This window comes from Cynocephalus volans, chromosome 2 (genome assembly GCF_027409185.1).
Source record: "Cynocephalus volans isolate mCynVol1 chromosome 2, mCynVol1.pri, whole genome shotgun sequence".
Classification (NCBI taxonomy): Eukaryota; Metazoa; Chordata; class Mammalia; order Dermoptera; family Cynocephalidae; genus Cynocephalus; species Cynocephalus volans.
This window is the reverse complement of record NC_084461.1, coordinates 224,864,276-225,008,454: the sequence shown is the minus strand read 5'-3', so window position 1 is coordinate 225,008,454 and position 144,179 is coordinate 224,864,276. Positions and strand designations below refer to the sequence as shown.

General features: G+C 48.5%; 2 protein-coding genes across 5 annotated transcripts; one reads left to right on the top strand and one right to left on the bottom strand.

The window, feature by feature from the left end:
* Window positions 1–26,920: 26,920 nt before the first annotated feature.
* C2H10orf71 (chromosome 2 C10orf71 homolog) lies at window positions 26,921–79,523 on the top strand. 4 transcript variants are annotated; one of them, XM_063087845.1, is made up of 4 exons: window positions 26,921–27,273; window positions 50,893–51,016; window positions 68,112–68,215; window positions 74,360–79,523. In XM_063087845.1, the coding sequence occupies exon 4, from the start codon at window positions 74,508–74,510 to the stop codon at window positions 78,819–78,821; it is 4,314 nt and encodes a 1,437-aa protein (XP_062943915.1). In that variant the 5' UTR covers window positions 26,921–27,273; window positions 50,893–51,016; window positions 68,112–68,215; window positions 74,360–74,507; the 3' UTR covers window positions 78,822–79,523. The 4 variants fall into 4 exon arrangements, with proteins under 4 accessions (XP_062943915.1, XP_062943916.1, XP_062943914.1 ...); XM_063087846.1 differs by lacking the exon at window positions 50,893–51,016; XM_063087844.1 differs by lacking the exons at window positions 26,921–27,273; window positions 50,893–51,016 and adding an exon at window positions 54,043–54,323.
* Window positions 79,524–112,882: 33,359 nt separating this feature from the next.
* On the bottom strand, window positions 112,883–138,571 carry DRGX (dorsal root ganglia homeobox). Its single transcript, XM_063088261.1, has 6 exons — window positions 138,538–138,571; window positions 134,247–134,344; window positions 133,220–133,321; window positions 130,155–130,333; window positions 129,954–130,066; window positions 112,883–113,148 (listed from the first exon to the last, which is right to left on the bottom strand). The coding sequence occupies exons 1-6, from the start codon at window positions 138,569–138,571 to the stop codon at window positions 112,883–112,885; spliced, it is 792 nt and encodes a 263-aa protein (XP_062944331.1).
* Between the last annotated feature and the right edge of the window lie 5,608 nt (window positions 138,572–144,179).

The window sequence follows — 144,179 nt, the reverse complement described above, 5'->3', positions numbered from 1 at the left end:
CATGGACGAGGCTGGAGAAAATTATGTTAAATGAAACAATCCAGGCATAGAAAGAGAAATACCACATGTCCTCGCTCATAAATGGGAGCTAAAGTAAATACATAAATAAATAAATAAATAAAAACAAGGAAGGAAGGAAGGAAGAGAGAAAGAGAGGAAGAGAGAGAGCGGGCCATCACAATAATACACTGATGTATTAGTAACTGTGGTTACTAGGAGTGGAAAGGGGGAGGGTAGCTGATGGACACAAAGAACAACTACGCATTGTAGTGGTGACTAAGCTAACTATTCTGATTTGATCTGTCACATATTGCACACAAGTACTCATAGTCAACTTTGTACACCACAAATAAGTACAATTGTGTTTCAATAAAGTATAATAATAAAAAGATAATATCTGTCTTCTGTCTGAAGCATTGAAACCTATTGCTACAGTGGGTGGTGTGGCAAATCCTGTAAACTGGCCCCTCAGCCACCTCCTTTCTCACTAACTGTCCTGTTCTGTGGAGATCAGGAGACTAGAAGCTACATTGTTCAGGTTCCTTCGCAGATAGGTAGAGCTCCACATACATTTCCCGGGCTCCTTCACAGATAAAGGTCCGCATGTATCCCCACATCCTCAGGACTTGGAAAATGACGTAAACAACAAGAGGCTCTGGACATGCAACAGGACATGGTATCTTCCAGAAAGCTTGATTGCAGAAGAAACTGGCTGTTCTCAGCAGCTGAAATGGGATTTTGAGTGCCTTGGTGTCCTGGGTGTTGAGCAGCGGGCGGTGGCAGCAGTGATATTTTGCTGGGGCAGCTCTGCATATGCTTAGGCAATTTTCCTGGCTGTGTGGCAGCCAAGTTCATTCCCTTGTTTCCCTGGGGATCCTGTAAGCAAACAAATATGATTTTAAAATCCCCTTTTTGATTAAACTAACTAGTTTGGATTTTGCTGCCTGCTAGTAAAAACTCTATCCAACACAGGTGGGGAGCCCAGGGCATGAAGAGTTCCCATAGATGAAAATCCTTCAAAAATATTATCCTCTTTTAACGCGTTCTCTGAATACAAGCCAAGCGAATTCACAAGCATCTTCCTGAAATTGTGAGGAAGAGATATCAAAAGTTTCTAGAGAGGAAGGGATGGTAAATGGAAATTAATTATAAACACTCTGCTATTACAAATTTATGATATGTAAGAGGCCAATGCTTTTGTCCTTATTTAGTATGCTGCCTTTGTTTTATTGTATTGAAAATTTTTTTAAAATGTACGTATAATGCTTTATGGGTTCAACTGTGACCTCAGTCCTCAACCCTATTTTTCTCAAAAGCTTCGCAACAACGGGTTCTTCCACTACAGGGGTTTCAAGGAAACCACCATTAGGGCTGGGGGTACGGGTTCCTAGCCATACATCGTGAGAATGGGGCATCCAGCAGTTAATTAAGCATGGCCTGGTAATTGCAGCCATTATCCCAGCAACAATAAGAGAGGTGGACCAGACACGTTAAGGTCCTTTCCAGCCACAGCATTTTACAACTCTATAAATATAATTTCTAAGGCACTGAAGTCTTGTTTCTCCAACCAGTCTGCACGCTCCCAGCTGTTCAGGACGCACTTCTTCGATAGCTCCAGGATTCCTGTGCAGATTGTCTTACACCCAAAGTCCATGTAAGAGCCCCAGGAAGGGGATCTGGGACCCATGGGCGGCAGTCTGAGGTCTGACATGAGGGACTGCTTTGTTACGTAGCATGGTTTCCCTGGACCACACAGAAGAGAAGAAAGATGGCCCAGCCTCCACAGCTAGTCTGTGGGCAAATTCCACAAAGGGCGACAGGAAAGGGACAACCGACTGCAGTTGGGAAGAGCCCATGGCTTTGCCAGATCCTCTCACTCTCAGGATCCAGAGTCAGCTCCCATCATCAGTGCTTGGTAACTGTGAGACCCACACAAGCCACTTCATTTCACTGAGCCTGTTGGATTTTTATGAGAATTAACCGGAGATGGTGGATGTGAGGGCTTGGAAAAGGTCATCCCTGAAGGGATAATTAATGACCGCCTGGTGGCAAGGGCTTGGGCGAGAAGCAGCCATCTGCAGGGCTTTCCTGAGCACCCTCACTGGGCTCTGCGTACTTGGACATCCTCTAAGAAAACGCACTTTGGGTTTCTTGGAGCCGAGAGATTAACAATGCAACCGAGCTGGGTCTCAGGTTCTCAGCTGCAGAGGGTCGGATGGTCCCCACAGCAACCTGAGTGACCTCATTTCCGCCTCGCTTACAGCCCTTGGCTCGGCATCACATGGGGAATAAAACCTCACCCGCTTGCCCTGGTTTCCAGGGCTCTGTGTGAGCAGCTCCATCTTGCCATTTCCTCCTCCCTGACTCCAGCCACAGTGGTCTTCCTCAGACCCTCAGGCGTTCTGGAGTCTTCCCTTCCTCAGGGCATTTGCACACACTGTCCCTCTCCCCATCACACTGCCACCTCTGACTCTTGCCTGCCCGGCGCCCCTTCACTCTTTAGGCCCCCACTCAACGAGAGCCACAACTCCGTCTCTCCCGCTCACTGCCAGATCTTTCACTCCTAAGACTGTGCATGGTTCATGGTCAGTGTTTAGTACATACTTGTTAATTAAAAAAAGAAAAGTATCGAAGAGCAGTGCAGACACTCACCATTTTGACTTATTAACATATAATGGAAATAGTGGCAGTTTCAGCCACTTTCCTCTTTCTTTTCCTTGTCTTTCTATTCCTAGGCTCCCAAACTAAAGGCAGGAAATATGTAGAGCACCAAAGGATCACTCTGACTCAAAACTTTCCTTTATATCCTGTCCCATGGGCTTTTTTGTATCACTTTGAAGCTAAAGTCTGTTTGTGCTGCGACTGTAATGAGAGGCTTAGAGCTACCAACATTAAGCTTTTATTTTGTTTCAAGTTCTCTCCATTTAATACTTCCGAACCCCACAGCAGCCTGGTTGGTTTTTCTATCCCTAATTGATAAGCAAAGACCGGAGTTTCAGGAGCATTAAAACGTTTGCTCAGGGTCACAATTCTGGAAGTTGCACAATCAGATTTTGACTCCAAAGCCAGTTCTCAATTTTCTCCAGCAAGTCGTAAAGGAGGGCGCTTCATGGGTCATAAACTATGGCAACCCCTGCAGGGTACCTTACTGGGGGGTTGGATAGGTCGATGAAAAGATTATAAGAAATGAAATCTGCTTCTTGCTCTTTGGTCAGAGGCAGCAGCTCCAGCCTGCACAGGTGTGCCTGGGATCCAAGCCACCTGTGTAGGGCAACCCTGGACAAGGTCGTCATCCTCTCCTGACCTCAGCAACCTTGTTTCCTTCCAGGTGGGAAACATGGTGACCAAAGTCCACTGACAGCTCCGGAGTGCTGGGAGAATTAACTAATGAAAGATTGGGAAGCACTCAGCAAATGTAAAGTGCTATATAAATGCTTAATAGTAACAACCACCCTGTCAAGCATCCAGGGTAGCTCTTGAGCTCTGTGGTCCCTGTGTAATGATATTGAACCCTATAAAGTGCTTTACAAATAGTAAATAATTCATTCTCAGGGCACCCCAGGGAAGCAAGAAAGTATTCCTCTTACTTTAGAGGAGTTGAGATCCAACATTTGCTGTGGCTGCTGAGCCAGGAATCCTTGCGAAGCGAAGTTTGGGTCCCCTAGCCCTCCAGGTCGGGCCAGGCTGGGCCCAGCTGCTCGGAGCTGGGAGGGATGGGCTTGGGGCTGAGAGCAAGCCTGTGCTGCCCTGGGCTCTGGTTGGGCATCTGTCTATTGGGCTCTGGAGCTGAGGCTATGGCTTGCAAGACAGGGAGTCACGAGAAAATGAATAAATATAGCCTGGAAGTGGAAAACGCACAGTGGCTGCTTGCTGTCGAGGTACTTGGCCTTTGAGTAGGCTGGTGCATCCAGGGCCTAGGAAAGGGGCAGCTGGCAAGGAAGGAGATGGAATGGGTGGTGCTGGAGGGGAAGGAAACTGAATTTGGCTACCACCATTTAGGGTTCAGGGATTTCCTCCTCCTCAGGAACAGTCCTGAGTACACCGTGCCTAGAGAGAGGCCCCTCCTTAGTCAGGGCTCCAAACCTGACCTTCGCCAGGCAGGCAGAGCTTCGGGCAACAGGAGAAGCCTAACTCTCTAAGTGTTAGGGCAGAAACACACTGTTCAGAGAGGCTGCTGCATGGGGGCAGATCCAGGGGCCTGAGGACAGGGGTGTCAGGACAGGAGTGGCTGGCGGGGGAAGAGGCTGGGGATTAGAATGCTCTGTACTCTAGGGGGCCTGACTGAGGGGCCCAAGAATTGAGACTCCAGGTCTCTTCATCTCAGTTCTGACACTATCTCCCTCCTCTGGGACCCCAGAGGAGTCAGGAACCCTGCCTGGGTTTCTTCCTCCTGAGAAAGGGAATCAAAAGGTCTGTCCCCCTCTTCCCAAGAAGCAGCAAGACACCTGCAGCCCGTGAGTCAGACGTGGAAGGTCTCTTCACTGTTTGCAATGATGCAGGTGCAAACAAGAAATCTTAGGAGAGACGAGAGAACATTGAGCTTCTCCAAAGTAGGGCCCTGAGTTAATTGAAGTTATTAATAACCAGCTCCCCCACCGACTCACTGCGTGACACAGGACGAACTTCTTAGCCTCATCCCCAACGATAAAATGAGGGCTAACCATTGCTGTCACTTTGCCACCCGTGTGCAGGGCAGATGCCCTGACATGCTAATGGGCTCATGAGTCATGGGATCCCAGTGTCAGGTCAGTCCCCAGTGCTACGATGGCACTTATGTCCTCTTCCCAGGCCCAGGGGCAGCATTTGGCACTTTAACAGCCAACAATCCCAAGACCTCAGACCCACCCATGGTCAGTTAACAACCTCTGGCAGGTGGCATTTTTATTGTTGCTTTCCCGTAAGAGGTGGGAATGGAAAGCAGCCAGCGGAGTGTCACTCAGGCACAGTGTGTCACACACATTATCTCACTTGTCCTCGCAGCAGATGAGGAGCTGAGGGTCAGAGGAGCTTTCTCAGCCGGCCCAACCAGCTTCATGAGCTGGCCGCTCTTCCGAGCTCAGCACTCCTTCCGTTCTGCCCCACTGCCCGCGGGACCAGAGCAGGAGGGCCGGGAGGCGTGGCCGGGGTGGAGACCGTGCTGCCCCACCCGGAGGACAGTGCAGCTCTGCAGGGACAGATGGGAGCCACACAGACCTCTCTCCTGCCGGGAGCCAGGAGAAGGCAAGGAAAGAAAGACCAGAGTCGTCAGATTCTTTTCAGATCAAATAAAATTTGAGGTGAGAAAACTATTTAGCCTGTCCAAGAGAGTCATTGGTTGTTCATGCCTGGACTGCATGTTTCTTGGGTGTCTTGTATGTGCCAGGGACTGTGCTGGGCACAGGCGGGACAAACAGATGGCACCTGTTATCAGACACGTGAAGAATAACAGGAAGACGGACAATGAAGACCTAAATCAGGAACGAGTGAATGGATCCTAGAAGGTGGTGAGCACGGTGAAGAAAACAGAGGATGCGCAGGGTTAGAGAAAGCCCCTGCAGAAGGTGACACTGGAGCTAACGAAAGAAACCGTTGGCAGTAAATATGCAACGCTCACAAAACGTCACATTCAGAATAACAGCATCAGAAGGTCTAAAACACTGAAAGGAATATGGAAATAAAGGACACTAAGGGAAAATCATCATTGGGAAAGGCTTTAACATACGTCTTTTAACTGCCAAAAAACCAAATAGTTAAAAAAAGGGGGGGGACATAGAAATTATGAGAATTATAATTAATAAGATCGGCTCAGTAGGTAGAATTTAGACTTTGTGCTTTTACAAAGAACACTCCTACTTACCAAGGATTCTGGCATATTTATAAAAGAAGACACAAAAGCCTAAAAAGCAGAAATTACACGTGCAATGTCTAAAACAAGGTACAATATGAACGGAAGTTGATAACAAAGTTTATACAAACAAATGAGACTTAGACCCCTGCAAATTTAGAAACAAAGAAAGGGGGCACTTAGTTCTTGAATTGTAGAGGGCCCCGTCGCAGTGACAGACTCTTGGGAAGAAACACAGAAACACTGAATTTTAAAGAATGTGGATTGTGGCCCAAGGTGGAAACAGAAGTAAGTGTATAATCAGAAGTGATTTCATTACTCTTAAAAATAACAAAAGTTAGTCAAGAGCATGGGAAGTTAGCAGAGGAAGGAAAAGAAAAAACAACACCTAAGAACAGGTAGATGGAAACAATTGAGATAAAAGCAAAAATAACTACTTCAAGCAAAGCAAATAAGCAGAAAAGGCCTTGTGCTAAGAGGAAGCAATTAATAAATCCTCTTCAAATGGGCTGTGTGTGTGTGTGTGTGTGTGTGTGTGTGTGTGTGTGTGTGTGTGTGTGTGTGTGTGTGTGGATGGGCTCGGTGAAAATCACTGTACAATAAGGAAATTGCTGGCAAAGCTAAAAGAAAAGGGAGAGACAAACAAATAAATATACCAGTTCTGTGAAATGAGATGTAACAAACATAACGAAATTACAGACATTATCATGAAACCTCACATTAAAATTTACTCCAAAAGGTACAAACATCCAGATAAACGGATCAATTTCTTTAGAAAAATGCAAATGATGAAAATCAGTTTTAGAAAATTAGGAAACATGGGGGGGGGAGTCAATATTCATGCTGAAATTTTGTTTTTAATTTTTTCAAAATAGCTTTGCAAGGATGCCACATGGAGAAATGGCCATGCCTACATGTGCCCTGTCACATTGTCAAAGAGCATTTAATCTCCATGCCAAATAAACTCTACTGGAAAACAAAAAAATATGGTAAGCCACCTTATTCACTTTCTGAAATGAACATAAACCTGATATTAAAACTTGACACGGGTTCAGATCCTGTTTTAGTCCATTTAGTGTTGCTATAACAGAATTACCTGAGACTGGGTAATTTATAAGGAAGAGAGCTTTATTTGGCTTATGATTCTGGGACAGCTGCATCCGGTGCAGGCCTCAGGCTGCATCTACTCATGGTGGAAAGTGGCAGGCAGCCGGCGGGTACAAGTAGATCACATGGCGAGAAGAAGCAAGAGAGAGAGAAGGTGCCAGGGTCTTTTTAAGCAACGAGCTCTCGCAGGAACTAATAGAGCGAGAACTCACTCATTAATCCCCCATCCCCCAGGGAGAGCATTGAGGGATCCACCCCCATGATTCAATCAGTTTCCAACACTGCCACATTGGGAATCAAATTTCCACATGAGTTTTGGAAGGGACAACACATCCAAACTCCATCAGATCCCCACACTGGCCAGCCACAAAAAGAAAAAAATAATAATAATAACTTGACCAAAACAGCACCAAAAAGCAACTATGGACCAATTTCCAATTTCAATGTCACATATGAATGTAAAAGCAAGAGTCTGGGCCAGTTTCATGCTCGTGCCACCTGTGCAGCAGCACACGGAGGACCCTGTGCTCAGTTCAATGCTCCACTGTCAACATCTCGAAATTCCTGCTAATTTCTGCACATGGGGTCCTACATTTTCATTTTGCTCTGGACTCTGCAAATTATGTAGAAAGTCCTGGAAAAACTACTAGCCAATCAAATATGATAGTACAATGAAATCATTTCTAACTTGATTGAGGTGATTTTATTGAGGAATGCAAGGAAGATTAAATATTAGAAAATCTAGTGATACACCTCTGAGATATATTATAAAATGATGTTGTTAATTGATATTGAAAAGACATTTGATGAAACTGAACACAAAGATGACTTACTTATGATTTAAAGAATTGAGTGATAGGGGCCGAGCCAGTGGCGCACTCGGGAGAGTGCAGCGCTGGGAGCATGGCGACGCTCCCGCTGCGGGTTCGGATCCTATATAGGAATGGCCGGTGCACTCACTGGCTGAGTACCGGTCACGAAAAAGACAAAAAATAAATAAATAAATAAATAAATAAAAATAAATTTAAAAAAAAAATTGAGTGATATATTTTGGAATGGTAAAAGACAACCTTAAGTCAAAATAGTATTTAGTTCATTAACGCACAGCTTCCTTACACCTTCGAAATGATGCATAAAAAGAAGCCCACTACTACCAGTATTAGTGAACACCGACTGGGAAGTTCTGGCTGGTGTGAGAAGATTTGGAGAGGAGAAGTGGAATGAATGGTTCCAGTAAAGCAGATACGGTGCTCTGTTATTTACAGACGATGCAATTGTAAACTAAGAAGACTCAAGAGGGTTGACCAAAAAACTGTGTAAATCAATAAGATTGTTGGGTGCAAGGGAAATAAACATAAAACAAGAATATCACTGAACACCAGCAACAATTACTAAAAAGGTACAATAACAAAATGATTTCTCCAAAAAAGATTGTTAAAGCATAAAATAATCAGGATCAACTATTACAATATATGTGTGTAATCAACAGGAGAAATGACAAAATTTTATTGAAATATATAAAGTAATATTTTAATAAATGGAGAAAAGAAATTGCAAGTATGTTGCAAAGTTGCCATCGGGTCCCACAAATATGAATAAATAAATGAATGAATAAATATTCATTGGTTTCCAATTAAACAGTTAACCGGTATACCAGTGAAATTTTTTAATGACACAAATTCTTATAAAATAATTCTAAATTTTAAAAAATAAACAAGTGAGAAAGGTTAGAAGCACTTTTTTAAAAGCAGGGGGAATTCTGCCAATTTTTTTTTTTTTTCTGACCGGTAAGGGGATTGCAACCCTTGGCATGGTGTGGTCTGCACCACGCTCAGCCAATGAGTGCACTGGCCATCCCTATATAGGATCCGAACCCGTGGCCTCAGTGCTACCAGCACCGCACTCTCCCAAGTGAGCCATGGAGCTGGCCCCCAAATTTTAAACTGTATTCTAAAGTTTCAACAATTAAGTGTTTTATTGGTGGAAGAAGTTGCAAACAGATCCATGGAACAGACTAAATAGGCACAGAAAAAAAAAATCTCAAAAATATATAAGAACTAAAGAAATAATAAAGGGAATATCTCGCCCAAGGGAAAAGAATGGATTAATCATCGAATGGTCTTTTTTATTTATAAGGGAAACCTCAGGAAAAAAGAAGTAAATACCTGTCAATTATTACTGGTATTGGGGTAGTAGAGGAACTTCTAAGATCAGCAATAAAAAACACCACAAAAAACAATATTGATGGATTAAACCACATAGTCTGCGAATGTGTACCATATATAAATTATAACAAAAATGCCACATTTAAAAACAAAAGGTCAGGAAAAACTGGAAAAGAGCATTTTCAACAAATATGGCAAAGGGATTGATATTATTTAAAGAATTCTTAAAAATCAAAAAGGAAAAGCTTACCAGGAATCAAAACACCAATAGAAAAATGGGCTAAATATGAAGGCAAATGGCAGTAAAACATAAATACATGAAAAAATGTTCAGCCCCACTAGTAATCAATGGTGTGGGAATTAACACATAAGGAATCAGCAATGAGGAAGGGAATTATTTCATTCCTGTTTTTAACACTGAATGAGACGGTTCAGTTCTGCTGTGGGCACATAAACTGGTAGGTACATAAATTGTGCATATTTTCTGGAAATAATTTGATTATGTGTATTAGGAGCCTTAAACAATTACACCCTTTGGTTCATTAATTCTATTATCATATGGTCCTGCAAGAGATCATCCCCACGTGGCAGACCTGGAAACTGAGGCTCCCCCTACTGAGGGCCAGCATCAGTATCATCACAGGGTATGAACCCAGGACTCTCGGCCCCCAACCTGCACGATTCCTACCACACCACGCTGACCATCATAAGCAGCCCCTTTCAGCAGCCCCCAAACCTTTCTTACCATAACAGGGCACTGCAGACCATAGGCAGCCCCAGCGCCCTGGCTGACTGTCTCTGTAGCACCATGCTTTGAAAACCACAAAGGTGCCATGGTTTGTAAACAGATCTGCTCCACTCGGCAGAATATCCACGCCTCAGTGTGCTGGCTAAGCACTAAATCAAGAACTCTTGAGAGCAGGGACAGCCTTGCTCTATAGCCTCAACCCTACCAGGTGCAGGCACTTCATAAGCAATTGTTAAGTAAACAAGAACCTAACCATGTGCCAGGAGCTCTGCTACAGGTTTGCTGTGTGTTCTCTCATGGAATCTTGAGGCAGAGACAGTGGTTGTCTACACCAACCATTACTCTCCTCTTCTCCTTCATTATAGAGTCCTGCTTTTTTTCAGCTAGGAGAAAAGATGCCAACTAAAATCTTTATTTACCCCCCTCCCTTGCAGTCAAAGGTAGTCCTCTGACTGACTCTGGCCAATGGAATGGAAATGAATGGTCCTATGGAATGCTTGGAAGAGCAGCCTTCAGTCCCTGCTACCCACCTCCTTCCTGTTCCCATGGTGGAATGCTGACATGAAGGATGGAGCTTTTTCAACCAACTTGGACCATGAGGTGACCTTGAGGATGAAAGCTCCACACCAGCATGAAGAAGAAAGGGGACAGCCGGCTCCACAGTGTCCCTCTGCCTCTCCAGTGCTGGACCACCTGGCTCCATACCATTTTAACCTCCAAGATTTTGGATTTCTCTATTCTATTGCAGTTGAACCTAACACAAAACATTATCTCAATAATCCTGAAAGGTAGACAAGGAAGGTTCAGAGCTGACTGCAGAATTTCCCACTTCTCTGAAATTATGACATTTGAGGGCCTATAGTGAAGTCAGGTTGAATCTTCAGGCACTGTGGAGTGCCCCAAAATGTCCTGGAGTGATGGTCTTCCCCGGAACAGTGGGAAATGATGGCTGGCTATCAAGAATTGGGGTTAGTGAGTGGTATCCCACAAACCTGCTGTTCACACCCTCTGTCTGCTGCCTGCCATGCACAGAAAGGCAGAAGAGTGCCTAGGCTTATTCTTGAAGTAAAAAAGAAAGGATATTTAAATACCCTTCAGCTGACTCCTTCAGCTACAGAAGAATTAACCATAATTAGTTATGATGGTTGCAATTATTCAATACATAAAATATACTATGTAGATAAAGTATGCAATTAAATAATTACCATTTTCATGAGTTCTTAAAGGACCGTTCCAGGATATGAGCAGGGTTAACAATGTTGCCAAATAAACCTGCCACATCTCCATGCCAACTGTGCAGGCTTTTACCTTCCAGAAACTCTGTGTCCTCATCTACAGAGTGAGGGCTGAGGCAAGATGCTTTCTGGAGCCTTGGGATCTAGTGGATCTGGAAGTTAAAGGGTTGTTGTTCTGGGCCCTGGTGGAAATGTGGCCATTTCCTTGAGGACATAAAGATCTTAACTGCAATGCAAAAGTGACTTTGTCCCCTTCTTGCAGGCACTTGCTTCCAGCATTCAAAACAAGCCCCTTCAGCAAAGGGAATGGAGTGGTTCATCCCAACCTTCTCTATGTTGTGGCACGTATATGACATGGGGATAAACAGACGATGCTGGTCCTCAGCCACACACCCCTGACACACACAGCCAGCCCAGCAGTGACCACAGAACCACTGCAGGAAGTGCCCCAGGCTCTCCCGAGCCAGGGCAGTGGAGGGCCTCGGGCCTTGGCCATGCCCCCCCACCAACACCTGCAGCCAGCCCCGTAGTGACTACTGAGCTGCCACAGGAAGCACCCTGGGCTCTCCTGAGCTGGGGTGGTAGGGGACCTTGGGCCTCAGCCATGACACCTGACACGTGCAACCAGCCCAGCAATGACCACCAAGCCACAGCAAGAAGGGCCCCAGGTTCCCAAGCTGGGATGTTGGTGGGGCAAGGGTTTTGCACACTCTCCTGACATCTACACCCAGCCCAGCAAGACCAAGCCGCCGCTGGAAGCCCCCCAGTCTCCCCTGTGGGAATGAGGAGGGTACCACAGGCCTCAATCCTGCCCCACGTCCTTCCACCTTCTTCCATCCCATTTCCTTCCCCATACCCCTCTCCCCCTCCCTCCAACTGCTCCACAACAACATCCTAGAATGCAAAACATAATTTTTAAAAAATGTGGATCTATTTCTAAAAACAAAGAAAAAAAAAACAGATGAGGCCACCTGTGGCAGGAGGTGACCAGCCCCAGAGCCAAGGAAAATAATACACTGACACTTCTGTAACCAACTCACAGTGCACTGAGAAGTGCTGAATTCAAGGACTGGAAAAATCAAGAGAAGCAAACATTGTTTGCCTCAGTTGTCTGTTTATCAGATTTACTTGCTTGTTTTGATTTTGCCTAAAATCCAAGCACAGGGGTGAGACCTTGAAACAAACTATCCAAAGGCATCTCACGGCAGCTTCCTTGAACCCAGAGGCTGTGTGTCAACAGGCCCTTGACCTCTTACCCAGACCATGGCCCTAGGCAGCCCCTTGGGCTGGCCAAACCTGCCAAGCTGCAGTGTGGACAGCAAGGCCCATCCCTCACTCTGGACATCCTCAAACTCAAGGCCAAGTTTATTCAGCCTGATGGACAAGCCCACACCTCCCTCTTAATACCAGGGACAGTCTTCCCCCAAAACCACGGCCTGGGCTGGGGATTCAGAGAAAGACCTTGAAAGAGAGAAAGCCTCAGACCTTCCCTGAGCATTGAAAGATGAACTTGATTTTGTTGGTACCAATGGCCAGACGAGCAGCATGCAGATGTCGTTCTTCACAGTCTGTGAGGACAGAGAAGAGAGAGTGGCCGGGACTGGGACTCTGCAGTGAGGGACCTTCCTTCTGACTCCGAGGGACCTTCCTTCTGACCCCGCTTTCACTGCTTACCACATTCCTAAGCCTTGATTTCCTCCACGTGAAATAGAAATAGGCTATCAACCTTAACAAATATCTGTTAAAAACCTACCACGTGCCAGGCATCATGTGAGGTCAAGGGAGATCATGAACAAAACTGCAGAGGACAGAGTTCCAGTCAAGATGGTGGATTAGACGGTCCCCAGCGTCACTCTGTCCCACAATTCAACCAATTTACAACTATGAAAATGTAACATCAGCCAAGCTGGGGCCGCTGGAGCTCAGGAGAAGAGGAGGAGAGACCTATGGAGTTCATGAAGGCAGGAGAAACCAGGATGAGAGACAGAAAAAGCTGCTCTCATCATTTCAGGCCACAGCTGCTTGAAGGCCCGAGCTGCTGAGCACACGGAGCAGGAGCCGGCAGAAGCACAGCTGTGCCCTTCAGATGGAGTTACTTGGAGGTGGAACGGGGGAAGAGGGCCTTGGTGGCCCCCAGGACAGCAAGACCACTAATAGGGTTCACGTGGATCCACGCAGGAGTGAGAAGCCAGAACAACTGAAAAAAGGGAGCCTTTCAGAGGCTGATGAGTCATCGCAAGGGATTGGTGTAGGGCCCATTCCGTGGGAAGTGTTTGGAGCACAGGTGGTGGAGGAGATGGGCCCACCGGGAGAACACTGGGACACAGCAAGGACAGCCAATCCACCCCCCAATCAGCTCAGGACCACTCAGAGGAGACTGGCCAGGAACATAGAATTGCATGGGGTGCAGTTTGATGAAAAGACTCAGGCCCAGATCAGAGTTTCTACACAACCCAGGTGCACCAGGTCTCTGGAGAGCGGAAGTACCTATAAGGTCAACCATTAAACCCTGAGCTGCACAAAAAGCCTTCCCTAGGGAAACAGCAGCAAAGCAGCAATTTAGCTCAACCACAGAGCTCAAGTACTGGTTCCCACAGGAAGTTCCCCCATGCTAGAAGTAAGCAAAGGACAAAAAATTAGTTCCAGCCCGGGCACATAACTTGCACCTTGGGGCCCACCAGGGGACATAAGGCATGGAGCCATGGACCAGACCACCACCCACAACCACTCACAGCACCAGTGTCTCAGGGCCTGCCCAGGGACCCAGGGCATGGAGAAGGGGACCAGACCCCCCACACACAACCAGGCACACTATGCCAGTGCCTCAGGGCCCACCCAGGGAACCAAAGCATGGAGAAGGGGATGGGACCCCCTCCCACAACCAGGCACACAGCACCAGTGCCTCAGGGCCTACCTGGGGACCCAAGTCATAGAGAAGTGGACCAGACACCTCTCCCACAATCAGGCATACCATGCCAGCACCTCGAGGCCCACCAGGGGACCCGAGACATGTAGCTGGGGACCAGACACTCCCCACAACCAGGCACACTGCCAGCACAAAGGAGCACACCAAAAACATCACCTCCATGTGGGTGGCACACCACAGCCACCACAATAACCACGGCTAATGCAAAAGCAGCTAAACGCCCCAACCACCGTGTAGATGGTCTGCCAGCCACTGGAGTGCATTGACACAAGGAAAGTCACCAGCAGAGATAAAGAAAAGAAGAGGATGTCTGTCTCCACAAAGCCCATTTCAGAGTGACAGAAGACGCATCTGCTCAATGATAATATTTGTGGGCCTGATCACACCTCTCAGCATTGGACAGATCATCAAGACAACAAATCAATAGAGTAACCATTATTTCGGAAGGAAAGAAGAAATCTAGGGTAATTAGACAGGGGAGGGCAGAGGGGGATGGGGAGAGATTGGACAAGGGGCATAAAGAATGATTACGATTTGTAACAATACATATGCTAGTAATATTGATTTGATCAACATATCTCAATCTTGGACCCCAAAAATATGTATAATCAATTTTGATTCAATAAAAATTAAGAAAAAAAAAACCAAAAAACTGCCGAGGACATCGTGATGCACTGCCCAGAACCTCTGCAAGGAAGGACCCACTGCCCACGTGCTGGGGGTGTTGTGGTGGGCAGCCACTACCTGCCTGCCCCTCCAGGGTTCCAGTCAGCACAGAGCCACTGGGCCAGGGCCCCACCCTTTCGAGGGCAGCCCCCCGTCCAGTGACTGATCAAAGCCAAAGGATGACAAACTAGCTGTCTCAACCCAATGCAGGACTCCTCTGAAGGGCCACGCTAGCCCCAAGTCTCCCCATGGTGCTGACAAGTCTCCACTGGGCAAGATCACAGCTTGACTTCGCCCGCTGCCCATGTCTGCTTCCAGCTCTCCTTGCCATGGGGTTGGTTCCTTAATAAGCGTCCTACACTAAGCTCCATCTCAGATTCTGCTTCCTGGGAAACCCAGCCTGCAACAGAAACAACCTCCTCTCTCTCAGGCAACCAACCCAGGGAGAGCCTGATACAACAAGTCTGTGCAAACTACTGAGAGGAGCAAGTGGGGTAATGGGTGGGAAAGTACTTCAGCAGCTCAGAACTACTGTTGAAGCTGGGGGTTACTTTTATTTCTAGTGGTTTGGAATTAGTTGCTTAAAAAGAAAACCTGCCAATTCCCCTCTGTCCCTATCTTCAAAAGCACAGTCTTAGTAGCCTGCAGGGGGTGCCCAACCCTTACAGGTGTGACAACGTCCAGATACCCTCAGGGAGAGGGGCTGAGGGGACTTCAGACACCCAAAAGAAATCTTGTGGCTCATGTTGCCGAGCGCCTGTCGTTAGCACAAGCCCAAATCCAGAGGCTGCAAGGAGAGCCGCGTGACCCCAAGCCCGGCTGACAACTTTCCAAGTTCCACTGTGCTATAAACCGACTCTGCAAAAGCAGAATCTTGGCTCCAAACCACTAATGAACTCCTTCTAGCTCCAGGTTTAATTAGTTTTCATTGCAATATTAATGACCCAACAAACCATTTCAACTTTCCTGTTGCACAGCTGGAATTCTTTTATTTGGCATTTGGTCTCTTTATAAGAAAATCCCATGCGCATTCTCCTCCCGACTTGCCCCATCGAGAGGGAATAAGATCACATTCTCACTCTGCTTATCACTTTGGCCAGCCCAGGGACAGTAGCTTTAATAATTTTGATACTGGGAGCATTAAACACATCACAAACTGCCATACAAATAACATATAATATAACTCCAGGATTTTAATTACAGTGACTAATATATGTACCAATCCTAAAATCTCTACAGTACCATTAGGCCACATGCGTGGACATTATTGAGAGGTTTAAAATTTGCACAAGGTGTGTCATTAGTTGATCCAACACCTTCCAGATCTAGAGTTCTCACCTGGGACTCAGAATTCATTTGTCGGGTACTTTGAACTACCAGCCAAAGGCAGTGTTATTTTCATTAGCGACAATGAAAAATGATTAAACGTTGCTACCAGTTCAGGTCAGTGTGTGTCAAGGGCAGGTTTAGCTGCACAGCAGAGCAATTAGGCATTTTCTGGTGGATTCCATGGGCTCTGCATTTTCTCTGTGTCTCCAATAGAAGGGAGAAGATACAGCATGCTGTGGGTGGTGGAACTACGCCCTGCCTGCTTGCAGAAATTCCCCAGCCTGGCCTCAGTGGAAAGTGGCCTGGTTTCACATGAGAATCCACTGGATTTTAGGTGCAGTGTCCTTTCAGCCAGAGGCTGGGATGTGGGTGGAGCTGTTGGATCATGATGGCTAGAACCATGTTAAGTCCCCCAATGGGCTTCTCCAAAGAAAGTCAGGCAGCCTGGGCAGGAATCCTGCCTCACAGTTCCAGGATTCATGAGAAACTCAAGCTCAGCAGGACCAGTGTCGGCACCCAGAGGCATGCTGTGTGGGGCGTGGCGATGAGCTTGAGTGAGAGCCCAACTCGGAGGTACAGTCTATGTGACTGGGTCCCAGCAGACACCTAGAGAGGGAATTGGGAGCAAGGGAGGCACCTGGCCACAGAGAGCAGGAGAAGAAAGATGGAGAGCAAACCATTCCAGAGTCCATTTTCTAGTGAAAAGGGATTTCCTTGCAGTCTTCCAGCACTTAGACAGGGAAGGTGAGGGGAGCAGCTTCTGTCATGATCCCTGGCATGGCCTTTTGAGTGACAGGCCCTTGCTACAAAGCCGTCCAGGCTGGAACCATTCCTGTGACAACAGTCTCCAAACCGGCATCCTTGCCTCTGACCTGGTCTATCATCCCCCATGCACACTATGGGCAGAAGTTTCGTCCTTAAACATTTCCCTTTTCTGCTTACAATCTCTTGAAACCCTAAAGACCTATCAGCTACACGACAAAAGGGACCTTGGGCCCCAGCGGTCCTCATGAGATCTGTCTACGTCACCACCCAGGACTTTAGAAAGGCCCCAGAGCTCCTCGCAAGACCTCAATCACCAGTCAGAAAATGAAAAAGGATAAAAGGACCCCCACACACCATGAACATAAAGTATTTATAAATAAACTTAACATGGAATGTGCAGGACCTATCTATTTTTTAAAGCTGTTAAATTATAGTGACAGAAATAAAAGATAACCTGAGAAATAAAGAAATATACTTTGTTACTGGATGGAAAGTTTCAATCTTTTAAATATACCAATTCTCTCCAAATTGATACGTATGTTTATTTCAATTCCTAATAAAATCCCAGGAGATTTTATTTTTGTGGAAATCACAAATGATTATAAATTTACATAGAGATGCAAAGATCTAGAATAGCCAGGTCAACCTTGAAAAAAAGAACAAAGTTTAAGGACTCACACTATCAGATTTCAAGACATACTAGAAAGCTACAGTAATCAGTACTGTGTGGTTCTGGCACAAGGATAGACAAGGGTACCTTAAAGCTCTAGGAAGGAAAAGTTAAATTGGTTTTTCTACAAAGGAGGGAAAACCACCGATGCTCTGACCATGCACCAACCACACTGGTGCTAAAATACTATGGCCTTAAAAATCTGAGAAAAAAAGGCATTTTCAACCTAAAATTCCATACCCATGCAAACAGGAAAATGTGAAAGAATAAAGACATTTTACAGACACCAAGATTTGGACGATGGGCTTGCCTCATGCTGTTTCCTATGTGGTACTTGAAAATGTGCTCCAGCAAAACAGGGGAGTTTGCTAAGTGAAGGAAGGCAGGATGTACAGGAAGCACTTGAGTAACCCAGGGAGGAAATGCAGGAAGAGGCCAGTGGTGGCTGTGAACAGCCGTGCAAGCCACGGGTCCAGGAGGAGGGAGGCTCCAGGAGGAAGCTCACAGGGAGGTGGAAAAAAGACACCACTACACTGAGTTCCTTGGGTTTTCTTTTTATCATCATATACCTCAGACTAAGTGCCAGAGAGCCCTGAAACCCAGAATTACCAATGGTCAAAACAAACAAATAAATAAATAGCCTCCTCCTTCTGGTCAAAATACTGGGAAAGGACATAGGGTGTGAGCATAGTCTTCCCCAGCTGCAGCACCAGCAGAGCTGGGAAGGGGAGCAGCCCATCCCTGCTTCATATTCATCAGTAGCAATGAGTCTGATGTGCCCATGTGATGCTGGCAGAGCCAGGGCAGGCCAATCCATCTCCTGCCTCATGCAGGCGAGTGGCAGTGAGTCTGAGCTGCCTACAGATGCAGCACCAGCAGAGCCCAGTAAGAAAACCCATCACCTTCCTCACACTGGCTGACAGTGGTAGCCTGAACTGCCAATAGCAGCACTGCCAACAGAGCCAGGGGGACAACACATTCCCCACATCACACCCACTGTATTCGTTTCCTATTGCTGCGCAGCATATTATCACAAACTTAGTGTCTTGAAACAACACAAATTTATTATCTTATAGTTCTGTAGGTCAGATGCCTGTTGCAAACCTCATTGAACTAAAATAAGGGTGTTGGCTGGTGCTGTAGATTGTATCTGCCTCCTCACTGAGGCTTAATCCCCACTGTAACTGTTGAGGGTGGGAAATCCTATCATGATAATTGAAAGGTGGGGCCTTGAAGAGGTGATTAGATTATAGGACCATATTGTAATGAATGGATTAAAAATGGTCATGGGTATGGTTCTGAGGGCTTTAAAAGGAGAGTGAATGAGGAGGTTAGTTTCTTTCTCTGCTTCTACCATCTCACGATGTGAGAGTCCTGGGTCATTGTCACCACTACCAAGACACTCACCAGATGTGTTCCCTGGACTTTGGACTTCCCAGCCTCAGAAAGAGTAAGCAATAAATTTTGTTTTCTTATAAATCACCCTATTCTGTGTATTTTGAAATAAGCAGGGCTGTGTTCTTCCTTGGAGACTCTACAAAAGGATTTGTTTCCTTGTTTTTTCCAGCTTCTAGAAGCTACTTACATTCCTTGGATCATGACCTTCTTCTATCTTTGAAGTCAACAATGGCCAGTCAAACCTTTCTTATGCTGCCATATCTTCCAGTTCTCTCTTAAAGGCCCTTGTGATTACATTGGGCCACTGAGGTAATCTCTCTATCTTAAGGACAGTTGAATAACAATCTCAAATCCATCTGCAAACTTAATTCCCTTTGCCATGTAACATAACATATTAACAGATTCCAAAAATTAGAACGTAGACATCTCTGGGGAGCCATTATTCTGTCTACCACACCTACCTAAAGGAGCAGGCCTGATCTGCCACCAGCAGCAATGTGAGCAGAGCCAGGGATGAACACCAGAACCTACATGCTAAGCTAGACAGGGCAGCTGCCTGCTAAAATAGAAGATGTGCACCTTCCTCTGTTGAAATTAATTTGATATCTGCATGCTTTTGGAAGACTTTAGAGAGCTATTTCAAATAATTGTAGAGATTATAAAATGAAACACATAAATTTTAATGTTTTACATCTCCAGTTGTTTTGAAAAGTTGAATCCCTACTTTCTACAGAGTATTTTATTATTCATCTTAAAAAAGAAGACTCAGATAGAATCAAGAGTGTCCTAACATAATATCCAAAATGTCCAGAATACAATTAAAAATCATTCTTCATACCAGAACCAGGAAAATCATAACTTAAATGAGAAGACAATAAACCACTGCCAGTACAGAGATGAATCAGATACTGGAACTATCTGACAAACATTTCAGGCCAGCCATCATAAAATTATTTCAAGCAGTAATAATGAATTCTCCTGAAACAAATGAAAAAATATAAATCTCAGCCAAGAAATACAAGTTACAAAAAAAAGGGGGGGTGGGAATATAGAACTGAAAAACACACACAAGATTAAAAACACACTAGAAGAGCTCAATAATAAAGTGGAGGTAAGAGAAGACAGAATAAATGAACTTGAGGACAAATAAACAGAATTGGTTCAACCTAATGAATAAAGAGAAATTAGGCTGAAAAAAAAATGAACAGAACCTCAGGAACCTGTTGGGTATTAACAAAATATTTATTTCTTGTATCATTGGAGTTCCAGAAGAAGAGGAGAAAGAATGTGGAATTAAAAAGTATTCAAAGAAATAATGACTGAAAATTTCACAAATTTGGCTATAAAATATAACCTTGCAGGTACAAGAAGCTAAGCAAATCCCAAATAGGACAAACTGAATAAAAGCCACCATGAAACACATCATAATTAAACTTACAAAAATTACAGATCAAAAATATCTTTAAAATAACCAGAGAAGAGACATTTCATTTATAGAGAAACAATTTGAACAACAGCAGATTCTCATCTGAAACTATGGAGCCGTGAGGAAGTGGAACATTTTTTATGTGCTGGAATAAAGATTGTCAACCTCAAATTTTATATCCAGAGGAACTATCCTTCAGTGAAATTTACTGCACTAACTGCTTACATTCAGAAAGAGGAAAAGTTTCAAGTCAATAGTATAAGTTCCTACCTCAAGAAGCTAGAAAAAGAAAAACAAAATAAAGCAAATGGAAAGCAATCGAATTGAAACAGGAAAACAACAGAGTAAATCAATGAAACCAAAAACCTACTTCTTCAAAACCATTAACAATATTGATAAACTTCTAGCAAGATTGATAAAAAGAGAGAAGACACAAATCACCAACATCAGAAAGAAAACAGGAGATTTTACGACTGATCCTTCAGCCATTAGAAAGATAATAATGGAATGCTACAAACAACTTTACCCTCATGAATTCAACAAATTAGAAGGTAAGAACTAAGTCCTCAAAACCCACAACTATAAAACTCATCCAGGATGGAATAGATAACCGAAATAGTTTTGTAACCACTAAAGAAATTGAATTGGTAATTTAAAGGTTTCCAAAAAATAAGTCTTCATGCCCTATAACTTCACTGGAGAATTTTGCCAAACATTTAAAAATTATAACAATTTTATATAATCTCAGCAAGAAAGTAGAAGGGAGAACAATTACCAACTCATTTTATGAGACCAGTATTACCTTGATACCAAAACCAAAGACATCACAAGAAAAGAAAACTATAGACCAACATTCTTCATGAACTTAGATGCAAAAATCCTCAACAAAATATTAGCAAACCTAATTCAACAATGTACAAAAAGAATTATACCCCAAGACCAAGTGGGATTTATTCCAGGTTGTGCAAGGTTTATCCAGCCTTTGAAAGTCAATCAACAGGCTAAAGAAGAAAAATCACATTATCATATCAATTGACACAGGAAAAACATTTGACAAAAATTCAAAACCTATTTATGATAATAATTGTTTAAAAAAAATACTCCCAACACGTTAGGAACCACCTCAGCCTGATAATAAGCATTTACAAAACACCTGTAGCTAACACTGTACTTAACAGTGAAAACTGGAATGTTTGCCTCCCTGCCAAGATGAGGAATAAGGCAATGTTGTCTGCTCTTACTATTCCTATTTCAAAATAGTGGCAGAAATTCTAGCCACAGCAATAAGGCAAGAAAGAAAAATAAAAGACTGGAAATGAAAAAATAAAACTGTTCCTATTTGCAGATGGTATGATTATATATAGAGAAAATCCCAAGGAATTTGAAAAAAAAAAAAAATCTTCTAGAACTAATTAGTGAGTTCAACAAGGTTGCAGAATACAAGGCCAACACACAAAAATAAATAGAATTTTACATACTGAAATGAGCATTTAAAACCAAAATGAAAAACACAATACTATTAACATTTGCTCCAAAGAAAATGAAACACTTAGGCATAATCTTGACAAAGCATGTGTAGGATCTGTATGCTGAAAATTATAAAATGCTAAAGGAAGAAATCAAAGAAGACCTAAATAAGGGAGCCATACCATGTTCATGGGTTGGAAGACTAAACATAGTAAAGATGTCAATTCCTCCCAAATAAGGTTTTTTGTAGTCATAGACAAAGTTATTCTAAATTTTATACTGAAAGGCAAAAATGCTCATATAAACAATCAAGAAAAACAAGAATAAAATTGGAATAATCACTCTACCTGATATTAAGGCTTACTCTAGATCTACTCTAACTTAGTCACTGAGGCATTGGTGGGGGATAAACACACAGAATAAAACAGAAAGACACAGAAATGGACCCACACAAAAATGCCTGTATTAGCCTGCTATAGCTGCCATAACAAAGTACCACAGACTAGATAGCTTAAACAACAGAAACTTATTTTCTCAAAATGCTGGAGACTGGATACCCAAGATCCAGGTGTCAGTATGGTGGGTTTCTCTGAGGCCTCTCTCCTTGGCTTTAGGTGGCCATATTCTCCCCGTGTCTGCACATGGTCTTCCCTCTGGGCATATCTGAGTCCTAATTGCCTTTTCTTATAAGGACATGAGTCATATTGGATTAGGAACAATCCATATGACTTCATCTTAACTTAATTACCTCTTTGAAGACCCTCTCACCAAATACAGTCACATTCTGAGATACTAGGGATTAGAACTTCAGTATATGTATTCCAGAGGGACACAGTTCAGCCCATACCAATACCCAACAAATTTTTGACAAATGTACAAAAGCAATTCAATAGAGAAAACACACCCTTGACAACAAATTGTATTGGAGAAAATAGGCATTCAAATGAACCTCAACTTAAGTCTCACATGTTATACAAAAATTAACCCAAAATGGATCACAGACTTAAACACAAAACCAGAAATCTCTTTTTAAAAAAAAGAAAGGAGTAAATCACTGAGATCTAGAGCTGGACTTGACCCCAAAAGCACCATCCATAAAGGAAAAATGTGGCAATGAACCACATCAAAACCAAAAGCCTTTGCTTTGCAAAAGACCCTCTTAAGGGGATGAAAAGACATGGAGAAGATATTTGCAAACTACATATCTGACAAAGGACTTATATCTAAAGAGCTTTTGAAGATCAGGGGAAAAAAGCAACCCAGTCAGAAATGGGTGAAAGGCACAACCATATATTTCACTGAAGAAGATACACATATGGCAAAGAACACATGAGAAACATTTAACTTTAGTAATCATCAGGGAAATGCAAATTAGAACCACAGTAAGCTATCACTACACACCTATCAGAGTGGCCAAAATGAAACAATCTTTAAAAAGTGACAAGAACAAAGTCTGGTAAGGATGCAGAAAACTAGATCACTCATTTGTTGCTGGTAGGAATATAAAATAGTAGAGCCACTCTGGAAAACAGTAAATATGCAATTATCATAGGACTCTGCAGAAGAATAAAAACTTACCTTATTCAAAAATCCGTACACATGACACTCCAATCCAAGGCTTGGGAAGTGCTTGGGTAATGTGGAAACTGACCCGTCCCTAAGGGAAGTGAGGGGGTGACCACTGGGAGGCCAGTTCTGAAGGAATATGTGGGCTTGACCACCTCAGCATCTGTTTCCTGTCCCATGCTGTTGGACACCCTTTGAGCACCACTACCAATCTGTCTGTCCACACCTCTTGCTCTAGTTGCTGCTGCCTCAACTTGTGACAGACAAGCAAAGAAGCCTGCCCTGTCCCTCAATAACTCTTAGTAGGTTGGGTCCCCTTTAAGAAGGCTGGGCAGGGAAAGAGAGACTGGGCACTGAGTCCAGCCAAGGTGAAGCTTGCTGAGGCCAGAACTAGATCAGTGACCAGAGACATCAGGCTAGACGGGGTGGAGGGTAAAACACTACCACCAAGGGGCAAGTCCAAGGTCAGAGCCAGCAGGCGGGTAACAGGTAAGGGCAACAGAATTAGGGAGCTCACAAAATAGCTCTGGACAAACTGAGTAATGCCAGTCCCCTCTCAAAGGTTTCTGACTGACCCGGACCCCCCCCAAATGTTCTACTGCAATTAACTGGTACCAGACAGAACCCAGAATCTGGCATTCAGGGGCTCCCATGAATCCAGGTAAGCAACAAGGTCTTGAGAGTGCAGGTGGCATTTTTGCCTTGCTGAAAGACCTGGCTCTGAAAGAAGGAATAGCTTCTGGTGGTGACCACCTGGCCTCGTAGATGAGGCTGTGAACTGGCCTGAGGGTTCACAGTGACTGGCAGTCACTCCAAAACCAGTGGGCCCCTCACAAGGACGGGGAGTTTGATAAGGTGTGGCCTTCCTGATCCAAAGCACTGTAAACGACACTGAATGAGGAAGAAACTTGTCCAGAAATCCCAGATAGCTTGAAGGACACACCGTCATACCAAGTGAAGAAAGAGATTTGAGGGTGTGCTAGAAAATTTTAAAAAGTAGTAACTCAGGGGAAGATTAGGAACAGGAACCTAACATCACACATGGCCTCGCACGTCTGCTGGCAACAGTGAGAATCTGAGTAAGTCCAAATACACTGGAGACTGCAATGCCATCCAGCCATCCGTCCGTCCATCCACTCATCCTTCCATCCGCTCATCCACTTGTCTGTGCTTCCATCTGCCCATTGGCCAATTTGTCTATCTGTCTGTCCATTCGTCCATCCATCCATCCATCCAGTCATGCATTTATCCACCCATCTGTCCATCTACCTGTTCATCCTTTTATTCACCTATTGATTCATTCATCCATCCATCTGTTCATCCATCTGTCTGTTCACCCATCCCTCCATCTATCCATCTATTCATCCATCCACCCATTTGTCCATCCATTGTTCAACCATCTCTCCATCCATCGTCCATCCATCCGTCCGTCAGTCCATCCATCCGTCATCCATCCAGTCATCTGTCCATCAGTCAGTCCATGCATCCATCCATCCATCTGTCCGTCTGTCCATTCCTTCACTCTGCAGTCCTTTGTCGCTCCTGAGAGTCCACACAGTGGGAGCCCTGGAAGACATCAATGGCTGACACGTCCTCATTCTGGAGCATCTCGAGGCGTCTCAAGGGAGGAGGTTGCTGCCACCAGTGCCCTGGCTAGTGAGATGTCCTTCCTTGTCTTCTCACTGCACCACACACTTCCCTCACCACAGTGTTGCTATTGTTCCTCTTGCCTAACTTCCCTCTGAGCTGGAAGCTCCATGATGAAAAGAGCTGGCACTCACACAGACCAACACACATGGTACCATCCACAGTGCTCTGCGTGGATTAACTCACAGCAACCTGAAGAAGCAGGGACTGCACAGTGGAGGACAATGAGCCCCGAGAGGTGAAGTGCTCTGCCCAAAACTGCACAGGCAGTTCAATCCAGACACTCTGTCTCCAGAGCCTGTGTCCTGGACCGGACCATGACACTCGATGGCTGGTAGGAGAAGCGGCTGGGGGCGCTGTGTTCACTGCAAAATCCCAGCACCTAGCGTAGTGCCAGCCAGTCAGGAGGCTCCACAGTGTGGTAATGGGAAGCAAGCCAGGCAGCCAGCACAAGGCACTGGAGGGAGCACGGGGAGGGCACAGCCTGCCAGTCCCATAGGCAGGCACCAGAGGGGAGAGGACAGGAGGGGAGGAGGAAGGGGAGGGGTGGAGGAGAAAGGAGAGATGAGAGAATGGAGGAGAGAGAGGTGGTGGGAGTGGGGCAGCAGCCCCGAGAAGGCTGTGGGGAGCCATCAGCCGCAGGCAGGACTTGGGGGTGGTGGAGGAGGAGGGAGTAGAAAGGCAGCTTGGGTGGGTGGGTGGATGGCGGTGCCCCCCACCCTGAAATCAAAACAACCGTTTCATGAGCACCTACTATGTTCCAGGGAGGAGAACTGTCTGAGCGTCTGGAAGGTCTCATGGGCAGTATGCATGAAGGTGGTGGACTGTGGGGGTCTGTGTGACTCCAGGGCACCACATGCCATAAGACTATACTCAGGTCATCTCCACTCAGCGAACAGCAGGACACAGAGACAGTTGGCCAGGCTTTGGGAGTGTCATCGTGGCTGGGCGCCAAGCTACAAATCACGCCAGGCCACCCTGAAAGCCAAAATCACAAGCATCTATGTGTGGTCTGCTTTCCCCAGCTGTCTTAGCTCAACCGGATCTATTGACGATTCACTAATCCAGCCGATAGCTGGGCGGCTGACCCACACTCTCACCCTCTGCCCAGCCCGAGGCAACACCCGGCCTGCTCCCAAGCCCTCGGATTAGCCGGTGTTAGTTCACCATGAGAGTCGCCTTGGAGATGGGCGTGACTGGCCTCGCCCGGGGGTGCCCTGGACAGCAGAGCAGCAGGCACCACGTCTCTGCCTGCCTCTGAGACTTATCCTTTTTCTCAGGCTTCCTGGTGTGACCCACCTGTCAGTGGCCATCTCAATAAATTTCAATTATGACAAACTGCAGTGGGCTGAGGGGTGGCCCCCCAAGAAGAAATGTTCACGTCCTAATCCTCAGAATCTGTGAATGTGGCCTTATTTGGAAAAAGGATCTTGAGATGAGATGATGCTGGTGGGCCCTAAATCCAATGACAAGTCTCCTTGTGTAAGAGAGCGGTGGAGGGAGGAGACCACGTGGCACGGAGCTGGGGGTGGAGTGATGCGGCCCCAGCCAGAGAAGCAGTGGGCACCCGAAGCAGGAGGAGGCAGGCGGTGTCCCCCCACGACCTCCCGAGGCAGCGTGCCAGCCCACACCTTGTCCTCAGACTTCCAGCCTCCAGAACTGCGAGAGAATAACGTTCTGTTGTTTCAAGCCCCCTTGTGTGTGTGGTCGTTTGTTCAGGCAGCCCCAGGAGACTAACTCACACATGAGCCGCCTCGGGTTTCTGACCACGGGGCGCAAGTTGCTATTTGCAGGAGAACTTGTGATCTAATCCCTCAGGCCCACAAGCTGGTTGGGTCCTGTTCTGCCCTTGGCTGGACAGGGAATCCCAAGGTTGCATCTGCCACTCGGGTGTGGAGCTCTGGGCTGGAGCGAGATGAGAAATGGGCCTATTTATAACCAAACAGAGCCAGAGAGCAGGCGCGGGGTCGGACCAGGGCTGCAGCAAGGTCAGAGGCCCAGTCCCGGGGGACAAGGGGCATTACGGAGAGGAACACCGCCCTGGGAGGCAGGCGGGGGCGGAGCAGGGGCACTCAGGGCCCCTCGGGCCGCGGGGCCATGGTCCCTTTCTGAACGGCCTAACGCAGGAATGCCCAGCTGGCTTCCAAGTGCTATCTGGTGTCGCGGGCGAAGGGCAGGCCCGGGTGGGTGGGAGCAGATTCTTTCCCGCTGCCTCACTGCCGCTCCGAGAAAGGAAGTGTCAGCGCCCGGCCGGCGCCCTGCATGCAGCCGGCCACCCGTCTGTGAGCAGGTGTGCCCGCCACGTCCAGCCGCCTCGAGGGGGACACTGTCACGGTGAGTGGGGCTCTGTGCTCCTCTGGGCTTCCCGCTGTAAAGACCATTCCTTTGGCAGGGCCAGGTTGGAGGGACCCAGTGGTGGTTGTCTTGGCCTCAGACCATCACATGGAGGGTGGCAGCAGTAAGCCGCACAGTGCCGGGGACATGGTTGGACAGGCACCCTACTGATTAGTGGCCGATTTGGACCAGGCTCCACTCTCAGCCCATCTGGTGCTGGGCACAGCTGGACACAAGGAAATCATGGGACACAGGCCACCTTACTCAGCCCCTCCGCAGGGCTCCTACACCAGTCCTGGGAGCTAGAAGGCTTTCCTCCATGGCAGGAGCTGCCTCTGGCCCAGCCACTGGCAAGGAGTCCTGGACTCATTCACATCAGTGACCATATCACTTGCCTGCCTCTGAGTCCCATAGGCTTTTAAGTACTTCTACCTGTAGGGGTCCATGTCTGACAGTAGCTCTAGCAAGAGGAAGAATTGTGGCAGATTTTATCTACTCAGATTCAGAAGGGACAAGCTTTAGTGAGCCTTGAATCCCTGCTCCATTTTCTTCTTAGCTGTGTGGCCTTTGTCAAGTCACTCATCCTCTTTGAGTCTTGTTCTTGTTTCCTAATCTGTAAAATGGGGGTAACAGGCCTACATTGCCAAGCTGCTGGGGAGGTTGGATGGGACAGTAAGTGTGACCAAAGCTCTAATCCCCATTAGACGGTGTCTTTGGACATCTTATTTTCTTTTCAACCTTTCTCCTTGAGAAAGTCCACCAGAGCTGCAGGGGCCCAGCTGTGCACAGGTCACATGGAGTGCTCAGCACAGCAATGTGCTCCACAGGGCTGGTCTCTGTCTGCTGGGGACACTCATGGGGACATTCTTGCTGCCCATGTGGGATTACAGAGCCCAGGCACCTGCAGCCCACAGATCTCCCTCTGCTCACCCCTCCTGACATCAGGCTCTGGCCCAGCTGGTCATGGTCAAGGGACCTGAATCCCGAACCTGAAAGCAAACCTGTATCATGGTCACTCACTTGTCAAGCCCTATCTTACCTGCAGAAGTTGGGTTATGACCTTCTCGGGGTGAAGCTTCTGTTGAAGTAGGCACAGATGGTAGGGCCTATGAAAAAGGACCAACCACGTCTATATGGAGCCATGGGGCACTGCTCCATGCTTTTTACATGTCCTTCGTACCCAAGTCTCAGAGTGACTGTAGCTGCTCAATGAATGTTGGGTCCCTCTCCCTCCTCTTGCCGCAGCCCCCGCTTGGTGTGAGTACAGCAACGTGGCCCAGGCCCCAGACCCAGGAGGCCCGAGGAAGCAGGAGGGGCTCTACCTTCCTTCCGGGCACTGAGGGTCCCTCCAGGGGCTTGCCCAAGGACCTTGCCCTCAGGGAAAGAGAAAGAAGGGCATTGGGATGGGTCAGATGCCAGTGCAGTCTCTCCAGGGTCTAAAGGCTGTCCTCGTCATCCCCCTGAACAGAACTGCACCCCTCCTGAGCCCCCACCCATGCACACACGCAACCCACCCACCTCCACGGATCTTCCAAGCATCTGGGTGTAAGGCCGGCCGGTCATCCTCTGCCCTCACGTCCACTTGGCTCCCTCTGAGTCCTCTGCCCCTGACGCTTCTGGTCGGGCCCTCACTGTAGCCACCATGCTGTTACAAGAGCCTCCCAGTGCCCAACCCTCTGCTTGTGCCCCTCCCGAGCCTACGCCCCACCTGGCAGTGAGTCTCCTTGACAGGCAGCTCTGAGAACTGCTGTTCCCCAGCCCCAAACGGGCACCTGTGCTGCTCTGCACACTGACCCTCAGCCTGCACGTGGAGGGGCTCCAGGAACATGTGGGATCTCTCATTCAGCCTGCAGACTGGCAAAGCAGACTCCATGCCCACACGTTCAACAGGAGGATTACCGCCGGCATCTACCCCACACACCCTTTACCAACACGAGCCAACCCCAAGCCCCCTCCCAACCCACACACTCCCACACCCACACTCACATGTGCGTGCACACAATCACATACCCACCCCCACAGCCACACACACGCATACATACACGTATACACACACTGACACATACCCACACCCATGTTCACACACTCACATGTGCACATACACACTGACATATACCCACTCACACACACTCACACATGTACTCACACTGATATACACCTACACTCACTCACATGGGCAAACACACACTGACATATACCCTCATGCTCACACACTCACTGACATACACCCATACACCCACACCCATGCTCATACACTCACATGTGCACACACACTGACACACCCACAGCCATGCTCACACACTCACAAGTGCACTCACACTGACATACACTCACACCCACGCTCACACAAACTTTACCCACACCCATGCTCACACACTCACATGTGCACACACACTGACACACCCACACCCATGCTCACACACTCACATACACCCCCACACAAACTCATATATGTGTGTGCGCGCGCGCACACACACACACACACAAATCTCCACAGTCGGTAAAGAGGAAGGTGGAAGGAAGGGCTGTGTCCCCCCGAGTGTCCAGCCTAGGAGGAGACCCTCCACCTTCATGAATGGCTGACCACAGAGCATCCCATGCATATGTGTCCATCACCTTCAGCTTCATCCCCACTGGCTCCTCGATAGGCTGTTGGGAAACGCCTTTCCCAGACCCTTGCAGAGGCGCCCTGCCAGGCCGCCATGGAGAGGGGCAGTGGAGGGAGTGCCTGCAGGAGGGTGCGCAGGCTGCCTGTGTGCCGTGCTCCCTCTCCCCGGCTGGGCCAGCACCTCAGCAGCAGGGAGCACAGCAGGGCAGGCAAGCTGGGCAGGGCATGGCCCTGTGCTGTGGCTCAGTGGGGCCTTGAGAGACGTTGCCATTCTGAAGGTTGAGAGCCCTGCCTGCCGCATGCGATCACCCCAGGACCTCGAGGCAGTGTTCTGTGTTGCCCCTGAACTTACCCATCTTCTGTGCTGCCACTGGGAGCTGAGCTCCAGGGATCTAGCTGTCTTCCTCCAGGCCTGCATATTCCTGACTGTGACACAAGCCCTGCCAGGAAGGGGCAGGATTTGAACCCAGACGTGGTTACGGGTGTGCACAGCTGAGAATAACCCAGGATCTTCATGGGTGAACACTGAGACCCACAGTAGGAAATAGGGCGAGTCAGCTAGCCAGACTCTCTCCTGTCCAGCCCCAGGAAATCCCGCAGATGGTTCTCATGAGTTGATCAAATTTGCAGAGCAGCAACAGAGCAGCGTCACTGCTGGAAATGAAGCTGTCAGGTTGCACCACAGTTGCTATCTCCCTGGCCCTCCCTTGAGCCTCCCAGCAGCCTTGGCCCCATGGGGAGGGTGCTGGGGGCCGGATCCCATGGGCCTCAGGAACAGGCAGGGCAGACCTGCTTGGGGATCTCCTCAGGAAAGAAAAGAAGCCCAGGAATGGGCAGCACGAGGCTGGGGATGTGGTCAGCGTCATCGATGAAGACAGCAGGAATCCCAGGGGCTCCTGCCTGCCTTACTGTGAGTGTTGGCAGCCCACGAGGACTGAGGCTCCAGCCAGGGCGCTCACAGGGCAGAGGACAGATCTGAGGATGAGACCTGCAGGGCCTGCCTCCCAGGGTGACTGGGCCTGGGAAGGAGAGGCAAGAGAAGGTCTGTGCCGACCAACAAAGAAAGAGTTTGTTGAAACAAAAAGGTTAAGAGATGACTCCCACGTGTGTAAAAGATGTTCAGACAAACTAAATGTGCTTAGGCCAAATGCCTGGATGAGGCTCCACTGCCTAAAATCCTGTGCTGTGGAGCAAAGAGCTCACTTTCCTGGCTTCTGTGGATCAAATTGTGGCCCCAAAAATGATACATCCACATCCCTGAACCTGTGAATGTGAGCTTATTTGGAAAAAGGGTCTTTGCAGATGTAATTATATTAAGAATCCTGAGGTGAGGAGATCATAATTATCCAGGTGACCAAGTGTCCTTATAAGAGACACGCAAAGAAGAGAGGAGACGGCCCTGCGAAGACAGAGGCAGAGTGTGGAGTGATGTGGCCACAAGCGAAGGAACAGCGAAGCCACCAAAGCCAGAAGAGTCGAGGAAGAGACCTCCCCTAGAGGTGGCTTCGGAGGGAGCGTGGCCCTGCTGATTTCGCACTTGCTGGGTTTCAGACTTGCGGCCTCCAGAAGTGTAAGAGAATAAAGTTCTGTCGTTTTAAGCCAACAGCATGTGGTACTCTGTTACAGCAGCCACAGGAAACTAACGCAGTAGCCTACAAACTGGGGTAGTAATATCAACCGCCTATGGTATAGGGGAGGATTTTGTTTAAAGTGTTCATAAAAGAAAGAACGTAAAAATCTGGCCATAGGAGATACATGCATATTTATACAAGGGAACAGGACGCCACTGAATGAAGAAGCATGCGATGGCAGGACATGGGCAGATGTGCACATGATAACACCAAATGGGAAAACAACGATCAGAATATAAAATTGTGAATGTGCATGAACCTAATTTCATTCTTTGAAAGTATGCTGAAAAAGGAAAAAATAACACTGACCATCTCCGGGCAATATACCATGTTCTGCATTTTCTACATCACTATTTTCTCTATTTTCTAAATTCTTCTCAATGAGTATATATTACATTTATCATGAGAAAAAAATTAAAAGAGCTATTCTAAAAATGATTTCTTCCTGCAAATATCACATGATGTGCAAGAGTCTCTGGAGGCTACTTTTTTCCACCTATAATCTCATGTGATCTTAGGACGACCCCACAAGTAGGTCCTGCAATTATTTCATTTTGTAGGTGAGAAAACCAGGCTCGGTGCGTGAGGTGACTTGTCCAGCCCCAGAGCCAGCCTGTGGCCAAGCCTGGAAGTTGAATGCAACCCGTCTGCTCTCAGAACCCATGTGAGGGAAGCCACGTCCCCTAACGCAGAGATAGGCCACGGCTGGAGCCAGACGCTGCCACCACCCTCCTGCTGGCCAGACCACGCCCACAGCCCGTCCGTGTCCTTCAAGTCCGATTGCGGGTACAAGTCTGAAGCGCCCTCCAGGCAGACATAAATAACAGAGAGCAAGATCCTGGGATTCTCGTTTCCTATTTTTAAATGGAATGAAGGATAAATCATTTCTGCTAACTGTTTTTACCTGGCTGCAGGAAATGATGTGTTGCCATCTTTTAAAAGAAAATTAAGCCTTTAATTCCATGGCACATGTAATAAAATGGTACTTCAGCTCTCTGTGCTGAATATATGGCCCGTTGAGTCCTAATTTACTATTTCGACACTGCCTGAAATGTTCTGAAGTTATTAATGTGGCAATATATTCAGGCACAGAACCCAGCCTTCAGATGCTGTTGAAGCACTCAATTAACACAATGGATGGCTGCCTGGGAGCCAAAGGGGGCGGGCAGCAAGAGGCACCACCCGGGAGCTGGGTGCACGGCTAACCTGTGCTGGCTAGCGCCGCTGGGAGCAGACCCCTCTGTTTCTTCTGGAAGGCAGAGATTACAGCATCCAATTCACAGGCACAAGGTTCCTGGCTCACAGCAGATGCTAAGGAAATCTCCTCCTCCTCGCTTACCCAGGTCTTCCACAGTCCACAGGAGGATTGCAAACGCTTCTGCACACATGCAGATGTTCAGCATGTGCATGCACACGCACACCAAGGCTCCAAGCTGGCATGTCCCACTGTATTTTGGAGGATAGGCCTTTATGACCAGGGAGCTGGCCCAATGCTCCATGCAAAGATAGACCAGAGCAAAGTTTCAATGTAAGATAAAGGACAGGGGCCCAGAGAGTTCTAGACTCATGTTCATCTCCTTGTGCACCTCTCTCCTGTCCTGCCCATGTGTAACACCGACCAGTGTGGCTGTGGCCAATGGTCGGCTGACCTCACTGAGCCCTCCCTGCTCATTAGTAATTGGAACAAGTCACTGCATGGGTACATCAGGATGGGGCACTCTGAGTTCTGCAGAGACTTCTAAACAGACTCAAAGATGCCTCTGCGGGGTCAAGGACTCCAGCTCTTCTCTCAGCAGAGGAGCCCAGGCCCATGGACAGTGCAAAGCAGCCCTGCCACCCCATGCCCTCTCCAGAGTAAGGCTCATCTCCTGTGTAAGGGATAGGTAGTTGGGACAGTTAATTAAGCTTTCAGCAAGCTGGTATGGGAAATTACAAACCTGCATTTGGAGGGGAAGGCACATGTCAAAATCTCAAGTGTGGACCTGGTCCCTTAGCGATGGGCATGAGCAAATTCCTCTGCACTGGTGGCTTAAGGGAGGATGACAGCTACGGCTAAGACCAACTTTCTGAAGGAGCCAGGATGCTCAGGCCACTAGCCAAGTGACCTTGAGCAAATTATATAGATGCCAACAGTATCTCTTTCATAAGATTGCTGCGATTACTAAAACAAGTCAGTATGTGGCATCACTCGGGGCCGTACCTGGCACAGACACAGTCACTACGTGTTAGCTGTGGAATGTGCTAGCCCATTGCACAGTGGTTTCCCAAAATTTAACCAGACCATAACTGACTTCCCAACATTCCTCACACCAAGTAGGTCTTCAACCCTGGGAGTCTGGCCTCGGCCTCCTCTTCTGCATTTCTCACCTGAGCAAGTAATACATACTCATTAAGAAAAATTTGGAAAATACTGAACACAGCAAATTCTATCTCAAATGACCCCTCTCTTCCCTCTCTGAGCCTCTAGGCCATGTTCTGCCTTACCAGACCCCTGCAATGGCCTTCTGACAGGCTTCCATGCCCTGGAATCATCCTACAACATTCTGTTTCCCTTCAGCAGCCAGAGAAGTCTTGTAAAAATGTGCAATAGATCCTGCTGGCCCTGATTAAAGCCCAGCATCAGCATCCTGTAACACTCAAAATGCACACTCCACGCTCTGGCTTTCAAGGCTCCACATGGCCTGGCCCTGTCTCCCTGCTCTCTTCTCAAATTCCTCACCCAGCCCCCAAATTTAAGTTCCAAGAAAGCAGGGACCCTGTCTGTCTTGTTCACTGCTATGTTCCTGGCCCATGGCGGTTTCAAAACAAATGCTTCTAGAATAAATGAATGATTCAAATCCATGCAAACTAACTATACCACATTGCACTATTGGACAGAGGGAATAGATGCTAATAAAATAAATCACTTTGACTAAGCTCATTTCAGTCCTTCCACCCAAGCTGGAAGCTGCTGGGGCCCAGAGGGGTGAGGAAAAAGTCTGTGCAGAACCAGGCTGCCTCTCCAAGCACCAAAGGGCCCTAGAGGGGCCACTGCATCAGCTGCACAGGCTGTGTGCTGCACATATCCAGGGGTAGGTTGATATGGAAGGACTGTGCAGCAGCCCTGGACCCCCCAACCTGCTTGTCAGGGTGAGCCCTCACTAAGCACCCTCCCTCAGCCCTGCCCAGACCCAGCTGTGCCTCTCCGTCCTGAATGGGTTTCCTCCTTGAAAATTTTCTGACCAATAAACCAGAGCACACTAAAAACGGTCACCACCTGGGGAGGAAGAAGGGAGGCATGGCAGATGGGAAGAGGGGCGACCTTGGTACCACCAAGCACGGCTGCAAGTCCTGTCTCTGCTGCTTACTGGCTGTGCGCCCTGGAGCTGGCCATTGTCCTGAGCCTCGTGCTCCTAGCATGCAGAGACCTCAGAACATGTTAGCTGAACTGAGCTGGATATCTACGTGACAGAGATGACGGAGAGATCATAAAGCAGGTGCCTTGTGGCTGACTCAATACCCACGAAGGCCACCGGCATGGGGATCTCCCCTCTCCCAGAGTTGGCACATCGTCACTTCCCTTCACTCACCATAATGATGAGCATGAAGAGGTTCAGGGCTGCCCAAGGTCCCACGGCTGCTGGGGATGAGACAGCAATCTAACCCTTGCTCTGTCGAAGGGCCCTACCATTGCTCTGAGGCCATCTGGGCATAGGAGTCAGACACTCTTCAAGGCTCAGCTGTGCTGTCACGCAAGGGTCTCCAGGGCCAGCTCTCTCCATCCCCGTTCCACTCCCACCTGCCTTCCAGCCTGCCCTGTGGGGTCTGTACCTGAGCCTAAAAATGGTGTGAGGAGGAGGTGGGATTCCTCCCAAAGACAAAATCCCTACCCCATAATCGAGTTTGGCTGTCAAGTCAAAGTCCAAAAACCCGGACAGCGCTGCTGACAGCCCCGATGACAGCCCTGCGGGGAGGCAGCTATATTTAGCCATATGCTTGACCTAAGATGCTATCTGTCAGGGACAGAACCATGGCCCTGGGGAGCAGGAGGGAGGGGTCGAGAGCCCCCCCACCCCGTCCCCGCCACGCTGCCCCAGCCATGCAAGCTCCATTATCTGCTCCGGGAAAGTTTTCACTTTCCAAACACATTTTCATTTCCAATGTTAGGGAGGTTTTGTAATTTTCCAAGTGCTTTTGGCCTGAGAGAGAGAGTCGGCGGCAGTAGCTAAATCAATCAGCTCCATTTGCAGCAGCAGGAATTTCCACACAAGGGGTTAAGAAACGTGTTGGCCCCTGGTCACAAAGCCGGTTTTCCTTCTGCATCCTGGGGTGACAACAACAACGGGGTGTGGGGGTCTGTGCTCGTCGCCACTTACAGAGCTCTCTTAGTGTGATCAAAAAGGTCAGATGAAATAGAAGATGAAAGCATGCAGCACAATAAATGCCCTGACTTTTTCTCCCCTTCCCTCGACCCTCCTAATCCTACAAGGTGGATTTTAGTCCATTCATCCCCATTCTACAAGCAACACTCCAAGAAGGTGACTTGCCTAAGTTCTCAACCGGGATTTCAGCAATATTTGTGTAGCCAACGCATCGGTATTTCCCATCTCTGGGGTTGACCTGTGCTAAATGGTCCAAGAAAATCAAGGTGAGGGCAGGGAACACTAATTTCCCAGAAGCGATCTTACCTCTGCTCTTTGAAGTGTCACGAAATTGGCCTGAGACTGCTCCTGTCAGCAGCCCCGCCCCAGGCTGCTGAAAGCACTTTTAGCACCTGATTAAAAAGGAGGCTTTATTTTCCTGAGCAATTACCAGCCTACATCTCATGATCTCATCCCAAAGACAGAAAGCACTAAATGGCCTGGCCTCACTTGCATGTGCGGTGTCCCAGGCACACTTGGGCAGAGACAGCCAGAGCTGCTCAGCAGCAGGCAGGGTTTTCCATCGGGGGTCAGCTGCGCCCTCTTTTCCACCTCTGACAGGGGTCCTGAGTCTGCGCCTCATCAGCCATAAGTTATGGGCTGTCACCTGGCTGCTGGGCGGCTGGAGAACAAAGCAGAGGAAAGAAGGGAGGTAGCTGGACTTGAAGCCCTCAAGCGGAATGTCCTCCTTGCATTTCCCAAAACAGCTGTGCTTGGGGGACAGTTTCGCTTCAGGGCATAGTAAAGGAAACAGACTCAGGAGATGACCTCTTGCCCAAAATCATATGACCAGGAGTGTAGCAGAGAAGGGATTCAAACCCAGGGCTCCCCCATAAATAGTATCCCACGTTATGCCACGTTGCCACGTTGTGCTGCCTTCTAAAAGAAACTTGGGGCCCACATTTAGCTGGCTTTGGTCCCTCTGGTCTCACCATCAGTAACGGGGAACCCAGGAAGGGTGCCCCGCCCTGGGGATGACTAAAGAGACCACTACCCCAGGCCACTTGCAGTGCACTTGCTTGGCACCCTACTGGGCACTCCAAACCTAGGTCCTGGCATGACCAGGGATGTTTCTGTGTACATGACACTCCATTTCTACAGCTCATAGTAGCAAGGATCTGTCAAATGAAAATGCCCAGTGCCATCAAAGATATGATCAGACAGGCTGGCTTATTCATTGGGAAGCATTTGGCAATATGGGGGCATAGAGAGCTTAATAATAGGTATCTCTCTGATCCAGTAGCTACATATCTAGATGCAAATACATCTGAAGGCAATAAGTCTAAATAAGAATGTCTTACCTATACACATCTTTATCATGACATTTTCTAAAGAGTCAAATAACACCAAAATCCCATAGTATAGAATATTAAGTCATTAAAAATAGTGCTTTAGAAGAATTCATAATAACATGGAAATGCTTTTGTTATAAAGTTTAGAAACAAAAGCAAGTTATGGTGTGATCATAACTATGTGAGGAAAAACATAAAAGAACAAGAAGTAAAAAATGAATGAATGAATTGGCATTCAAATGGCACATGGGACTAAGGGTTGAGTTTTTATTTATTTTCTCGTTAAAACACTTTATTTCTTAGAGGGGGTTTTAGGTTCACAGCACAACAGAGTAGAAGGTACAGAAATGTCCCCATGTACACCTTGTCCCCACATATGCACAGCCTCCCCCATTATCAACACTCCTGGGTGGAGTTTTTTTCCCCACTTTCTTTTTTTCCTTCTCAAATGGTCTAAAAATGAGAAAAAATACATTTTATTAGCAAAGAAGGAGGAAGAGGGGCCAGAAGAGGAAGCATTTGTCCCACAGTAAGAACACAGACATGTTCTTGGCCCTTTAGCTTTCTGAGTCACCTTTTTATTTCACCAGCTGTTGGGATTCCTCACCACGTTAAGTTTTTGACCTCACTTCCTTGTCCACATGTGTTCTCCCAGGGAGGGGAGACCATGTCAATGTTTTCTCAATACCCCAGCCCTCCTGAAATCACCGAATGCAAGCCAGCCTCCGAGGGAAGCCTTCCCAGCTCACTCTCCCGCTCCCTGTACCTTAGGCAAGTTTTCCTTCCCGCAGGAGCCCCTCTCCCACCTGCAGCTGCAGTCCAGGGAAAGTCTGGCTTTGCCTCAGGCCCAGCCTGCAGGGTCCACAGGGATGCGCACGACATGACCTGCAGGGTTGGGCACACACCAGCAGGGGGCAGAGTGCTGAGCCCGATGGCCTCCCGGGAAGAGCAGTTAGGACTCACCTGCTTCGGTCTTTATTAGGTCATTCTAAGGGCCAGTCCCACCCATTTGTGCTGCAGAGAAAGGAGGCCTGGATTGGAGTTTGCCGTCCACACATCAGTAACCTTGGAGCCTGCGCCGTCCCACTTGGGGCCTCAGTTTCCCCAGGTATAGAATGAAGATGTGGGATGATCTCTAGGCCCTCCCGTGATGCTGTGCAATGACTGATTAAGGATCCTTGAATATGTGATGCACTCTCAATATTGAACCACTCCCAAAATAGGAGAAATTTTAGAGGACACGTTTTATTTTTTATGGTGTACATAAAAACATTCACAAAGAATTCAAGGTAAGATCCTTAGAAAATTAGCCCCCCAAAGAGTAGAAATCAGTTTCTTGTCATTTTGGTAACAGACAATGTCAAGTCTGACCCACAAACCTGCCTATGCCACATAGACACACAGACACACCCCACTCCTTCAGCCACACATGTACATACATGTGCACACTCACACATGTGCAGTCACACACACCTGTAGACATTTCCATTGTCACCGCCCCCCCCCCAAATGACTGCACATGGAAAGTTTTTGGAAATAGGACCACCCAACAGAACTTAAGAAGGAAAAGATACAGCTTAGGTCTGAATTAGTAGGAATCGATGCTGGGGAAACAGATGCCAGAGGCTCTATTTGCTGGTGGGGATGCTCTGAGGGTGGCACGACAACTTTTGGCCCGTGCACTGCTTTTCACTGATGAAGTATGGAACTCAGGATTTCATATGAAGGGCCTTGTCTTTACTTACTCTGCATAAAAACACCAGATGGATATTATTACGCCCACTTTGTAGATAAGAAAACTGAGGCCAGGGGATGGCTAAATAACTTGCCCACACCCACCTTGCTGGTAAGAGGCCGAACTGGAATTTGAAGCCAGATGGCAGCCCTTTTCTCTTCTCTGCCTGCCTCCCAGACCCCTGGCATCAGGAGGATGGGAGGCTGTAGAGGGGTGGCCAGCATTCCTTAGAGGAGGTAGAAAACATCCCCTGAGGTCACAGCTCTGCTTTAAGACTCGCTGTCTTTCAAGCCCAGCTGCTCTGGAGGTTTCCTCCCCACGCTGGCTGATCTAGCATTTCCACAGCAATTACTATTAAAATAGTTCCTCCAGGGTGTGGCCTGGATTTAGTGGTTTTATCTTGATCCAGATGAAAATTATGGTCAATGGCAGTTCCATTTTCCAGGGGACATAGTCCTCACTGATGCCCTTGGGGGTGGCAACATCGTGTGCATGTCTGGCTTGACTAGTTATGCAATCCTTTGTCTTAAAGAGTTTTTCCTCTCTAGTGTAACTGAGAACCCTGCACCCTAATTAGTGGCATTTTTGTTTGGGAAGGAAGGGGTGTCTTTAGATGGAGGGTTATCTATGTGTTCATTGGCTAAAATACTCTAATTTATGTGAGAGGCAGATCTGCATGGCATGTGTTTCATTGTTCCCGTTCGGAGCCCTTCACTGCAGTGAAGTTAGAACCAGGGACAAGACCTTCCAAACACCCTCTGCTCTAGGCCCCGTCCTCACAGACACCTGTGCTTTCCTGGGAAGGAGGGCATGGGGCTCTGGACTGGAGTCTGGAGCCTGGGCTTGAGTTCCAGCTCTGCCTCTCATTTGCTGTCTGACTTTGGACAAGTCACGCTGCCCTTCTGGGCCTCAGTTTCCCCACCTATGGAACATGAGGGCTGAAGGAGGGTGTGAAAGGCTTTGTTAAAACCAGTGATTGTAAGAGAAATCCTGGAGGGCTTATAAAATAGAGCTTTCCGGACCTTACCCCCAACCCCTGACTCAGTGCAGCCTGAGCATCTGCATTTCTAACAAGCCCAAGACGCTGCGCCACTAGCGGGGGAACCACACCTGGAGAACTTCTGGTTAAGAGTGAAGTGCCACACAGTGGGAAGCATTGTTACCATGATGCAGGGCAGGGGGTTCCCACCCAAGGGAAGCTGCTCCCCACATCACCACCCTGCACACTGCAGGTGGTGCTCCCTGACTCCAGGTAAGAGTCATCTCTGGTGCTGTTTGAAAACAAAACAGAACAGATTGTTGGGCCCCAACCCAGACTTATGGAATTAGCAGTTCCAAGGGAGAGACCTGGTCATCTGTATTGCAACAAGCTCCCTGGCAGGTCTTATCATCAGAAATGTCGCAGCTTCACAACTAATTCCAGATCAAAAAAATTGTATGTGAAGGCAAATGATCCAAGTCCCCTCCAAAGGGAAGTGGCTAATAAGTAACAGCATCATTCCCACGAGGAAGAGGCATCCCCCAGAGTGGTAATGAACACCTGGTGAGGCCTGGAAGGGAGACTTCATGGAACATTTCTGGTGGCATCCGGGCAGGCGTCAAAGGAGGAAGCAGGACCTGAAGTGGACGTCACAGTGTGGCCTCATTACCAGCACCAAGAGAGATCTGCCTAAGCAAGGCGTTCATCTGCTTTTCTGCAGGCAGCCCTGTCTCCTCTCTGACCCCAAAGGCTCCCACATGCAGGAAAGAAACCATAGCTTGCCTGGAAGCCGTGGCCCCCAGCCCAGCTGCACATCAGACTCACTTGGGAGGCTTTGGAGCCCTCCCCTATGCATGGCTGAGCCTCACCCCAGGCCCATTAAATCACAAACACAGGGGTGGGATGCAGCATCCACAGTGTTTAACGCTCTGCGGTGATCCCCATGCGTACTATGTGTAAAAGGGAAGAGGCCTCCAGACGGCTCCTGCAGCTCTCACATCTCCCCAGGGTCTTGTCCATGGTCACTTGTGTGCCCATCTCATCCTCATGGAGCAGGACAAAGACAGTTACAAACTGCATGGCATGTCCAGCGTGAGGACTCTCTTTTAAAATAAAACCCCATTGTCATGTTTGGATGCTTCTTTAAAAACTATTTTTGAAGAGGTGCTCAACATTACTCATCATCAGGGGAAATGCAAATCAAAAGCACAATGAAATACCACCTCACACCCATGACAATGCTACTATCAAAAGAAAGGAAAATAAGTGCTGGTGAGGATGTGGAGAAATTGGAACCCCTGTGCACTGCTGGTGAGATTGTGAAATGGTGCAGCCGCTGTGGAAAACAGTATGGAGGTTCCTCAAAGAACTAAACGTAGAACTACCATATGATCCATCAATGCCACTTGTGGGAACATACTCAAAAGCAACGAAAGCAGTTTGTAGCCGCATTGTTCACAATCATGGAAGCAGCCCAAATGCTCATCAACAGATGAATGGACAAAGTCTGGTACATCCATACACTGGAATATTATTCAGTCTTAAAAAGGAGATTCTGACACATGCTACAACATGGATGAACCTTTGAAACATTACGCTAAGTGAAATAAGCCATATACAAAAGGACAAATACTGTATGATTCCGCTGACATGAGTTATCTGGAGTAGTCAAATCCTAAGGACAGAAAGCAGAATGATGGTTGTCAGGGTCTGGGTGGAAGGAGGAGCGGGAAGTTAATATTTGATGGGCAGTTTCAGTTTTGCAAGGTGAAAAGAGTTCTGAAGACTGGTTGCACAATAACGTGAATGTACTTACCGCTACTGAACTGCATGCATGGTTATGATGGTAAATTGTATCTTATGTGTATTTTACCACAATTAAAAGAGAAAATCCCAACATAGGAAAAAAAGAAAATCACACCTGAAATTTCATGGAAATGACTAGGGTGCCTTCCACAATAAGGTAGATTTTAACTGAACCAAATGTTCAAGTCTGCGCTAGTGCTCAGGGAAGTGTAGCGTGTGTCGGTTTTCACAGCATCTCCAACCAAAGGCACCCAAGAACCCAGGGGACATTCCACTCTCTTCTCAAACACAGAAGCAATCTGCAGAAAACAATCACAAGCAGGTAAAGCCGGTCACAGAAGCCCCCGTGTACGTGCCGGGCACAGGTTTGTACCTGTGCTTCATTCGTTGGTTTACTCTTCACTCTACAAACAGTTCCAGGCACAGGGCTGGAGAGATGCAGAGGAGCATGGGGTGCAGGCTCAGCCCGGAGCTCACAGCCCAGCAGGCCCAGCAAGCAAGAAGATGGGAGAGAGAACCAGAGAGAGGAGAGGCTGCGTCGCCTGTCGCCGGCTGTAGCAGCTGGAGAGGGGCAGGTAGAGAAAGGTCCTGTGCCTCTGGGCCTGTGCTGGGAGCTGGTTCCTGGGAGACCCTGGGCTGTGTGTTTCCCTCTGTAACCCCATCCCCTAGAACACAGCAGAGACCAGCAAATGTCGGCTTTCAACGTGTCAGAGCAGGTCTAATTTTACAGGAAGTGCAAGAGAGCAGCCAACCTCGGCCCAGGGGTGAGTTTCAAGTGCAGACTTCCGCCCAGCCTACCACTGGGTTCTGGGGGGCCATGCTGCCCATCTGGGACGCATTTGTTGATGGCCCCTGCACAGGCCCGTGTCTCTTCTAAGCCAGTGATGCATTATTTTCATTTCATTCATTCAGATTGAACACTAAGACTAAACGGGGCCCGATTTCTGACCAGCATCATCTCTCAGGCTTGCTCAGGAAAACGAAGTCTATTCACTACCCCCTGCTCCCCTGCGAGAGGCGCTGAGCTCCCCACGGCAGCAAGACGGGAGCTCTTAGGGTAAAGACTCATTTTATGTGGATCAGTGGCTGGCAATTGTAGGTGCTTAATAAATATTCAATCATAACCATCTTAATTACTGGATTACATCATGTCTGTCTTAGGGTAGGATATAAATAAATAATGCCATAATAATAATGAGGCTTTAACAGAAGGCTGCTCAGTTTGAGGCCCCACTACTACGCAGGCAGTTCTAATAAATTTGGGTGGATTTCATATTTCATGAAGACATATCGGCTCACAGCAGGTGAGCGTGTCTAAGGATGAGCCTTACTTCGTATTAACACAGGCAGAACACTTCCTGGTTCTCTGTTTTATGTCCCCTTGAGGCTTCATTCAACTCAACGTGGCACCCAGTTGTCTGAGTGTTCTAGGGTGTCCACAGGCAGTGTCTGGGAGGAGAGAGGGGCTGGGTTTTACAGGGCCCACACGCCACTGGTGAGACAGGTTAGCCTTGTGATCCAACATACCTCTCAATGCCCCCAAAGCCATGCCCTTCTTAGCATGGAGCTGCAAACGGGAGGTCTTCCTGAGGGCAGGCTCTGTAAATGAGTGGAGGGGGCAGCAGTCAGCAGGAGTGTGTGGGCCCTCTCCATAGGGGTGGCCACGCTCAGCTCCAGCCCCTGGCCCCACATAGGAATGCCAGCCTGTGGTGCCCAATCTCCCATTAAAAAGAGCCAGAAATACACCTAGCACCACAAACGTCTGCTGATTTTTAAATGCTGCTAGTCAATCCAAATTCTTTTAGAACAAAACCCACCTGTGGCTTTTGGGGCCACATCTGGCCCTGAGCAACATCGGCATCCAGAGCTGCGGTTCTGGGGCGTGCAAGCCAAGGTGCTTGGCCCTTCTGCCAAGGCCAGGAGCGGGCAAGGGTGGGAAGGCCCCTGGCCTAGGAGTGGGGCGCCCAGGGGCAGGCACCAGTTCTATTAATGATGGGACTCACCATGTGACTTCTCCAAGCCCCTGCTCCCTCTGCTGGAAAGTGGAGGGTGACGAGGCTGCTGGGGCTGTGCTGGGAGCCAGGGTGCAACACAGTGATGGGAAGCCCCACCCAGCGGGTGCCCTTGGAAGTCCTGTGAAAGCCTCGCAGGTCCCTGAACTCTGGCCGCTGGAAGCCCCTGGAAGCAGAGCTAGTCTTGGGGAATTCAGACCTAAATGTAGGATATCAACCCTAGGAGGGAGATGGTGACCTGCTAAGCTACTTATCTGACGCATAATCTACCCCTACCTTGCACGGTGCCTGAGCCAGACCCAAGCCCACTGCGGGTATCTACTTCCCACTTTGTGCTCTGACACTGGACGGGAGAAACAGAGAAAGCTCCTCTGGCAGAGCCGAGGTGTGTGGCCAGGGCAGCCTTGACCTGCTCCCTTTCCCAGCTGGAAGCCCACAGCCCTGAGGGAATGAAAGGCATGTGAGCTGGACAGCCCCGTTCTGCACCTGAGTACCCCCACCTCCCTCCTGGGGCCTGGGGTGAAACTTTGAAGCAAAGGCAGTGCCCATAAAGGGACCTTTGGACCTGCAAGCCTCTAGGAAGCACCCCTTCCCCCAGACGTGGTCACCAGGCCACTGCACTGGCCACCGGGGAGTGACCAGTGACCAGCCCTTGGGACAAAGTAGACAGCTCTGGGCTCTCTAGAGAAACTTCACCTGCACTGGGTACTCTCAGCCCCACCCTCCCATTCATCCAGTCTAGGGACGTGAACATCCAGTGAAATGAACCACTCAGGTTCACGTGGCTCCTGCAGGAAAAGCCGCAGGGAGCTATGTGGGGTGGGGGAACGGAGAGGGTCTTCTGACAAAAGCAGGAGCAGCTTTTCTTTACCTTGTCGCAAGTCACCTCAAAGAAAAATGCATTATTATTTTTTCAAATGAAAAACCAACACACATACATATAATTCTGCTTACAAAACAATATTTGTTGGTTGTAGATATCTTTTTATCTAATGCCTGGCAACGTAGTATTTGAGACTTTCTAACATATACATTTTCACATTTTTTTCTTTACATGAATATACATGCTATTACATTGATGTATGAACTCCGTTTTACTTAGCTGCTTAACAATCTATCATAAATATTTCTTCCTATTTTAATGTTCTAATTTGTAAGGGCAGCAATAGGCAAAGAACCTCCGAAGCCGGATGTTTGTTTCTGATGTTTTGCATGCTTGCCAATATTTGTAGAGATGTTGGCCTCCCTGAAGCCACTTTATATCAGATAACCCTAAGTGAGGTTACCAGACAGACTGGAGTCTGCGGGACGAGCCAGGCAGGCCCAGGTGCCACCTCCTCTGCCGCATGGCCTCAGGGACAGTCTCAGATCTCACCCTGGCACCGCCCACATTCTCCCTGAGCCACGTCTCTCCTTCCCCCAAGCTCCCATCTCCCCATCAGCTCGCTCAGACCCTCTCTTTCCGTCCTCTACTATTATCACACCTAAAACATTAGAAGTGATTCCTTAATGTCATCGCATACCCAGGCAGTATTCAAATTTCCTGAGTTGTCTTGTGTTTGCTGTGGACAGTTTGCTGGAATCAGGATGCAAAAGGGTCTATACATGGCATTTGGTCAACATGTCTCTAGTGCCTTAATCTGTAGGTCCCGTCTGCCTTGTTTTCAACAACTTACTGGTTGTAGAATCTGGCCTCCCGTCCTGCAGTCTTCTCGCATGGGGTTTTGCTGATTGCTCCCTGGTGGTGTCATTCAACAGTTTCCTCTCCTCCTGCTGTTCCTGTGGTGTGGTGGTTAAATACAGCTCTCGAAGCTTATTCTGGTTGAGGTTTGGTGTTCAGGCAAGAATACCCTCTGCATATTTTCACAGACAGCCCGTTGACAATCATCATCACGGGTTTGAAAAATTATATTTTAGTTCCACTCTGCCTGCTTCATTTTTTAGAAAAACATTCCTTCTCCCGTCACTTGGTACCTTGGACTACGTGGTACAGTTCATGGTGGGGGCAGCGGGGGAGGGCAGTCAGGCTAAGTCCCCAACCCTGTCCCAGAGGGACCACAGAGGGTTGTTTGAGCTACTGAGTCTTTTTTCCAGTATCATTATGAACTCATGGGTTTAAATATATTTAATGTGTTTTTTGTTCATTGCAGTTTTTATTTTTACTGATGTACAAACTGTTCCATCTGCTGCTAGTAGGAGCCTCTTCAAGTCATCCCCTTAGTCTTTTAATACGATCCCAGGAGTTTTTAATAGCTGCCTGTCTTACTGGTATGACTCTCACACATTTTCTGTTCTTTTTAATGAGAAATGTTATTTAGAGACAAAAATCTTGGTAGACTGTGATGTTCACTGCTGGGGTGTTGTTTATTGTTTCCAGATATTGGCAGTTAGAAAATACTTTTCTTTTTTAAAAGAAAGTAATCAAGAGTTTATATTGATATTCAAAGACAGGAGTGCAGAGTTTTATTTAACATTTTGATTTTATAGTTTGTGTCTCTTTTCTCTAATCCTCAAAAAAAAAAAAAACTAATCTGATACTAAAAAAAAAGTCTTGCTTTCTAATGTCATTAATGTGCCTACTAATTTGCTTTATATCTATCTATCTATATACCTGAAGACAGTTTAAGATTGTATTTTCCATTTAATTTTGTGTTAGGGCATTTCTCCATGATTGATATTAAATGACTGCATTTTAAAACCATTTGACAGAATTCCTCTACAAAATTATGTTACCTACACATTAAGTTCATTTGTTTTCTTTTGCTCTCAATTTTTAAGAACTGCCTTTAAAAAAAAAAAGTTTGATTTAATTTTGTTTTAAAATTCTGTAAGGTACTTACACAGGTCCAAGTCAAATTTACCCAAAAAAGGGTAGATTCAGAGAAGACTAGCTCCTATTCCTAGTCCCACCAGTCTGTTCTCTCCCTTCCTCATAGGTAACAATTTTTTTGTTTATTCTATTGTTTTCTTTTAATATAAGCAAATACATATACATATATATTCACCTGCAGCCTCTCCTTCTTAAGTAAATGGTAAACATAACGTACCCATGTTTCTTCCTCTTGTCCTGGGAATTACTCCCGGCAAGGACAGCGAGATGCCCTTGTTCCTGTGCACAGCTGCGTGGTACTCCGTGGTGAGGAGGGTCTTGGTCCTCTACCCTCCGCCTCCTCAGCCCCAAGCTCCCAAGGTTTCAGCCATCGCAGACCTGCTATTTCCCTCCAGCCCAACCAAGGCGTCAGAACCATGACAAAATGACTTCACTAGCCTGTTACACTACCCTGTGTTTCTACCTGTGCCAAACTCTTATATCATCTCATTTAATGTCTGCAACAGTCGTACAACGTAGGTACCAAATTGAGGTTTAGAGAAATCAAGTCATATGCCCAATGTTGCACAGCTGGTGTGGTGTAGATCTGGGAGTGGAACCCTTATATCTCTAAGGCCAAAATCCACCACCTCAGCTGCCCAGCTGCAGACTCCCCTGGCTGTGCCTCCAGAGTCCCGTGTGGTTCTGCTCAGCATCACACAGGTGGGAGTGGGAAAGGAGGCTGGATCTACCTGCCACCTGTGACCCATATCCGAAGGCTTCTTGGAGGCAACACCTCAGAGAGGAGGCAGGGCAGGACGGGAACCTACCTGAGCTGGGGGCCAGGATCCCTGAATCCCTGTTCCTTCTTCTGTGATCTGGGGCCATTTGTTTAACCCCCTGAGCCTCCGCTGTCTTGCCTGTGTACCACTGCAGAGATGTAGTGAGGAAAAAGAGATTACAAATGAGAAGGCACCTAGCAGTGCCTGGTGTACAGTAAAGGCTCGGTGAGTACCTGTGGAGTCACGCTGATGGGGAAAGTGCTCTCGAGCAGCAGCTCCCAGTAGAGGATCCGTGGCAAGCGTGGAAGCGTGCAGTGGGTGCAGCTTGTCCAGCGTCAGGGGCTCTTTCTTCTCTAAGTGCACTCCCCGGACTAGCAGCATCAAATCATCTGGGGACTTGTTAGAAACTCACATGCTCGGGGCCCACCCAGGACCTACTGACACAGAAACTCTGAGGGAGGGTCCCAGCAGTCAGTGTTTGCACCCTCCAGGGGGGTTGAGAACCACTGCCCTGAGATTAGCCCAGTACTCTGAGGCCATAGAGGCAGGGCAAGTGGCAAGGTGGTAAGAAGCCCCATGAACCCATGAACAAGATGCAAGATGGTCTCGCCACTGCAGACAGAGCTGCCATACGATCCAGCACTCCCACTCTGGGTATGTACCCAAAGGAATGGAAGTCATCGTGTTGAAGGGACACCTGCACTCCCATGTTCATCATAGCTGTATTTATAACAGCCAAATATGGAACCAACCTAAGTATCCTTCAACGGATGACTGGATAAAGAAAAATGTGGTGTATATACACCATGGAATACTACTCAGCCATAAAAAAGAATGAAATTCTGCCATTCACGGCAACATGGATGAGCTTAGAGAAAATGATGTTAAGTGAAATAAGCCAGGCACAGAAAGAGAAATACCACATGTCCTCACTCATAAGTGGGAGCAAAGAAAGAAAGAAAAGGAAGGAAGAAGGAAGGAAGGAAGGAAGGAAGGAAGGAAGGAAGGAAGGAAGGAAGGAAGGAAGGAAGGAAGGAAGGAAGGAAGGAAGGAAGGAAGGAGGGAGAGAGAGAATCACAATAATATGTTGAACTTTCAGAAAGAGAGAACAAACCCAAGGACACTAGAGATAGTAGGGAGGGACGGAGGCGGGTGGGGAGTTATTGGCCAGGTAAGGGGCATAAAGAATAATTAGGATTTGTAATTATGAACATGCTAATAAAAATATAGAAATTAAAAAAATCAGGTATATTAGTAAGTCCACCTAATTGATTGTTTGTTCTTAGATAATGTATGGATGCTAAATGAACAAAATATGGAAATTAGGGGCAAGAGAAGAAGATCACAGCTTGGAAAATTCTTAAACTGCCTAATAGTCCCCAAATGAACAAGGAAAGAGTAGAAATCCTTCATCTTTGAGATAATGACAAATGGAAACCAACTAGAAAATGTACTGAAAATGTACATAAAAAATTTTAAATTAAAAAAAAAAAGCAGCAGCAAGATGATCTCTGTCCATGACTGTGCCATGCAGGATGGAAAAAGAGTGGCATGACAGAGGTCAACTGGACCCGGTGGTGAGGGTCTCTAGACGGGACGGCCAGCAAAGTTCTGAGGAGGTGACACTTGAGCTGAGGTTTGAATGGCGAGAAGGAAGTAGCGGTGGAAAGACGGGAGGCAGAGTGCTCCAAGCAGGGAGGCAGCAGGTGCAAGGGCCCCGCAGCCGGATGGAGCTGCATGCAGGAAGAGTGCAGGGCGCCAGCAAGGCTGGAGCCAGTGACCCTTACCTTGGTCCACCTCAGAAGGTAAAACAACCCTGCTCCCCTGCACTCGAAGTGGGTGCAGGACAGCAGGACAGTGGCCTTCCTCTCCCCGTTGCTGCTACAGAGAAGAGAGCAGGTAAAGGCTGGGGTGCAGGGCAGCGAGAGTGCAGTTTGGATAAGGGATACTCACCCTGCACACGCTGTGCGTAAGATAACTAACGTGGCAGCCCGCTTCTAGTAGGCACTTGAAAAATGGTAATGCTTACCATTTTTTTTTTTTTCATTAGCAGGAAGCTTAATTTCTTAGGGCCAATACTTTACAGAGAATGGTAGAAGCAAATGGGAGCAATAATGCCAGTGATCTAGGAACACAGTTGCCAAACTCCTGTTCAGCATCTCAATTCAGAGCACCAGCCGATGGAGAAACTGAGACCCTGTCACCATGAGCACCTCAGCCCTGATCCCAGGACAGGTGTGGCCTGATGGGAGTAGTGGGACAATGAGACGGACGATCCACTACCAGGAGAAGAGTGAGCCCAGCACTGTACAATGCACATGGAGCTGGGCAGTTGGGGACAATAACCATCCAGCCTGCAAAGCTGAAGCTATTCACTGCCCAGCCCTTTACAAAAAAAGCCCGTCGATCCCTGCTCTAGACAGTATCTCCTCCTAACTCTGGATTCCCACATCCCTCCGAGTGGAGAGATGAGACCCACAGGGAGGCAGACTTCCCAGGCGGCTTCATTCATGTTCAGTAGTATCTTAACAAACTGGATTTACTTCATCTCCCAGTACAGGTTCTGTTTCTTTTGTTAAGCCTTTCAATGTAAAGCCCTGAGCAAAGAATCCTAAAGGAAAGGCCTTAAGGAGAAGCCCCTGGCCAGGGTGGCCCTCAGTTGACTGTGACAGTTGCCATCCCAGTGCCAGACTGATCAGACTCAGAGAACAGCAGCCCTGTGCAAAGGGCCTCAGCAACCTGGGTCTGCAAGCTGCTTTCAAGCTGAGCTACAAACAGGGCTCTCCCCGCATGCACCCAGCCCTCTGAGCTAGGCATTAGCTGGGTACATAGGCAAACTCCTTCCACACAGGCACCAACCCAGTGCTCCTGAAGGAGGGGTCCAACTTCTCAGGCCCCTCTCCAGGTGAGCAGCCCAGCTGGGCATGAGCCCCAGAAGCACCCTCCTCCAGTGATGTACCATCTTGCTGTCTGCCCTGGGGACCTGTTTGCACTGTGCATTGCTGGGCACAGAATCCCCACAGTTCCCACGGCAATCTGGAGGCTAAGGAGATGCCCTGCCAGACTTTGCTCTCTCACCAGGGAGAGGCAAGGAGAGCAGATGGGCAGAAGGAGGCGCATCCAGAACTTGGGCTGGTGCAGTGGTTAGCAGCTAGCAGGCGCAATGAAGATGGCTGGACAGGCAGGTGGACAAACCCTTGTCCGCATCCTCAGAGCCACTGGTGGCTACGAGGCATCCTGGGAACCTCCACAAGCCTCAGTTTCCTCATCTGTAAAGAGGAAGCATTAACTGCCATCACACAGCAACAGAGTGAGTATTTAGTGGAACAAAGCACAGAAGGCATTTTCCTGGGCAAGTAATGTGTGCTCACCAATATTGGTTCCCTTATCACGTCTTTCCCCAGCTCCCTGACAGGTAGAACAAAACAGTGCCGGGACCTAAGATCAAGAGTGTACAGTGTGCAGGCTCGTTCACATTAGGACTTAGAGCAGTGCAGGGCACAGGGTAAGCATTCTAGAGGTGGCGGATAGCACTTTCATTTTGTTATCATTATCATTAAACCAGGAAAATGCACCAACCTCCTCAAGAAGTTTATGGAAATGACTCCTAAAGAGATCTGGACACTAGTGAAGAAATGTCCCCTGACAAGAAGTCGCATATAAACAGGTCACAAGGCTGGAAGAATCAGGTGAGTCGCCTCATGTTATTTGCAGGGATGTGAGTTTCAAATACCCAGACCCAGAAACTGGCCTGAAGTACCTGTTCTGCATCACCCTCATCACCAGCCTTTGAACATTTCTAATTAATACAGACACAGAGCAGATTAAACTTGCTGCAAAATTAAGTTATTGGTCACCATGCAAGTCCAGGATATAGCTAGATCATTTTTACCCACACCTTTGGCAGATGCGCCACCTGACAATGTTCCAGAGGCCCTGCGGAGAGCTGGGACACCACAGCACGCCGCCTGAGGACAGCTTTATTTATGCTCTTGCAGAATGTACAAGCTGGCCTTGTTTTTCTGGACAACAGGGAGCATGCTGGCTCGCATAGCGTCCATGATTCTACATTTAGAATTGTGTCTTCATTCACATTCTTTCCATGCAGCGCATGGCTCCTAGACTGGAAGACAGTGGTCACTCTGCCTGGGCCAGTCCCCTGGAAAGATGCCAACTCTGGGCCATGCAGACCCTGAGTTCTCGATCTAGAGCTCAGGCTGAGTTCTCTGGCTGTGCTGTTTGCTGGGCATGGTCTGCACCAGTGCACCCAGTGCACCCACCATAACTGGCACAGATGTAGGGGTCCATGGCATGGAGCAGGTGGAGGCATTTTCCAGGTGAAATCAGATTCTGCAGCAGTCAGCTGTGCTCAGGCTAGCTGGATGGAACCTCGGGCCAAGCTCTGAGGACTGCCTGCTCCCAGGACAGGCTCTCGCTGGGTCAACTGTTTATATGGTTAAGCCATCCTGCTGACGTCACTGACAAAGCTGCCTGCCCCTGCCCAGCCCCCTGAATGTTGCCCTGGTTATCCTCGAGGTTTTTTTCTTAATCAGCTGCTTCAAGCAAACACCATCAGCTCCCACTGTGGAGCAAAGCTCACTGTTTCTAAGATCCTAAACAAGACATGAGGTCATGTTCCCCACCTGTGAAGAATTAACTGAATTGGTTCAGCTCCTGTTATTCACACCCCAAAGCAAGTTCCTCCATGAAATGAGGTTTAGTAACGCAACATTTCCTGACATCTGGGACAAAATGATTTGAGTCAAACACAGATGACACATGAACTGGCTATAAATTTGTTTCAGTGTGTAATGAGAAAAAAAATTAGCTAATATATTAAATCCATGATTTTTCAGGTGTTATTTATTATAAATCCTATTCGGAAAAAAGTAAGCTGATTTTAAAACTGTAAAAGAAAATAGTAAGTAAATGATGACACAGATGGTCGAGGATATGGCAAAAATCATGAAAAACATAAATAAATAAATGACTAGTATTTGAGAAGCTTTGCGATACATGAGCTCCTTTGGCCCTCAACCCCACAAGCCACAGATACTCTCTCCACCTTAGAGATGGGTAAACTAAGGCTCAGAGAGGTTAAGTGATTCTGCTGGTGTCAAACAGCTAAGAAATGATGAAACCAGGGCTTCAAATCCTGTGTATTTTTTTTTTCCGCGGCTGGTCGGTATGAGAATCTAAACCCTTGACCTTGGTGTTATAACACCGTGCTTTAACCAACTGAGCTAACCAGCCAGCCCTCCTGTGTATATTTTTTTTAATGTTGCCTCACGTCTCAAGTTGATCTGCCAGGTTGGCTGGTGGTTGTTTTGGGGAGGTAGGCGAGGTGGGGAAAAATGGGGGGGTCACTTTGTGCCTCCCTCGAACCACCTCTGAGTGCTGAGCAGTGAGCAGGAGGCCCGGCAGCCAGGTCCTGAAGTTCTCAGGGCAAGAGGCAAGTCGCGCAGCTCTGGGAGCAGGAGGGTCTGTGTGCTCCTGCTGGTTAGGGTCAGTCTGCAGGGCAGGAGGAACTTTCTTTCTGACTTGTTGGAACACGAGTACACAGATCCAGGTGCCGTGACCTTGGCCACCAGCAGGTTCAAGTCTAGAGTTGGTGCCAGGCCCTGAGGTGGGGCTGGTAAAGAGGCGACTACCCTGGAGGAGCCCACGGGGGCGAGAGCAGCCCGTAAATAGACCCAGAGGCATGAGGGCACTTCAAAAAGTTCGTGGAAAGATTCACATTATCTTTTAATTCTATCTTTCCACGGACATTTTGAAGTGCTTTCATCCAGTTCTCTGCAGACATCCAGGGGCTTTGAGCACCACGCAGAGTAGCGTACCAGGTGGGGACCTGTCACCTCTGCCTTCTCAGGCCACAAGGCAGGGCAAAGGAGTATGAGAAAGGGCTCCTGGGAAGAAAGAAAAAAACTCTGCATGAAATCCTGGCAGTGAGCAGACTCTCACAGGGCCAGCTTGGGCAGGGTACAGAGGGCCACCCAGGAGCTGGTACAGTGGGTGGAAGTAGTTTGGGGTCTGCAGGCAGTGTGAGGAGCAGGTGACCCCAGGCCAAGACAGAAAGCAGCCCCTGGGAAGGCAGGTGTGACCCTGTCTTGGGTCATGGAGGGGCCGGCGCCTCCCAGAGACAGAGAGGAGAGCCCTGGCCTGGCAGAATGTGGCCTGGACGCTGGCACTCGGGCCTTGCCAACCACTGGGCGTGCCGTGGCCGAGCTCACTGAGTGGACACTTTACCTTGCTTCTTCCCCAATTATTTCATATCCTTCTCCCGCTCTCACCCTGAAGCCCAGCCCAGCCTTCCCCCAGCCCGCAGCTGAGCATATTATTTTGCTCCAAAAGCACGGCAGCGGGGCGCTTACTCGAGGAATGCAGGCCGTGGCGGGTGATGATGAAACGGGCTATTTCTGCCCCGGGACATCAGCAGCCTCCAGCACCGGTTCCAAGACACAAGCTCTCCTGCTTTTAATGTTTCCCTAAACAAATGCTTCCCTTCCCACCTTGGGATATTTTTATTTGACTCTAGGTGCTGGAATAGCTTTAGAAATCGTCCTGGGTTGAAGTTGGAATCGTGGTTAGGGCCCAGCAATTTCTCACTCCCCAAGTTATCTATTACTCGTGGCTGATCTGGATGTAAAAATAGCCGCTGAGGCCGTTTGTTTAATCTGACTGTTACTTGACACCAGGCGGGTGTTGCAGGGTGACTGCACCACTTGGTTCCCCCGGCTGGCTCACTATGTAGGCAAGCTCCTCGGCCTTCCAGAGGCTGGCCGGCTCCTGGTCGCCGACTTTCCCCAGGTGGGCAGGCTGGTGAGAAACAGGAGGTTTGGGTGTTGAATCCACTCTGCTCTCATCCCTGGGCGGCCCGGCTAAAGAGAGGAGACGGAGTTCTGGCTGCTGGGCCCAGTGGGCTGCTGGAAGAGTTGGGTCCCTCCTGTTCCTGGGGAGGCCCGGAGAGAAAGCACTGGGACACGCAGTCAGCAGAAGGTACAGTCCACACACTTGTCCAGCTCCTTGGCTCAGGCAGGGAGGCTCAAGCCCAGGCAAAGGGGGCATTCGCTCTGGGCCAGTGGTGTGTTGGGGATGTCGTTTGGTGCCAGGGTCCTGTGCAGGGTGGTGTGTGGGTGGCAAGGACACATGGGGTGGTGAGGTCCTCAGAGTGCTGGATGTGCCACAGGGCCATGTACAGAGGATGTGGTACATATATGTGTAACTCTGTCTTTGCGTGTCATCCAAGTGAGCGAGTGCCTGTGGATGTGCCCAGGTCCGTGTTGCCAAATGGGGGGGATCCTCGTAGTCACAGGTTTTATGGTAGTGGAGTTGGAGGAGCTGGCCCTCCTGTCTCCCCGTGCTGGGCCAGACTGGGTCATATCAGCGGATACAAAGAGCAAAATTGGTTATTGGGACAGTCTGGCCTGTGGACTCTGTGAACACGTGTGTCCCCAACACAAAGCCCTCCAGAGACTGCCCGTTCTCGCACTCTCTGGGGGGTCCCAACCAGACTTCTGCAGGGCAGGTTTGGCCAAATCTAAAACCATCTTTTTTTTTTTTTCTCTCTCTCTCATGGAGGAAAATTGATTGTTGACAAGAGTCCTATTTAATATGTATGAAAAGCTAGATAGCCTTAAGAAATATTATGATTTAGGACTTTAAAATACCCCCATAAGTATAGGAATCCTGGAGAGCAGATTAAACAAATGCGCATGTTAAATGAAGTTAAATGAAGTTCCATTTTCCAGCATTTTAGTTCCCTTTACAGCAGCCGTTGATAAACTACAGCCTGCGGGCTGGGGACCCAGTTTTGTAAATAAAGTTTTATTGGCACGTGGCCATGCTCACTCATTTGCATATTGTCTATGGCTGCTCTCACACTGTATCAGAAGACACCCTATGGCCTACAAAGCTGAAAACACCATGTGGCCCTTTACAGAAATAGTTTACTGATCCCTGTGGTACAACACTTCATGAGATGGGTCAACTTAGTAGGGGAAGAAAAGGCAGTGAAAGGTCTTGTTCTTAGAATAGCCTGAGAGCTGGACTCTTCAGGACCAGTGGCTGGCTGGCTCTGTAGCCTCCTGCCCCTCCCCAGGCCTGTTTTTCAGGTCTGGCTGGTACAGGAAATGTTCAGTTTTCTATGGTGGCACCACAAGAGTTAGTCTAGCTGTGGAGTCACCAGATGCACAGCGTGTCCGTGTGGCCTGGGCTGAGCAGGGCAGATTGTGCTTATCGGTTTGATTTATAAATAGCCATCACCGGGTGACCTAAGTCCAACACGTGTCTGCCCCTGGAAACAATCATGTCTACTCTTGGGTGGCCAGAAGCTCGGTGGGAAGGGAGTAACTGTGCATGCTGGGGAGGAAGGGGTGCTGGTGGAATTCTGTGTCCTGGAAGCAGCGGGGCCTGGAGACTGGGGGCAGAGGTGTGCGGAGGAGACAGGGAAGGCCTTTTTCCAAGACCTTGTATCCTTGGAAGAAGAGTGTGTCCCTCCAGATGCCTTTTCGCCGGGATATGGGCAAGTGTCTTTGCGTTTTCTGCTTCTTTGCTCCTTACCTTAAGCAAGCCCTGGAGACCCTTACTGAAAGAGGCAGCCCCATGTCTTGAAATAGCCCTATTCTTCTAGTCTCTGCCAGAAATCTCAGTAATCAAAACCTGCCGTTGGCGCCATGGTTTGGGCCATCTTCCTCGCTGGCTCTTAGGGTTTCACTAGGTCTGTCCAAGGTTACTGGAGCGAAGCAAATTGCTGTAGGAGAAGGCCGCCTGAAGGGGCACACAATGGTGTTTCCCAGCAGGCCCACAGAGGCTGGAGTGGGTCTTCGTTTTGTTTCCATTTGAAGGTTTAAACCCCATTTCATCAAATCTGGCCAATCCATAATCCTATAACTCAATCTTTTGTTTCATTTAGTGAGTTGGAAAAACCCAAAACACCTCTTAGTGGTGTTTGGGAACCCCCTTGGTTCCCTGACGGTTGCATGACGTGAGCTGGTGGGGGTGCTGCAGCAGGGAGGATAAGTAATTGGTGAAGGCACACTGATCAGGACCCAAAAATGGAGCGCATGGAGCACACGCTGATGCTGGGATGCGTCCCCCACAACGGAAGTTGTCAATATCATTCTAGAACATTCCCAGTGTGTGTGATGAACGTGGTGTGAGTAATACGCAGCCTTCTGATGCCAAGGTGCAGGCAGAGCAGGCCCCCAGCTGAGCTGGCTTCTCAGGTGGAAGACTGAAGACAGCTTGGTGCAAAGTGCATTCCCTTCCCAGCCTTTGGCCTCAGGGGAGGTCTGAACACCTGATCAACCACGAACGGCTTTCTCCCCAGAACTTGAGAGACCTCCTCTTCCTACTAGGATGGGCAACGGGACATTCTTCTGGACGATGGCACGTGGGAGCAGGAAGAGTCCCATTTTTCTGCTTGACCGAGCCCTGAGGCTTCAGCCCAGATAGCACATGAACCCAGCGCACGCAGCCAGGGCTCCAGAAGGGCTTCCAAATCCCACGGAGGAGCCCACACGTGGCTTCAGAGGGGCCCAGCGCCTCCTTCAGGCCTCCCTGCTCTAGGCTCTCTTCCCTTGATTTAGTTGGTCCCTCCTTTCCCTGAGAGGCCACTAACCAAAGAGTCAAAATATTCCTTGGGAAATCCGAGCATGCCTGGAAGGCACACGGGCCTTCACCCCAACTCCTTAGACCTTCAGGAAGCTGCCCGGGGCCAGGCAGAGATTCCGCGCTGACCCTGGAAGCCTGGTGGCACTGCAGGGGCTACAGGACAGGCAGATCTGGATTTACAGGCCAGCTCTGTGCTTCTCAGCAAGCCCCCAGGCCTCAGCTTTCTCTTCCACAAAATGGGAATAATAACATCTCCTATCTCAAAGGATCCTGTGAGCTTTAAATGAGCAGCAAGAACTGCTTTCTCCTCTCGACTGTTCTGTTGGGAGATTTTTTTCCCTCCTTCAATTCCAGATTGGGTCTGTACCTCCCAGAGGTCAGCAAAGAGAAAGCCCATTGCTTCAGAGTCCGGCCGATTCACACTCATCACTCAGAGGGAGAGCAGCGGAACCATGCAGAACCGACCCCATCCCCACAGTAACCACTGGACATACACGCATGATTACTTGTGATTACCTCCCTCCTGTGACGCTGAGGGTCATGGATTTGAGCACCTTCAGCACTTGGGGTCAGAGGGCCTGGCCCTGGAGGGCCCTGCCATGTCCCCACCCACATGGCAACGCCTCAGCACACACCGGCATCCACCAGGGCGCCCTGCTCCACCCCACCCACCCACCCAAGCCACTCCCAAGGAAGAGAAGAGGGGTAAAACTTTGGGGACACACTTACTGAACTTTGATCTTAAATCTCAAGGGCAAAGGCGGGAGTCTAAACTGTAACTGAGCTTGCAAGATTTCTCCATATTGGTTTGGGTTACAACCTAGGAGATGAAGACATGTTTTTCAAGGGGCATGACATGCCATGTCATACGTACACCAAGGCTCCTGAGCACTTGAGGTGCAAAAGGACATCCAAAGCAATGAGGAAAACAAGTGGGTCACCGAGGCAGATGAGCCAGACACAAGAAGGCAAACACCAGGAGGAGGTTCCAAGGACAGGGACGTCCTCCAGGAGCTCTGGTCAGTCAGGGCTCACCTCGCTTCTCTCTCCCCCTTGTGCAGGGGAAAGGCAAAGCCATCCTAGTGACTCTAGGGACCCCTGGCTCTGGATTGACAGGGTTACATGGTGGTGATGACAGTGACATTTATAGAATAGTTGCTAGGTGCCAGCCACTTCATCTTCACAACAAACCCGTGAGCAGATAGTATGTTAGTCTCATTTCACAAATGAGGAAACTGAGGCACTAAGAGGTTTTGTAATTTGCAAAGGGCCACACGCAACTAGTTCAGCCGGTATCTAAACCCAAGGGGGTCTGGCTTCAGTCCATGCCCTTCCCACTAGGTTACACTACCCCCATCTGGGGATCACAAATGAAGAGCGCCAGCACTTAGTGAGCACCTACCACATGCTGTACAAACTGTGGATGCACTCGGCGATCCTGTCGGTGGATGTTATTACTGCCACGGTGGATATGGGATTCCCTCCCTGCCCTGTCTGCTTCAAAACTCAAGGTCTCTGCCTTAGTCCGTTTGGGCTGCTGTAACAAAAATACCATAGACTGGGTGGTTTACAAACAACACCCATTTATTTCTCACAGTTCTAGGGGCTGACAAGTCCAAGATCTAGGCACTGGCAGATCCGGTGTCTGGTGAAGGCCCGTTTCTCACAGATGGCCCCTTTTTGCCTGCTTCTCTGCCTCTCCTGAATTCAAGAGGGCAGAGCCATGTAGCACAGAGACCTGGGTCTGAGTCCTGGCTCTGTTTCTCTTTGGCTGTGTGACCTTGAGCAAGTTTCTCAACCTCTCTGACCCTCAATTTCTCCACCTAAAATGCCTTTGGCACCAGCCCTTCCTAGCTTGCCAGATGCTGTGGCTGTGGAGCAAAACTACAGATAGAGAATGCATGGCAGGTAGCAGGAGCTCAGTAGCAGGTGGATGCCTGCGACTGCCCAGTGGGTGCTGATGCTCAGTGATAGCCCTTCTGCTTTTCTGCCTGTGGCACCCATCCTGTGGCAACAGCTTACAAATGGGGAATTGGGTCCTAGATAGTGTGGAAGACTCTGCAGCACCCACCACTCGTCCTGCCTGGAACCTCCTCTCTCTGCCAAGCCTGGGACACTCCAGGGCTTCTTTCAGGGGGGTTCCCTCCCTGTATTGCCTGGCTGTCTTACCAGGGGCTGGGCTGAGGGACTCCCCCACTCCTGACAAATCCAAATGCCTCTTCTTCCAGGAGCCCCTTAAGTGGGCTCTCCAAGGTGGAGTCCAGTCCCTTAGTTACAATTGTCCCTGCAACAACCACTTCATAATCCATAGGGACTTCCATAAGTATCAGCCATGAGGTCACCAAAACAAGACTGAGGCTCAGACAAATTGAATGGATTGGCCAAAGTCTGTCTGATTCCAAAGGTCTTAATCAGAGAGCCATTGGTGAGGGGCAAGTCGGTGAGAGTCAAGGCAAGGTTGCAAGGTCTGTGCACCCAGGTGTGATGGGTGCTGGGAACAGAAGGACATTCTGGGGCCATAGGCATTAAGAAGAGTTCCAAGGAGACCTGAGGGTAAGAACCGGAGTACAGGAGCTGCGGGGTGGTTCCCCTAAGTGTCAGGGTGGTGTTGGACAGAGGTTTTCAACTTGCAGCAGGCATTTCAGAAGCTGCTGGAGGGGGCTCTTTCAATGTAGGTGGCAGGGAACCCTCACAGCAGCCCCAGGTACGAGCCCCACACTGCCAGGTGTTAAACCTCTCTGGACTCCACATTCCTCCTCTGTACAGAACAAGAGTAATTCCTGCCTCTCGAGGTCATTGTGAGTATTAATTATATAATAATAAATATTTATCAGTAACACTGAGTTATAAGGTACCTATCTTACACCAGGTATAAATGAGGATTTTCCCTATTCATTCATTTAACAAATGAATGACCCAGTGCCAGGCACAGGCACTTTGAGGGGATTTGGAACACAGCCCAGAGGCAGAAAGGCAAGACCCAGTCCGTGGACCCACCCCCTGGGGAGGTCTCCTCCCCTCCCCGACGTGAATATGGTCAGAACCTGCCAGTCACTGCGTCAGGGTCTCCAACTGTCCATCCAGATGAAAATCTAGCATCTCTGCAAACAGGGAAGTCATAAACAGTGCCTAATTGGGGATGCCTAGTTTCTCGACAGTTATAAAACAACACTGCAAATTATAAGTCATTACTGAGTCCTGAAATTATTCACCAAGTTGCCAATAGGTTTTAACATGGAAAGACTAGAATAGATTAGAATAGAATAGGATGGACTTATCCAAGCAGTACCTGTAAGAAGGGTAAATTTTGCTTCATGAAGTTTTCCTTTTTGTGTATATACGTCTCTGAGCATGTTCTGTGCCATGGTGTAAATGTATCTCTTACTGCATGTGGAGGGAAAACAAGTCTGAAAACCTCTGCTCTGGCAGCCTGGCAGGTGAAGCTCAGGGGCTTGCTGGACCTCCTTGGGTACAGGGTCCCCCTGACTGGGGGGCACCCAGAGACTTTCAGGCAGCGCCTGCCTCAGGGACCAATCCCCAGCCCTCTCCAGTGTGGGGAGCAGCCCTGTGGATTGGTTATTATTGTCCTATCTTACAGGTGTAGCGGTTAAGTGACAGCCCCAGATGACACCACCTTAGAACCAGGTCTCCACCTCTTTGTACTGCCCAGAACCACCTGTTTGACTCCTCTCTCATGTCAGTTCCTGCCATTTTGCAGAATTCAGGCAAGACGTCCCTGGAACATGTGGAAGGGAAGAGCGAAGGAATGAATGAATGAATGAATGAGCCAGGTGGCAGACGCAGGGCTAGCACTCTCTCCCCAATTCCATAACAGTGGTCCTCAGCCAGGGCGAGCTTGCCCCCAGGAGGCTTTGGCAACGTCGGCAGTGCCGGGGCTGAGAAGCCCTGTTAGGAACCCCTCCACAAGGTACTCTCAGCTGCGCTCTCCAGATGAGAAAGCTAAGGCTCACAGACTGGATGGCATTTAGCTGAGGTCATCCTCAGTGATGGTGGAGCAGTGCTAGGATCGGCACCCAGACCCTGGGGAACCTGCCACTTTGGTGGCCCCTGAGTTTCTGGAAGAGCTGAGTGTCCCTCCTCTGGTGGCTGCCCAGGCCTGGCCTGCAGTAGATGAGGCCCCGGAGTTTGGGTTGGGTCTAACAAGGAGGACAGAAGGTCAAAAGGCTGAGCAGCAAGACCGTTCAGCCAGTGCGTCCCCTTCGGTTCTCCCAGCTTCTGCCTCGGCAGCGGGGAGTGCACAGCATTCCCCCCAGCTCTGGAAAAGACGAGGGAGCGGGGAGCAGAGTTGTCTGGGGTCACCTGAGGCCCATTCCAGATCTTTTCTGCTTCTTCTTGTGCCTTTGATGCCAGCATAGTTGTTCCTACAAAGGCAAATCGGGGCACCTCTGAGCTATAACGAGGAGCCAGGGCCACAGGGAGCCTCGGTTTCCTCAGCTGTCAGATGCGGAGGGAGGCCCACCCCACAGAGTTTTATAGAGGAGTGAGTGCAGGCACATGCCATGGAGGGCCTGGCCTGCCACCCATGCACACTTGAGAGATACCTGCCCCGTCTCCTGAGGACCCCCACTGAGGAAGTTGAGTTTGCCATTTCATTCTTCTCGGCTGTGGACTGAATGTTTGTGTCCCCCGAAATTCACAGGTTGAGACTCCCATCCCAACGGGATGGTATTAGAAGGCGGGGCCTGTGGGGGATAATTAGGTCATGAGAATAGAATCCTTATGAGTGGGTTTTAGTGCATTTATAAGAGAACAAGAGATCTTGCTTCCTCTCTCTGCTGCATGAGGATACAGCGAGAAGGTGTCCGTCCACAGCCAGGAAGAGAGCCCCCCCCCAGCCTCGGAACTGTGAGCAGTGAGCGCTTCCTGTCAAAGCCACCAGTCTATGGTGACCAGGCTGACCAAGACATTCACCTCACAAAATGTAGAACACAGACAGTCATTCCCTCTGAAACAGCAGGGCTGAGGACAATCACACAGAGAGGTGAAGACTTTGGCCCACGACTGACCAGCAAGTCACAGGTCCAGAGCAAGGTGCCCAGTGTGGCGTGGGGGTGGAGGCTGTGTGTCTTCGCATTCATGGGCTAGAACGGGGCCTCCAGGCTTGGCACAGGCAGGGAGCTGTCACAGTTCACTACACCAAACCACCCCTTAAGACATGCTTGATTCAATTCCTCAAAGAAACAACCAAGAAAAGAGAGAAAGAGGAATCAATTCCATACTTTTAGGGCCTTCTGGGTGTGATAAAGCCAACCCCTGTCATCTCCACAGTCTTCCTGCTTCCCCTCTACTGAGAAGTGAAAACACCATTCAATTAAGGCAATTAAATTCACCCAAGGATCTTGGGCTCAGAAACCACACTGCAGGCAAGCGGTCAAACCCAGCAACACAGCAAACCCCAATGGCTTCCTGTGGAAGGACGAGCAGAGATGAGCAGAGGAATGGAACGGCATGCCCTGCAGCTTAGGAGCGTGCCCTGCACCTGCAGAGACGTCCCTCCAGCTCTGCTGGGCCGGCCACCACAGCCTCCCACAGCCAGAGCCCTCCTCAGACAGGAGGGACCCATTGTTACCAGCAGAACCAGCAGTTCCACTCCTGGGGTTGCCACGAACAACTGAGCTGAGAAGTTCCTCAGGATGTGATGTGAAATCGAAATGAAAACCCTCCTTTTCTCCACCTCTGCCTTGATCGTCCCGTGATCTCCAACCCGTGACCCACAAGCAGTGCTGGCAACACCTCCCAGGACATCCATTGGAGCCTGAGCCCAGGAGTCAGAGATTCGGGGTTTCATCCTGGAGAAAGCACAGGGTGGTCAAATGGTGAACCTGACCTGAATCCCAGCCCCAGTTCTCCTCCTCTTCTCACGCTGTGTGACACTGGGCAATAGCCTGCACCTCTCTGTGCCTTTAATTCTCCACATAGACAATGGTGACAATAAGACCTACTCAACCCACCTCAAAAGGGTCTTGAGGATCAAACAAGATGATGGATGCCAAAGTGTGTCACCAGAGTGACATGCACGCACAAGCCATTGTCATCACTGTGTCATCCCTGTACTTACTCACCATATTGGCTTCGTCTGACTGTGACCCACTTTGGGTGCTGAAAGGTGGTGAGGCTCTTAGGTTGCCAGATAAAGAAACAAGATGTCCAGTATAATTGGAATTTCAGATAAACAATGAATCATTTCTTAGGATAAGTCTTTACCAAACATTGCATGGGACATACTTATGCTAAAAAAATATTTGCTGTTTATCTGACATTCACATTTCACTGGGTATATTTTAATTTGCTCAGTCTGGCAGCCTGGCCATGCCAGACCACCATCTGTTCCCTCCCCTGCCACGTGCTGACCCCAGGACCACGCAGACCAGCGTCCCAAGCCCAGCTGTCACTCGCCACCTGTGAGTTGTAGAGTATTCTCTTCACCTCCCTGAGGCTGCGTTGTCTCATCTCAAAAGTGAAGCTGATAGTGTACAGCCAAGTGAGTGATCGTGGTCCCTGAGCTGGGGCTTCTAGGGTCCCTGATCAGGGCTCTGGTTCTGTGGGCCCACCACACTCCTCAGCTGTGGGGCTTGGAAGAGCAGCTGTGTGTGGAGCTTCTGGAATAGTGCCTGGCATGTAAAGGTTGACACGTATGAGTCCCCTCCACCGGCCACTTCCTGTCTTCACAGCCTGGGACACAAGGGGCTGGAGTGGGCCCACAGAAGGTGGGTGGTGTGACCCTCTCAGGTCTGGGTGGGCTGCCAAGAGGAAGACGGGAGAACAAGGGGCAGCAGAGTCATGAGCCCTTCTCCGTCAGCACACCACACGCTCACAGCACACCTCTGTCATCACCTCCTTGCAGCCCAAGAAGCACCCTCAGCAACAGCGGCTGAAAGCATTTACCAGCGACCCCCATGCACCAGGCACTGCGTCAGTCAAAGACGGACCAGGCCAGAGACCTCACTCCAAGGATCTCAAAGTCTAGTTGGAGAAATGGGTTCCAGCAGAAAAAAAGTGAAATAAGCAGTGCAAGTGATTAAAGAGGAAAAAATCTACAGGGAATAGTAGAACAGAGGAGGAAAAGGTCAGCAGTTGTGGCCAGGGGACAGAGAGGGCCAGTCCAGTTAGAGGGACTACACTCAGAGGAGCTGCTCCAGGACATACGTGGGTTCTCCAGCTCCGTCACTGCACTAAGGGAGGGGAGAGCATGGGGGGATCGAGCTCCCCCACCAAGAGGGCCTTGAGGCTCATGCAAGGGATTGAGAGAGAACAGTTTATCTGCAAAGAGCAGCACATTCTAGTCCACAGTAGTTCAACAGCATTGTGCAGCGTGACATGGAAAAAAAGCATGAGGCAAGAAAATATTTTGGAAGAGTGAGGATTTAGTGATGACTGTGCTCATCTCAAGAAAAAGCTGTTCCATGAGGATGCACACTCAGATTTGATTTGTTCGGTATCTTCTGACTCAGAAAGATGGCTCTGCAAATCGGAGAAGACAAAACACCTCCTGGGGTGTAACTCTCCCTGCCTCACAGCGACAGTGCACATGTGCACCCAGTTCACACCATGCATATATTCACTGTGGGGTGTCACCAGACTCCTTGCCCCTCCCCAGGGGCTGACCTGGAAAGTCCAGACCACTAATTCCTGCCTCGTGATCCTGCGTCCCCTTGTGTGCTCTGGTGTCTTGCAGGCTCAACCCAAAGCAAGCTTGACCTTGGCCGGCATCCAGCATCAGAGAATGGAGTGCTGGAAGCCCACCTAACAGTGCTGCCGAGCTCTGCAGGTTGTTGCGCTACATGAGGCAGAGGACAGCATTTCACCTGCTGACACCCATCACTTAGACAACATATCATTCAATGACCATTTGCAATGTGGCCATAAACCCAGCTAACATACTCAACAAATATTTGTGGACACCTGCCCTCCAGAGGGCTTCAAAGCCACCCCCAACTGGGAGCACTGAGAGCAATGAGACAAACAGTGAAATGCAGTCGTGAACTTGCTTCTTATCTCTTCTTGATATAATGCTAACCAACATTCACCTTGAAACACCAGCCTAACTTAAATGGCACATGCTGCTCACCTGCATGCCTTCCACCAGCCGGCCTGTGTACAGTCTCTGAGAATAATCCCGTCCACCTGCTTCCATCTTTTACCACAAGCAAATTTTATATATTTTAGGGCTTAGAATCAAAAAGTAAATAAAATCCACTTGGATTCAAGTTCATGAATTGAAATTTGTGATAATTCTGCATTTATTGGCTATAATTGACTTTCAATAAAATAAATCCTGCTCAGCCAATCAATAGTGCAAATAATATCATGACAGGGATGGAGGGATTTGCTCACTTATTTAACAGATGTCTCTTGTGCTGTGCACTGTGACACATGAAAACAGGTTTGTTGCAGAGCTGGACAGACATGGGCCCTACCACACTGAAGCAGCCAGGCTAGCAGGAGAGACAAGCATTAAACAATGAGCCACCCAGTGAAATACTTAATTATAATTGTGATAAGAGCTGCAAAGGACATGGGTGTAGCCTATCACGAAAGTATGTAACAGGTGCACTTGAGATAGCCTGAGCAAGCTGCCTTGTTGAAGGGACATGTGCACTGGGCTGCAAAGCATGTGTAGGAGCTAACCAGGTAACAGGGAAAAGACAGACTAGAAGAATTCCAGGCAGTGGGAGTAACATGTGTAAATGCCCCAAGGCAGGAAGTAGCATGGAATGTTGAAGAAGCTGAGAAAAGGCCAAGGTGTCTGGAAAGCCAACTGTGAGGGGAGGAAACTCCAAGATGAGGATGGAAAGAAAGGATCCTTGCTAAAGAGATTGGTTTTCATTCTTTAAAACTGGGAAGGCATTGAGGGTTTTAAGCAAGAGGTTGACGTGAATGAAGTTGATTTTTCAAAGCTGCTTCTGGGTGTAGTGCAGGAATGAATATGGGCTCCTGCAGTGGCCCAAGGGACATGTGACAGCAGCTTGGGCCACACAGTGATCATGGAGATGGAGACCAGCATACAGGGGTAGAGACCTTCGAAAGATAAAACTCATGGGACTTGGAAATGGATGGGGTGGGGGGGAGGCATGGGAGGAGGGAGCGGGAGGAGTCACAGGTGACACTCAGGTTTCTGGGATCCCCAGAGAGAGAACTGGCTTGTGCAGCTCAGGGGCTCCACTTTAACCATGAAGGGCTGTGAGACGTAGAGCTGTCCAGTGGACAAGTGGAGATGTGAGCTGGAGCTAGACCAGTGGCTCAGACACATCATCAGCAAGTGGATGCTCATTGAGACCACGGTGTCAAGACTGCAGAGCAAGAAGAGAAAGGCCCCTGGGCTGGGAGCAGAGGAAATCCAGCAGTCAAGGGGAGGAAGACAGGACTGAACAGCCAGACAGGGAGAGGGAAGAAAAGAGCAGAGGTAGGGAGCACCTTGGGAGGACATTGGCCACGAGCCTGGACTGCAAGCAAAGTCGGACGAGGAGAAAAGTCACCCATCCAAACAGCAACCGGGGTGGGGGGGCGGTAACCAAAGGCAGAGCAAAATGGATTGGGGAAACAATGGAAGTGAGGAGAAAGCACAAGAGAATACAGCCTTTTGCAGGCCATGGACATAAATAGGAACTTAGCATGCCATGAATAAATACATTTCCGTTTCTGTGCATTTGTTAGACCAGATTCCAAAGACCTTATTTATAACACGGCTTGGCCATGTGCGATCCATCCTCAATCATGTTACCTAAAGGTAACCGTACCCCTTTATCTTAAAGGTGTTCTATGAGCCAGACTGCACCAATTCAGGTGACTGCCTTCAAATGGTTCCAAGTAGGGAGCAAGGCCATTTCTGCTCTGGCCTCTGGAGAGAGCATTCCAGCAGCAAGGACAGGCAGTCCATGAGGCCTGGTTAGGGAGAGCCCAAGTGCCGAGCAACAGGCCCCCTAAGCATCCACAACAGAAATGCCACAGGTCATTCTACACGTACGTCTCATCCACGCGTGGCACCAGATGGATTTATCCTCACCCCTAAGTCAGCTCAGTGGAGCTGCAGCCGGTGGAGTGGGCTAGTATGTAGTGAGGCAAATGGGTCCATGTGAATTCTTCACAGAGCCTTAAGACCCAAGGCCGGGGGTCTTTCTCAATAAAATGTCTTTTATCTTGCTCCTCTTCATCTGTGCCTCAGCTTGCTTTCCAGGGGAAAAAAAAAAAATAGGGTAAAGATACTCAACTCAGAGCATTGCCACAAACATGTATTGAGCTTCTACAATGACGTGCTCAGTATATTAAGGCATGTAAGACTCCCTTTCTGGGTTCAAAGAACTTTCCTTCTAGCTGGGGAGGCAAAGAAGTAATCACTAATTCCTAAAACACATGGGTTACGATAGATGACCTGTGACAACGCGGCCTGAGCCATGGAAGAGGAAACCCCAGCATGCCGGGGGAGGCAGGGATGGGCCTCACCGTATGGTGGGAGACACAAAGTACTCTGTGATTCTCCAAAGAAATATACCTCACAAAGTCCAGTTATGATTTTTAATATTATTAATACCACCTTGGACTAGATTAATATCCAGGAGCTACAAGCTGGGTAAGGTCTTAGGGAAGCCCCAATGGTCTGCATTTACAATTTGCATAGTAGATTTATTTTAATTAGTTTACACTTCATTCTGAGCACTCTGAAAATTCTCCTGGGCAGCTTTCTGTTCTTTAAGCTGTCAAAGTAGATACTCGAGCCTCCTGCCAACAATAAATGGAACACTCTGCTGCTGCTCCCTGAGTGGACTCAGGTCTGCCGGCTCCAGTTCTCTCCACTGCAAAACCGAAGTCCTAGTTCAGTGGGAAAAGGGCCTCTGGTCACATCTCACTAGCAAAAAAGTAATTCACAACTGCACCAAAAGTATTAGAAATTCCAAAGGCTTGAAACAGGTTTCTAAAGATTTCTTGTACAATGGACAAATTAATGAATATTAGAAAGGATATAAATTGACCTTATGTTGGTTTTCACCAAAAATGCCTATGTTTGGAATTTTATTGAGTTCAAACATGGATCTAAAAATAAAAGTTGAAAGCCAGCGGCACTGTGGCATTACTGACGTGTAAGGATGCTTTTTCCACTGAACAGGTGCTTGGTCAGTGGGGTTCCACTGAAATTATTTTCCCTCTTCTTTCTAGATGGGCAGTGATGACATCAAATAGTGGCACGAAAAGAAGTTTTAAAACTGCAGATCCTACAACCCAGTGAGGCAGGCACCTGCAGCTCCCACTGCTGTTAACAGGTATGGAACCGACCCAAGAACCAGCATCTGGAAACACCTGTTGTTGGCCACTATGCGGAGGGGCACCCCTGGGTAGCGGGGGATAAGGCCAGCTTAATGACTGTCCCATCTGACTCCAGGTATATCAATCAGGATTGAAGAAAATATCTGAATAAAGCTAGCAAGTGGTGATGGGGCGGGGTGGGGGAGTGATCTCTTGTTCTCCTGAGGCAGAAGGAACATGGTTATTTTCTGAATGCTCTGAAGATTGGTGAACACCCTTCACCACTGTTTGCAATTATGATGTAAACACAAGATCAGTCAGGGTTCTTTGGCCACAAACAACAGGAAAAAACTGGACACATGAAGCAGAATGGATAACTATTAAAAGGAAATTGGAAGTCTTGAAGACTCAGGGTGAAGGCTGAAGGTCCAGGATAGGAAAGGTCAGGGACCAGGCAGCCCCAGAGCGTGCTGAAGGCTCCACCACCGGGAACGGTGCCCATGCACTCTTCTACCCCCCGTGCGTCCAAGAGAAAGAGTACAGTCACCGAGCGTGCTCTGGGTCTCACGTGTGCACTCGCAGGGAGAGCATCGCAAGGCACCTTCACTGACAGCCCCACCAAGACTTTCAAATCTCACAGGGAAAGGAAATTCCCCAAAAGGCGTCAATGTTTAACTTAGAGGAGGAGGATGAAAGCTGAATGTTCCAAAAAAAAAAAAAAAAAATAGCAAAACTTGCTAACAGTAGGGGCTATTTAATTTGCTAGGAACTGTTCACTTGACTCTAAGATTCTAAACTTAGGTCTCTAACTACCCTGTTTTCATCCTCTGATGCGGAAATGTAAAAACCCCCATATTACTGAATTTTGTCATCACCAAAATCAAAATCCCAGCATTCAGGACACCAGAAGATTCCCTGACTGTATCTCAAGGAGCAGAAAATCTGACTTCACAGTGGCCAAAGCCACTAAGGTTTCCCACCCCACCCCCCAATAATACATACTCCAGAGTTCTGTCCAGGACCCGGGCCAGATACCTGTCCACCTGCCACCCTCAGCAGTGCCGCTGAGGACCCAGGCCACCCACCTGTCCACCCATCACCTTCAGCAGTACCACCAAAGACCTGGGCCACCCACCTGCCCCCCTCAGCAGGTTGGCATTTAGTTTGCACTGCTTGCTCCCCAGGGTTGCAAAGGCAATGCCTTCACATTACAGTTGAACTGTGTCCCTCAAAAATTCATATACTGCAGTCCTAACCCCCAGCCCCTCAGAATGTGACCTTATTTGCAAATAGGGTGGTGGCAGATGTAATTCATTCAGATGGGTCATCGGGTGGGCCCTAATCTGGAATGACTGATGTCCTTATAAAATGGAGAGATGTGGACAGAGAGAGACGCACACACAGGGAAAACCATGTGAAGAAACAGAGGGAGAAGATGCTGTCTACAGGCCGAGGAGAGGCCAGCACAGACCCCCCTCATGGCCCTCAGGAGGAACGCCCTGCTGATGCCTCAATTTTGGACTCCAGCCTCTGCAACTGCAAGACAATACATTTCCATCATTTAAGCCATCAGACTTTCCCTGACTTACAATATTTCTGCTTTACAGTGGTGCAAAAGTGATAGGCATTCATAGAAACCGTGCTTCAAGTACCGTGAAGCCATTCCATTTACACTTTCAGTGCAGTACTCCATGAGGTATTCAACACTTATATGCTTTGCATTAGACAACTCTGCCCAACCATAGGCCAATGTAAGTGTTCTGAGCACGTTCAAGGTTATGTGCTGTGATGTTCAGTAGGTTAGGTGTATTAAATGCAGCATCACCGTCGATATTTTCAACTTAAGATGGGTTTATCAGGACAGAAGCCCATCGTAAGGTGAGGAGCCTCTGCTCTGTCATGGCAGGCCTAGCAAAGTAACCCACTCAGTTTCAGGCTTCCTGTCTGCATTCAAAGTAGGAAGAAAGGAAGCAACAGGGACTGTTCCTTTGATCAGAAAGACAAGAGCTTTCCAGACATCCGGCTGCTTCCATCCCTGTAACCTGAACCATGGCCCCTGGCCACCTAGCTGCGTGGGAGTCTGAGGATGCGAGCGTCTGGCTTCTGCAGCTTCTGCAGCGGCAGTGGGTGACGGAGAGGGGGCGTCCAGATAGGTGTGAGGTCGGCCAGCCAGCAGGGTCTGCCTCCCACCCAACCACCTGCACTGATGCTCTCCCCTTTCAAGCGACTCTCTGAAAAGCACGTTCTGCTGTGAGACTGTGCTTTCTGGGAAGAAGCAGCCCGATTTTCAAGGCGGGGCAGAGATGTGTGTAAGGAGAGGCCTTCCAGAATGCTCGGTGGTTCCTCATCAGCTCATTCAGTTCGCAGAACGCAGGGTCCTGTCTTTTCTCCAGCAGCCACAGCTCAGTTCCTTCATTCATAAAAATGCACATCAGGCTGCCGATGAATCAGCCCTGGAAACTCACCGGAGTGCTGTGGTCCAGAGACAGGAAACGACAGCCCCCAGTGAAGGCCAGCCAACTGGGAGAAAGACAGACAACACCGACAGCCCAGTGGCTTCGGCTGCTGCAGGACCCCTCGGGCACTGTCCCTAACCTCCCGAGCTTGGAAGAGGCCATGTGACCCCCACTCTATGGAAACAGAGAGAATGTCAGAATTACACAAGCACAGACGTCTGTGAGGGAAACATACTGAGGCCACCAGCAGCCAGCCCACAGCCACCCAGCAAGGGAATGTGCAGCCAGGCAGGACCCAGGACTCCTGACATGCACCCCAACTCCTCACTGGGGGCACCTTCATCCTCCGTCCCCTAAAGCACTGACAGTTTCATTACCAAGGCCAGCCAAGCAAGGAGGGATACCTGGTCAGCTCCTCGGCTCCTGCTGCTGCTGCTGCTGCTGCTGCTGCTGCTGCTGCTGCTGCTGCTGCTGTCAGGGCTATTGTCTGACAATATTTCATCCGTCATTGAGGACTTCACAGCACCCTGCCAGACATTCACTGTCCCAGGCTCCCACCACTTGGGCCCACTCCAGGGTCAATATTTGCTACTTTGTCTAACTTTTTATGGGCTCATTTGCTTATCACTTGCCCTGGGCCAGGCACTGTTCTAGGCGTTGGAGGTTTGCATACCAGTGGGAGTGCTCCGGGCCCCAGAAGGAAACAGCATCCTCAGACAGGATCCAAAGAGAATGGAACATACCACCTCACACCCATTAGGATGGTCCTATCACAAAAAAAAAAAAAAAAAGAAAGAAAGAAAAATAGCACATGCTGGCAAGGATGTGGAGACACTGGAGTCCTTGCACACTGTTGGTAGAAATGTAAATTAGTGTAGCTACCATGCAAAACAGTCCTGAGGTTCCTCAAAAAATTAAAAATAGAACTACCATATAATCCTGCGATTCTACTTCTAGGTATATACCCAAAAGAACGGAAAGCAGGGTCTCGAAGAGATACTGGCACATTCACATTCATAGCAGCATTGTACAAAACAGCCAAAAGGTGGAAGCAACCCACATGTCCACCAGTGGATGAATGGATAAGCAAAGTGTGGTGTATATACATGGAATACTTATATGGAATATTATTCAGCCCTGAAAAAGAAGGAAATTCTAATTATTCTACAACATGGATGAACCTTGAGGACATTATGCTAAGAGAAATAAGCCAGTCACAAAATGACAAATATTGTATGATCCAATCACTTACATGAGGTTCCTAGAGCTGTCAAACTCATAGAGACAGAAAGTATCATAGTGGGTGCTAGGGGCTGCCGGTGGGAGGAATGGAGAGTTGTTGCTTAATGGGTACAGAGTTTCAGTTTTGCAAGATGAAAAAGCTCTGCATACTGGCAGCACAACACTGGAACGAACTTAACACTACTGAATTGTCTACTTAAAAACGGTTAAGATGGTAAATTTTACATTACATATATTTCACCACAATTTTTTAAAAACAGAAGAGAATGTAATGAAGGGACATTCATTACAACAGAGACAGAATGTGGGAGCCATCCTCAGCACAGCAAAGGGGAGCATGTTGCTGGAGCCCAGTGAGAGTCAGAGCCCGGGGCAGGGGGCATCGTTATAGAGGACTACAGCATCACCTGGATCCGCACCACAGCAAGGGCTGGGGGAGATGCCAGGGACGCCGGCTACCCCTCCCTCTGGGCTGCTACCAGCATCTCCCACTGGCCACACCCAAGGGCAGGTCAGAGAGTAAGGCCCGGGTGGTGCAGGCTCTGGAGACTGTATCCTCTTGAGGTGGCTCTGGTAGTCCATGAATAGATAGCCCAGTGGTTCGTCAGCTCCTGGCATCTACAGTCTAATCAAGGGATAGGCAACAAAGAAGTAAATTTAGCTTCAGATGTGCTCAGTATCACAAAGATGACAAACCCCACTCTGTGAGAGAGTCACTAGAGAGGGCCTACCTCATGGAGTGTCAGGGAAGGACTCTGCAGAAATGACATATCTGAGCTTCAGGAACTGTATTAGCCAGGGTTCTCCAAAAGAACAGAAGCAATAGATACATGTACAGAGAGATTTATTTCAAGGAATTGGCTCATGAGACTGTGGAGGTGGGCAAATTTGAAATCTGCAGGCTGGAGACCCAGGAGGAGTTGGTGTTACAGCTCAGTCCAAAGACCTGAGAATTTTTTTTTTTTTCTTTTTTAAACCATTTTGTTGAAGAATGACTGACATACAGAAAGCTGCACATACGTAATGAGTACAACTTGATGAGTTTGGAGATAAGTATATACCCATGAATCCATCCCCACAGTCTATGCCCTAAACATATCCACCACCTCCAGGTTTCCTCCCATCCCCTATTTATTATTCGTTTGTGTGTGATAAGAACACTTAAGATCTACCCTCTTAAATTCTCAAGTACACAATACGGTATTGTTAACACAGGAACCATGGGGTACATCCAAGATCTCCAGAACTTAGTCATCTTGCATAACTGAAACTTTGAACACTCTTGACCAATAACTGCCCATCTCTTCCTCCCCCCAGCCTCTGGCACCCATCACTGCACTCTCTGCTTCTATGAGTTTGACTATTTTAGATCGCTCATATAAGTGACATTATGCAGTATCTGTCTTTTTGTGCCTGGCTTATTTCACTTAGCATAATGTCCTTCAGGTCCACCCATGTTGTGACAAATGGCAGGATTTCCTTCTTTTTCAAAGCTGAATAATACTCCATTATATGCATATACCATATTTCTTTAGCCATTCATCCATCGATGGACATTTATTGTGCTGCCATGCCTTGGCTATTGTGAGTAATGCTTCAGTGAACACATGGATGTAGATATCTCTTTAAGATCGTAATTTCATATTTACCCAGAAGTGGGATTGTTGGATTATATGATAGTTCAATTTTTAATTTTTTGAGGAACCTCCATATTCTTTTCCATAGTGACTGTACCAATTTACATTCCCACCAACAATGCACAGAGGCCTCCTTTTCTCCATGTCCTTGCCAACACTGGTTATCTTCTGTTTCTTTGATAACAGCCATCCTAAACAGGCATGAGGTGACATCCCACCATGGTTCTGATTAGCATTTCCCTGATGATTAGTGATGTTGAGCACCTTTTTTACATACGTACCTATTGGCCATTTGTATGTCTTACTTGGAGAAAGAAATTTCTATTCAGTTCTTTTACCCATTTTTAAATCAGGGTACTTGGTTTTTGGCAGTGATTATTTTACAAATATTTTTTCCAATTCTGTAGCATGCTTTTTCATTTTTGTAACTTTTATTTATTTATTTATTTATTTATTTTATTTTTCATTGTGCAGAAGCTTTTGAATGATGTAATCCCACTTCTCTATTTTTGCTTTTGTTGCCTGTAACGTCAGTCTTTTTTCTCTTAATACCTTCAACTGATTGGATGACGCCTACCTACGTTATGGAGAGTAGTCTTCTTTACTCAAAGTCTACTAAGGTTAATGGTAATCCCATCTAAAAGAGACCTTCACAGCAACATCTAGACTGGTGTTTGACCAAAAACTGTGTATGATAGGCTAGCCAAGCTGACATGTAAAATTAACCATCACAGGTACCATTACCCACCTGGATGAGTGTGCTGTCTTTGCACAGAGCTACTATGTTGGATGTCCTGTTCACACCCTGCATTTCTTTCTTTTGCAGAGGAAAAAAAAATCCTCACTTTGCAGTTGCATCTGGTTGACAAGAAACTCTAATTTTGTGGGAAGAGGGCTGCATCTAACCCTCGCCAGAGTCATCAGCAGAGGCGCACCCACAGCCAACAGCGGCGCTCTTCCTGTAGCCAAAGACAATGCAGGGAAGCAAGAAGTGTACAGATGGGTTCAGCGACTCCTCCAGCATCGGCAGCGTGCTGGATGACGCAGACAGGGAGGTGAGCAGCCTCACAGACCGGGCCTTTCGGAGCTTGTGCATCTCAGAGGACACATCCTTCCACGACTCCGATCTGGCCCTGTCCCCGGATATCAACCGCCAGGTGTTTGGGACTTTTCACCAGGGAACAGTAAGCCACACCCACAGGAAAAGTGGCATTTGGAGTCAGTTACCATCGCAAGGCACAGAGCACGCAGGCTGGGCGGCCACCTTCCAACAGCTCCCCAAGTACGTTCAAGGGGAGGAAAAATATCCCAAAAGCAGCCCCCCGCTGACACCGGCCCAGAGGAGACTGGAAGTGCCAGTTTCTGGCCTGAGGAGCAGCAACAAGCCTATCTCCAAAGTATCATCATTAATTAAATCTTTCGACAGGACTGAGAGCCAATGTTGCGACAGCAGGCCTCCTACTAGCAAGCCCCCGGCTCTGAAAAATCCCCCCAAATTTGCTCCTCTCCCAGAAAGCAGTGTCAACTTCTGTTTTGATTCTGCTTTTTTGACAGTCAGGAGAGTGCCTGCCGAAGTCTCCAACATCCATCAGAACAGCCACCAGCCTGGCAGGAAGCATGACGAACAGGACTGTCCCAAAAACCCTGAAGTGGCCTGTCACAGCTCCAGCAGCTTCCTCCCCACACCTGACAACGTGGCCAATTTATCTGAGTTGCAGCTCCCCTCCCCACCCCACAAGCCAGCCGAGGGGCAGCCTGGGAGAGGCAAGGAGTGGGCGCAGAAAGGCGCCTTTCTGCACAGTGAAAATAGTGCTTTTGAGTCGTGGAACACCCACCAACCAAAGCTGCTACAGAGAAAGGACACTGCTGAAACCATCCCAGAAAGCAAAGCTCCCAGACATTATGAGGACATGCCCTTGCTACGAGAACCCCATCCTCCTGAGCGTAAAGTCTCTCCCTGCCAAGTCCGGGCCAGCTGCTGTCAGGAAGAAAACAGACTGGCAGCAGGGGCTCTGTCCACATCTGGACCCTGGGGGTCTAGGGATCCCGGAACCCAGGTATTCACTGGGGAGGGAAAAGCTTCCAGCTCACAGCTTGAGCCTCAGGTGAAGTCAACGCAGCCCCCATGGAGGAAACCAAAGACTAGCAAAGGAGGAAAAGAAAATCTACAAGATGCTTCGCAAGAAAGACCAGCCAACAGGAGAGGCCTACCTTTGTATACAAAGCACAACCCCCAGGGTCAATTTCCAGAAAATGATGCTCTGGACATGCCTGTGGATCCTCGTGAGCATTACGATCCTCCTTTTAACATCAGTAAACTCTTGACACCCATAATACCCACCAAGCATGCCCTGGAGTCATCAGACAGACAGCCCGGGGACATAACCCCATCCCCTCCAGGACAGCTAAATGGATACCAAGAGAAGGAGCCCGATGAATGTCAGTCGCGAGACAGCTACAAGTCCAAAGCCCCCAGCCTGCTGTTCAACCTCAAGGATGTGCGGAAGCGTGTTAAGAGCACATACAGTTCCTCACCTCTCTTGAAAGGCCTCGATGAGAAAACCAGAGGTAAGGCAGACCACAAGCAAGAACCCATGAGCAATGGCATCGTCCTTTCCAACAGGCTTGAGGAAAGCCCCCCAAATCAGCTTTCCACGGAGAGACCAGCTGATGCACCTCCTGCATTGCATATCAGTACCCAGAAGGACCCTTTGGATGACCCCAGTGAGTCCTCTGCGGACAGCTACCCAACCCTTAGCTCACCTCCAGCTACCGCCGAGGTCCCCCTCTGTGTCAACAGGGAGGCCGCCGAAAGGAGCAGTCACGAAGAGGACACCAACCAAGAGTTGGAGATGGTCCCCGCCAGGTCCAGCTGGTGTCCAGACTCCGGAGAACCCCGCCCCAGGAAGCACCTATCCCTGAAGCTCTGCGATAGGGAGGCTGGGGCTGAAAAGGCTGCAGAGACAGCAAAGACCCACCAGCTAGAGAATGGGCCCTGGAGATCCATCTCCCTAGAGACAGAACCTGAGAGAGAGGCAGGACTACAGAACACACACTCAAACCAGAAATTGTCCCCAGGGCCCCTCTCTCCTGAGGAGGAGGATGTTTTTTACAGCGACAGCCAGTCTGATTTTATGCCGGCCCTCCAAAGTAAGGCCAAGTTCAGCACCAGCTCTTCAGATCAGTCCTTTGCCTCATTTGACGATCAGCAGAAGACATGGTTTACCGAGAGCCAGCAGGAAGACAGGAGGAAAGACATGAGTGCAGGTGACAATCAGAAGGAAGGGAAGGAAGACGTGGTGGGGAAAGAGGAGCCACAGTACCGTGCCTTAAGTAACGGGCACACGTGCGTGGAAGACCACAGCAAGGGGGGAGCGCTGCAAAGAGAAGGGGAAACTTTAGCTGGTGGAAGACTCAGAAAGGAGGCATGGAGTGAGGAAGCTAATTTCAGAGGCTCTTGGATCGGGGGAAGTGAGGATACAGCCCTGTCACATGCCAAAGACCTTACCCCCCCACCAGCTTCCGCTACGAACAAGCACATACTGTTTACTATTAAGGACAACACCCTCCGAGCTACCCCTGTAATAAAACCTATCATGCTGCCTCTCCTGAGGACCATGTCCTCAGAGGACCCGCTGGGCAGCAGTCACAAAGAGGAGGAATCGCCAAGGCCAGGATGGGGCGAGGCTGCTGCTCTCTGTGCCCCCAAGAGCCAGGAAATGACTGGCACCCCAATACCCGCAAACACATGGGGCACACACTTGAAGCAGGTGGCCTATGAAGTCACGGAGGACCCTGGGCAAGTGTCCAGCACGGCCAGGATGGAGGCCTTCCAGCCAGCCCCGACGGAGAATCTCCCATCTCCATCACTGGTGGGAGGGGGGGATGGGATGAAGCTCCCCCCAGAGGCAGCACATAAAGTCGGGAGGAGGGACGGCCAGAGCAGTTCCACAGACTCCAGCAAGCTGGGGGCTCCGTGGCACATCCCCACCATCACTTTACCCGAGGGCGACTTAGAAGACCAGCCACCCCCCCAGCAGCTTGGAACCTGCTGGGAAGAGCAAGCACAAGATTTCAAAAGTCACTTTCTGTCTACACCCAGAACAAGGCCCCCCAGGAGAAAACTGGTCCCAGGAGATGTGGCGAATTCCCCCAACCCCAGCTCCCTGGGGGACAGCAGCGCCTGCTCCCCGGCCGCCAGCAGCGTGTGGGACGACGCTTCCCAGGCCCCCTGCGACCCGGGGCTGCTGCCCGAGGAGCCTCCCAGCGCCAGCCCCTGGGCCAGCCCCGGCCCTGCTAGAGTCACCCGGCGGGAGGACGTGACACACGCCCTGGTGTGGGAGGCGGGCACCGACCCCCAGCCCGAGCCGTGGACAGACCACCCCCGGACACTCTCCCCGAGAGGCTCGTGGCTGGACGTGGCCCCCAGCTCGGCAGGCCCCCCTGAGACACCGGAGCCCCCTGCTCAGCTGGAGAGGGCGGCCGGCAAGCCCCCTGCAGTCCCACCCAAGACGGAGAAGGCCCTGCGGCGGGCGAAGAAGCTGGCAAGCAAGAGGAGAACGACCGACCAGGCTCAGGAGAAGCCCGGCGAGCCCCGGGAGGCGCAGCCCTGGCCGGGGGACCCGGAGCGCGCGGAGCGCAGGCCGCCGTCCCCCGGAGAGAGGCCCCGCGCCGCCTTCCCCGCGGTCCGGTCCCTGCCCCCTCCCGCGCACCGCCACTCCGTGTCCGGCTTCTTCTCCGAGGTTGCCGGGCGGAGGCCCGGGGGTCCCCAAGCCCTCACGCCCCTGCCCCCTTACCCTGCCACCCAGAAGGTCCTCCAGGATCCCCAGTCTGGAGAGTACTTTGTCTTCGACTTGCCGCTCCAGGTGAAAATCAAGACCTTCTATGACCCAGAGACCGGCAAGTATGTCAAGGTCTCGGTCCCATCCTCCCAGGGGGGCTCCCCGGAGCCGCCCCCGCCGGACGCCCCCGCGGCTCCCTATGTGCTGTATGCCGGCTGCCGGCCCGTGCCCGTGACCACCCTGATGCCGCTGCGCTGCTCCTCGCAGCTCAGCGCCCCCACCTTCCTAAGGCAGGGCCCGCGACCCCCCACGGCCAGGCCCCAGAGCGCCCACGAGGCTGGACTGCAGCCGGCCCCGGGGCCTCAGGGCGACTCCACCTGGCACTCTGCAGGCCAGCGCCCCCTCGGGCCTCCCCCGAGCCGGGAAGACCAGGGCGCAGAAGCTCCGGGCCTGGACATCATCTCCACCGACGACCTGGAGGACTTTGCCACAGAAGGCATTTCTTGAGAATTACAGCAGACTGACTCACCCTCAGCCCCAAATAAACCCAGAAGAGCTTCCTTCCCTCTCCCCCAGAACAAGCAACCGCTCACGCACACACAGACATCGACATATACTTGGCCATTTGAGATCCCTAAAACCCAAAAGGAAGTGGGATTCTGAGACAGCCCCATCTGAAGGCTCCCTGACGAGGGGCGCTGCTTGCATGATGCGGTCCCCTCTGTGTCCCTTCCCAGATCTGCTCCACTCCAGTCCCCTCTTCCTCTCCCTTCCTCCTGTCCTGGCCTCCCCCGCCCTTCTCTGGCCCCGCCACCAGATTGGGTGTGGTACAGGACACCACAGGCCTGATCCCTAAAGGTCTCTCTGCCCCTGCATCCCACCCACTCCTTCTCAAGGGTAGGCTCCCCTGAGACCCCCAGAAATGCTGAGCCCTGCTGTGGGCGGGGAGCACCCAACAGGCTGACCACCCACCACACCCCTCCTAGGGTTGGTGGGTGCTTCACCTTGGTTCACCTTGGACACAGCAGTGGGTTTCCAGGTCACCTCAGCAGAACTATCTGAGGACTGACCCAAGGCAATTTTGCAGAAATATTTATTTGCATAGAATGGGTTTTCTTCACAAAGGAAACTAGCCTCTGAAAGCTATTTTCTGATAAAGAAAAGGCTGCCTTTTAAAAAGTGAAACACGTTTGCAGATGTGGTTCTGTCCCTGGACTCATGTCTTTCTTCTGTCGGCACAAGGCGGTGGGGGTCTCAGCTAGTGAGAAAAGGGTCTTCGGCCCTCCAGGCCTTATAAAGCAGCTGCAGGCCACGTAGGGTCTTCACCTGTGAACAAAGCTGCCTCCAGCATCTCCTGAAGCCCCAGGGTCCCCCTCATTCCCTACATACCATGCCTTCTTAGGGTCAGGCCCTAAGCTGGTGCCAGTACCCGGCCCAGTACTCAAAAAGAAACTTTTTTCCTGAGTCCCCAGTCTTTGGGGATTTGGAGGGAAGAATCTAAACTAACGCAAGGAGTATTGTAACAACCAACCCGGCGCCTTTGAGGATTTGAGTGCAGGTCCCACCATAGGCAGCAGTGCTGGGAAGGGCGGTCCAGGTGGGCTTCCCCTGGATGGCTTCTGCTGAGGCCTCTTAATTCTTATTCTATGGGAAAGACGGGGGCAAAAAGCACCTCCCTCACTGTTTAGACCTAAGCAGCCATCGGGACCGAGCTGTCCAGGTCCCAGGGGACCGTGCAAAAGCACTGTCCTTGTTCTGTTGGCAAAGGTGCCATTTCCACGCTGCGAGGATGTGGAGGCGCACAGCTCACCAAGTCTCAAACTCACAAATACAGGGGCTTCGAGTGTATTCATGTAGTGATTTGGATTCAGGATTTTATACCTGTTTGTCTTCCCAGCAAGCGCCGCCACACCTGATTTTCACTGTGAAATACTCCACCAAGTCCCCCGCCGATGCCAATCAGTTTGGCTACACCTGGTGAGTCAGCCAGGTGACCAGCCAGGAGCGCAGGCGGGCCACTGTCCCAAAAGTCTGGTTTCCACAGGTCACTCCCCAGGGTGCAGGGGAGGACAACAAAGCTGTGTTTTGACTCCACCACAAAATCACCTCAAACATCCTCCAGAGTTTTCATCCTACTAAAACTTGAAAAATAATGTCTTGTAAAATTCTCAGGGCCTCAGGAAAAGAATAGCCTAGCAAAAGGGGAGTCTCTGCATTCAGTAACAAACCATAGTTACCATAACTATGTCCCCACAAGGAGAAATATTACCTGGGGGAATGTATTTGAGGGAAGAAGTTATCTTCTGTCTTAGAAGCAATATCAGCAGGGCTATGGATGGAGCTAAAATTATAAAGATAGATATTTGAGATTAAGGTCAACCTGTGAGTCCTAACCTCACAACCTTCTCTGTCTGATTCCTACAGATCGTAACCTTACAGCCTTCCATTGTCCACCTCTTTTGTACCCTCCTAGGTGCCCCACCTTAGACACGTGTCCTCCAGGAGGCTGTCCCCATGCCCTGATTCTAACCATGTACCTCACTTTCTGAGCTGGCCAACCCTGTATCCTGTAATTACGTGTTTAACTGTCGGGCTCCCGCACCCACTCATGGTCAGTTTTGGAGGGAGAAATCTTGCCTGTCTGCATTATTGCAAGCCTCCTCAGCAACTAACACAGAGCCAAGTACAAGACAGGCAATCAGTAAACATCATTACATTCAGCAGAATTCTTATTTTAAAATTGTTGGGTCGAATCTAGTAAAAAGAATCTTCTGGAAGAGCAACCAATGTGATTTTAACTATTTCCTCACTTTTCTCAGCAGGTTGTTGGACACGATGTGGATAAGCCCAGTCCCAAGCCAGAGTGAGGACTCTGCTCCCCGACCCTGGTGCAGCGGGCAGCCAGCAGGTTGCGCCTCACAAATGGGGTCTCAGGGACTGAGACCTGAGAGCAGATGTCCCACGGTGTGAGCCCTAAGTACTCACATCTCACTAATATTCTTTGATGAGAAATCCCACATCTGCCAACAAAAGAAGGGCAAAAGGCTTGCCCAGCACGCACAGTGACATCCAAAACCCAAGTTAGGACCAAATTGTTATTTGGTTTTGTGATGATGAAATGATGAGGACATTAGGCAAATCATATTATGTGAAAGTGGCGAATGTGCCCAAATTCTGTGTTTATTACCATGGAGAGGACACAGCCTTGGACTACCGCGTTTTGGAGGATTTCATCGCGTTGGTTACCAAGAGGAAGAGCCATGTTAGTAAAGATACAGTTTTAACTTTTAAATCACCTATGAAAAATCAAAGCTGCTATTCTTCGGGACCAGGAGGGTAAATTAAAAGTTACTTTATCTCTCTTCCCATTTCCCCCCAATCCAATGAATCTAATTTTGGTTTTATGGATAGAGAAATAAATATCCCAAGGAAAAAAAAATGGCTCTAAAAGATAAATAGCATCACTACCTAAAGCATCCACACATCCAGGTTTAAATCTGCAAATAGGATTTGAATATTATCAAGCACAGAGGAGCTTTAACAAATTCTAGAGTATCCAGGAGATACTTGACATCTTTATATCTAATCAGTTTCTCTATCAGTTTTTGAAACAGGTGACTCTGACGGATCTTAGGAAGTCAAGTCAGACACTGAAAGATTTTTCAAATGTCCCAACAAGTTCCAACAGCTTCCTTTGATCATGTTCCTGAGGCTCCAAAATCTTGAAACCAGTTGGCTCCAGCTGAGCGTATCTGTGTCAGGAGACCTGCCCGTGCTGTTTTCGCAGAGCATATTATCTCTGCTGATGGGGCTGGCCCACCCAGCCCTGGGAAAGACCTTTGCCTCTTACACTCCGCACGGGGGAGAGAGGGGCAGAAACCATCAGGAGCCAGGAGAGGGAAGAAAGAAATTTCCTCCAAAAAATACTTACATTATATTTTAATCTAATCTGAGTCCTCCAGGCTGTTGGCAAAAGATGCTAAGGGCAAGTGTATTTCTAAGTAAATCTGAGCTCTATGTTGATGTGCTTGGAGAAGATTTGCTAGTTCTCCTGCAGAACTCTGTGTGACTCCTTTCTCTCTGCCATTCGGGCAGGGACTCCAGCAAGCCAGGTGAGATGCATCCATCCAAGGTGACATCAGTAGGCCCATGCAATTAGGCCATTCTGATTTAAACCAAGAATCTTTTGGACTTTTAATGGGAACTTGGTGTCAAAAGAAATCTGCTTAAGAATATTTTTATCATACACCATGAATAAGCTCCTCCCTGAGTTTACTGATCACTTAAATTAACCACCATAAGTAGCTAGATAGACACACATCGTGAAAGCACACCTCTCCTCCCTCCCCTCTCGGCAACAGGGTTATTCTGCAGGAAACAACAGTTTTTAGACATTGGACAACAAGCGACTGGGACCCTGAAGAGAAGGAAAACAAACAAGATGAACCTATGGTTTTACCAGCTTGTTGTCTGGAGACGATTTCCAGGCTGCAGGGTAGGGAGGGGAAACCCACACAGAGCCTAGTAGTCTATCTCTGTGGCCACAGAGATCAGAGTTTGAAGGGGCAAAGGAAGCCAGAATACTGAGGAGGTGGTGGCTTCACATAAGGAAAGCTCTGGAAATCTGCAGAGGGGTCCCCTTGAGTTTTTGGCTGAGTAGTGATATGCATGTGTGAGAGAAAACTACCAATGCCAAGAAAAGAACCACCAGAAATGCACAGGCAGAACATGCCCAGAGCTCACACAAAGTTGGGAATAGTTTATGCCCCACTTATCAGAGTGGAAATACCTGATAAGACACAGGCATTGGGTAAAATCTTTTGAAGGACAGCACCTTAGTGGTGGGGCTAAATAAATCTTACAGTGAAGGCTCACTGGATCTACCCGGTAGCTACTAGCCAAATGTGACGATTTAAAAGTAAATAAAATTAAAAGTTTAGTTCCACAGTTGCACTACCCACATAAAAAGTGCTTATGAGCCACATGTGAGATGTGGCTACCATTTTAGACAGCACAGATTATAGGACATTTTATTATCTAGGTAAGATCTAAAGGACACAATTGATTTCAAGTAACTTAGCTGTTCACCGGACAAAATATAACTCCACTTAAAGGAATACAACAAAAGTCAGCAACCAGCAATATAAAAATCACAATATTCAGTATCCAATCAAATACTGATTTGTGCAAATACTGAGGTGTGCAAAGGAACAGGAAAATACAAATAATAACCAAGAAAAAAATCACTCAGTAGAAACAGACCCTGAAATGAAAGAAATAATGAACTAGCAGAGAACATTTAAAAGGCCATTCTAAATATGTTCTATATGTTCCAGAATATAGAGGAAAATATAAGCATGATGAGGAGAGAAATGAAAGTTATAAAAAACAACCCAAATGTAACTTCTAGAGATGAAAAATACAATATCTGAAATGAAAATACACTGGATGAGATAGCAGCAGATTAGGCAATTAAAAAAAAATATCAGTGAACTAGAAGACATAGCAATAGAAACTATATAAAATTAAACCCATAGAAAAAGACTTTTTAAAAAGTTAACAGCATCAGTGACCTGTGAAATAATATCAACAGGTTTAATATACACTTAATTGGAATCAAAAAGAGAAATGGAAGAGAGGAGGAGGAAAAAAAATTGTTTTTAATAATGGTTAGGTTTTTTCCAAATTTGATAATAAATATTAACTCAGAGATCCAAGAAGCTCAAAAAACCCCAAGCAGAATAAATCCAGAGAAAACCATAGCAACCAGTGATAAAGGGAAAATTTTTAAAGCAGCCATAGAAAGCAGATACATTACATGAAAAAGGTCAAAGATAAGAATTATAGAATAATTATCACCAGAAACTATACAAGCATGAAGAGAGTGAAGCAACATCTTTAAAGTACTGAAAGAAATACTCTGTCAACCTAGAATTCTTTGCCCAGCAAACATATCTTCAAAAATAAAGGTTAAATAAAGACTTTCAGACAAAAATCTAAGAGAACTCATCTCTTGAAGATCTGTACTTCAAGAAATATAAAAACAAGTTCTTTAAGCAGAGGGAAAATTATACCAGAAGGCAATCTGGGAATCTGGGTATACACTAAAGAATTAATGAGCTCTAAAAATTGGTAAATATGTGGGTAAATAAAAAATAATTTTTTGTTGTATATAATGTATTTAAAAGACAATTGTTTAAAGCCAAAATAATGGCAATGCAGCGTAGAGTTCATAGCATACACAGAAGTAAAATGTATGTCAACAGTTGCACAGAGGACAAAAGGACATGAAGAGAAGTATACTGTCGTAAGGTTCTTACAACATATAAGAAGTGTGATGATGTCATTGGGAGGTTGTTTTAAATGAAGAATTAAATTGTAAATCCTAGAGAAACCCCTAAAGAAAAAAATATAAAACTAAACCAACAGTGGAATAAAATAAAATTATAGAAAATAATTCATCCAAAAGAAGGGAAAAACAGAAAAAAAGAAAAAAGAGGATATAGAACAAATATCAAGATGGTAGATTTAAATCCAAAATAGATAACTATATTAAATAGAAATGGTCTAAACACCCCAATTCAGAGATGGAGATGGTCACATTGGATTGAAAAAAAAAAATCCAATTATAACCTGTCAACAGACATTCACTTTCAATGTAAAGTCACAAACAGTTGTCAAAAGTAAAAGCATAGAAAAAGATATACCATGATAACACTAATCAAAATAAATCTAATATGCCTCCATTAATAGCAAGCAAAACAGGTTTCAGAGAAATATTACCAAGAATAGAGAAGGTGATTACATAGTAATTAAGAGGTCCTAATTAAAAACAAAGCTTCAAAACACACAAAGCAAAACATAGGTGACAAGAAGAAACAGAAAAAAAACATAGCCAAAGATTTCAACATTCCTCTCTTATAATGCATACAAGTAGACAGAAAACCAGTAATGACAAAGAAGACTTCAAAACACTATCAACCAACTTGATCTAATTGATATTTATATAACACTTCAACCAGCATCATCAAAATAGACATTCTTTTCACGTGCACCAAAACATTTACAAGTTAGACCATACCCTGGGCCATAAAACAAGTGTCCGTAAATTTCAAAGGATTCAAATATCAAAAAGTATGTTCTCTGACCAAAATAGTTAAATTAGAAATCTGTAACAGAAATAATACATAAGGAAAATACTTAGAAACTAAATAACATACTTCTAAATAACCCATGAATCAAAGAAGAAATCCAAAGGCAAATTAGGAAGTATTTAACAGAATTAAAATGAAAACAGAACATACTAACATTTATGGGATGCTGCTAAAAGATTACTGAGAGGAGATTTATAGCACTAAATACCTATATTAGAAAAAAAGATGGGGTGGATGGGGGCCTCAGCCATGCCCCCTGACTTGCACATCCAGCCTGGCAACGACGGACCTGCTGCCAAGCCCCCCTGCCCTCCACAACTGGGCCAGGAAAGGAGCCGGCCGTGGGCCAGCCCTGCTCACCCCTCGCCTCTGTTTTCCTGTCCCCTCCCCTCCCCCTCCCTCTCCCACTGCTCCACAACATCTTAGAATGTTAAAAATAATTATTATTACTAATTAATTTTTTTAAAGAGAGAGAGAAAATATAAAATAAGGAAGATATTTTTCCAGTGACAGCAGTTTCAAGGCATGAAGTCATGGCTGTCTTCAGGCAGATCACCTGGTCTCTTCTGAAAGCAGGTTTTGGGGGGTAACCTTTGTTCCTCTCAACCTCACACAACGCTAAACTAAAACGTATGATAAAGTGTACTGTTTGGCGCTTAATTAAACCTTCTGTTCATTTAGAGTAAAGAAAAAAAAAAAGAAAAGAAAGGTCTCAAACCAATGATCTCAGCTTCTCCCTTAAGAAACTAAAAAAGAAAGAACAAATGAAACCTTAATAAGCAGAAGAAAGGAAATAATAAACATCAATAAAAGTTTTTAAAAACAGAAAAATAAAGAAAATCAATAAAACCATAAACTGATTCTTTGAGAAGCTCAGAAAATTGGTAAACTTATATCCAGGCTAATTAGAATAGAAAGAGAAAAGACACAAATTGCCAATAGCAGAAATCAGAGCGGGGAACATAGCCACAGATTCTACAGAAGTCAAAAGAATACAATGGGAATATTATGAATAATGTTGTGCCAAGAAATTTGACAACTTAGATAAAATGAGCAAATTTCTAGAAAGACACAAACTATCATAGCTCTCTCAAAAAGAAATATCTAACTTAAATAGCTTTATATTTATTAAAGAAATTAAAATAGTAGTTTAAAAACTTTCCACAAGAAATTCCCCAGGCCCAGATAGCTTCACTGGTGACTTCTACCAAAATCTGAGGAAGAAATAATATCAGTTCTACATAAACTCCTCCAAGAACCTAAAGAAGAAAAAAACTTTGCAAGTCATTCTCTGTGGTATTCCAATACAAAACCAGACAAAGGCATTACCCAAAAAAGAAAAAAAGACCAATATTCATCATGAATACAGATAAAAATTATTACCAAAATTCTAGCAAATTATATATAAAATTATATATAATACATAACATATTACAAATATGCATTAAATCTTGTTATTTATATTATACTAATTTGTATTGTATATAATTTATCCAATACATAATTGTGTGTGTATATATGTGTAAAATAAGCATATATAACTCATCATGACCAAGAAGGATTATTCACCCCCAAATAACCCAAATGTCCTTCGACTGATGAACAGATGAACAAACATGGTCCATCCATACAGTGAAATACTGCTCACTGATGTCAGGCAATCAACACCACCCATGCATCTCAAGTGCAGTTTTGCCAAGAGAAAGCAGTCAGTCTCAGTTGACTACCTATAAAATAGAATACTGTATGATTCCATTTATATGACACTCTAGAAAAAGGAAAAATATAGAGACAACATATCCGTGGTTGCCAGAAGTTGGGGGTTTAAGGAGAGTTCAACAATAAGGGGGCACAAGAGAATTGGGGGAGTAATAGAGATGTTGGAGGTACTTTCTTGGGGGGCCCAATAGTCAGCCTCAACCTACCCAGTCCTCTTACCAGGTCCTTGACTCCGCCACAGGAAAGCTTTCAAGGGCAGAGTCACAGTAGAAATTGAGAACAAGTTTAATATACTAGATAAGAAATACAGGTTCCACAGAGAGAGTGCGGCATAGCTCCAGAGACTGAGCAGGGCCCACGCCAAGTCTAACAAAAAACAAGAAAAACATACTTAACTTCAGTACAAAGTGCAGGCTGGCTCAAGAGAGTGAGCAGCCACTTGCTGAAAGTAAGTTAGATACAAAGTAAAGCACACACACCTCAGCCAGGAAAGTTCGAGTAACCTCCAGGAACGTGAACAACAACCCCGCCTGCTGCAGAAATTGGGCTTTTACAGTTTCTCTATCTAGTGAATATTCAAATAAGGGGGTGGTTCCCAGTTATGTAACATTAGTCCTGCACATGCTCAGTTGGTTTCTTCCTGGAGCATGTTCATTGGTCAGACCCTACCACATGCACCAGGCATATTCAAGAATATTCTGTGCTCTCTACTGAGCATGCCCAGTCACTGGATTTGCATAAGCCAGCCCCCTGGTCTCATTTTCTCTGTGCTGGTGTCCAAAATAGGTCTGACTGGCAAGAGTTAACTTTCCTCCAGGGGAGAGCTTAGTGGAGGGCGCCTGAGACCTCAGGGAGTGGCTGGAAACCCAGAGGGTGTCCTGAAACCTGAATCCAGGGAAACTGAGCACCTCTTATATCAATAGAAGTGTTCCATATCTTGATAGTGGTAGTGGCTATGCAACTATATGTGTGTTAAAACTTATAGAACTGTATACTAAAAAGAGTAGTTTTTACTGTATATTATTCCTCAAAAGCCCTGAATATTAAAAAAAAAAAAAAAAAAAGATAGCATCAGGCTAGATCACAGACCCTTCTATCCCGTCCTGTGCAGTTCCTGAGTCAGATAAGCAAAAGAAATACCGAGCAGCCACAGGCAAAGTGGACATACTTTATTTTTAGATGCAAGCAGTTCAGAGCCAGTCAGTGCCTTCCATACCGAAGTGTACACAAAAACAGCAACGAGCCAAGGGGTACACGGGTGTGCATGTGCACTGACTCTACTGCTACGTAACTTGTTTACGATGGATGTGCTGAACCACAGCCAGCCAGATATGAGGCAAGAGGGCCTGACCAAACCAACTTCACTTTCCTCACACATAGTATTATTACACACCTAACAGAATAGCTGAAATTTTAAAACTGTTAATACCAACCATAGGCAAAGGGAACTTTATGTACTGCTGATGGACTGGACATTTGCACAGCCACCTTGGACAGTCATTTGGCTTTACCTACCAGAGCTGGTACCTGCACACCTAAAATCCAGCTATTCCATTCTAAGTCATATACCTAACCAAACTGCATACATATTGTGAGGAAAATAGAATAGTTTACTCAGGCCCCCTCGCCCCACGTGCAGCACGTTCTTTGTAAACAAGTTGTGTGTGAGTGGAGTTAGTGGGTATGCACACCCATGTATCTTTTTAGTTTGTTGCTACTGTGTGTTCTTCAGAGTTTATGAAGCAGCCACTGGCCAGCAGAGAGCTTGTGTCTAAAAATAGGGCATGTTCACTTTGCTGGCAGCTGCTCGATTTTTCTTTGGACATTGCCATTGCCAGTAGCAGTTGAGTTTCTGAGTATCTCTTTGGACTGCCTAGCTTTGAGACGTGTGTGTGTGCGTGTGCGTGTGCGTGTGCGTGTGCGTGTGCTGAATGAAGACTACTCTTTCTTCAACCATGGCTCCAAGGACCTTTTTTCCAGTTACCTGCTCATAGACCTCATGTGAAGGGTTTGTGACCCAGTCTGGACAACGGACTTGAAGGGTCTGTGAGCTCCAGACCCAGCCCTAGCTCTACACATATTATCCCCAGAAGGCAGGTAAAAGAATATTCCTCACACCCTTCTTTGTAAAGCCCCAAATTGATAAGAATGCAAATGGCATTTATTAGTGGAATGGACAAAGGTTGTGGAACATTCATTCATTGGCAACTTACAAAGCAATGAAATCCTATAAACTATAGCTACGATCAACACAATGGGGAAATCTCCACATTAAGTGAAAGAAGACAGCCTTCAAAGAAAATTATGATTCCATTCCTATAATATTCGAAAGCAGTCAAATTTCTTTATGGAGTTACAAGCTAGGATAGTGGAGAGAGGGAAGAGTATTGAGAGGGAGACTGAGGAAGGAATCTGCATGATATTGTAATTTGATTTTCCTTGATTGGGCAGTGATTATACTGGTGTGTTTACTTTGGGATAATTCATTGAGCTTTCACTTTTATGAACTGTGGACTTTCTGTGTATGCATCATACATTGTTAAAGAGTTTTATCAACTATTACGAAATTATATTTCATGCTCATCAGTTTAGTAAACTATCTAGATGTCTAGGTAGGTAGGTAGGTAGTTGGGTGGATGGATAGTTGGTAGGTAGGTAGATAGATACATAGGTAGAGATGTCTCACTGACAATACTTTGTTTAAAGAACATGGGGGTAGAGAAGAGATTGTAAGATTGTTTATACAGTTTTCAAATCACAACAAATTTTGGAAGTTAATGGTGTTTTGTAGTACATTTGGGATGCTGGTAGCTACACAGCATATCTACTTCTCAGGCGAGTATCGGAGTAAACCTCTTCACTCCCACAAGTGACGTTCAGTGAGTGGCTTCGGACACCAGCTCATGCGCATTAGAAGTGACCAAGGGGCTCCCGCCTGTTTACTACAGAAACTTCCCAGCATATCCACACTCCACACATTCTGTACAGGTTGGGCCTCTCTTATGGACATTTCACTACAAATAAAGTGAAATTAATAAATATCCATGGAAATAATCTCATGCCTAAAACTTCACATTCTCAGTACAAAAATGGTCTCAGAGATTGGTTGTAGTTGCAAAAATTAAAGTAAAACAAAATAAACAAATCATAAATCAATAGGATAATAGGAATATAGAATATGGAATATTCCTATAATTGAATGTCATGCAGCAAGAAGCATGAACAAACTTGAATTACACATAGAAACACAGATGACTCTTACTGATTTAATGTTCACAGGAATAAATTTAAGTTGCAGAAGAATAAAAAAAGAAAATTGGAATGGCCACATTAATATCAGTTGAAGTAGTTTTTAGAACAAGAATAAATAGGGACATTTCAGAATGATAAAGGGGTTAATTAATCAAGTAGACATAACAATCTTAAATATGTATGTGCCTAATTACAGAGCTCTTAAGTATGTGAAGCAAATTAAAGTCACAAAGAATTAGCATTACCTACCCATCAGATTGGCAAAATCACAAATCCTGACAATCCCAAGTGTTGACAAGGATACAGAGTAATGGGAATTCTAGCACACTGCTTGTGGGAATATTAATTAGTACAAACACTGTATTAGTTATCTCTTGATATATAACAAAATTCAAAAAACATAGTGGCTTAAAACAAATCAAAAAAGAGACTTTATTTTCTCACAGTATCATGGGTCAGGAATGCAGGAGTGGCTTAGCTGTTTATTCTGTCTTAGGGTCTCTTATGAGATTGAGTCATGATGCCAGCTAGTCAAGGGGTCTGAGAAGGTAGACCCTCACCCCACCTGAAGGGGAGCCCTGAAGACCTGCAACCAAACCATGCCAGGGTAGCAAACCACTACCTACCCCCCACCACACAGAGACACTCCACAGTCATTACTGAAGGGAGGACCTGCCTGTGAGGAGTTAAGATACAGGCCTAGAATCAGAAAGCCTGGGTTACATCCCCACTGGACCACTGCTTACTCAGTGATTGAGCAGGCCACCCTGACCCTCAGTATCTTCATCTGTAAAATGGGGATCATTCTAATCCCACTTCACACAATGGTGATGAGGATTAGGTGAGTTAGTATGCCCAGTGCCTGGCACCCACTAAATGCTGGTGAGTATCAGGCACTGTCACCATCACTCTCTGGCTCCCTTGGCCACAGCCCCTCACTACTTAGCAGAGGCCCTGTGCTCTGGGGGTGGACTGCTGGACTCCAAGCACTTGGCAGCGGATGGCCGTGGTGAGCCCAGTAGGGTTCACCCAGGTCAGGAGTCCTGCCTGCTCCAGTCTGAGCTCCCATTCCGGGGGGCCAGGCCGAGGAGGTCACCACTTACTGCACTTCCTCTCACCAAGTGGACCTGGAAACACTTCAAGAAGAAAGCCTCCAGGAGCGCAGGACTGCAAGAACCTGGGGGACTGGAGGCTCAGGACTCGGCTGCAGCTGCAGTGGGAGCCTCTCACGCGCAGGGAAGGCTGAGCTTCATAAAGGATAAATCCTAGACCGAGGGACAGAAAGGCAACGGGATTCAGATGACAAAGCAAATGTGGCTCAGTTAGGGAAAAAGTGACTCTGTCCTTCCTTGCACCAATCCCGAGACCAAAGTGGAGAATCACGCATGGCTGGCACAAGGCCTCAGGGCAGTGTCCCTGAGCCTCCTCGCACTCTCTGCGGAAGTGCTCACTGCGCAGCACTTGGTCTCAGAAAAGCTAGAGGGACTGGGGCTCCCAGAGTTCCCGGGACAGGGAGAGTCAGACCAGGCCTTATGGCGGCCCACCTGCACCCCCCCACCCATGAGGACCCCCACCCTCACTGACCATTCTGGCTTTGTCTCCCCCCACCCCAACGTCCTTTGCAAGGCCCGGCATTGCCAGGCCCCCCTCCCCTACTCCTCTGTGTTACTCTTTCCCCAGTGCTTGTCTCCTGCTAACACACCACACAATTTAGGATTAAATCATGTCTATTGTTTATTGGCTCTTCCCCCACAACAAGAATACAAGCCCACAGAGAGCAGGGATCTCCGTCTGTTTTTTTCTCTGCTGTATCCAAAGCACCTAGAACATAGCAGATGCTCAGTAAATATGTGTGGAAGGCAGGAAGGCAGGAAGGAAGGAGGGAGGCGGGAAGACAGAAGTGTGAGTCAGCAGCAGATGGTAGGCCTCCAGCCACAAAGCAGGGTCCAAGGCCCCTTGAAGCCCACAAAGAGAGCAGGGGGCAGCTCAGCAGGCCAGCAGGACCCCATCTGGGCTCTGGGCTAGGTGAGAAGGCCACAGTCAGAGCCAGATGAGTGGGGAAGGCTGTGGACCTCACTGGGGTAACTGTCAAAAGGACAGAAAGATATGAGCTGCTTCTCCCTGCTCACTGCTCATGGACCCCTGTGACAGGTGGGCCAGCGTTCTCTGGGCCCCAAGATGAAGCCACATCCCCCACTGGACCAGCACTCCCTGGCAGATGGAGGCCACGGCATCAGCTCACAGGCCTGTAGTTAGAGTGGCTCGTCCTAAGCAGGGGGGTGGGGCTCTCCCGGTGTCAGTCATGGGGAAAGGGGCGGGTCCTTAGACAAGAGGTGAACTTTAAAAAAGGCCTGGGGCAGGGAGAAGAGGTCTGTCTCTCAGACCTCATTTCCCAGGGCCTTGACTGAGGACATGGACTGTCCTGGATGAGGATTACTGGCTGTGGTGTAGGTCATGGGGAAGAGGGACGCAGCCACATGGCCTCCATGCTGAAGGAGGGGCAGTACCCAGTGCTCCGAAGGCCCCAGGGGGTGGGTCCCTTTGCAGTCCATTTCCCTGTGGGATGAATGTGGCAGATTGTAATGCTGCAAAAGCATTTCCCAACCCACATGCTCTTCTGGAAACTTGCCATCCCCGCGTTAAGAGATAGGGTCTACGTCCCCTTCCCTTGCCCCTGGGTGGGCCTCTATGACTGACTCCATTCATAGAGTACAGTGGAAGTGACCCTGTGTGACTTCTAAGGCTGGATCACAAAAGGTGACACAGCTTCCACTGGCTGTCTCTCTCTTTGGAGCCCAGGGCTGCCAAGTAAAAAGTCTGAGGCCACCATGGTATGAAGAAGCCCAACTAGCTCACATGGACAGACCACGTGGAGAGGCTCTGAGAGCAGGTGAGGAGAGAGATGCTGCCCCAGCCCCTGCCCTTCTAGCTCAAGTCACTGTCCCAGGGCCACCACATAAAAGATCTGGACCCAGAGCCACCAGCAGAGCCAGTCCCAAATTCCTGGCTCACAGACCTATGAGATTCCATGAAGCACTGGTGTTGTCTTAAGCCACCAATTCAAAAGTAATTTGTCACTCAGCAATAGATAACCAGAACGATGGAATATTCCAGCTGGTCTCCACTATGCTCCACTGTGCTATAGGTACGATGGGAAAGATGGAGTGCTCTTGGGTTAAAGGAAGAGAAGCAACCCTCAGGACAGCGTGGAGGAGGCAGCAGGTTAGAAAGAGAGCAGTAAGGGAATCTCGTGGGGAGGAGTTGAGGATATAAGCTCTGGCCAGACAGCCCTCCTTACCCTGGAGGGCTGGACTCACTTCTTACAGGCCTGGTAAGCCCCTTACAAACAAGCGATTCTTATGTCCATCATGCTGGAGAAAAACCTGAGGCCCAAAGGTTTCAGTGCACACCAAGGTCATTATGCTCACACAAAGTGGAACTGAGACCCGAACCCCAGATTTGTCTAACGGCAAAGCCTGAGCTGCTTGGCCTACACCATGAATCCTCAAGGAAGAGCCCAGCCAGGCTGTGCAGACCACACCAGTGAAGGAGGGAATGGGAGGGGTCCTGAAAGGGGCAACTTGAGGCCGGCTCAAGAGTCTGGCTTGGAAGGCCGGTGTCCTGCACAGAGGGCTGGACCACTCCCGCCCAGTGACTCCCACCCCACCCCAGCAAGCTGACGTGACTACTACCCCCATCCACGGAAACATGCTCCTCCCCACAAACCCTGTGCCAACCTGTCTCACCCCTACAGCTCGCCACACGCCTGCCCCATCAGACAGGAGACAGGTGCATTAGGAAAGTTGCCCTGTGCCCAAGCACGCTACAGTGAGGAGGAGAACCCCATACCTCCAACCCCTGGGTCCTGCAGGCTTGAGCAATGCCCAGAGGCATAGCTGTCATCCAGGGCCTCTGCAGCAGAAGGTTAGAGTCACCCGAGGTGAGAAAGCTCCACCTGGGATGTGGGTTGGGCAGACAGCAGTAGTGGGGGGCAGTGGGGAATATCAGACTGTGAAGTGGCAGCAGCAAAGTGCCCCCCACCCAAGGTCTGCTACAGAGACATGGGCCCGGCTGCAAAAGCCTCCTAAGAATGTGATGTCAGGAGATGGTGCTGAGGAGGGGCCAGGAGGGAACCCCAGGGGGTACATGATTCTTAGTTTCCCTGAATGGGCGCGGGGCAGAGTAGACGTGAAGCTGTTCAGGCCGCCCTGCTGGGTGAGGCCTCCAGATGATGAGGAGCAGCAGGCAGGGCTTCTGGGCCCAGCCAGGAGGGGACTGGGGGACCTGGGGTGCTGGGTGGGGTAGGCCAGCGGGGACCAGGCTCTGCCCCCACAAACGGCCTCACTCCAGATTCATCCCACGGAGTAAACAGAGATGAATCTTCCCCATAAAGAGGGACTCCAACTGATGCCATTACTAATCGCTGGCAATAAAACTGCTAAATAAAGAACAGAGACGGAAGGATAAATCTACGGGAGGGCTGCTCGACAGAACAATTAGACCTGAGAGATGAACGTGTGTTCACAGACATAACTGCCAGGCATGTATTATTAATAAAATAAACATTGAGCTCAGTCAATAATAAAAGGAAAGGGGATCCCAGCCTCCCCCACCCCAATACAGTCTTCCACTGTCTCTCAGCCTTGGCATCGAGCTCTGACTGATGTGAGCTCCCAGACTCCTGAGGCTGCTGGATGATGCACCGGCCATGGGGGGCACCTGGTCCCCCCGCCCACCCCCAGAGTCAAGGCAGGGCTCTGATGATTCCTACTGCCAACTCATACCAGGTCTAGCTCCTCCTTTCCAAGTTTTAATGACAGTGTCCCCCACTATTGTTGCCTAGCAAATTATCCTAAAAGTTATCAGCTTAAGCTAAAAACAAACATTCACTATCTAGCAGCTTCTGTGAGCCAGGACTGGGCATGGCTTGGCTGGGTGCTTCTGGCTCTCAGTGTCTCATGAAGTTGCAGTCAAGCTGTTGGCCCGGGCTGAGGTCTCATTCGAAGACTACAGGGGAAGGGTGCACTTCCAAGCTCCCCCAGGTGGGCCTCCATTCCTCTGGGCTGTTGGCCTGAGGCCTCCCTCAGGTGGCTGGTTTCCCCCAGGGAGCTGTTCAGGAAAGAGACAGTGCACCCACAATGGAAGCTGGCATCTTTTTATAGCCTAATATGGAAAGCAACATCTCATGCTTCTTCTATTCATGAGGAATGAGTTACTAAATCCAGTCCACACTCAAACGGAGGGGATTACACAGGAGACAGCATTCACTGGGGGTCATTTTAGAAGCCACCTGCCACACACACTACATGGGGAGGACAGGATGGAGCTGGGAGACAGGTGGGCCCAGTGCTGAGAGGAAGCCAGAGTCAGAGGGGGCAAAAGGGAGGTAAGGAGGAGAAAGGGAGGAAGGAAGGAGAGAGGGAAGGAGGATATGCACTGCCAAGGTGAAATCTTTTTTCCCAAGTTGTTTTTGCATTTGCCTCTGCCCAGAAGGAGCAAAGGAATCAGAGAACTGGTGTCAACTCTACATCTGCTGCCTAACATAAACATGGTGATGCAGATACCAAAAAGTAGGCAGTGTGAAGAGGCTCCCTGGAGAAAATGGGGCAGGGGCAGTGTGGCCAGCAGCCCAGGACAGCCATCGTGTGACCCCCTCTTCTCTCCCAGCAGCCCCCACCCATGGAGAAACAGGACCAGGAAGCAGACCACCTTTTCAGGATGGGATCCAACCGTACATTACTGAAAGTGGGAGGGAGGCGTGCAGTTCACTTCCGTGAGTCACTGGCGACCACCGAGCTGGAGCTCCAAGAACTCACAGAGCTGGGGCAGCCCCAGCCTCAGGGGTCTCAAAGATGGTCAGACGTGAGCAGAGATGTCCCCGAGGCCTTCCTAACTGCTCAGGACTGCCCACCCTCTCACGCTTTCTTGCTCGTCTTGTCCTTGTTTCCCCACCTACCCTCCCACTACAAATTGACCAGGGGAGGGCTAGACTGGGGTCAACTTTCCCTCCCATGCTAGGACAGTGGAAGAACCAGCCAGGACAGGCACCAGGAAGAGGCGAGCTGTCCAGGTTCCACTTGGCTTCCAGAATGCCTCTCTGCACTCTCCAGCCCAGTCTGCTGCAGGGAATTTGGGAGCAGGAGGAAAACTGGGACGGGAATATTTAATCCCGCAGCTCCCACACTGGGACACCTAGGGTTGGAAGGGGCTGGATTCCTCTCAGGGGCCAAAGCTCCTGTCCAGCAGCCCCTCCAAGTGACAGGTCCCACCAGTTCCAGGACCCCTCCCAGCCCTTGTCCCACTGGACTCAGGGTATGAGTGACTCTCCACTGTCACCACCCCAGCTGCCTCACCACCTCATTGCTTCTCTGTTCCCCACCCACACGCTTGGAGACAGCCCTTCCACTAAGCTCCCCTCAATATCCTGAGGGCAGGTGACTGCCAGCCTCTAGCTGTAGAGCTGGGAGCTAGTGGAGACAGGGAGGGAATAAGAACAGGACAGAGAGGAGGAAGAAGGTGCCCATGACTGCAATGAGCAGTCCAGGCCTGTCTGAGGATTGCACGGAGGTGTCCAGCTGCCTCAGGGGACCACTCCTGGTGGCCGACGCCCGGCTTCCCCTGCTGGCTGGGCGGGCGAGCCCACTGCCCAGCGTGGTGGCCAAGGACGCTCAGTACCACGGTTTACTTACTACTTCTTCTTTACATCAACTCACTTTTTTATTCAAACAAAATATTCTAAAAGGAAACTTTATGTCCAAGGTTTGCATGCCAGTTATCAGTTTCTTGTTACATGTTAATATGAACACACATCTACACAGACTCAGCGTTGACATTGACGCACCAACCATCTGACTGTCTCCCCAGCCACGAATGCAAAGCAGGCCACATGCCAGGAAGCTCTGCTCCAGCTCCAAGCTCGCGACGGCCAGCGTGTGGCCTTGGAGGGATAGGAAAGAGTGTGCCAGGCTCCCCATGTTGGCAGACAAGGAATCAAGCCAGCTGCCCTCCACTCCAGAGCCCTGAGACAGGTCCACCATCCAATCTGACCAACACTGCAAACAGCAGGATGCTCTTCTACCTCCAACAAGGCGGGAGAGCTCGTGGCAGTCTAGAGTTCACTGAAGACAGTGCCTCTAACTTGGGACAACTGCACCGAGAGAGGAGGAGCCTGGACTTTGGTGTCAGATGGCTGAAGTGAACATTTTGGCTCCACCAAGCACTAGCCGCCGTTTGAGTCTGGGTAAGCCACTTAAACCTTCCCAGCCTCAGTTTTTTCAGATGTAAAGTGGGAAACATACAATACAGTTGTCCCTGGTATCCTCGGGGAATTTGTTCTCGGATCTTCTCAGATACCGAAATTTGCAGATGCTCAAGTCCCTGATATAAAATGGCACAGTATTTTCATATAACCTACGCAAACCTCCCTATACGTTAAAGCATCTCTAGATTACTTATAATACCTAACACAATGTAAATACTACATAAATAGCTGTTATACTGTGTTGCTTTTTTATTTGTGTTACTTTTATTGTTGCATTGGTTTTTTGTTGTTGTTGTTTTCTTTTAATATTTTTTATCTGCTGTTGGCTGAATCCTTATGAGTGTATATTAGCATCAGAAATAATAGTTAGAAGCATTTGGTAGAATGCCCGGCACATAGATGGTATCCATTCACAATCTTTATTTTTATAATCAAAGACAAAGCCAGCAATCCTTCATATTCCAATATGTCCCTGCATCCCCTACAGGGTAAAGCTCAGACCCTTACCCTGATTCACAAGGCCCCTTGACATCTGGCCTCAGTCTGTGTTCCTGACTCCTCATCCCCACCCCAGACCCCCACCCTTTGCTCTTTTCACCTCGACATAAATACACCAACTTTTCCACAAGCAGAATTTCCTAACATTATACTGGTACCCCTATCAACTTTCTCATACCAAGGTCAGACTTTGGAAAGTGATCCAATGAATGGAATTTTTTTTTTTTTTTAATGTATAATTCTTGAAATCTTTGGGCAGGTTTTTTGTTTGTTTGTTTGTTCTGTTTTTTATCAATATACAATGTAGTTGTTGTTAGGTCCCTGGAACTGAAAACCCGACTTTTAGAAGCCCCTACCCCTCGGTTTCATTTCTCTAAGTTTCATTCCTCCAAGTTTCTATCTACCTAAGTCTCTGTTCCCATGAGCAGGCTGTATCCAGAGTAGAACATTGTGACTGTCTTCCTAGGCTAGGCCAGATGCCAGTCTTAACCCTATAAAAGAAGACACCTGACTGCCTCTCGGCGCTGATGCCATTTTTTGGCTCAGCCCGGCAGGTCCGCTTGCCGCTTGCTAGTAAAATCTTTTCTTCCTTTACCTGGCTAGCATCTCCTTCCTCAGTGACCTTACAGTTGATTTTCGTGTTCCTTTACCAGTTCTGTGAATGGATATTTTAAGGTAGGTAGTCAGCCCCTCAGTATCAACGTGCTCATATTTATCAATAGAGCAGTATTTGTGTTATACTGGTCGTTATTATCTTTAAAGAAAAAGTGGACAGGGGAACATTAAGTTGCTCACTAGAATTAAATCAGGAAAAAATAAAAATCAACAGGCACACTGCCACCAACAAAACTCAGCTTTCACTTCAATAGGCACTGGACCAATCTGGGCAGTGGGTGTTCATCTGTGTAAGGAACAAAGTGAAGAGCATTGGCCAAATGCCGGGAGGAAAGAGGAGGAAGTTTCTGGAGGCCAAGTGCATCAGCGTGATGTCAGAGGTAGGCTCCGAGGGCCCGACAGTCAGCCTCAACCCACCCCATCCTCTCACCAGGTTCTTGACTCTGCCACAGGAAAGAATTCAAGGGCAGAGTCACAGTAGAAAGTGAGAACAGTTTAATGTAACAGATAAGAAATACAAGTTCCACAGAGAGAGTGCAGCCTAGCTCCAGAGACTGGGCAGGGCCCACACCAAGTTTAACACAAAAGCAAGAAAAACACACTTAAAGCTCAGTACAGAGTTCAAAGGGGGCTCAAGACAATGAGCAGCCACTTGCTGAAAGTAAAGCACACACACCTCAGCCAGCCAAGTGCAGGTTGCCTCCAGGAAGGTGAGCAACAGCTCCACCTGCACCTGGGATTCGGCTTTTATAGTTTTTCTATATAATGAATGTTCATTTAAGGGGGTGGCTCCCAGTTATATGCACCAAAATGTTCTATGCTCTCTATTAAGCAGGCCCAGCCACTGGATTGCATAAGCCAGCCTTGTGGTCTCATTTTCCCTGTGTTGGTGCTGAAAATAGTTCTAACTGGCAACAGTAGCTTTCCTGCAGGGGAGAGGCCAGAATAGGGGGCCTGAGGCCTCAGGGAGTGGCTGGAAACCCAGGGGCATGTCCTGAAACCTGAACCCAGGGAAACTGAGCACCTCCTATATCAAGTGGAGGGAAAGGACACACATGGATTGACAAGGAGTTTCAAAAGAACATTCCATAAGCAGAGCCACATTCCCCGATATGGAATTCTCCCCAAAATATGTATTTAAGAGGGAATAAACAGTGTGTATGACATGCTGCTATTTGTTTGAGAAGAGGATACGTACACACGTGTCTCTGGAGAAACACACAGAACCCTGCAGCAGTGGGTGCCTCCAGCGAGAGGGGCTGGAGGAGGGAAGGTCAGCAATGGGAGAAGACATAATTTACCCCACTCCCTTGTCTTTTTCTTACCATGTGAGTGGGCTGCAGTATAAGGATCCAAATGCAGAGAAAGTTCATGAGTCCATGTGTTACGTTATGGCCTGCCACACGTTCCTTTGCCAAGACAAGCAAGCTGGCATTCCATCTTCTCATGATAAATCATCCCCAAAAGTTAATAAGACATCTCCAAAGTCAATTTTGCATTCTTTTACTCTATCCTTCACAAAATCTCCACCAGTCTTAGTCCGTTTTCTGTTGCTGTCACAGAATACCTCAGACTAGGTAATATCTAAAGAGAAGACATTTATTTCTCACAGTTCTGAAGGCCCTCTGGGCTGCATCATGGCATGGCAGATGGGGACCCCATGCGGCAAGAGGACAAGAGTTTGTCAGCCCAGGTCTCCCTTCCCCCTCAGGTAAAGCTACGAGTCCTATCATAGGGCCCACCCTGTTGACCTTATCTAATCCTAATTACCTCCAAGAGGCACCACCTCCAAATACCATCAAGATACAAATTTGGGGATTAAGTTTCCAACACATGAAATTTGGGAGACACATTCAAACCATAGTACCATCAGCAAGGCTTTTTCCACACTAAAAATAATTTCCTCTAATAAGCACATGAAGAGATGTTCAACATCACTAAACCTTAGGGAAATAAACATTAAAACCACAATGAAATACCATCTCACACCCACTGGGACAGCCACTATCAAAAAAAAAAAAACAAACAGACAATAACAAGCAAGGTGAGGACGCAGAGAAGCTGGAACCCTTGTGCACTGCTAGCCTGACTTCTAGCCTCCTGAATCCTTGTACATCGGTGGGAAGGTAAAATGGTACCGCTGCCATGGAAAATAGCATGGCGTTCCACAAAATGAAATACAGAGTTACCATATGATCCAGCAATTCCACTTCTGGGTATATACCCCAAAGAACTGAAAGCAGGATCTCAAAGAGAGATATTTGCACACCCATGTTCACAGCAGCATTATTACAAGACCCAAAAGGTGGAAGCAGCCCATGAGTCCATCTACGGATAAGTGGAAAAGCAAACTGTGGATATGCACACAATGGAATATTATTCAGCCTTTAAAAGGAAGGAAATTCTGACACTTGCTCATAATGTGAATACCTTGAGCACATTGTGCTAAGTGAATTAAGCCAGTCAGAAAAAAAGCAAAAACTAAAAGATTCCATGTACAGGAGGGATGGAGATTAGTCAATCTCACAGAAATGGATAGTAGAGCAGAGGTTGCTGCACTGAAGGGAGGAGAAAACAGGGAGTTGCTGTTTAATGGGTACAGAGTTTCAGTTTTACAAGGTGAAAAGTTCAGGAGATGCTGGGAATGGTCACACAACAATGTGAATGTACTTAAGGCTGCTGAAGTGTGCACTTGGAAATGGTTAAGATGGTAAATTTCATGTCATGTGTATTTTACCACAATAAAAAATATTAAAAATAACTTCCTCCATCTCATATGTCACTATATGTTATCTGACAGAACTAGATTCAGAGGTTAAAAAAAATATTTTAGAAGTCATGTTGTGTTATTGACTGAATATTTGTGTCCCCTTCAAAATTAGCATTAATTAATGTTGAAATCCTAAACCTCTGCGTGACTATATTTAGAGATGGGGCCTCTAAGTAAGTAATTAAGATTAAATGAGGTTGTCAGTGTGGGGCCCTTACCCAATAGGATTAGTGTCCTTATAAGAAGAGACACCAGAGCTACTTCTCTCTCCCCGTCTCTCTCCTTACCTGTCTCTCTCTCTCTCTCTCTCTCTCTCTCTCTCCCCCTCCCTCCCTCCCTCCTTTTCTCTCCTCCTCCCCACTGCCATGAGGAAAGGCCATGTGAGAACATAGCAAGACAGTGGTCATCTACAAGCCAGGAAGAGAGTCCTCACCAAGAACCAACCCTGTCGGTGCCCTGATCTCTGACTTCTAGTCTCTTCAACTGTGAGAAAATGTGTTTCTGTTGCTTGAGCTGCCCAGTCTGCAGGATTTTGTTATGGCAGCCTGAGCAGACCAACACATGTTGTATACGGTTAGTGTTATTTTCTATATTTGATATTTTAAATCATTGTGAATTACACATCATATTTAACATTCTTTTTCTAAAAAGTATGTAGCCATTGTATGATCCTATGCATATTACAGTCTTGAAATAAAAAAGTATAGTGACAGACAACAGATCCGTGACTGCCAGGAGTTGGGGTTGGGGGCAGAGGTAGCATGAGAGTCTTTCTGGGGTGATGGAACAGACCTGTATCCTGCTTGTGATGATGTTTACATGAATCTATACATGATGACATTTCATAAAACTCCCTCCCCAAAAATGAGCATGTGTAAAAATGAGAAATCCAAATAAGATCTGTAGGTTAGTCAATAGTATTGTACCCATGTCAGTTTCCAGTTTTGATCATTGTACTATTGATATTGGAGGAGGGGGTCTGGGAAAGCCCAGTAGCCGGCTTCAGCCCACCCCTTCCTCTAGCAGTTTCTTGACTCCACCACAGCATAGAATTCAATGACAGAGTCACAGTAGAAAGTGAAAACAGGTTTAAAGTAATGGTTAAGAAGTATAGGCTTCACAGAGAATGTGTGGCCTAGATCCAGAGATTGACCAGGATCTGCACCAAGTTTAATACAAAAGTAAGAAATGCATGCTTAAGGTTTAGTGCAAAGTGCAGGCTCGCTCAAGAGAGTGAGCAACATCCCCTTAGAAATAAGCTTAATGCAAAAGTATACACATCTCTCTGGGAGAGGTGCAGGTGGGCTCCCTTTCTGCAAGCAACCAACCACAGCAAGTTTAATACAAAAGGAAGAAATACACATTTACAAAGAATGTCCTGGCCCCAGAGTGAGCACAGCCTGCTAAAGCAAAGTTTCAACAAAAGGAAAGAAATACATACCTCCGGTGAAGTGCAGGCTGGCTATGGAGAAAATGAGCAGCAGCAGGCTCGCCTTCTATCAGGATTCAACTTTTACAGTTCTGCCATCTATACATGTTCATGCTACCTCATGAATATTCAACTAAGGGGGTGGTTTCCAGTTACATAACATAGTCTGGCACATGCTCGGTTGGTCTCTTTTTAGAGCCCACTCATTGGTTGAATTCCAACCTGCCTGGAAAACACCTAAAACATTCAGTGCCCTCCAGAGCCTCTAGTGAAAGGTCATTTAAAGGATAAACTCCCCTCTACTGAGCATGCTCGGCTACTAGGATTATGTAATCCCTCTCTACTGAGCATGCCCAGCCACTAGATTTGTATAAGTCAACCCCTTGAGGTCTCAATTTCCTTGTGTTGGTGCCAAAAATAGGTCCAATAAGCAATAGTAACTCTTCTCTAGGGGAGGGCCTAGAGGAGAGTCCTGAGGCCTCAAGGAGAGGCTTGAAACCCAGAGGTGTGATCTGAAACCTGGACTCGGAAATTGGGCACCTCCTGTCTCACTATTATTATGTCAGTGTTCTTTTGGGAGGAAGTTGGGTGAGAAGTACATGGGAACTCTGTACTATTTTTGCAACTTGTATATGAGTCTGTTGGAGTGAGCAGGACTGAAGCTGCACTGGGACCTAAAACCACATGGGTTCTAAAAGGACATGGTCTTTTCATGGCATGCATTTCTCTGAGTTCCCTCTTTTCCCATGGTTATTTGATATTTTGAGCCTTAGTTATGGGGCAAGATGACATTATTTACGTTAATGTAAAGTTGTCTCCCAGTTAGCCTGGAGCTGCAGACTTGCATGTACTATCCAGACTCTGGGAAACCAAGGAAGACATCAGTAAAGCTGTGCTGATCCCACCCCTCCAGCAGGACCCTGGGATAATAGCAAGGATGGGAGCAGAAACCAGACGGAGCCTTGGCAAGACCTTGCACCTGGCCCCTTGCATGAAGACCCCATGGCTCACGTCCCCCTCCCTCCTGCTTTTCATTTCCCACATTCCATTCCCTCAACCCCTGCTGGAGTCCAGCTCTGCAGGATTCGTTGGACCTGAACAGGCGGCGTGGAGTCAGCAAAGAAAAAAGAGAAAGGCAGACCACAGATGTCTAGTGCAAGTGTGGACCACAACCACATGAATCTTGCTTTATTTATATTTTTTACTTAATCTTTTACATAATGATTTATCTTTTAATCAAAACATTTCTTATTTCATTTCTACTGAAAAGGAAAGGTCAAAATGTTCCAAAGCACTCATGCTCTGACAAAAACATCTACTCACGCATCAATAGTTCACCCCAAAGTCCATGGGTTGTGGCCAGGAAACTATACAATAGCAGCACGCTTGGCTTTAAAGAGCATCAGACTTTTAGTTTGAACTATAATACTTAACCTTCTTAACTCATATGTAAACTTACATTCTAAATTTTTATCTAATCTTACTCATACTTATGTTTAGCTTAGCAATTTAATAATGTTAAGTTTATATCAACTATGCTAATTTTTAACCAATTAAATCCATATTACTTATATCATGATTCTATATAATAAAATATAACAATAAATCTCTATTACTGTTAAATTATTCTAAATTATAAACTAACCTAAAACAAACTGGTTAGTATCAAAACTCGTTTATATACTTATACTATTTTAGTTATTTATCTCTATAACAAAACGTTTCATATCTCTGCCAACTGACTCTGGGAACAGCACAGGGGACAAAGTGAAAAGTTAAATTAGCCTTCTCAGGTACTGCGTCATTCCAATCCCAGAATGATATATTCTTGCTGAGTCAAATGAAGCAGTAGGAGTGGAAAAGGAACAAAGAAATCTGTAACTGGTTGTGATCAATTAGTTGTAAACACCACTGCACTCGGACCCACCGTCTCCCTAGGAGATGTGGATTTATAAAAATTTAACAGAATAACTTCATTCCACACGCACAAGAGCATGATCACAACTATAGAACTAGTTATTCTAAAATTATGGGTCAATGAACACACCCTAACAGGAAAGATCAACAACAAAATTAAATCAAGCCAACCCATACTGGGAACATGTATCAAAAACACCTTTAGTACTGACAATGCCTTTTAAATAAAAAATAAATAAAAAAACTCCAGGGCCCTTGGAATTTCCCAAAGCCATACTAAGCCAAAAGGTTAGGCTGTTTAATTCTGGGAAGGCTTGTCAAGCAACCAAAGGTGAACAAACAGGAAATTCCACGGAGCTGTGCCACACACATGGGGCCCCCTTGCAGGCTGCTGAACAAGGCGTGTCACTCCTCAGGCTCCCATGCCCGTCCCTATAACAAGATGGATCTTGACAAACTCCCTCTTTAAAAACCCCTCAGTAAAAACCCCCGTTCTCCTTCAGGTTTGCTGGGGAGATGGATGAGCCTAACATCTGTCCTCAGGTCACCAGTCACTTTTATTCCTGAATAAAAGCTGACTTCCATTTTTACCAACACTTGACTTTTGAGTGGTTTGCACTCAAAAGGAGTCAGGCAGCCAGTCCTGTGCCCAGTAATCAGTCTAAAATTATTTTGAAATAAAAAGGCTTTTAATAATGTATTCAACAATTGAAGAATTTGTGATATTTTGTAGCTCCCTGGAGACAGAGCCCACTTATAACGTGTAGGGTGTTGGTAGATTTCTGCACACAGGACTGTCATGCCATCCCAGGTGCGCGCAGGTGAGAGCACAGGCAAGCATGCTCAGTGCCGCAGAGTCACCATGACCTCACATTCCTCACCTACAGGGGCTTCTCCTCTAACGGAGAAGATTTTTCTCCTGCTGTCCTCAGTCTGAAGCTCCTCACCAGTATCTGGCACAGCTCAAGCTCCTCCTCTGCAGCAGTAACCGTGCTCTGTGCTTGGCACAGTGTTCCTCACCAGCTCATCCCACCCAATCCTCATTGCTTCCACTTTACAGATGAGGAAACTGAGTCTGGGAGAGGGCAAAGGACTTGCAAAGGTCCCACACCAGTGGCTGGTGTAGGATCTTGGATTCAAGGCCAGGTTTGGTGACACCCCCAACCAGGCTTCCATTGCCCTGCTGCCGGCCACCTCTGGCTGCCACCTGCAGGCTGGCCTCTGGCAGCAGGTGCAAGGCAAGCCAATGGGGACCGGGTGCTAATTCAAGGCTGTGGGCAGAGCAGCTGTTCTCTAAGTCCCGGAGGCCTGGGGCCACGCAGCTCTTATGTTCCTGGATAGATAAAGTGCTCCACTTAGGAGCAGCTCTCTCCCGGTTGAAGCCATTAGCTCGCTGACTCCTGGAAAAGCCATTTGGCAAGCACTGACAGATGTGGCCATTACACAATCACTTAGGCCCTCTCGCTGCCCCATCCAGACCCTGGGAGGGGGAGGGGCTGTGAAGCAGGCAAAGCCCAGGGGAGGGTCCGAGCGATTCACTTCCTGGCCATTCACTTCCCCTCTACCCTTAGGTTGCATTTTACCAGGCTTTGTTGATGCAGCAGAAGGCGGCTTCTGACAGCCACTGTGTTGTCAATGAACTTGTTCTCCTGAGAATTGTTTGCAAACTGTTTTCAAAGGTATCATCTCCCTTGTTCCTCCCCACAACCCTAGGCACTCAAAATTAGGATTATTATTTTCTCTATACAGATAAAGAAATGAGGCACAGAGAGGTTAAGTGGCTTGCCCAAGGTCACACAGCTAATAGTGTCAGCCCTCTGATTCCCAGTGTTAGTCCATTTCTGTTGTTTATAACAAAATACCTGGAATGGGGTGATTTATAAGAAAATCAACTTTATTGCTTACAGTTCTGAAGGCTGTGAAGTCTGAGTCCAAGGAACACATCTGGTGAGGGTCTTCTTTGGTGCTGGCTTTATAGTGCTGCAGGGGTCTCACATGACAAAAAATGGTGCAGCAGAGAGAGAGAGAGATAACCTGCTCAGTTGGCTCCTTTTAAACCCGTCAGAACAGTGCCCATGACCACCATTCATTAGGATCGAGCCATCCACTAAACACAGTCCTCACAATCCAATCACAGCTTCAAAGCCCCACCTTTCAATTACCATAATAGAATTTTCCACCCTCCGACAGTCACAGTGGGGACCAAGCTACTAATACACAAAACTTGGGACAGGATTCAATCCTTATCTCCCAGACCTGTGGTGCTTCCCCTGCCCCATGCTGCACGGATTCTCTTGGTGTGTTGCCACATATGGGGAACTCAGTCAGCCTCCAAATAGGGTCTCCAGGGCTAGGACTGGGGCAAGGGCTGCCCCTGTCTGCTGAGTGGAAACACGAGGCCAGTAGAGGCTGCAGCCTCCCCTAAGGAACACCTGCCCCGCTGGCAGCAGCCAGGCAAACCTTGCCCTGGTGGGCCTCCAGCTTGACTAGATTCCTCCTACACCCCCCACACTCTCTAGACCCTTTGCTCATGCTGGACAAGTGCCCTCCCACCCACATGGACCCCACAGGGTTTGCAGCTATCCGTGAGCTGACAAGCCCCCTCCCACCCAGCAGCAGAGGCATCTCAGGACAGGGGTTGCTGTGGCATCTGGGGTACCCCACTGACCCAGGCCAGGGCTGGCCAGCCCCAGCTCCAGCCCCAGCACTGTGTGACAATGTTCCCAGGACCCCCCACCCCAGCACCGGAGCCCCGATGCACCCACACAGACGGAGGGGTGGTGCCTGAGTCCTAAGGAAGAAAGCTGAAGAGCAGCGGCCCATCTCCAGCACACAGCCAGGCTCCGAGAGCAGGCATAGACCAGCAGGGGCCGACCGCTCAGCTCAGAGGCCGGAGAGCAGACGGCGGCAGCAGCAAGAGAAGACTCAGCTCCCAGGCCCAGCCTCTTAGAGTCCGTCTGGCAGACAGCAAAGAAAGACCCTAGATGCTGCTAAGGTACCCAGTCAATGCCGCTTCCTGCCAAGATGCCCTGTGTTGTCTTCAGATGGTTCCGAAAGAGATGACTTAAAAGTCCGTGGCTGGGCGGGAGCAGCCCCTTCTCCAAAATGTCCTTCCTGGGGGCTAGGGGGATAGATCCTGGTTTATCCAAACCCATCGCCCTGCCTCCTGCTGTGGGAGCAGATGGGTCTGGCTTTGCCAGGAGAAAGGCTCACGAGGGCAGGGAGGATGGAGCCGCTGCTCCTGGCTGCAAAAACTGCATTCCCCCAGCACTGCAGCCAGTCCTTAGCATGGTGCCCCCCAGGACAGCAGTTGGTGGTACTGGGGCCCTGGGGTTCAAGCTCAAAGGCACAAGCTTTGATGTCATTGGAAGGGTGATGTGCACATGGTGGATAGCTGAGGATGGTTCAAGGGGGCACCAGGGTGCTCCACAGCCCCAAGGTCCAGGAGCTTCCTGGGTGCGGGGCCTGCATGCCCCACATCTTATGTCTCTGCATGGGTTCTCAGGAGCTGCCATAGAAGGAACTTGGCCAAGTCCTAGAGAGAAAAATAGCCAAACGTCAAATTCTCTTGAAGTAGGCTGATTGCGTCCAGGAGTGGAGTCCAGAATAGAGCCGCATTATCATTTTTAAAAATGAATTCAAGTCTCTGTAATCTCTGTCTTGAAGGAACATAAATATCAACCTTGGGTTTTTCTTGCCTCAGCAGGGCCCTTCTCTGCCTCTGGTGTGGTCTCCCAGGGGTGGGCACATTCTGGGGTCTGCCCAGGTCACAGGCCCTGAGTCCCTGAGAGCAGCGTCCCCTGCCCAGTGCTGGGCAGGGCCAGGGCAGCCACTCACACCTGATTGGATCAGAGGTGTCAGCCCTGCCCAGGCTAGACCAAGGGGCCCAGCTGGGTTCCAAAACCACTGTGGTGCTCCGCCTGGGCTGACACCCAAGTGGGGCTGTCGGCAAGGGACGGAGCAGAGGGTGCCAAGCTGCAGAAGAAACACAGAGGGTCCCCAGAAAGAGGCAGAGAGCAGGCGGGCCCCAAGAGCCTCCCAGTTCTCAGTGCCTGCCCCTCTCAAGTCCAGGACGTCCTGAGCTCCATGAGATCATCTGGTGTTCTTCTCATAAAGTCACTTTTTGACTTAAACTGGCTTCAGTGACTCCCATTACTTGCAACTAAAAGAGCTTTCCTAAGGCATTCTCGTCCCTCCCCGCACCCCAGCCCTGCCTCTGGGAACCACAGGGTCCATCTGAGCTCTCAGGTGCCTTCTGTCCTGGAAGTCACACCCTCCTTCAGCCCACGTGATTTGCTCAGGAAAAGGATGTGGCCATCACAACTCCCTCTGCAGGCTCATTCGTGGCTGAGAGTCACCCACCCTGATTCCTGCTTGAGAACATAAGGTTTTCACCTAAAAAAAAGGTCTTGGAGCCTTTGATATGCGTGAGGCTTGGGGGGACAAGAGCTGGCCTTACACTTCCTTACAATGCGGGCACCATTTAGCTATCGATTCAGATAATCTTCAAAGAACCCTGTGAGGCTGGGGCCATTACTACGTAAGAGAAGACCAAAGCACAGAGAGGTTAAGTGACTCATCCCAGTTCACACAGCTGTAAGAGCTGGGAGTCTGCACACGCAGAGCACGCTCCTGACTACTTCGGTCAGCCTCCAAATTTGTAAAAATTTTACTTTTTCCAGTGAAGCCAGAACATTAAGAACAAAAGAGAGAGAAATTCCATGACGTGGATTGGTTGAGTCTCAGCTCCCTTCTCAGCAGCCCCTCTTGCTAGAAAAACCATTCGAGGGGCCCGTGTGTTCCGGGCACCGTAGCCATTGGGAATCCCTGCTGGGCCCGCTCCTAGGCAGACTGGCACACCTGAAGGCTAGGTGCGCTGACCCCTGCCCCTGCCAGGCTGCACCCAGGCAAGGGGGATGCTGAGTCAGGTGTGGCAGTGTTGGGATGGTGCCTCCTCCCCGCCCACAGGCCTGCCCAGGACAGAGTCCACAGACAGTGAGCAAAGGCAAAGCAGACTTACCTCATCTCGTCGTCTTCAACTTGCCAGGACCAACCTCATGGGCCTCCACTGTCCTTGTGGCCCTTAGTAACTGAGCCCCATTAATATCATCAGTTCATTGATAAGCACCTGCTGTGGGACAAGCAATGAGGCAACCTATCCCTCTTCCCATCAGGGGCTACCAGCCTTAACTCTGGAAAGGCCGCCCGACCTTACTGTGTCCGGTGCTCTTATCCGTGAAATAGCAATGGTAACACTAACCTTGTGGGTTGACCGTAGGGATTAGATGTGCTAACCTCTGTGAAGTTCCCAAGCAGTGAGACAGTGCAGAGTCTCAGGAAGCTCTTTCTACTCAATCCAGAGGCCAGGCGCTAGGTCTTCCTAAATAAAGCAGCCACTGAGGGATAGGTCCCGCAGTGTCCTCTGCCAGGGCCACCCACCCTGACTCCCTGCTACCCCCACTGTTGCCCCTCCTCATGGCAGGCCATCATCCCAGCCAGGCTTGGCTGCTGCCCTGGTCATGGTCATGACTTCAGTGGTTTCTAGGCTCGTTTCCCATAACCTGGAGTGCATTAAGGAATGCTCTTTAGTGTGCTTCAACTAGTAAATGAATAATAATTAATCAATCAATCCATCCCTGGGGCCTGAGCCTCCTCCCAGACTGAAACCCTGCTGCCTTTTTATAGTCCCATGATGAACTTCTGCAATTGGGGCAACCTACAGGGGCTCCAGTGATGACTGCCCAAAAGGGGACTTCACTAAGGGTGGCTCATCCCAGGACCACAGGACTGATTCCTGCAGGTATTGGCACCTGGGGGTGGGCTCTGGAATTTGCAGGGGAGCCTACCTAAAACGTCCCAGCATCTGCTAAAAGGTTCCTGAGCTGAGGCCTCAAAGCCCTCCTCCTGGAAGTTTCTGAAAGGTTTCTATTTGCACATTGGCCAGAGAGTAAGATGAGAGACTGCAGACTCCACCCAGCCCCGCAGCCTCGGGCCAGGAGGAACAAAGAGAGGACCTGGGCTCTTGAGGCTTTCTTTGAACTCTTCTAAATTTATTTGGGTATTTAAACAAACAGAAACTACATCATGCATCAGATATTTCTTGCCTTTGTACAACAAAACTAAGAACTCGGTATCTCTGCGAGGTCTGGCGCTTATCTTTTTCCTTTCAGTAATGTCAGGCAGACTTTTCAATGTGATCCAGTTTTGCACAGTCACTAGAGTGTCGCATCATGAATTATTAAATCAGTGCTTCGTGGTAATACATAATTTCTTATCAATTATTCATGCTAATGTGTGTGTAGTTTACTTAATTGTGTTATTGACGATCAAAAGTAATTTCCTGAAAGTCCTCAAGGACACAAAATTTAATCAGCGTAACTACTTTTCAGATGCAATGCTGTTAAGTATTCTTAATTTGCTCAACAGTTCACTTATTTATGTACCTTTCTGGAGGAAATACGAGTTTAATCAAACAATTAGATTGAAGAGTTAGTGTACATAAGGGCTTGAGCTTACATCGTTCAACCGAACATTCGTAATTACAGGGAAACGGGAGCAACGTTGCTGCTTTTTGGCAAATTTTTCATCTTTGTACTCAACAAGCAAAATACAGCAGGAAGAAGGATTTGATTTTCTTTTTTGAAGGAGACAGTGTGTTTTATCAAATGCTTTGTGGTAATCATAGACGAGGCACAATACACTTAAGAGTATTATTGGGGGGTCTTTTAGGGGGGCAGGGGATCTGAAAGTAAAACCTTTTGATTACAATAACTGAAATGAAAATAATCGTCATGAAAGCAATAACTGTTTGCACGGAAACACCATCAGCAAAAGCCACCAAAGACCGCAGCTTTTAAGGTACCCACGGCCCTGTCCGGGAGCGGCAGAGCGGACGCTATTGCCCATTGCCCCCAATCTCTGCAAGGCCACCATCCACGTGAGAGAAAGCAGCTGCGCGGGACCGAAACAGAAACTGCTGTGAAATCTGGCCCTTTGGAATTAATTCTCTTCCCACCACAAGGAAGCCGTCTTCCCCGTGCTCCGTTTGCATATGCACCATTCCTGTCTCCATTCCTACATTTTTTTCCAGTAAAAAACAGCACCCCTGGGGAGCCCCTTCCATGTGCCAGGGACCTGAGGAAAGGTAGTTCAAGTTCATCCAGATGCATAAGTATTTCAGAGGTGTTCCTGGGAGGCTTCCTCCTCTCCAAGGGCTGTCAGGGTTTCCTGGACTATAGAGCTGCTCTCCAGTTGGCCAACTTCCCACCAACCTACAGGTCTATTTGGGAGAGAGGCAGGGCCGGCAGTGGAAGCTTCTTCAGTCATGCGGCCCACGCTGGCTCTGTGCCCACAGCATCAAGGTGGCAGTCCCAGTTCATGGTGCCCATGGCTATGTCCTGTGGGCCCCTCCCCACCCCACATCTTCTCACCTTCTAACCAAGCCCACAACCAATACCCTCCAATAACAGAAAGGGCACTGCTGCTAGTCTCGTGGAGGTGAGCCAGAGTTGATTGGGATTCCACCAGTTCCCTGGTTCTTAAACCACGTAATGGGGACAGTCCCATTTTATATCTCTCAAGGAGCACCCATGCCACAGTTCTGAGGGTTGACAAGACATTCAAAGGCAGCCCCAGAAGCGGACAGGAACGGTGACAAGGTGAGCAATTCTCCCTCCCTCCAAGACTTCTGGGCCTGGATGAAAACCCCGGGGGTCTCACCACAGAGTGGGTTCTGGTGCCACCAAATATCATCAGGACCTGTTGCCAAAAAAGCTAGGATAACACAGCCCCACCAGCGGGACTCCAGAGGGACTCCCCGGATGGGGGAGCTGTGGGTCTCTCTCTCCCTTCCTGGGTACCCGAGGAGGCCCTGGGGCAGGGGCTTTTCCAGGGCGGCTGAGGCTGGGACGAGGGGGCGCAGGGGGCGGGCACGCTGGGCTGGGGATCAGGACCTCATACACTCTTCTCCCCCTCGCTGTGTTCCTTGGGGGGTGGGGTCTTGTCCTGGCTGCCATCAGGGGGCGCTGGCTTGGTGGCGGGGCTGGGGCTGCTGCCGGAGGATGGCAGGAGGTTGGCTGACTGCAGGACAGCTTCGGAGTGCTCGCGGGCCTTCATGCGCAGGGCGGCCACACTGGCCGTGCGGTTACTCTGGCAGCCGTAGGTGGGAAGGAAGGAGAGTCCCATGGGGTCTGGGACGCAGCAAGAACACAACGGGCCCCCTGGAAGAAGGAAAAACAACAGGCCCCATCACCATCCTCTTTCAGTCTCTCAGGGCTTGTGGGGGTAAGTGTCTGGGGCCTGAAAGAGGGACAGATGGATCCCATTTGGTTCCAGATACTAAAGGGAGAAAGGCAAGTGGTCAGGACCCCCAAGACACACAACTTGATAGCGCAAATAACTAGCAGAGCATCAGAAAGACCCGGCCAGTCCCAGCTCCCTCGCCAATCAGCCATGTGGCTTTAGGCCAATACCTTGGCTTCTCTGAGCCTCGGCTGCTACTTCTGTAAAATGGGATAAACCTACATCACAGGATCATTATGAGAATCTGACAAAGTAATCCCACACTCCCAGGAACTCACAGGGGCACCACAAGGATATTTTAAATGCTCGAGGGAAACCCAGCCACACGTGCGAGATGTCATGCAAGCAGCTGGCTCAAGGCAGGCCACACTTCAGCATGAGCTCACGCTGCCTTCCTTTCAAGAAGGCATATCTTTGTGAAGCTGGATTTTGCAAGAACCCCACAAAACCCCATGTGGAATTTAAAACGAGAGTAGCGGTGTCGGATATGATTCCAAGACTAGATAAGCTGTGCAAAGCCCTGGAAAGGAATAGTGGCTATTTAAAAACTTTCAGTTTGTAAGTATTATTGTTCAGATAGCCACTAAGTTGTTGGAACATAAATACTTATTGAGTTGCTTGGAGCTAACCATCTAATGAACAGAACAATTAGACATTGCTTATGGCCCAGGGGTGCCATGAACTGAGGTTTGAGAACCTCTGAAGAAATTGGTCTGGAAAGCACTTAGCACAGGTCCACACCCACATTCATCCTGCTCACCCACGTGTGGCCTCTTGGCTGGCAATGATGGCAGACATGGCCATAGAATGCTGTGCAGGAATTTCTAAGGGGCCCCCAAGCCAGGGCCGAGGTCCACACCAGGATCAGAACCCGCCATGTACCCTGCTCCCCTGCTGTCTGGACTTGCCCACAGGCTGCAAATGAGCTTTGAACTGTTGTGCTGTCATTCTGAGCATGGTCTGGAATTCTCCCTCAGGCCACCGTAGGGCAGCCCCAAGAAAGGGGCTCAATATGTCTTAGGCTGGTTCTTGCCCCCGGCTGAGGACTTGCTCCTCTGGTAGCATCAGATGGTGAGTTAAATGCTCTTGTGACTCAATGGTGAGCACAACTACCTGCAGAAGTGACAGAGCCTCCTTCCCCTGCAGACGTAGCCTGCACCTGCCAGGTCACACCTGTAGCACACCCCCAAGAAAGCCAGACTTGGAGTTTTAAGAGAAATAAATTAACTCACGGAACAAAAGCTGCAGCAGGGAGAAGAGTCTGTGCGCATGGCCTAGTTTATCCACCCCCCCCACACACAACACTAGACGGGGGAAACTGAGACAGAAGAAGCCAAGGACTCGGGAGACTCTGTCATTAAGAACTGTAAGGGCGACACATGCAATGGAATTGTATTCAGCCTTAAGAAGAAGGGAAGGCTGTTGACATGTGCTACAACATAAATGACCCTTGAGGACATTACAAGAAGTGAAATGTGAGGGACCTGGAGCTGTCCAATTCATAGGGACAGAAAGAAGAGCGACGGCTGCCAGGGGTTGGGGGCGAGGGGAAGGGAGCTGTCATTGATGGGGGAAGAGATTTCAGTTTTCAGGATGAAAAGCCTTCTGAAGATTGCTTCCACAACAGTCGTATTTGCTTAACAATACTGAATCGCACACTTACAAGTGGTTATGATGGCAGGATTCACGTTACGCGTATTTTACCACAATTAAAAATAAAATAAAATAATTTTTTAAAAAAGCTCATACACACATAAAAAGTATTTTAAAGGCCAAAGGGGAGTCCAGGTCAAGGTGGCCCAGGAAGACGAGGGCCACACAGGCTGTCGAGACTCTTCACGGTCCTATGGTGAGCAAGGACCCCAGAGTCCCTCCCCACACTCTCCCGGATGCACACGGCCTACATCAGGACCCGCAGCTGCAACCCCCCACCCTCCATGCCTGTGACGGTTTTCACCCTCCCAGGCCCGTGCCTGTGGGACAGGGATTTCCACAACAGCGGGCAGCCCCTGAGACATGCATGCTGACCAACGAAACTCTTTGGCACACAGCTCTTTCGTGCTGCTGCTCTCTCCTCATCTATGCCCCAATCTGGACAGCAGCTAACGCGTCCATCAAGGGGGCTCACCAACATAAGAACAGCCACAACCAGGAATGCTGACAAACGAGCCATTGGCAGTCTGCAGGGAGATCCTCGGGGGAGGGACAGGGCCTTCCTTTTACCCTGCCCTGACAGGGATGAGGACGTGGAAGATGTGTCTACTCAGGATGGAGATACAGGCAAGACTGACAGAGGCCATCTGTGTAACAGACAAGATCAAAAGTGAACAGGAGACCAGAATAATGAGGATATATTTAACAGGGAAAAGTGTAAAGCCTACGACCTGTGCCCAAGGATCCAGCTGTACAAAGGGAGACAGGACTCAGAGAAGAGTGCATGGTCAATATGACTTCACAGTATGCTCACTGTGGCCCCGTGTGGTTGGGGGTTGCCTTAACAGAGATAGAACCCACAGAAATAGGGAGGGTAAAGTCCCTCTCTCCTCTATGATGGTCAGACCATACTGTAAGTTTCACATCAACAGACACCTCTGTCATCACCCTAGGGAAAAAGGGATAGGGGATGAAAACCACAGAGCCTGGGCACATGCACATATTAACTTCAGTTGTCCAAAGACAAGCATCTCCCTTAAATCCCATAACCATTTTTTAACAAAGAAAAACACAATTTCCACAAATAGGATTATTATAAAACTAACTCTTGATTTCTTAGTGATCTCACAATACCAACAGATCACCAGATATCTCTATCTACTGCCTGTCCAAACAACTCCATGGACCCAAAACACTACAGAGAACTTGAAGTAACAAACTGGAGCTCCGTTCTCTGTGGTTCCCAGGATGTCTGATTAACAAATATAGTCATGCGTCCCTTAATCATGGGGATAGGTTCTGAGAAATGTGTCGTTAGGTGATTTCGTCATTGTGAAAACATCGTAGAGTGGACTCACACGAACCTAGATGGTACAGCCTACTATACACCTAGGCTATGTGCTGTAGCCATTATAAACACATGGGCCCACTCGCACATGCAGTCAGTCATTGACGGAAACGGGGTGACACAGCCCATGACTGTAGTTACTGAGTAAAAATGCAGACTCCAAACCTCGTGCAGTTTGCCTATGAAAAGTATTCTGAAGGCCTTCATCAAGTGCCTAAAGATGCTTCCAAAAGTGCACGTGAGAAAAGAAACGGAATTTGATAAAACAGTCAAAAAATTCAAAACAAACAGTGACCTGGGGACATTTAGAGGCACAAGCAAAGCAAAACACCTTAGGATGGCCTGAAGCCACAAAGGCAGGGACTGGTGGGTCATGGGAGAAGACGTCTGATGGGGCTTTGAAAACCACACTCCTGTGACTAGGAGTAATGGAGACACTGAGTCGGCCATGAGAGAGGCTCGGCACCCCTCTCTGTTACGTCAGGGAGGTGACAAGGACACTCAGAAAACGTCTACCCCAAAGCCAAGTCTTTGTTATGGAGAGGCTGTAAAATGAGAGTGAAAACAGGGCGTTTCTGGGACCAGAAAGCTGAGTGCAGCCTGGAGGAAGGTGTGCCTGGAGGTCAGACTCGGGCTCCCCCATTAACCAGCCAGGGGACCAGGCTCCATCTTTCCAGCTTTGGCTTCCTCAGTAGAATACACCTGCCCTTGGGATAAATTCGGTAAAGCACCTGGTACCAAACCCTCCAACAATTGTTATTCTCATGACCCCATACAAATTAAAGGGCAGTTTTAAGTCACAATTCACAGCTTGTTCCAATTTTCAGTTCAGTTCAACAACCAGCTGAAGAACTCAACTTGTTCTGAGTGTCCCGGAGGACATCGAGGACGAACGTGAGATCTGCAACCAGACGTGTGTCCTGCGGGGCCGTTGTCACCTGCCCACCCTGCCTCAGGCACAATTCCTACACTTTCTCCCACCTTTTTCCCTGTATTTGTTCCTCAGTGAAACCTTCGCATCTGACCAAAAAGTAAAATAATTTATTCTGCTGAGAGAATTTTGAGGAGCAAGCCAAATAAACTTTAAAAGCTTTATCTTTTAATTACTAGATTTCCAGATTTCTAGAAGGAAGTAGCAGTCTTATTTTTCAATCTAGCAAAAAACTATAATCATAAATGAGCTAAAAGTTAAATTAGCTACAAAGGAAGTCATCCCCATTATATAGCAACAAAAAACTGATAACCTAGTGGCCCAATGACAGGGAATTGGCTGAATAAATTATAGTCACCCATATAGGACACACTGCAGCTATGACAAAATTATATTATAGGAGGGTACTTAGTGCCATGAAAAAGATACTAATAAAATATTAAGTTGAAAAAGCAGGTTCCAAAACAGTAAATCAACGTTTTGTTATACGTACCAGGGTACCTCAAAAAGTTCATGGAAAGATTCATATTATCTTTTAATTTTATATTTCCATGAACTTTCTGAAGTACCCTTGTATGTATGTGTATATAAATACATGCTATAGACTGAATGTTTGCCTCCCCCCCAAAATTCATGTGTTGAATACGAAGGCAATGGTATTGGGAGGTGGGGCTTTCAGAAAGGCATTAGATCATGAGGGCAGAGCCCTCATAAAAGACACTCCAGAGAGCTGCCTTGTCCCCTCCACCATGCGAGGACGCAGCAAGAGACACCAACTATACACCAGGAAGGGGGCCCTCACCAGATGCCGAATCTGCCGGCACCTTGATCTTGGAATTCCCAGCCTCCAGAACTGTAAGAAATAAATTTCCATTGTTTATAAGCCACCTGGTTTATGGTATTTCATTATAGCAACCCAAAGGGACTAAGAAGATTGATATCCATATACATGTAATACATATATGCACATAGTGTAAATATGTACATCTGTATACCATACCAATTTGGGGTCATAGGTGTATATACACATATATACATTTATTTAGAAATAAAAAGTATTTATAAATGTAAATTTTAAATTTTATAATTTTAAACTTTATAATTCTAAATTTTTAATTTTAAATTAAAAATGTGTTATTTACAAATAAGTTAAAAAATATACGTTTATTGGAGATATATATATATATATATATATATATATATATATATAGTTATAATTGGGATCAACAAAGACGTACCAATACCAAAATATTCATAGTGGTTGATTCTGGGTGTTAATGTTAAAAATGATTTTTTTATTTGTGCTTTATTGTAATTACACTTTTTCTAAACTGACCAGGTGTTCTCATAAAAAGGGTGTTCTATTTGTGATTTCTGATTTCTGTCTCTCCTTTCATTCAGACAATAGGGATAGATGTTCTCCTTTAGGACAGAGTCCCACTGAGGTTGCTACGGAATAAAGACTGTGTCTTCAGCACCCAGAGAAGCCTCCGAGATGGCTAAGGGCCTCAGTCTCCACTCGAGGTATTGACAGTGAGCGTGGAGCTGAGGGTACACCATGCAATTCACCAGGAACATCCCGTCCATCTCTCGTTCTATGGGGATCAAAATCAGAGCGCCTGCACCAACTCCCCAGCACACAAACCCCCTAAAAGGCCACAACTCCATCTCTCTAGCCTGGCTAACATATGCCACCACCAACATCTGCACAAGAGCCCTCTGGCCCTTAAATGCAGCCTGAGAATCCTTTTGTTTGGAGAACATACTACCTCCTGGACACTAAATTAAAACACACAATTAGATTTCCATTAAGTTACAGCAAATTCTGCTGAATTGATCTAATCGGCCTCCATTCGTATATGACATCATGCTTTAAAGGCTTGGCCTGAACATAAATACTTAATGTAATAAATACAGTCTGAAATATTTGATCTCCTTGGCAGTGTAATTGATCTACTACCGAAACTGACAGGAAAAATTAAGTTAGTTCTGTCTCGTCTCTGCCAATAGCACGTTTTCATCACAAAGGTACGCGAACGCTCACGTTGGTGACGGTGGAGTTCTGGTGCCCTGTCTTGTGGAAGGTTCAGGCTAAGGTAAGAGTGGGATGAGGAAGTGAATGCAGGGATTTATGAGACGTTTAACACAAATACTCTAGTTCATTTCTTTTCGCTTCAAAGTAAAATAAGTAAATGAATAAACATGTTTTGCAAGTTCCCTGTAGCTCACAAGGAGTCTACGTGGGACTGTGGGTACGTGCCTGCAATATCTAAGCAGAGTTTTAGCTGCTGTGGCCAAGTGCGCTCACCAGTAACCAAACGCACAGGGCCAAATCCATACATGGACATACCGTCTTCCGCCATGGAGTCCCTGCCATGGAGTCCCCCTTCCGTTCCTGTTTTATAGTTTGTTACCTTTTCACCGTGAGGTGGGTTTGTGTGGGCCTCACCTTCCGAACTCACAGCAAGAGCCCTCCCTACCACGACTCCCACATTCCTAATCTCAAGACCAAACTGCCTGCCCCATTTTGGTACAAAGTAAAACTTCAGAGAAGAAAAGAAAAGAAAGAAAGGAAAAAGGAGAAAGGGAGAGAGGATCTGTCTTTCCTCCTCAAGTTGTCGTATTTTCATTCCTCAAAATTGCCATCTCCCAGGTTCTAAGCTTCTTCAATGCTCCATGAAGAGAAAAACTGTGTTCAGGCAGGACAGAGTTACCCAATCCGATCATGCCAAAATCCCCAGGGCTAATTTGGCAGGTTCTTTTGGCAGAATCCACCCTAAATCCCACCCTCCCCTGATTCCACAATGACGTGTAAGCTCACCATCTGCAAATGCCCATCAATGGAAGTCAGCTCAGCTGACCATCCCGGCAGAGCCTTGTGCTGTGACAAAGTCTCAGGGCCAGTGCGAGAGTCCTATTTCTGGTTAAGTGTCTTTGCAGGATCAAACAAATAATAATCATAGCCACGGGGACACGTGTTCTGAGCAGTCAGATGCCAAAGAACACTACCCTTCCTCCTTCCAGCGGAGGCTAGAACTCTGCACGGGGCAGACTGCTCCTCCTGCTGCCTCAGGCCCCAGCCAGAAGCCTTCTACTCAGCTCCCTGCACTCCAGGGCCTCATTGATTAGCAGGAAGGGCAAACCCATCAGCACCCATAGGAAATGGCTTCTGGAAAGTGAGTAGCAGTTTTTCAAGCCATAGCTGACAGCAAGTGCCTCAAAGGAACAGAATCAATATGGGGGGTGGGGGAGAGGGCTGGAAGGTGGGACACCTGTGTCCCTGACTTGTCCCGCCTTTGACATTCACACTGGGTGACCTTGGGCCGTCCTATTTCTTCTCCAGGCCTCAGTTTCTCCACTGTATCCTGGAGAAGCAGTGATCACATGCTCATTTAGGAACTTCCTACAAATCTTAAGTGCCAGGATTCTCCACCCCATCTTCCTGACACACATCAACTAGGTATGGAGGGGACTGGGATTGACCCAACCACTTTCCCTGTGAGGAGTGACCGCATTCCATCTGAAAGAGTTTGAATGTGTTGTCCCCCCAAAACTCATGTGGAAATCTGATCCCCAGTGTGGCAGTGTTGGGAGCTGTTTGAGTCATGGGCGTGGATCCCTCATGAATGGATTAATGCTCTCCCTGGGGGAGGGGGATAGTGAGTGAGATCTCACTCTAGTAGTTCCCATGAGAGCTCGTTGTTTAAAAGACCCTGGTACCCTCTCTCTCTCTCTCTCTCTCTCTCTCTCTCTCTCTCTCTCTCTCTCCCCCCCTCATCTCTTCCTCCCACTATGTGATCTGCTTATACCCACCAGCTGCCTTCCTCTTTCCGCCATGAGTAGAAGCAGCCTGAGGCCAGTGAGAGATGCAGCTGTCCCAGAATCTTAAGCCAAATAAACCTCTTTTTAAATTACCCAGTTTCAGGGCCAACCCCGTGGCTCACTCGGGAGAGTGCGGCGCTGGGAGCACAGCGGTGCTCCCGCCGCGGGTTCGGATCCTATATAGGGATGGCCAGTGCACTCACTGGCTGAGTGCGGTGCAGGCGACACCAAGCCAAGGGTTGCGATCCCCTTACTGGTCACAAAAAAAAGAAAAAGAAAAAAAAGAAATTACCCAGTTTCAGGTAATTGTGTTATAGCAACAAAAAACGGACTAATATATTGTCCCTCAGACCTCAGGTCCCTTTGCTCCCAAAACACCTGAACCCTCAGAAACAAGCCAGGGCCCCTCGAGGACTGTGCTGCTTTCGGCCACATGCTGCCCACATATCGACGACCTCTATCACTGAGCCCTGGAGGCCCTCCACCGGGGAAGAAATGCCTGCAGGAAGCATGAAAGTCTGCCCCAGAGGCCCAAACCCAAGCCCTGCTCACATCCCACGTGACCTCTCGGCCTCAACTTCATGGCTCTAATGACAATCACCAGCACTCACTGGACTAGGATGTCCCAGGCACAGATACACACCCTACCACCCACAGCACTATGAGGTATGACCGTTAGTTACAGTCTTCGTCTCACAGGTGAAGAGGCTGGCATCTGCCTTGAGGGGACCCGATAATGAGGGGAGGCAGCTTGGCTGGGGTCCATGCCTTTGCTCAGCCCACCCTCACTGCCTGGAGGGCCCTCACCCCCTGGACAGTGCCTACACTTCCTTCAAGCCCAACCCAAGCATCTCCTCTGGAAAGCCTTCCTCATTCGTACGGCCGGCCGAAGAGTTCCTCCCTCCTCAGGGCTTCCCCGCACTCTGTACACCCTGTGTGCCTCTGAGACAGCACATGGCTGTCGCCTGAGTTAGGATTCTTGGTTGGCCTGTCTGCCTCTCCAAGCCCACCCCAGCCCACCAGCCCTTAGGGTGGGGATGAATCTAATTCATTGCCGATGTTCGGTCCCTGGTTCAGTCTGGCAAAGTGTGGGTGCTCAGTGGGTGCCAAGTGAAGAGCAGGGAGCCCTGGGGTTCTGGGGTGCAGCAGGTGCGAGCAGTGCAGGGCCAGGGCAAGGACCCCCAGAGTCTCCTAAGGGAGACCCTTCCTCAAGCCCAAGCAGCAAGACCTTCTTTTCTTCTTTGCCCAAACTACTTTACTTTTCACTCTGCACCACTCTGCAGAGATAAGCGCTTGGAAGGATCTAGAGGTGAGTCAGGTGTGGCCAGTGCCCACAAAGTGTGTACAGCCAAAATTGGAAGGAAGGCAGGTGCAAAACAAACACCCCAACTCACAGCCCAAGGTCAGCAACTCCTTGATGCCAGTTAGTCTCCAAAGACAGCCTCCAATGAGCCACACCCCCAGTACTCGCACCCTGTGCAGTCTCATCCCTTGAGTCTGGGCTTATTCAACAGGACACGGCAGAAGTGACCCTTTGCCCATCCTGGGTGTGAGCTTAAGAAGGCCTGTCACCCTCTGCTTTTATACTCTTGGGACCCAACCACCATCCAACACCACCCCGAGCCAGCCATGGGAGAGACCATGTGGAGAGAGTGAGGTCCCAGCCTCCCAGCCTCCCTGTCAAGGCACCAGACACATAAGTGATGCCATCTCATCGGCGCCAGGCCCCACTGTAGTCTGGCTGCAACCTTTCAGGAAACCCCAAGCAAAAGCAGCAGATGAACTGCCCCGGTGAGCCCAGCAATCCTCAGAGTCAGGAGAGACAATAAAACAGCTGCTGTCTTATCACACTAAGTTTCACGGTAAACACAGCTAAGTAAAACCATACCAAAACATGGAATGGAGATCATAAGAAAAGAAAATCACAGAAAATTTCCTTGTAATCACAGATGCAAAAACCCTAAGGAAAATATTAGCAAACCAAATCCAGCAATATATAAAAAGGATAACACATCGCATCTAGTTTGGGTTTATTCCAGGAATGCACAGTTAGTTTAATATTAAAAAATCAATCTATGTAATTCACCACATTAATATATTGAGAAAGAAAGATCATGTGATCATCTCAACATCTGCAGGAAAAGTATTTGATGAAATTCAACATCTACTCATGTTTGTGATTTTTTAAAAGTAATGATTAAAATAAAACTTAGAAAACTCAGGCAAGAACTAAGTATCTTTACTTGATAAAGAGTTATCTTTAAAAAAAAAAAGACAGCAAACATGGCTGTGAAACCACGAGAGCTTTCCCATGAGATCAAGAATAAGACAAGGACGGGCCACAAAGACCGCACATTGTACGATTCCATTCATATGAAATGTCCACATTCTACAGACACAGAGAGTAGCTTCCTGGTTGCCTAAGGGCTGGGGAAGTTGGGGAAATGGGGCGTCATTTCCAGTGGGTACAGGGTGATGAAAATGTTCTAAAATTGATTGCAGTGATGGTGTACAACTCAGCAGATACACTAAAAATCACTGACTTGTACACTTTCATGGGTGAATTGTATCGTATATGAATTCTATTTCAATAAAGCTGTTTCTTAAAAAATATGTAAGGTCAGGATGCACTTCTATTCAATACTGTACTAGAGGGTCTAGCTGGCATAGTCAGACAAGAAAAAGAGTAGAAAGCACAAGATTGGAAAGTAAGAGACAAATGTCTTTATTTACAGATGGACTGCTCATGTGCACAGAATATCATAAAGAATCTACAGCTGAACCTAATCACGTGGATGAATCTGCAATCACAATGCTGAGCCACAGAAACCAGACACAAAAATAAGCATACTGTATGATTCTATTTATATATGTATTTAAAGTTCAAAAAAGTCAAGACTAAACAGTGGTGTTTCTGAATGCCTGCTTAAGCTAAAGCTAAAGTCAGTGTAGTGGTGTGTCATTTAAGGGAAGGAAACTGACTTGAGTGGAACAAAGTCCCCCTAATCAGAGAGGGGCCTCCTTCTGCAGTCATCCCTGTGGGCCAGTTAAAGCTGCCTCCAGCTTGTGACCAGCCTGAAAAAACAACACGGAGCAAAGAAAACCTGGGAGGGAGACAAGCCTGGACACAAAGACAAGAGCTTCTTGGAGGGGAGCTGGGCGGTGCCCAACCCCGTTAGGACGGCATCAGTGGAGCCCCCACGTCTGAAGGGCACACCTGGTTCTGGAGCAGAGCCCAAAGGGAGTGGAATTGGGGCCTCCCAGGTGTAAGCAATATGGTAACGTAAGTGCCTAAATTCATTTGGGAAGCTCTAGGTGCATGTTTTATGAATTTTTCTAGCGAATATTCTATTTCACAATAAAACCATTATAAAAATTGTTGTGATTATTTTTAAAAGTCACAACACAAAGAAAAAAGCCATTAAAGAGGAATGGGAGGGATGCTTTCAAAGGGCTCCGAGGAGGGAGAGGCCACCTCTGACTCTGAGTTTGGCCTTTCTGGGCCAGTTTTCACTGGCTGGTACAGGCCTCTCGGTCTCTGAGCCAACACCATGGCCTGCTGCTGTTCCCCCACCTCAGCCTGACTCCAGGGAGCCACAGCAGGACTGAGGGCACCTATCGTGCCCCTGGCCAGTGCCAGCTGGCTGCCCCCTCCCATCTGCCGCTCCGCCCAGTGCAGGAGAGTGGCTGTGTGTGACTCCCGGAGCGCGAGTGCGCAGTGTGTTGGGAACGCTGTCCCCAGCAGCTGTAATTATTTCCACCTCACGCTCAGCTCTGCGAACCACAGGTTAGAGGCAGCCCGGCTAAGTGCACCAGGGAGCAGGCCTCCTCCGCAGCCCGTGGCTCTCCAGCACCCAGCCACGCCCGCCCGGCCCGTGGCCAGCACTTCCCCGGAACAAACCCAAGCACCTCCCTGGCCATTAATAACCTCCTCTGCATTAATGAATTGTGAACGCAAGCTTGGCCATTAAGGCAGTGCAGGAAGATTCTTTGTGTTGTGATGGCTTTTTTTCTGGACACACATTACTATTATGCGGGTAGGGTCCTGCTGCTGACTTCTTTGAGAGTTTCCATGGAGCACTCTCGCTGTGAGCCCAGCCAGCCTCCCAGGCCAGGAAGAATCTTCTCTGACCACCCCACAGTGCACAGCACAGCACACCCCACACAAGCCCCAGGGAGCCCTGACCAGGAAGTCCCACAACGGACAGGAAGCAGCCCCAACACTGCCAAAACCTGGAGTAATGGGGGCTACACGGAAAGGGTAAAATTTCAGCAGCAAAAACGTTTAGAGAAAAAGAAGTTTGGGAAAAGCAGCCATTTCCTTGGGTCCTTTAAAGGTGAGTGGGGCCAGGGCCTGCAGCTGGAAACGAGAACGGAGGCGCTGGTTAGTGATGACAGTCCACGTGCACTGAGCACCCCCGGCTGCCAAGCACTGTTCCAAGGGCCTCAATGTTCCAACTCGTGTTCTCCTCATTCCATCTTATGAACTCATCCTGTTATGAGCAAGATCCCCATTTTATAGATGAGCAAGCAGAGGTACAGAGCACTTCAGTGATTTACTCAAGATTTCGTGGCTAGAAAACAGAAGTACTAGCGTTCAAGCCAGGGAGGCCACCCCACAGCCCTTGCTGGAAACCACCGTGCTAGTCTGCTGCTTGCCAATTAAAGGAGAAAACCCAACAAGTCCCTGGTTTTTGATTACCTGGCTCTGTCCCCAGTGGGCAAGTTTCCTGCCCTGAGGTAGGCAACCACCTCATTCCCTGATGGGAGTGCCCTGATGCCCATCCAGGGCCTGCCACACCTGCACCTGTGGAGGCTCTGCCTGGACAGCCACCCTTCCTGGCTCCCCAGTGCCTAAGCTGCCCTGCTGACCTACATGCACACCACCGCATGCCCCGACACCAAGCCTGCAGCTCCCACATCCCCAGCACTACAGACCCAGGTCTACATCTCAGCCACCCTGCCCAAGACCAGAAACACGCTGGCAACAGAGTAGAATGGAATCCCCCTGCACAGGGGGGGCAATGCTGCAGCAGAGGCCAAGCTCAGGAAGGTTTCCACCCTCGCCCTCCTGGCCTGAGGCAGAACCAGCAAGTCAGGTTTCCACAGGCCATGGCAGTGCTGAGCTGTGGAGATTTTCCAAAGACACTGGTCATCTGCAGCCTGACCCTGGCTTCCCCAGCTCTCTAGCCACTCTGAACCCCAGGCCCCTGTCATCAACAGGCATTTCCCAGGAATGAACATTAGTCTCTCATTTCCTAAAACTCTAATCCAGAGTTGTATGCTGCTAACTTCTCAGTCCGTGTACCAAAGCTCAGAAAAGAAGCAGGAGATGAGCTCCCCTAAGTATTTTCTGGGCCACTCTTCCCCTCACTGATCTAAAGACAAAAAAGCAGAGTCCACATGCCACATGGAGTTTTCACAGGTATTCACCCTTGATGGAAGAACAAGTCTGCCTGTCCATCCCTCCGTATTTGGTAGCCTTGGCCCACCCCCTTGCCCCTTTCCCTCCCTCTAGTACCACTTGCTCAGGAAGCTGATCGCCACTACTCCAAGAGCACTGCCCTTTCAGAACACTTTCAAAGCCAGAGAATTTCCAAGCAAGTGAATACCCATAAAACTGCCTTAAAGAACCTAAGGACTTCAAGGACCGCTATGTAAAGGGGCTCAGCAAACTCAACCCCCTGACAAGCTATCTCACACACACCTCTGGAGGCTCTCAATACTTACAGGACAAAGACTTCATATCCATCACAACAATGCCTAGAACCAAAAGACCAGGGCCCCCAACTCAGAGTCGCTTGATTTGTAACTCTACATGACACTCTTTGGGCAGTCAGCCCCAGGACTGCTAGTTTGTGTGCTCTGTGTGCTCACTGGGAGAACTGATCTTGCCCTGGGCCTGGGCCTGGGCCTGCCTTGGCCTCACATCCTGGCCAGGTGCAGGTGCAGCACAGGGCAGCTTGCCTTGGATCCTCAATCACAGGTGACCGGCACCTAGGGCGGTGTCTAGGGCTGGGTCAGAGCCTCGGTGGCCCACCCAGAGATGTTTGCTCTCTTCATGCCCTGGCCATATGATCCCACTAAGACCACAGGCATGGAGAAGGAAATGAGTGCTGGTTTGGGTCTGGGAGTGGAAATTAGCTTTGATTCATTTCTTCTGGGTCATTTGCAAGTGGCTGCAGACCTGGAAAGTGAGTTGGGATCTCTGGGCTGAAAGGGGCCACAGGGCTCAGAGCACATTGGTCCTGGATGAGTCCAGACCCTCTCCCAGTGGACTCGTAACTGTCCTCATTACTAGGGAGAAGGAAGGTGGGGGGCCAAAGCTCCTCATTGCTCCCCCTCCCGGCAGGTGCTCATCCAGAGAAATGAATGAGTAAATGGTGTCTGGTAAGGCCAGGCAAGGCAGGAAGGACCCATCAGGATCCCGAGGGGAGCAGCCCGGACCTCAAAGGGGAGACTGAGCTGAATTAGTGATGTGTGAGCAAGTGACTTCCCCCACCGAGCCTCAGTTTCTCATTTGTGAAAGAGGCCAGACAGGTGCCTTCCAGAACCAGCATGCATGTGCTTCTCCCAGCTAGCTGAGGCAGACCTCTAGTTGGCCCCTGGGCAGCAGAGTTCAGGACCAAGAGAAGGAAGGTGTGGTCTGGCCAGGAGCTCTCCCCAGCACCTGGCTGCCTGGCATCCTCTGGGGAGCAGGGAAGATGAGGGAGCCTAGGTCATAGCCCAGGGCTCCTGGCACTTAGCTGGGCCCTAGAAAATTGGGGTCACTCCTCTCTTGGATCCATACTGGGCTAAGCACTTAATTTCTACAACCTGGGGAAGCCTGGGAGAAGGAGAGGATGTGGAGCTACAAGAGTCAGAAAGTCATCCTGGCCCCAAACCACTGCACATGTGTTCTGCAAAGCAGTAGGGGGTTTAACTCTGGGGTGTTTAGAAGCTGGCTGTGCAGCAGGTACACACCTCCAGGGGCTGCGGAGCCCACCTGCATTGGAGTGAGGCCCCCCTGACAAACTGACTCAGAGGCAGCCCCGGGGACTTCCAATTCAAGAGCCTCGCTTCTAGAAGTGCCGCCACAATGGGGCAAGGAGCTTTTAGAATGCAAAGGTGCCCCTACCCAAGTGAGTCTTCCCCTCAGAGCAAACCCAGCGCCACTCACCAGCTGTATGGCTATGCATCCCTCCCCGTATATCGTCGACTGCACTACTGTGAGAATCAAACGGGACTACGACACGAGCCCACCTGGCAAGGCATGGAAGAGGTTTTCAATAATTGCTCATTCTCCACCCTTCTCAACATGACTCAGCTTGCCAGAGATTAAAAACCCAGCTGATCAAGAGGCCAGACGGGAATGAGCCATGGAGGGTGAGGTGTCAGGACGAGCCTGGGGAGGGGGGCTTTTTTGGGGGGAGTACCTGAGGAGGAGGTATGTGTGCAAGGAAAGGAACACAAAAAGCAGAGATGAGAGGGGCGGAAGAAAAGCCGCTCACAGCCCAATGGGATCACGCAATGGCAGGCCACTGGCTGGTCTGACCAAGGATGTGCCAGTTTGGCCCAAAGACTTGAAGGCAACATTTTTTAAATGAACTGAATTCTTGTGTCCCGTAAAAAATTCACACTTTGAAATCTTGTGCTGGCCTGTGGGAGGAATTAGGTCATGAGGGCCGATCCCTTGGGAATGGGATTAGTGCCCTTATAAAAGAGGCCCAAGAGCCCCCTCACTGGCTCTCTTTCCACCCTGTGAGGATTGGACGGGAGGTCGCAGCCTGCAACCCAGCAGCCGGCCCTCACCAGAACTGACCATGCTGGCAAACTGATCTCAGACTTCCAGCCTCCAGAAGGCAGAGAGATACACGTCTGTTGTTTATAAACCACCCAGTCTATGCTACTTCGCTATAGCAGCCTGACGGACTAAGACAGGAATATTTCAAATAAAAATCCAGATTTCCAGCTCCCTCTGAAGATTCAGCAATTCTGACAATGCTGCATCCACACTCTCACTTGGCCACAATCGACTGGCTTGAGCAACAGCTGACCCCTGCGTGGGCAAATGCTCCCCAGCCCACCCACAGCCCACCCCGTCCCCACTCTGCCTGACCCGCGTCTGAGGGAGTCCTCGGCGTCATCCCATCCCCCCTCGCATAGCTGTCTCTGGTAGCAGAGAGTGTGCCTTTTACCCTCGCCTCTCTCCAGACTGGGAAGTGACAAATAGACAGAGAGGGCCGCATGTTTCGAGAAAAGAGAGCAAGACCCCATTTGTATTGGAGGAAGGAAGACAATGCCCACACACACCCACCTTGCTCACCACCTGCCTGGCTCTGGAAACATCTGCGGGTGTCATCGTCCCCAACAGCCCTTGTCATTCTCCTGACTATCGTCAGAGAGGGTATCTCACAGGGATCTGGCGGGCTACCCAAGCAGGGCCCCTACAGTGCACAAGGACGCATCCGAGTTTGGTGAGCACGCTGTGATTTCTGCCACCTCCACCGGGCCTTGCATACCCCAAGCCCGGGACAGCACAGGCAGCATCGAACCAAAGACCCTTCCCAGCAAAGCAGGCACAGGGCGGACTCCAGAGGGTCACAGCCCAGCCAGAAGGACTTAAAGGAGGGGCAGAGGGGACAGGAAAAAAGAAGAGGGGTTTTGTGTGACCAGATTTGTGTGACCACGTGTGCCCAGTTCAGCAGCAGGGAAAATCATCCCCAAGCTGTCCACAGAGAGAAGGGAGACGCTCTGAACATGGAGTGGTCACTTCTGAAACAACCCTCTCTAGAACAATCCCTCCATTAACAGAATGACTCTTAACAACGCACCTACATTCTCGGGCCACGTAGAAATGCTAGCAGATCGCACATGTAACCCTGGTGGCACCATCCCGATACGAGGCCAGTGAGCCGAGACAGCAGGGCGCGAGGCAGCCTGTCTCCACCACCCCCACGAGAGCGCGACCGGAGCCAGCCGAAACTCACCTTTCAAGGAGGCCACGTGCGACAAGGCCTGGGCATATGTGGCCGTGTTCAGGAGGGTCCCTGGCAAGCAGGAAGGGAAGAAAGGTCCCGTGGGACCCACTGTTCGTCCCAGACTGGCAAAGAAAGAAGGTCACAGTGAGTTCCTGCCCGGTGTCTGCAGTGCTGCCCGTGGCCCCTGGGCCCGGGGTCCAGTGGCCTCACCTCTGCGGGGCCTCCAGCGCCTCCTTCTTGCTCCGGGCCTGGTCCCCAGGGGGCGGGGAATTGATGTTCCTCACCGGCGGGGGTGTCACCTCAGCCATGGGCTCCTTGGCTCCTGGCTCCTGGTCTGAGGCTCCTCTCTCTGTTTTCCTCCACTTGGCCCTCCGGTTCTGGAACCAAACCTGAGTCCCCAGTGAAAACACACACCCCATGGAGGCAGAAAATCAGACAGGAGGAAGGAGCCAGAACCAGACACAGATGCCTGGACGCGTGCCGGCACTCACGGTCACCTCGCAGCCTCCTCCCCAACTGTGCTGTCTGCAGTGAAGTGTCAGACCCACGACGGGTCAGAAGATCAGCCGAGAAGGTTAGGACAGGCATTTTTAACAAATGTTAAATAACAAGAAGTATCCAAAGGCATCGTCCATGGTAAGGTGTTGTCTTGTGGAAATTCTCAGTGTTGATTACACGTGAACACATTTATTTCATGTGAAATGTATTTACTACTGGGAGGTCGTCCTCAAAGCTGCTTGTAAAACACTGCCCCAGGGCTCCCTCATCAAAATGCTCACTCACTCTTCCAGAGGGCTTGGCCTGGGCACCTGAGTGTGTCTGGCTTTGTGCCTGTGATCTAACCCTGAATTCATCTAGATACAAATCATGACAAGTTCATGACTAGCAGCCCAGAGCACTGGAGCCAGCCGTGGTTCAGAATCATGGACCTCGGTGAATCTGGTTCAGAATCCACTGCAAACCTATGAGGTAAGTAGTCCTGCTATTCCCATTTTACAGATGAGAAAATTAAGCACGGAGAGGTTAATTAACTTGCCTGAGGTCATCCAGGTGGTAAACGGCAGATCGACAATTTGAAGCCCAGTAGCTTGGCTCTGGACTATGATCTGAACTATGTGCGGTGGTAACAGTGGCCACCCCCAATCGTTGTTAGGAAGATTGCCATGCGTGCAGAACACTGAGCACAGTGCCTGACGCACAGCAATCAATCACTCCGGAAACAATAGCTAGTGTCATCATGTCCGTCATCCTCAGGTTAGGAGGAGGCTTGTGATTCACCTGATCTAAGCACCTTCTTAGAGGCTGGTGTTGGATTCCTTAAACCTTGGAAAACAAAACTGCATTTGCAGAAGGACAGCCTCATGGAAGCCAGGCAGCCCGTGCTCAAGGTGTTCCCAGAGGTCAGTGAAATCCTGCTGCTCTTTACTCCACCCAGCAAAACCTCTTTCCTCCTCCCCTCTGAGATCATTCCTGGCTTAAAACAAGGCTTGGCTAGACCTCCCTCTTGTTCCCAGGGGCGTCCTCTCCTCCTCCCCTGGCTGCCGGCATGCTGGCCAGGAGAGAGCCTGGGTCCTTGAGGCTAAGGCAGCCCACCCTATCTCTTAATTTTCGTTCTCCTCTAACTGGGTTTCTTTCTTTCTTTTTTAATCAAGTTGGCTTTTAATTGCACATATCAGCAACCATTGAATAATGATTTTATCTATATTCTAAATTTAGGGCAGTTAAATGCAAAGCAAAATGCAGACACTTTCTTGCGTCTTAATTGAATGAAGGTCACAGCTATAACAACATTTAATTGAGCTATTTTTCATTATCATATTTTAATGACTTTGCACTGACAGTTCGCCTGCTTCTGAGGAAAGAGCATGATGGAGTCGTTTATTTCCCTATTTAGTTATTGTTTGACAACATCAGCTTCGATTAAGACCCTGCTTTATAGAACATTAATCATATTTGAATGAGCAAGGGGTATAAATGTAAACACATCTCCCTTCCCGCCACCGAACCCCGTGTCCCCACACGGAGGCTCACTAAACAAACGCCTCACAGCATTGTCTGTCTGCATAATAGCCCACAACAGCCTGAACAACAATTCCCAGCTTTAATTGTCACCACCCCTATCTTACCCTTGCACCTTTCAGGGAGAAGTTATGATCTTCCACTTCTGAATGCTCAATAATTGTGTCATTTATCTCAATTTGCAGTTCAGTCTTTAGGCAGCTATTGGCAAGCTGGCATTAAAAAAAGAAAGGATAGACGGTATCCTGGCCAAAGGAGATTTTCATTTCCAAATAATAATCAGTTTAATTTGCCCGCATATGACCAATGATTCATGTTCAGATTTAATAATCAGGATCACATAATCTGATTATAGGGGAAATAATTTGTTTACAACCCCCAATTTACTGCTCAGAATTCCATTATCTCTCTTCAGCCATTGGTTTTTAAGAGATACTAACATGACCCAGGGGAACCAAAAGCAAACTATTATATTTCCTACAATTAGATCTTTGCATAGTCTTAACCCCCAGCCCCTACATAAAAAAGAACAGAAACAGCATGGAAGAAACCCCATAAATAAAATGAATATATAATTGTGCTCAAAGAATAGCTCTCCCGGAGAGGCAGCACTGAGAATCTCTTCCTCCCGCACTCGGCACATCTGCGGGGCTTGGCGGGCTTGTGAGCTTTAAATGTAATCACCATGCAGCTTCTAGAAAGAAATCCTGCTTAGAGACGGTCACTGCGGGCCATGCTCATTTCTGAGGCAGCCCTTTCGCTGCTTCCATTTAAAGATTTTTAAAGTGCACGTGTTCATCGGATCCACTTCACTAAGAGTCCACGTGCAGGGGAAAAGTTGGACATGATGCAATTTCTGGAAAGCACATCCTACCCTGCTTCCCATCTGAAAACGTAGTCTCTGCAATTGACCAGACTTACCCCAGAGCGGTCAGAGCTGCTTTGAGAATAGCATCTCAGCTCTTTTTTTTTTTTCCTCAAAGCAAGGAAATGGATGTGCATTGATGTAATTTAGTACCTTAGAGACGCGGACAAATTAGTGTAGAACATTATCACTAGTTAATTATGAATGACCGATTAATCAACCTAATCTAATATTCCACATTATGTTGATGTTATTAAAGTGCATCATGAAAATGACAGATAGTCTTCATTTGCTTTCTTTGGCCAAATGTGCACTCTGCAGTCATGATGTCAAAAAAGAAAGTTTGCCAGTTTTAATATTAGAGAGTTAAATAATTAAAAAGAAGGCTTACCTGCACTCTGGCTTCTGTGAGGTTTATTTTCATGGCTAGCTCTTCTCTGGTGAAGACATCTGGGTAGTGTGTTTGGGCAAAAACGGCCTCAAGAGCTTCCAGCTGGTAAAAGGGAAAAATATTTACTGGTGAGAAGCTGTGGCTGGTGAGGGGAAGTAGATGCCTATTTCAAACCTGCTACGAGTGGTGAGGCGGCAGCTTCACAGATCAGATCGAGGAAGGAGACGGAGAAAAGAGCTCTTTGAAAAGATCCCGCAGAAGGAAAATTTCAACCGCGGACAACTTAGGAGCTAAGACTTACTGACAACCTCCACACACCCCAAAGCAGTAGAAGAGGAGAGATGTGAATATTTATATGCATTTTACATTTAAATATTGTCATAGGAACCAAAAATCTAAGGGTGGCCTATGAACAGGTCAAGTAGTGCACACAGCTTTCTCCATGGGCATGGAACGGAAACAACCTATAGAAGCCCTCACGGGGTCAGTCCCCAGAAGCCTCGCAGGGGTGTTTGGGTCACCTTCTCAACCGCTCCTGTTTGCTCCAGGGGAAGAACAGAGGCTGATCTAAGGGAAAGAGCCCGGCTCCAGGAAATACAACATCAAGGTTCCAGTTGCAGCCCTTCCACTCACGGGCAGTACTGCCAGCTACAAGTCAGTCAGCTTCTGGGTCCCAGTTTTCTCATCTATCTATTGGGAATGAAAATATCTGGCTTGCCTTCCTCAAAGGGTTTTTGTGAGGTTCCGGTGATATTGCTGACAAAGAAATGTTTCCCAAACTGTCAGCCTAAGACCAATGGGAGAGATTACTGTCACCTCCTCACTTACTGTCTGGGATCACAAGGTCAAAGTCATCTGCCCTCCCTGCACACGGGCTCCTTGACACATAAACTGTTCAGGAAAACAGAAAGATCCAGTTAACATAATGAGTTGGCCTTATTTTAAAAGACAAAGAAGAGCTGCTCAACTCTGATTTGGGAGGAGGCAGGAAGTAGCCGATTCTCAGAAGGGGAATCGATGTCATTACCTGCTGAAGAGTGAATGTTGTCCGGTTCCGGCGCTGTTTTCTTCGCAGAAAACCATCGTCAAAATCCCCTGTGGAGTGGTTGCCAAAGGGTGCCGTGCCTACTGGGAGCAAACTGGATCAGCCTGAGAACCGGGGCCCCCCAGTCATCAGACCACCCCAACCACAGTGGCCCGGCCTCACACACTCATTTAGAGGACACTTACCTGCCTCCTAAGACAGACAGCCTGTCAGTCCCAAAGTGTCTCTCTCTGCCTCTCTTATTAAGGCCCCTCTTTTCCACTCTCTTGTGCTCTCTCTTTCCCAAAAACCATTGACATGGGGCTCAGCTATCCCTATTGCCTAGGGCGGGTGTTGACCCTAATCCCCAAGATAGCCACATACGCTTCTTGTAAAATTCTAGACTCTGAGCCAGGAAGGGTCACTGGCTTGAGGCAGAGCCTTCACCTGCCCTCTGGCTCTCTGTCCAATGCACCTTTATCTCATGCCCCTGCCTCGGATCCTTTCATAGAAGGCTTTATGTCTGTCTTTTGCTCACCTGTTAGTTTACTTTCCCTTGTTTCTATAAACAACAAGAGTTAAAGGCTGGGGATGGGGAAGGCTGAGGGAAGAAAGAAAACACCAAGAGCTTTTTACAGCACTTTTCTCCTAGAAGTGCAGAACATGGAGGTAAGAAGTTTATAGATGAATATTAATTACCATTGGTCACAGTCCATCAGCACCATAGTGAATGTGCTATACAGATGTCAATTCACAGGAGATCTGCACCAACAGTGACTGTTCTAAATGCCGGGCAGACTTGAACAGGGCCACTTTCAAAGAGCACCCCATCCACTGGCCAGACCTTAGAAACACCTACTGCTCCCACTTCCCTAGAAAAGAAAGGCATCAACCCCCTCCCCCTTCCCCTAGCAGCCTCCTAGGCTCACTATAAAGCCAGAGCAGAGTTTGGCCCCAAACGTGCATTCAGATCATTTTCCAAATGTGCACTATTTACTTGATAGTCCACAATGGCTTCTTAGGAAAATAAATGAGCAAGTTTCCATTAACCAGTGAACACTTTACCTGCCATGGGCTGTTCTCAGAATCACTGCACACTCAGCATCAGGAGCTCTCAAGCCACAGTGCCCTGACAACACTCTCGGAAGGACCTCAGTCCCAAAGAAGCAAAGTCCTCTGGGCTTTTTAAAATTCTACCTACTAAAGGAAGTCCCTCTCACTTACGGTTTTACCTCCTTTGCCCCAATACCCCCAGCTCTCCACTGTCTCCCTCCATCTTCCTGTCCAAATTGCATTCTTCTTCAAAATCCTAATTACAAATATTTCTCTCCAGCTCATCAGAAACTTAAAAGGGATGGCCTCAAAGCAGTCTCATTTCCATTACTTTGCAGGAAACCAAACTGTCCCTTTTGAAACAAAGCACTTGACTGGTGAGGGTAGAACGTGATCTCCGAGGATCTCCAGTCACAATCTTCCCTGACTTCCAAATCATACCTTGTTGTGCCAGATTATTTCACAATATGTACGTGTAATATCTTTAAGTGAAACACTTCATGTCCAATTGAATCGTAAAAAAGGCTTAAGGTCCATCAGATTAACAAGAAAAAAGATTGAAAATCTAATAGAAAATAGAAAGGATGATAACAGGCTTTTTACTTAAAAGTAAGTAGAATGGTCAGTAACGTATGAAAATGTTAAACTTCACAGATAATTAAACAAAATACAACAGAACAATGAAATACTATTTTCACCTTTTTAACAGAAAAATAGGGTGTACAATGATGCCCAGTACAGATAAGAATATAATAAAACATGCACGCTCGTTCACCATTTCTAGGAGTATCAACTGGCACATTCTTATTAGAAGGTAATTTGACAACATCCATCAAAAATCTAAATGCACATACAGATATTTAATCTATGAGTATACGTACTAAGTGTGCCAAAATAGAGAGAGAAGAATGTTCCTGGAAACGCTGTAATTGAAAAAAAAAATGGAAACAACCAAAGTGCACATCGGTACACATTCTCTGCACGACATATAATGGAATACTACACAGCTGTTTAAAAGAAATCGGTAGGTCTGTATACACTGTATACATTAACATGGAAAAATCTCCAATATATATTGTGAAGTAAAAAAAAGGAAGGCACAGGATGATGTGTCAGTATGGTCTCAGTGCAAATAAGACATAACACATGCAGATGATAGATAGATAGATACATATGAGAGTAAAAACATGTTTTTCTTGGAGGAATCAGAAGAAACAAACACTAGCAAGTACTTTAAGAAAAAGAGGTGGAAAAGGAGGATTTCACTTTTCAATGTATAGGTTTCTGTTCTATTCGAACTTCTCAGGCAGGTACACGGAGTATGTTTTAATTTAATATCAGCAAAATTATCTGAGAGGTGAGGTTATAAACCATGCTTTGCGTTCTCCTTTATGCAAATAAAAATCTCCTTTTAAACAAATAAAAATCAAAAAGCTGATAGGCTGTAATAAGATGTCATATTCCAAAGGCCTGTTCTCAGCTTTTCCACTTGCAGCAGATCACCTGCATCCCAGCAACACTAAACTAAACTAAAACACCCCTTTCTGCTAAACTGGCATAGAAACACATCTACAAAGGGATGAAATGTTCTTAAAGACCCATCTCCTTTTCTTCTGGTCATATTAGAGCCAGCGTCAAGGTGGGATGAGGCCGAGGGGGTGGGGAGGAAAAGTGAGCCCACTGAACTGAGGGCTGGGGCCAGACAGGCTGGGCCAGGACTCTCCCTAAGTCAGTTCTGCCACCCACCCTGCAGACAGGGCTCTCCCCCAAGTCACCCAGGAAGTTCACCCTTGCTAAATGCCCAAGCCTCTGCCTTCCACGCTTTGACCAGAAGGGTGGGCCTCTGGATGGCAACCCGTCCAGACCTTGGTTCAGAAGCAGGAAAGGGGCACGCCCCACACCTGCAGAGGGTGCCCCTCCATTCCTGGGGTGGGGTGTCAGGGGATGCACCTCTTTGTCCTCTCCATAAAGTTCACCCCGCTTGGGTGTTTAGGAGTAAAAGGAGATCAAGTGCAGGCAGGTGCGTGGCCCTCCCTTTTTAGGAACGCTGGCCGAGCTAGCAGGGCTCTACCGGTCCTCAGTAGCCTCCTTCAGAAAATCCTACTGGACTCTTAAGAGCTTTATGGGAAAAACAAAAACAAACTCTCTGGAAGGCCTGTCCACGTTGGCCAGCGGAGGCTCCTGCTCAGAGTAACTGGGGCAAGATGGATGAGCCTCCTCTGATGTCCCAGGTCCCACAGTGTCTCATTGCCTTGTGCCCTGCCCCATGACTCTCTCAATTTCTTGGCCTCCAGAATTCTCCCACCCCCCCCCAAAAAAAAAAAAAAAAAATCAAGTATGAGTAGGTTGCCGAAGACCAGTCGTGGTATTACTCCCGTGGTTACAAAAGTCCTAACGGGACTGAGACTACTGCATTGAGGAAACAGCTGTGAAAGCCCAGGGTGTGAGATGCACAGTCACCTGGTGGATATTAAACTCCCCCTTATGGGGAGGACCCACCCTTGGATCCTCCAGGCCCTGGGTGGGGACACCCAGGGGTCCAAACTGTCCCCTTCTCACCACTCCACCCCCACCTAACAATCAGGTGCAGAGACCAGACCAGGGATCTTGAGGGAAATTTTCTTTTACAGTCTAGAACCCCCTCAAAACCCTGGCCTTGGGGAGCGGGGAGGGGCCAGAAACTCAGTGAGTCACAGTGGAGGAGTGATGCCACCCATGGCACTCAAGGCAGGTGCTGGACAGGGCCACCTGGCTCTAGAATGGTTGGCGGCCAAAGACCAACGTTGAGTTGCTCAGAATCGCAGGGCGAGGTCGCTGGAGCTTTCTTGCCCAGCAATGGGTCCCTCTCCTAGCCGGGCCCAGGACGCGGCGGGCCAACTCGCCTTGGCTTTCTGGGATGTTCGCAAAACACCGTGGAAGATTGATGCGGCCCCCTGGGCGGGGGAACCCCGATTAGAGGCGTGACACCAGCATCTGTGCTGGGAGGACCCGGCTGGTCCCCGCCGCACGCATAGCCCGGGGCTGCCCCGGCCCAGGCGGGGAGGGAGGTGGGAGGCAGGTGGCGACGCGGCGGAGGGTTGCAGCGGGGTGTGCGGAGGGTGCCGGGGCGCCCCTAATCGTCGCCGGGCGGCTGCGCCCCTCGCGGAGTGGGGACCCCGCCACCCGCCAGCCCTGCTGCCGCTCGGGCCCTTTCTGGCCGGCTCCGGCCTCGCCGAGCAGCCGGGTCGCGGCGCTTACTCACCCTCGAGCTGTGGTGGGCAGTGGAAATAAAACATCGCCGACGGTCGGGGGGCCGGACGGCGGGGACGTGGGAGGGTGGCCGCGGGAGGGACAGGCGCGCAGCTCCGGCCCGGCTGCAAGGCAAACAGCGACAGACCCTAAGTCCCCCTCTGCCTGTGCCCCAGCCCGGCCCTGGGGCGCGCCGGGCGCTCCCCTCCTGCAAAGCCCCCTCCCGACGGCCTCAGCCCACTGCGGGGACGGGAGGGGAGGTGGCAGCACCAGCACCGTCGCAAGCCGGGACCCCGCGGGGCCGCCCTTCGGAGGGGTCCACCTCCCGTACCCTCGCCCCGGCCCCAACACCAACCCCAAACCCGCGCGGTCTGGCTCCCGGCTCTCACGGGTCCGCCCCCCGCAAGCCTGCACCCGGCGAGCGCGCGGGGCCCGGGAGCGGTTCGGGAGCCGCGCGTACCTCGGCGGGCGGCGGGTGAGAAAGCCGGAGCCTGGCCGCCTCGCGTCCGCACGGGCGCCCGCGGGACCCGGGAAGTGACTCGGGAAGCGGCCAGATGTCTTGCTGTCTGTCTCCAGCGCGCGCCGCCGCTCAGCACTCGCCTTTATAATCTCACGCGTAATTGGCCTTAATCGGATTATTTCCAGCGCTGTCTACAGCCAGTAACTTGGATAGGTCTACTGGGCCTTCCAAATGGCCCACGTGGTGTAAAAAAAAAAAAAAAAAAAAAAAAAAAAAAAAAAAAAAAATCCGTCATTTCTCAGCAAACGTCAGGAATGTTTTTCCTCTTTTCTTGTCAAAGAGGATAGAAACGACCGCCACCGCTATCACCCCCCAAAATGACTATTTTCTGAGCACTCGGCCCCAGCCCGGACTCCGTGTTTGCTCAACGCACACCTCGGGGCTTCGGGAGGGCTTGGGTGTGGGCGCGCCCTGTCCGAGGCCTGGCGACTCCCAGGATGCGAATTGACAAAGAGCCGCTAATTGTCGCCGCCGGATGCGTTTTGGGGGGACTCTTTGCACACGGCTTCCCTTTCCAAGCAGATCGTACAAAAGGAAAGTTTGATTTTGTTCTCAGCAAGGGGTCGCTGAATGGATGTTCGCTTCTCGAAGCAAATGATATGCAGTGGGACCCTTCGCAATTACTTTTAAAATGCATCCGAGGCAGACACTCGGCGGAGAGAGACAGCCCTTCTCTCTGCCTGGGTGAAAATTAAACTCTAAAGTACCGGGCTGAAATTTTCAAGTCAGGGGTGCGGGATTGGATCAAATCACATAAACTGCAAAAAAAGCAAGTCTAATGGCACATAATTGGTTCTGTAATAGCATTACACCAGGATAATAGCCCGTTACGGCCCCCTGCACTATTAAGTGCTTCCCTGGCGGAAAGCCTTTATGATATTAAAGGGGGAATATAATGATATTTTGGTTATTAAATGCGTGTAATTAATTTATGCACCACTGAAAATAAAGTTGGTATTATGACCCACTCAAGATTCATCAGAAGATGCAAGTCAGACAACTGTTGATAAGTTCTGGTGTCTGTGTTCCGTCTAGACGGCTCATTTTATTTTGGGACGATGGCTTCTTGGACAGACTGCATAAATTGAATATTTTATAAACATTCTCATGCTGCTTTCGTTCGGGAGCCTTGGCGAGGCGGTGGGTCGGGTCCCCGCTCGACCCGGGATCCGGCTTTGATCTTAAAGACACAGCACGTCGGAAACCAAAGGCCTGGACGGCCCACTCGCGGACGCCCGCCCCGCACGAGGAACGTCGAGCTGGAGGGCAGAGCTCTGGGGCCCCGGCCCTCTCGGACACCCCTCCGAAAACAGCGCGCAGAAGGCGCAGCGCCGAGCAAGTCGGGACCCGTTGCGCCGAAGCGGCCCCTTCTTGGGCTCGGCCGCCTCGGCGCGCGGAGCCGGCCCCGCCGCGAGCAAGGAGCCGCGGGCAGGTCCGGGAGGCGGCTGCGGTGGCAGGTGGCGGGGGACCGCGAAGCCCCGGGAGCCGAGCCTCTGTCCGGCCAGGCCACGGCGCTGGCCCGCGCGCTGGCCCTGTTTCTCCTCCTGTCTCCCGCGGAGGCTCCCGGCTCTCCGGGGCTCTGCTCAGGAGCCCGAGGCTCGCTGTGCATACCCGGGTCTGCCGAAAGCTCCCTCAGTTTCCCTGCTACGTTAGGCGGCAGCTCCCCGCCGGCGCGCCCCGGGAGCCGGGCGGTGGCCAAGCGAGGTGAGGAAGGCGTCCGGGCCGCCTTGGCCAAGGTGCTTCGGGCGCACCGGAGTCTCTGCGCGGGAACCCTCGGCGCCGCGCTGGCCCCAGACACCAACGAAGGCCGAGCCCCGGTCTCAACTCCCAAGTCTGAGATCAACCCGAGCAAGTTCCTTTCAAGGCCCGGAGACGCCCTGGGGATCGGACAGGCTCCTCCGGGTCTGCGCGCGGCGCGCCCGGTCAGAGGCGCTGGTTCTCCCCACCCCACCCTGCGGCTGCGGCTGCGGCTGCGGCACGGAGAAGCCGGACAGACGGACGGTCCCCCACTGGGGACCCGCGCTGCGCGGCGGCGGGACCCCCGCGGCCAGACCCCCGGCGTTCGGGGTCTGGCCTCGATCCGCTCCCGGCCCGAATCTGCGAAAGTGACTTGGGACGCGCGCTCAGCGCTCTGGACTCCGCGGCCCCACGCGCGGCTCCTCCCCGGCGGCTGCAGCCGGGAACATGCCGCGGTCCCTCGCCGTGTGGCCCCGGCCCTCCCAGCGTCCCCCGGCGCGAGCTCGGCCGCCTCCCTGGCTGGACCACCAGCCGAGCTCCGGGAAAACACCCACCTGGCGCGGGGCCGGAAGCCAGCTGGGGACCCTCGGCCTGGCCTGGCCTGACGTCCCTCTCTCCGAGCCGCTCGGCTGGGCTCGCTCCTGTTGGCAAAACGGGGAATCGACAAACAACTCAACAACCGTAGGAACGAAAGGCGACAGCAAACTTTGATGACCATGCGAGTCCCATTTTCCCCCCGATTGTCTCCGACACTCGGGGCCGATATGACTAATAGGTATTCGCTACGGTTACCCTCCCCCCCAAAAAAGGGTGTTAATAACGAAAAGATTGTTTTTTCCTTAATTCTTGTGCGGTAAAATGTATTTTCCAATTAACCAAATTCTCCGATCTGTCCCGCTTGGACACTCTGATAATTTACAACCTAAAAGTGTACTTTCTTTATCTAAAGACCAAGGTGACTGCTTTTAATTTTCTCTAACCTCTTTACACTTGATGTTCACAGGACTCATAATGTTAATTGGCTTCATATACGGATCATCAGTTTAATGAAGAAATAAATCCTGTGTTGCTTTATGTTTTAACAGTGATTGCTTTAATGAGGAATGTGACGTGTTCCAAAATCAAAGCTGCAGGAGACATTAGAGGGGGCTTCTATTAGGACAGAAATGCTTATTTAAAGTTAAAACCACGGGGTCATATGTGAACAGATTCTCACATCCCCACCCTCCCCACCCCACCCCCCACCTTGGTTGCTTCCAGCCTCTGCAGGGAGATAATTGTGTGGTCCTTCCTCAATGTTCCTTCTCTCCCTACTTAATACTGGCAGCCACAGAGTCTGCATTCCCTATAAGAATCATTTTCTGGTTACTAAATAGGGCATGCTACTTTTCCTCCTGTCCAGCAGGGCAGAAAGAAGCCAGAACAGAGTGGGGAATTCAAGCTTCAAGGTTGTTCACGCTTTAAAAATAAAGTGGGAAGAAAGTAACACACACCCCAAGACTTGGGTGCAGATGCTGTTGCAGAGGTGTCTCCCCCAGTGCCATGCATCCCCAGCGCTGAAAATCCGAGGCTCAGCTCATGAAGGCAGACAGTTCCAAATTAGGCCAAGTGGGCTGCTGATGACCCAGGCTCTGGCCCCTGAAAACGTATGTAGGGGATGCGCTGGGCTCCCACCCAGGTGATGGGAGCTTTACATCTCAATATCAATTAATAGGAGAGTAAATCTGCTCTCTCTAATGGGTGTTTGATTTTTCCAATTTTAAGCTAGGTCTATGAAGGGAAAACTGTCATCTCAAAAACACTGAGAGCAGCAATAAAATCCTGGAAGTGGGAGCATCTATACATTTAAGCCCTCAATTGTTTTCAGTTGAATTATGAGTCATTTTTTAATTGATTCCTGAAAAGAATCCCAAATCCTTAGAAAATGTGGGGGTTTGAGGCTCTGAGCTCAAACACCACACAGTGGCATTTATTTCTTACCATTTGCCCCATTTAAGGAAAATTGGAGAAACATTCGGAGACACCTCTGCCCACATCTTTTGAGCCCAAATACAAGAAGTTATGTTGAACTTGACATTTCAATTGTGCTCAGAAGGGACTTTCCCAATCTCCTTTTTAAAATTATCCTTAGCAGAAGCAATGTCAGTAAACATGGGGTAGCAATGGGGTAAAACACTTCAATTATCAAGGAGAACAACAACAAAAAAAACCCACTGAATTCCTAATTGTGTGTTTTGAAAGAATCCACACAATTTTTCATGTTGTTTTTATATTAATTTTTTTAGGAGGATCTCTAGCATAATCCCCAGTGACCACACAGCTCTCCCGAGATGGAAGGTGTGGCATATGTGTGCCCAGTGTGAATACGGCACATCCTCTATTTGGAGGCAAACCTGCTGTCATTTTGTATTTTGGAAATTGTCAAGAAAGCTTGGGTTAGCTAAATATAATAAAATATGTAAAAAAAAATAGCAGCTAATTGAAATTTCAGATGAACAGGGGACTTATGAACAGAAAATATATACACACAACAAGGGATAGATATGCATTTTATTATCTTGGAAATTCCCTATAACTCACTAGTTTTACTGTCATGCACAAGGAATAGCAGCTGTTCAAATGCAAGCCACCTTCCCACAACTTCACTTGTTATTGTCCGGTGGTGACACCTCATTCCTGTGTGGTTCCCAGGGATCTCACGGCTCAGCTCCAGCTCTGGCCCTGTCATCACTCCTGAGCTTGGAGCGTGGCTCGCGGCCTCCTGACTCTCACGAGAAGAACGCAGGGCAGGAAGGCAGGTCCACACCCACAGAGTCCGCACAGTCCTAACTCCATTCAGCAGGCTTCGGTCCTCGGGAGCTGGGTGAACTTCTGCAGGTCACTTACTCTCTAGGGACCTCCATGACTTATTCTGTGAAGTGGAACGATGCCTACATCAAGCACCGGTGGGAGGGTTCAAAGACAGTGCTAGAGGATTTTTAGGGCAGTGAAGCTATTCTGTGTGATCCTATAATCACAAATACGTACATATTATTAGGCATTTGTCCAAACCCATAGAACGTACCCCACCAAGACTGAATCCTAACGTAGAGGATGGACTCTGGGTGATAATGTCAGTGTAGGTTCATCAGCTGTACCAAGCATGCCACTCTGGTAGGAGATGTTGACAGTGGGAGAGAAAGTGCACGTGTGGGGGCTGCGGGGATATGGAAACTTCTGTGCCTTCTGCTCAATTTTGCTGTTCCTAGAAAACTATTCTAAAAAATAGTCTATTAAAAAAATAAAGAAAATTTTAAGGCAGTGCTGAACACCATGCCCAGTACACAGCAGCCACTCGGTGAACACAGCTGGAGGCTGCATTATCACCACTACCACTGTCTTGCTACCACGATGGTGTC

Coding starts and splice junctions, on each gene's coding strand:
- C2H10orf71 (XM_063087846.1), top strand. CDS start 74,508: ATGCAGGGAAGCAAGAAGTGTACAGATGGGTTCAGCGACTCCTCCAGC.
- DRGX (XM_063088261.1), bottom strand. CDS start 138,571: ATGTTTTATTTCCACTGCCCACCACAGCTCGAGG. Junction 133,322..134,246: donor CAACATTCACTCTTCAGCAG/GTAATGACATCG, acceptor CCCTTTTACCAG/CTGGAAGCTCTTGAGGCCGT. Junction 130,067..130,154: donor GCGCTGGAGGCCCCGCAGAG/GTGAGGCCACTG, acceptor TTTCTTTGCCAG/TCTGGGACGAACAGTGGGTC.